General features: G+C 39.1%; 5 protein-coding genes across 14 annotated transcripts in view; 2 read left to right on the top strand and 3 right to left on the bottom strand.

The window, feature by feature from the left end:
• Window positions 1–9,126, top strand: part of syndig1l (synapse differentiation inducing 1-like) — a 19,807-nt gene extending 10,681 nt beyond the window's left edge. The window contains exons 3-4 of the mRNA XM_035524314.2: window positions 1,159–1,296; window positions 5,185–9,126. Coding sequence (XP_035380207.1) covers window positions 1,159–1,296; window positions 5,185–5,343 — 297 coding nt within the window. The 3' untranslated portion in view covers window positions 5,344–9,126. The remainder of the gene's footprint in view (window positions 1–1,158; window positions 1,297–5,184) is intronic.
• Window positions 9,127–27,224: 18,098 nt separating this feature from the next.
• On the bottom strand, window positions 27,225–31,263 carry vrtn (vertebrae development associated). Its single transcript, XM_026999057.3, has one exon. The coding sequence runs from the start codon at window positions 30,289–30,291 to the stop codon at window positions 28,228–28,230; it is 2,064 nt and encodes a 687-aa protein (XP_026854858.2). The 5' UTR covers window positions 30,292–31,263; the 3' UTR covers window positions 27,225–28,227.
• Window positions 31,264–48,267: 17,004 nt separating this feature from the next.
• On the bottom strand, window positions 48,268–53,057 carry zbtb1 (zinc finger and BTB domain containing 1). The gene is made up of 2 exons (XM_026998902.3): window positions 52,887–53,057; window positions 48,268–51,854 (listed from the first exon to the last, which is right to left on the bottom strand). The coding sequence occupies exon 2, from the start codon at window positions 51,838–51,840 to the stop codon at window positions 49,798–49,800; it is 2,043 nt and encodes a 680-aa protein (XP_026854703.1). The 5' UTR covers window positions 51,841–51,854; window positions 52,887–53,057; the 3' UTR covers window positions 48,268–49,797.
• A 529-nt stretch (window positions 53,058–53,586) lies between these two features.
• Window positions 53,587–57,379, top strand: zbtb25 (zinc finger and BTB domain containing 25). Its single transcript, XM_026999006.3, has 3 exons — window positions 53,587–53,657; window positions 54,497–54,685; window positions 55,027–57,379. Exons 2-3 carry the CDS (start codon window positions 54,513–54,515, stop codon window positions 56,162–56,164), a joined length of 1,311 nt encoding a protein of 436 aa, XP_026854807.2. The 5' UTR covers window positions 53,587–53,657; window positions 54,497–54,512; the 3' UTR covers window positions 56,165–57,379.
• Window positions 57,380–62,541: 5,162 nt separating this feature from the next.
• On the bottom strand, window positions 62,542–78,503 carry mthfd1a (methylenetetrahydrofolate dehydrogenase (NADP+ dependent) 1a, methenyltetrahydrofolate cyclohydrolase, formyltetrahydrofolate synthetase). 10 transcript variants are annotated; one of them, XM_035524302.2, is made up of 28 exons: window positions 78,134–78,478; window positions 77,756–77,862; window positions 77,590–77,674; window positions 76,944–77,003; window positions 76,812–76,865; window positions 76,462–76,598; window positions 74,692–74,792; window positions 74,186–74,322; window positions 73,758–73,869; window positions 73,082–73,209; window positions 72,541–72,638; window positions 72,139–72,312; window positions 71,553–71,689; window positions 71,282–71,328; window positions 69,519–69,626; window positions 69,269–69,340; window positions 68,908–69,018; window positions 68,604–68,738; window positions 68,377–68,445; window positions 67,535–67,628; window positions 67,073–67,212; window positions 66,757–66,798; window positions 66,394–66,494; window positions 65,893–66,070; window positions 65,236–65,343; window positions 64,928–65,080; window positions 64,005–64,093; window positions 62,542–63,925 (listed from the first exon to the last, which is right to left on the bottom strand). In XM_035524302.2, the coding sequence occupies exons 2-27, from the start codon at window positions 77,854–77,856 to the stop codon at window positions 64,019–64,021; spliced, it is 2,757 nt and encodes a 918-aa protein (XP_035380195.1). In that variant the 5' UTR covers window positions 77,857–77,862; window positions 78,134–78,478; the 3' UTR covers window positions 62,542–63,925; window positions 64,005–64,018. The 10 variants fall into 10 exon arrangements, 9 of the variants coding, with proteins under 9 accessions (XP_035380195.1, XP_035380197.1, XP_081573028.1 ...); XM_035524304.2 differs by lacking the exon at window positions 78,134–78,478 and adding exons at window positions 77,152–77,217; window positions 77,430–77,440 and having other exon boundaries at window positions 62,542–64,093; window positions 77,756–77,798; XM_081716902.1 differs by lacking the exon at window positions 78,134–78,478 and adding exons at window positions 77,152–77,217; window positions 77,430–77,440 and having other exon boundaries at window positions 62,542–64,093; window positions 76,739–76,865; window positions 77,756–77,796.
• Between the last annotated feature and the right edge of the window lie 42,954 nt (window positions 78,504–121,457).

A 121,457-nucleotide genomic window follows, 5' to 3' on the forward strand; every position in this document is an offset into this window, starting at 1 on the left:
TGACACAGGGAAGTTCTAGAAACAAGGAATCTCTATTTCCAAGTCCATTTGATGGAAAGAGATCACGTAGCTTTTATAGACAGATTCTTATTACATCATTGGATCAGTTCCCAACTCCAGGAACCAAATAAACTTCCAGTGCACTGTAGAGAGGAAACTGACTAACACATTCCCAATGAAATATTTATATCCTCTTACACAACAGCAGGTGTGTGAGTAAGAGCAGAGAAGGGAGACTGGGAGAGAGACCCTCACAGGTACCAGTGGGAGTGAGCACACAGACATTTGCTTAACATTAATTTGGACACTTAATAAATGATATCTGGTGCTGGAAAACATATCTGTTAACCAAATGCGAAAGTCATATGCTGAGAAGAACCCACGAGCTGCCCCCCTGCCCCCCCAACCTCCACCTCCATCAGCACCTGCAGGAAAGAAAATGCCCTGACATGAAATCTGACAACCTGTGAACAAATGGGCCCTTTTCTCCCTCTTCCTTTGACATCGAATCTAATATTCCATGTTATTGTAGATAGAGGTCTCATCTTTGCAGATAAAGCCTGGACGACAGACTCATCCCTTCAACAGGGATGATTGCAGCTTATTGCTTTGCCCACTGAGAGTGAAGCTCAGTGTACCAAACCCCCCCCAAAAAACTCCATTGTATTTGAATCTGCACATACTCTAGCAAATGCGACTATTTTTAGCCCTCTCCCCTGTGAATCAATGGCAATGAAGACAAGGTCTGCCTCTACAGAAGTTATTGTTGTGGCCTTGAAAACATTCAGGCTTTATGGTTATAAATCACTTGTGGCACAATAAACCTAGAAACATACAGCATTTGATACAGTACAGCATATACTGCATTCACATACATCCTTATGTAAAATTAGATTAACTACTGTGTGACTTGGTTGTCTTCAAAATTAAATACTATGTATATGTATATACATAAACGGATCTAGGTATCATGTCTTTAACTGAGGGAATGTCATACATAAATCTGGGGCAAAAATTATGGCATTCGGCTTGCGCTGTGTTTGTGTGTGTGTGTGTGTGTGTGTGTGTGTGTGTGTGTGTGTGAGAGACAGAGAGAGAGAGAAGAGTGCATATAATGGCATACATTACGGTGGGTAAGCGCCTTGTCTTCCTCCGCAGACGGACTGCTCCAGCGACAGCGAGAGCGAGGATAACTTCATCGTTATTCCACCCCGAGATCACCTGGGCCTCGCCATCTTCTCCATGCTTTGTTGCTTCTGGCCTCTGGGCATCGCAGCCTTCTACTTCTCTCAGGGGGTACGTACACAGCTCATCCGGGCAGCCCCTTCAGGCTGGCTAATCAGTGCTGGACTGCAGAACGCAGGTGTGAATGAGGAATGTTGTGTGGGTGGGTGACATGGCAGATGTATACTGCTGCAATACTCAAAGGTGTCTTCACTACACACAATATGCATTGCAATGCTCTGGTTTTCTGACAAATTTGCTGACAGGTCGGTAACAGATGTAATGCATCAGCAAAACAGGAGTGCCATGTTTAAAATGTTTATGACAAACTATGTACAGTGAGGTTTGCAAGTATATAAACGACTTAGGAGGAAACAGGAGAGAAAATCTAACAAGTTGTAAAAAGTAAATAAATAAGGAATTGGCATTATGGGACAGCATCCGATCAGCCTAACTGAAAATAATCTTATAATGTGACAGCACTGCTTGTTGTAAATGAAAAACAGTTTGACAATGTTGTTGAAGTACTGAGAATATCCACAAAATGGCTAGAACATTGCCCAGAGTATATTGCTCCCCTCTGTGTCTCAGTTGCCATCTTGCATAGTGCTATGGCTACCTGTTTATGGCTAGGACCTTGAGGTATACGTGATCAAAAGACAATCGCCCCCACCCAGATGCAAGTGATGGATCTAAATGAGTATCTGTCTTAACTCAGTCAATGTAAGAGCAATTTTCCCCTTTATTTCATCCTGAATGCTTGGCATGAATCATTTGCTCCACGCAGATGTTTAAGAGGCTTTACCCTATTGTAGTTAAATCTCTCCAAAGTCTGAATCAGCCCCACTGTTAAAGAAAGGCAGATTACTTCACATTACCCTAGGCCAACAACAAACAGATCTGTCAGTGCCAATGACAAATGATGAGCATTGTCTCCCTTCACATCAAAAACAGTACAAACACTTTCATCCACCAAACCTTCTCAGGTTGGTGTGACAAGGTTCATGCTTATCAAAACACAACTGTTTGAGCTTCCACTTACACAGAATTTATGTTTTCCGAGCAGATCTTATCTGTTTTTCTTTTGATTTTTTTATCGCTCTTATCTGCCATCTGAGACATGGCAAGTGGTGTCAAAGAGTGAATTATCTTGTCAGGGGCTAATTTAATTCTCTTAGAGTAATTATGATAATGATGGTGGTGTTTGGAGAGTGGCTGACTCTTTTGGATGTCTGCCTGAGAATCCAGTGTTAGAGACAAGCTGGTGGAGATAGGACTGTCTTTACCATGTCTCCGCTGAAATGAGGCACCTTCCTCTGAATAGATTCACTTGCCTTAGCAGCAGAGCATGGCAGAATGTTAACAAGAAGGCCTGCCCACTCTGTGCTTCTTGCTCCTCCCTCTCCACACCTGCTTCTATCTATGCCTCTCTGCCAGCCTTGCCTTCTGGGGAGAAAAGAAGATTTTCACATTAAGACTGTGTACATGACTCACTTCAGTGTGATATCTGCAATAGCGATCTTAACATTCATTACAGCAGTCTTAATGGCATGTTCTTTGTTCAGAGTGTTATGAAATTGTGTGTGTTTGTGTGTGTGTGCATGTGTGTGTGTGTGTGTGTGTGTGTGCATGTGTGTGTGTGTGTGTGCATGTGTGTGTGTGTGTGTGTGTGAGTGAGAAGGGGGTTACCTCAACAAGCATATCTCTCACAGAGAGTGCGAATGTTTATGAAACAAAAGTGACAATACATGTTTACATGATAAGTTGGAGTTCAGCGAAGGCTGACTGGTGGCCAGACAGAACATTACTGACAGGCACCAGGCGAAGGAGTGAAAATCGATAGTGTTTTCCTGGGATTAGGAGGTCAGATTCAGTGACAGAGAGCGGTGAGCCTCCCACGCCTGGAGCCATGTGTGACTAGCAGCTCACACCTTTGCTGCTGTGCAAATCATTGGGTAGAACAGAGACCGGAATGCAAAAGGGAATGACAAAACACACACACACACACACACGCACACTTGCTATCACGTATACACACACAAGCACAGGAGTGCACACACACACACGTACACATATACAAACACACAAGCACTAAACATTTCTTCACTCACATCCATTTGTAAAAAACAGGGTAAAGAATACAGGATGCTGTTAAACATGATCTAGGTTCATTTAGAGTTATGTGCAGTTGCAGAACCATCTGTTTTGATTTTGTCCATGGTGAAGAAATGAAGAAAATAGATTTTTTTACTTACTGTATACACACATTTAAACAATTTACCCAAGAACCTGTTTTCATTCAAGGATTTGCAAGGCATGGCAGCAGTATAATACATTAACTTGCTGCATTAATGCTGTATAGAGGCTACCTTGATTCACAAGCAATAGCTGCTCTGTGACACAGAGTCCATTCACCCAGCCAGACTCAGTGAACCCTAGAAGCCCTGCCTTTGGGGAGGCAAGTGACATACCTCCGCTTTATTAGTTATGAGGAATGTTGGAATGAATTGATTAAACAATTACAGGCTTCTTAATAGATGATTTTATGAAAGAAATTAAATTGGAACAAAGCTTCTCCTCTGAGTCCTGAGTATATTCTTTCCCACACAGCGCTCAGGGAATTACATTACTAGATGAACCTGGTGACAGCCATATTAAGAGTCTTTCTTTTCGTAAAAACCCCTTCAGAGTGGAGGGTGTAATTTAAGAGGTGTTTTAGCTCTAAATAGTGGCCCTAATGCATATTCCTCAGAATAATAATAATAAAAAAAAACAATGACATCTAACATTGCTTTCGCACGCTTCTCGTTGGCATGGAAACTAACGCGTGCTTGTTTGATATCTTGTTCTCGTGTTTACCGCCGGTAGTCCTACTCACAGAACCTATTTTCAACACATGAAACGAGCAGTGTGACAAACGAGGTTGCTTGCGAAATGAAAAGCCTGTGCGGTGAAGGTGGCGCCGGTCCCCCGTGTTCCCGCCACGTCATGTTGCGCCGCTGCGGGCTGTGGCTGAAGGCCCTGCGCGCCGAGCTTCCGCGTGGTTATGATGGGATAGTTGAGGAGAGACGCCTGGCGGTATTGAGCCCAGCCATAGCCAAATCACCGTGACAAAGGAAATTTCAATTAAAGCCAGCGAATCCATGTCTCTCGCCAGGGGAACCTCGGTTAGCAAATAATAATGTGCTCTGTCAACTGAGGTTTTGTGACACATGCAAGTGGGACAGAATGAACATTTTCAGGGATACGGTTTACAATAAAAAGATCGCTGGACACAGTTCCAGGATTTGTGAAATAAATTAAATATTGTAAAAAAGTCAATACAAGCCAGTACGAATGCAAATAGGATGTAATGAAATTAAAATGTTAAAACTGAATTTTTTACAAAAGCTTAGGCTTTTGTACTGTATAATATAATAAGGATGTACATTAAAATCTAAAACAACACTGAAAGCTTATACAGAACACAGACATTTATGTGCTAAATCAAAGTATGATTTATTTAAGACATGAGATATGGATTGTCTTAGACTAAATCTCATGCCCTATTCAGAAACATCCATTAATAATAAACCAAGTTACTGTAATTTTTTTTATTGTTCTATTAATCTTTGCCCATTGCTTACAAGGGATGCTGTAATCATTATGATTCTCACTTTGAAATGTGAAAATTGTTCTGCTGAAAAGGAATCAAAGTGAATTGTTTGAGGGTGCCAGATATCAAAGCACATAAATACATATAAAAACCCAAAACAAACAAGCAATTAATCTCTTGCCATTTGGGGTTTTCTCTTTCTCTGGAAGAGGCATAACTGAACAAATGTATTATTTCAATGTCTTTCATTCTCCACTACATCATCAGCAAAGCAAAAGATTTTGCAAATTAGTCCTGTGTGGAAAATCAGGTCACTGTAGCCCTTTGATCATTCACCACCTCTTTCCTCTCTTCATTTCTCGCAGACCAGCAAAGCCGTGACAAAGGGGGACTTTCCACTGGCTAGCATCGCCTCCCGAAGAGCCCTCTTCCTCGCTGCCCTGTCCATCACTATTGGGACGGGTGTGTATGTAGGCGTGGTGGTGGCCCTCATCGCCTACCTCTCCAAACCAGGTCACATATAGCAGGGTCCTTAAAAGACCAGAAAACCCTTTCAGATTGCAGTTATGCGTAATGCCTCTGAACCTTAGGCTTATTTCCCCTTACGCACATATCCCTCCCCTTGGACTTTTTGTCATCCCTGTATAGAGAGAGAGAGAGACAGAAAAAGAATGGGAGAGAGATAGAGAGAGAGAAAGAGAAAGAGAGGGATGAAGCCAGAGAGGACATATGGGAAAGCTGGGAAACGCTTCATCAAAACTGCGCCTGAGTGAATGGAATGCGTGTGCAAAAACAGCTTCAATGTTTTGCATAGTTGCCGAAGTTATTGCACTTCAAACAAACAGAAATTGCATGGCAAAACAAGGCATCCAGTTAAGCAAATCCAGAGGCAAACCATTCCAAAGGACACGACATAAGGATTGAAAGGAAACCTAAGTGTCCTTGGATTTGTTTGTTTTTTTGTTTGTTTTTCCCTCTACAGCCAAGCTCCATTTTAAACCAGAAGAGATTCATATCCCTGTTTTTATTAACTTACATAAAGCATCATCACTGTCTAGGGTTCAACAATAGATCAACAATGATTCACCGCTGTTCTAAGATGGTGTATCTGCGTCTCCCCGTCCAATCTCAAAAACATTTCTGAACAATACTGACTGAAGCTTGAAAAGTCAAATCCTCTTATGTGTTTATTCTCCTAAAGGTTAACAGAGCCTAATACTGAAACCTGATTCATTATGGTTTTAAACCATAGAGGAAAAAAGAGAGATAAACATCATGCTTGGCTGTGCACCCTTGTGGTTTAAAATCCAGTATTCCTTCTTGAGAGAAATACATATGAAAACAGTCTCTGATGGTTTCCATGCACTTCCCACTTATTTTAGGGCTCGTGCATCATCTTTTGCATTCTTTGTTTCCCATCACTCTGATCAAAGCCCAAAGCTCTAGGATTTCCACTCCTCTGCCCATAGGATGCCTGTCCCTTCTTGAAAAAGACTGGGAAGAAGAATCAGTGCTTTGAATCCTGACCACCAGAACAACAACAGTAAACAAAAAAGGATACACCATGCTGTCCTCCCTCCCACATATCTCGGAACGTCTCTGCCTGATTTCGTCAGAATGTCTTGAGCTTCTGTCAGTGTTGTTCCAGCTCCAGCAATGAGAATAGAAAGAAGTAGGACTGGACTGGCATAGAGACACATTCAGATTCTATTTTCAGATGTTTCTTAAGAACAGTGTGATGTGTGGTGCTTTAACACACAGTTGTGGTTGATTTGAGCTGACAATGCTCACACTGATCCAAGGAAGTATGAAGTAATATATATCTATATAGATGAAGTTACCACTTTCTCAGCGGGTTGTGGGAAAAATGTGCTTCGTTTTCAAGTCATAAAACATCTGATTGAAATGCTTAATAATGTATTGCATGGCTCCAGGCAAGGCTCTAGTGGAGCATATAAATCAGCACAAGGAGGATGCAGTGGTCTGAGGCTGGCTTTCCCACAGCAAAACCAACTCAGCTTGACTTTGGTGTGTAAAGAAAGTATCATGTGCTAAACTTCAACATGCTGATACAAGCTCTCAAACTGGTCCAGTGTTCCTGTTTTAGCCAGAACAGAAATAACAACATTAATTTGTTGCTTCAGCTCTGTGGTAAACAAACAAGATGATTACCATATCCATCAAATGTAGGTTTCACAAGATTTAGCTGTAAAGGATTCAACTATGACATCTGGATCCAGTAATTCCACTGTGGAACTGAAAGAGATAGTGATAGATTTGGTTGCACTAAGGGCCAAGAAGGAATATGTAGGAATATATATTACATTCTACCTCATAATAAATTCCCCCAGGTCTCTGCAGTTATTTGATTCACAGGATGAAAATGTCTTGTCCCTCAAATGAGAGAGTTGGTACCATACCAATGGTTTCTATTGAAAGAAGCAAAATATTTTACACAGAGCTTGACTCGAGGTATCCATCTAAAGGACAGCAGTCTGCATCATGTATAAGGCACTCCTCTAGTGATTATACTCAGTATATGGCCACATGTAACACACCAAAGGTGATATGATTAATCATTGTGAAAAACCTGGGCAAATGTCTCAAATTTAATTATACTATAGCAAAAATAATTTCGGTTAGGACTTTTTGTTCACATCTGTGCCAGATATTTTACTATACTTCTTAGACACTTCTAAAATAAGTGGCTTATGGTAGTCTCAGTGGGCCTTCCAAGCTTCATGTGGTTGTGTCCTTACAAAACTGACAACATGCAGTGCATGCTGAACTATGACAGGTAACCAGTTAAGGCCCCATGGTGCTAAAGACTTATAAATCTAGTCTGAAAACAGCAGCATCTGACTAGGACAAATCATTATGCATGACTTTGGTACTTCATATCAATCAGATTTGTTGAAACTATGTCCTTACCTAATTTTGTTGGTAGCAGGTCTAGTTTGAAATAGTTTGATCTGTGCTATATATAGAAAACTACTTCTTTTGCACTCAAAAGCTTTGGTCATGCATGTCAGCTGGCACAATTAACTTCCACCGTAGCCCAGCCATCAAACTAAAGGAACCTGCTGAAAGGCAGCATCAGAACATACATGAAAACAAATTTTTTAGGTTCGAAATGCCTGCTGGTCCAATTAAAGGATAATGGCTCAAAATGTCCCAACATGTTGAAAGTATTTGTTATCGAACTCAAGACATTTACTATCTACCCTACATGGACAAACACTATCTGATGGTATTTATCACCACTCCATAACATGCCAAATGTGACCATGTCATGACATGCCAGGTAAATAGCAGAATGCATAGATTGCTTGTTGTGACCCTTAAAAATCCAGTCTTTTAAAGGAGGATGCATGATACAAAGCATTGAGCCTCTACAGGTCTCTAAAGGCCTGTGATTCACAGCTAAGCTCCGTTGATGTTGCTGCAAAAAGCAGGTTTCAGCGAATGGACTTCCACTGTGTCCACTGAAGCATTCAAAGCTAAGATTAGACACTTACAGTTTGACTGCACCAGCCATGCATTAGTCATACCTGACATTTACGCTTTACAATTAGCTTCCCATGATGGTGGTTTCGAAGAGAGCTGCTGCTCTGTGGAGCATAGTTGGAAATAGCACAACACAGTTATTCTTATGAAAAGCACTTGTGCTGTGGTGATCAAGCAGATACACGTGACTTGTATTTGTTTTGCATTAAACAACAGAGGGACTTAATTTGGACCTATTTGAATTTAAATATTGTGTTATGTGTTCATTTCGTTTAGTTTTAAAGTGTTCCTATGTCTTTTTGTCTGAACACTTTTTATGTTTTATGGTGACTTCTCCCAGCGGATGCAGTGGTGATAGGTCTATTCTATGTTAGTGAATAGTCTTCTTGATATGACCAACACTGTAATTAAGTCGTGTACTGTATGTTTGACATTTGGAGATTTTCATGGCAAATAGCAATCCGCATTGTGTTCTGTTTGGTGTCATTCAAATGATGTGTTTCTAAGGCTATTGAGGTAACCTGGTATGGAACAGTGTTAAACAACAAATGAAAGTGTGTTGAGATAATTTCCTTTTATCAAAATAGACAAAACATTGACAGAAGAGAAGAGTTTACAAAAACATGATAATACTGGGCTGATTGTGTTATGTAAGTATTGTTTAATCTCTTTTATGGCCAGAATGTGCTTGTCATAATGTGAGTTAACAATGTGTAAATATTGCTAATAAGTTCTAAAAAGATGCAGTATAAAATAAAGTTTGAGACAAAACACAAGACTGTTTTTAAAAAACTGAAGGAGTTATGTCTCAGAAATTGCAAGGCAAAGGGGTGAGTGTGGCTATGATCCTTTCATTATTACTGCCTATAAGATGTTATGGGCATTTCATCACATAGGTTATAGTACCATTTAAAAGAGGTGTATAAAAAGACCAGCAACTGCCTAGAGAATGACAAATGAAGAATGAAGATACAATTACTGTTCATCAAAATAAAGTCACAATCTAATAAACACAGAACATCAATTTAATTTTAAATGAGAACAAGTTAGGCATAAAAATATGTTCCATAATCCACAAATTTACTGACAGACTGGTATCTTGCTTATCTGGCAAATTTCATGACATGTTTATGATTACTAATTCAATTTTCCTATTTGCAAATTAAGATAATGATAGAACATTTACATTTAAAATCTTTTTAGTTTTGCTGGCAAGATATTGAATAAGGAGAGAAGAATAACAATCATGCATGATGACTTAACAGGAGCATCTCTAATTTCCAAGCATAGTGGATTAAGTGCTGAAACATGCTCTTTATACAGCGAGATATGATTTATCTCTAAATTGCTACATGAAGTTTGTCTCAATTTGTGATTATGCATTACCCTTTAGATAAAGTTGTGCACTTTCTTTAGCTAATAGGTTTTTCATAGATTTCTCCTTTTTGGGTTTTTGATATTGTTTTATTCATCATTTTTATAATGTTAAATGTCAGATTCCCAGGCATAAAAAGCATTTAACTATGCTCAATTCTTCATTAAATCTAGAAAACGTGCCATTTTATTGGAGAAAAAAATGTCCACTGGATACACAGTGGTTGGTTTCTTCCCAAGCATCTGCCATGTTATATTATGGAATTATTTACATTTGTTCTTCTGTTTCCTTATATCTCCAGTGAATATTTGTTTTACTTTCATACAACAGGGGGCAGTATAATGACTTACATGTTAGCTGCCAAGAAAATATGTGGCAGAAAACAGGCAGATGGGTTTCACACTACATTTGCTCCAGCATATTTGGATAGTGTTCGGCTAGATACCTAGATACCAGACTCCACCTATCAATATCTCGCAGTTTTGTGAGATTTCTTAAAGAATCTGATAAACAAGGGCAATGTAAACTGTGGGGAATATCCACGTCAGCCACTCAGGTCAATGAGTTCTTATCAAAATGTCACAGTGTGAGCTGCTGCAGTCATTTTCCTGAAGCACTGAAGTCACTTTGATCCACCCTGTCCTTCTGGATATTATATAGGATTTTCTCATTCCTTGTATCAACATTTGGGTTTGAAACTTTCTCTTTCAGAGTTATGGGTTTGAATTATAACTGAGAGAGGGATTATTTTATGCTTCAGGCAGACACTGTAACCTTTTTTTTAAAAAAAGATATAGCTTCTTGATTTTACAAGTGTCTACAAATTGTATTATGAGAAGAGTGCTGCACTGCTAACCCTCATAAAATTGTAACCACAGGAAGAATCAGAATATTAACGAATGCTGTTTCCATGGCTGAAACAATATACAGTCTTGTAGAGCTACCTCCAGAGCTTCAGGTTCATGGAGAATGGAGGTTTTCCATAAACACCTCCTCAGTCTCTCAGTCCTGTGGCTGTGTAAAATCCTCCAGAGGCCAGTTGGCTGGCTCTGTGTGCCTGACTGCACTTGCTGGCCAGTCTTCCATAGCCTGGTGCCACTGCTCAGGAGACTGGTCCTGCCATCAGTTGTACCGGTGCTGCAGCACTGTGGTGATGTGTGCCCAGCTACCAGCCCAGCATCTACTCCCCTATGGCCACCAGAGGTAACCAGACGCATTAGGAAACTGTTGACACAGAAATGACAATGTGGTAATCTAAACAAAGAAAACTCTCAAGGAAATCTTCAGCAGTGAAGCTAAAAGCACCTGTATACTGTAAGACTGAACCTGAGGTTATGTTTTAGTCTCTGAAAGTGAAACATAAGATAGGAGTCTCACTGTAATAGTGACAATGTATTAGACCTTCAGTAGAGCTTTGAGTAATTACACTATCCAAACAATTCAAACAGTTTTAAGAATCTAAATAGTTCATAAACCCTGATTTTCTACTGTGTTCAAAGTTTAATCAGGATGATAATATGAGGAAGTAATTAATCTGGAAAAAACAGACACCTGATCAGAGGAAAGGTTCAGGCCTTACTCTGTTCCACTAAGCTGTGACACAGAAGATGGTGCTTGCACAACACTGGATAGCACAAAGCTAGAAACATATCCCAGACAGACCCTGGAGTGGTGCAGAGACTGACGACGTCGTCTGTGATAGCCCAAATTAAACACTAGCACGGAAGGCTCCAGCTCTCATTCCATTTCAGCTCTGTTTCTACACTGTGCTATGCACACTCCCAGGGAGAGATTTATTTATTTTTTTGAAAGAGGCAATTTTAAAGCTCCCGGAGCTTCTACAGAAGACCCGTCACCTGCATGAGGATTTATGTAGCAACTCCAAATCTCTCGGAAAGGGGAGGAAAATAAGGAAAAGTGTGGAACTTATACTGCCTTCTGGTATACATAAATATTTGTGCGCTTGCTGAAATTCAGCAGATTATGACATAAAAATGGATAAATAAATAACGGTAGGAAGTTCTAATTCTCTGAAGCAGCACTAATATGCTTTTGTTTGACATTCTTTCTACTCTTAATAATTAATCTTAAGATAAATGATTACCATAACAGATATACGGCCACTATATTTGAGTATAGAATGTTGTGGCTATTATACTATGTCAGAGATTAATGGTAAAATTGAATCTTCAGATTTGATTTTTATTACCAATCAATATCAAGCTTGTTCTCTCTTAACTAGACTGCTGAGTCAATGCACTGTGTCTGGTAATTGTTTGCCAGCAATCTGGAGAAACGGACATAATACTTCTCTAGTGGGTGTGTTTGAATAGGTTCCATTAGAATCTGCTTCCTCACTAGGTTGAATGGATTTTGTTGGTGCTAAAGGGATGGTGTTCATCACATTAACTCAATTGTTCAAAAACATGTTAGCTTTTGGGATTTGAGCCTGCAAATAGAGGGCAATGGCACACAGCAATTCAACATTATTATCACTGCCTTTTCCTGAGAAATGGCTTCGTGAGGCCATTTATCTATACAGGTAATAAGCAATTATATTTTCTCCTTGATGTGGCCACGTTTCTTTAGCCTCTGGACTCAGGAGAAGGAAAAACTATGTCCTCTTTTGAAAAAAAACTGTCAAATCAAACAACAAACAACATTTACACACAGAGAACGTGAAATGACTCCAAATGATTTGAATAATTGGCAGTTGTCATAGGCGAGATCTCTGCAAATTAGGCTGCATTGAACATCTGAGCACATAAACACTTATATTTACATTGAGGCACAAACATTTGGCCCTGTTGCCTGTGGACAAAACAACACCTAATGGTACCAGCAGGGATAACATATAGTTTTCCAGTCTCTCAATTTCTACCCTTTTAAAAGAGTAATTTCTCTCAAAGAAAAAGTTCAACCAGCAGATAATCTTTTTCAAGGCTGTTCATTGCATTCAGACTTGCCTGTTGAAAAATAACAAGCAAGGGAGGGAAAACAAATGAAGGCAAGGAGACGACAGTGAGCAGGCAACCTGTTTAGGACAGATGCCAGTTCTGTTTACTGCATTATTGGCCTCAAATGCCTGCAGCAGCAATAGACCAAAGATTCATCGCCACTCTGCAGAGGGAATTGAGAACAAAACTGCAGTAATTTTCCTGGCTTGTCAACCAGCATAGGAATCCTAGATAGATGTAACTCCAATTTCTATTACAGTGTAATTCATTATTATTTCCTATGATTGATAAAATATTTGGTCTCAGAAAAAAAGTAAAATTAAATGTTTGCAAATGTTTTCTTTTGCAGTTTATACTTCTGAATAGTAATGCCTTAAAACTTAATGGATGATGGTTTTGTTAGACACACCCACGCTATTAATAACGTAACAATGGTTGCTTTTGAAGTTTTTATGTCAGCTTTATGAAGACATGTACAGTGACAGTATATGCACAGCATTATACACACCTACTACACATTTGTGGACACTTAAATCAAAATGAGAACATATTCTCTAGATTTTTACAAATGTGCTGTAAATGCACTGCAAATTTCAGAAATAGTACAAACCCAGTCAACAACACAACAGATGTGTTTGTTTATAGATGTTATAAGATGTTATATAACAAATTGAAAATATTTAGAAATTCATGTGAATATGAATGCTGAAAAGCAATAAAAAAAGATCCAGCCCCTAAAAAATACATAGCTTTCTATGCAAGCTTATTTGTACCAAACAGTTTTGCTAGGTGAGTATGAGTTATGGTGACTACCTGAATATCTCCCAGGAAAAGGATGCATCTTTAGGATGTGTCAACAGGAATGGATTTCCAACTCTTAGCTTTCACTCTGCGCTAGCTGATGAATTGCTCTCAGGTAACAGAGGTGTGTGCACTCTTGCTCCTCTCAAAGCACGAAACCTTGAGGCACTTCTCCACTCTCTTTAATGAGGCTATAAACTTCTCTCTTCCTTTTACATCCTTTTTCATCTAATGATACCTCCACCGCTTCCTTTCACAATCCCACCATTTCATTATTTTTGATAACAATACTTGTATTCCCCCGACTGTTGTTGGGGAAAAGATTGTCTCTTCCCTTTCGCCACACATTCTGTGGGGTTCCTTAAAGCAATACTTGGCTCTGCTTAGCTGATTTTCATACAACACTGTGTCATTTGAATTCATGGTGGAGAAGGAGGTTAAATTCTATTCATTCTATTTAAAAATTCTGTTTATATTGTCACAACCTAATACTTTCAAATATGCAGATTTAGGCAATTCTTATCTTTCAAAAAGCTTATTATTTCATGGTCCTAATGCTCGTTATCAAGGATTATACCTTTATACTGTAAATATATACCTTTACATTGTTTTATTATTTGTTATCTTACAAAATAAGCCTTTATGAGTGATTTTCTAATTATCATTATAGGCTGCCATTGTAAATACAAATATTTTCTTATTGACTTCCTTAGTCAATTAAAGGTTAAATCAATCAATCAACTGGTCTTTGTATAGCAAAGCCTAAAGTCAGCTCTGGCTTGTAAAGGTGAATCATATTTATGAAAGCAATGAACATCACTATGAAGCTGGAAAAGGTAATTACATTCCAGGCATGATTTTTCAGTCCAGCCCAAAATGGACAAACGATGATTCATTTTGCAGCACAGAATGATTGATGCAAAGGTTCTGAGCAGTGACATTTTGCAGGACAGTAACCTGAGAAGCAAAGCTTGAGATGGATGGGTCTTGATTTATGATCCACCCACTTTTGCATTTTAGTCTCCAACTGACTGTCAGTTACAGCTCGTACTTTACCATGCTTGGCATATATTTCTACTGAAGAGCCAGGTTGATATCTCCACCAGCCACAGCTCCAACACAGAGGTGCTCTCAGTCAAAATGAGTTCAGACCAAGGAGCACAAAGAAGAGGATAAATGCCAATATTTGGAAGCCAGTTGATAAAGTGAACTGATGGGAAAGGAAGCATCTTTAATTTTAGCTGGAAGACTACACACAGTGACCACATCTAAAATTTGTAAAAAGGAAATTTGAGATGTCACTGAGTGTAGACTTCCAGCTAAAATTAAAGATGCTTCCTTTTCCATCAGTTCACAACCACCCAACCCCCCCGCGCCGCCTCCCAATCCGTCTTGAAAATTGGAAATCACTTGAAATGCTGTCGAAGAGCTCCTGTTGTCTTTTGCTCTACATACTCTCCGTCTGGGAGGTGAGGCATGCACATAGGCTCAGTGAGATCATCACAAGTTGATCAATTCTTAATTACAGTACCAGAGCCAGCTGCTGGATGACTAATTAAAAAAAACAAAAAACAGACATGTTCTTATTGAGGTCAAAGGGGGAGGGCAAGAAACCCAAGAAATTCTACTCATTGTGTTATTGTCCTGGATGGAGAGAGAAGGTGTGAGACCCTGGACAGCTGTAAAGACAATGTGTGAGTAAGCTCTGGACAGTAGGTGTTGAGAATGGCAGGCAAGCTGTAGGAAACCACAAAGAATTTTGATCTGCCAGATGACCACTCTGAATAAATTATAATATAAACAAAGACCATGCTTTGAACTAATAAACCCAAAGCTTTTTTTGAGGCTGTCGTGGTACTCTTTTGGGAGCACTAAATATGCTGTGAAATGGCTGTGGCCTTACTTTATATAATACATACAATCAGTCCTCTGTGGACTATAGATTTAACAGGCACACTGAGACTCAGTGGGTACAAATGGTTTTGTTTGTTCCTTGTAAATACAACTACATGACAAGAGTAAGAAGTAATGACACATTTAGAGCCTATGCATTTAAAGGGGAAAGGGGAAAAATATTTTAATATGGTCTGTGTTGTCTGGGCTTTGACACTCTGAGGGAAGATTCCTAATTGCCTTTTGTTTGGTCCCTGCATTATCAGTATCTTGCTTACACAGAATGTTTAAATCCAAACTAATTAATTAGGGCATGGACGTTATGAGAGCTGGCAGACTCTTCCCCACCCCCCATCTCTCAGGACATCCTAAACATCCTCAATATTCTTAAACAAGGCTTTTTGAAATTTCTTATGAAATTACACAGAGATTAATTACAGAAAAGACAATGATTAATTCAAGGAATATTGTGAACATTATACATGCCCATATGCATTCAGTTTGTCTTGTATCACAGTTGTTTTCATGTTATCTCATTCAGCCTCAAGCTGCCGCATATTTCAATTAACTGTGATGGATTCTCTCATCCAAAACAAATTTAGGCGCCACACTTCATTTTTGCATTGATATTCCATTTAGATTATGAATTGCCTTAAGAACTTTACACACACACACACACACACACACACACACATATATATATATATATATATATATATATATATATATATATATATATATATATATATATCACATATATTTCATTTTTACTATTTCAGCCTAAAGGCCTTAGTACAGCTACTGATAAATAAGATCACATATCCTGTTGACAAGCACTGGCGTTCATATGAGGCTAGATCAAAATCATACAATGTCCTTGATGTTTAAAACATCCTGAAATGTTCACTGTAATGGCTAGAGTTTAAGGAGCATTTTAGAGAAAATCATTTGGCAAAAACATATAAATTTTCTTCCCCAGGTTGTCAAAATGTAAACTTATGCAGGGACATTAGTAGTGTGATGCATTATTGCAAAAAAAAAAAAAAATCTTATGGTTCTTAGGCTTGTCATGCTCTCCCTGGAATCTGATAGAAAAATACAGGACACACCAAGTTTATAAGTCATATTCAAGTGAAATATAATAAATCACATTTTCTACAATATTTTTTGAAGTATTAGAAAAGGGGAAATGCATTATTAGAGTGTAAGGCCCTTGATTTAGTTCCTTTGCTGGAGTCTGTTTGGCAGAGCTCAGATATCTTTCTTCAAAGGTATACAAACTCACAGGCTGCATCGCAGAGGCAAACACACACAAATCAAGAACTCTTGTAATTTAGGAAGATCTTCCAGGGCACAGCTAATCTAAGAAATATGCAAATATCTGTTGAATGGAACATCAATATTTGGACAGGCATTTTGATGTCCTGTGTGTAAAAGACTCAGTGTGTGGCCAACCTTTGAAAGAGACCTTTAGATTGCTGTGTAAACACTGACAACTTAAAAATCCCAGGCAGAAGTTGCCATTGTTGCAGTATAAAGAACATTCATTAAAGATTCAATCACAGCAGTGCTCAGACACATAATGGCTACAGCTGGATTTATGGAAAGTGACTTTGCCACAGGATAGTTTTATTTATTTTGAAGCAGAAACAAATCATCTTCCTGTAGGCCTGCATCTTTTACTAAGACCAAAATACATGCATTAAGGCATGCATACTGGCGTTACACATTTGTTGTTGCTCTTTGGAAATATTCAGGCAAACTAGTATCAGATTCTGTGAAAGAATTTGAAATTTTGTTTCAGTACAGTAATAGAAAAAAATAGGGAAAATTACAGAAAAATACAGAAAATCTGATTGCATACTGTAATTCATTCATCCTGAACAAATTATGTCTTTCTCCCAAGACATTTTAGAGTGTCATATCAAGATGCCCCCATATTTAAAAGAATTACAAATATAAAAGAAAGCAAATGTAACTCATGTACTAAAAACTATCATGCTACAAACATGATACATTATTGATAATTTTATTGTAATGCAGTGTAACATTGTAAAGCTATAAGTCTAAAGCAGAAAGAATAATAATAAAATACAATACACATTTCAAGGCCCTGGAAGTGTAACTTGCCAGTTTATTTCCCAGTGTTACAGATTTAGCATTGTGAGGAATTACTTCAAAATTGTTTTTATTGGATAATCCATATCATCATTCTATTGGTGTTTTTATATACTACTTCTTATTAGATTAGGCTAAAAATCATAGGAAATCAACTGAACTGAACTGAGCAGAAAGTATCTTTTCAGAGAACACTAGAAACTGTGTTACTTAAAGTGTGTATGAAATAATGTATGAATGAATGTGTTTGTCTTTGGTCAGAATAACTTAATTTCCCTTTGGCCTTCTTTGAGTGTGCTTAGTCTGTTAACAGTCAGCTTCTCAATGCTGGATTCTAGTGGGCGTGAGAGATTTGCTTTAGTTCAGCCCAGTGCATTCTGCTTGAGTTCACTTAAGTGGCCTGCATTCTATTGTCATGAGCTTAACTTTCTGTTATATGCATTGCTGAGGGTGATAAGAGAGTCCAAACAGGGGTTCCTTGAAGCTTACTCAACAACCCACCTCCTATGGCATGAAGAATTCCTCTGTTCACCACCCAACGTTGTACCACAGCTATCTATAAGACTGCTCTCTTTCTCTCTGCATGTTTGTGTACTGCTGCTGGAAGTAGAGAGGTTGTGAAGAGCCAAGAGGGGTGGGGGTGGAGGGCGGGCTGGAGTACTCCGATACAGAATGAACTCTGAATTTGCTTCAGGCCAAGCAGACAGGAAGACTCTAGACAAGGGCTGGCCTTATCAAAGCATGGAGGCCCTCTCCACCATTCTTGGTGAAAAGTTCAAACTAAGTAGAGTAGAGGATCATAAATTTTGTTGGGTTGTTTTTCATATTTGCGCCTGTTTTTCTCAGGATGACTGTGAAGCTGGGTCAGGAGCTGGCAGAGGCCTGATTCCAGACATGGCACACACAAAACATCATATCTGTTGCCTTTGTTCCCATTTGTCCATGGGTGTTTATTCAGCTTCAGCAGGTGCTCCTACAGACAAGCTCGCCTTTCAATCCAAAAGCATACTGACAGTCTCCCAGTCTGGCAAGCGTCTGATTGCCACTGAGTCCACAATGGCCGGTTTCCAAATATGGAAAATATAACCTTTCCCTCCCCATCTCCCTTCCCAACTGCACACCAAAGATGCCTTCCCCTGTAATGTGCCATTCATTACATGCTTTCACACCAGCCTATGGTGTCAGTCACTAAAACTAAGCTACACAGCTCTAAATGAAGAGATGAAGAAATCCAATATATGTTCCTGCCGGAGCAATAGGAAGTTCTCTTCCTCCTTCCCGCTATTTATCTTGGGGCTACTGATTCCATGCCCCAGCAGTTAGTGGACACAGAAATAGCTGGTGAGCTGCACCAGCACTGGGAGAATTGGACAAAGCCATTGAGGAAAGACATTTTTTTCCAGCTTTCACTCCATACCTAGCCCAAGGGGCCTATGGAACCCAGCAGCACTGACCGCACACAGGTAGGTGCAGTGCTGTCTAGGTTTCTCCTCATGAATGAACACCTTGCAGCAAGACAAAAAATCTGACTTCTTGTCTTATTGTTATGGATGTTCTTTCTTGCCCGCCTATGAACAGCTTCATGTTACTCAGGGGTGCATTGCATGATCTTGAGGAGCCCTCTGGAATGACGGTTGTGCTCAGTTAAGGCACCACTCAATCTCCTCTCAGATCCTCTGCACTGAACACCCCTGCAAAACTCAAAGGAAGAGAGCTAAGACAGGAGATATATTGATAACCCTCATGCAAGCTTTTTAGGGCTCTGGTTGTGGGTACAACTAAATTCAAACAGCTCCAAATATATATTATATATTAACATAGACACACATACACATGAACAGGTTTAAGACAGAAGTTATAATTTCACTAAATTATAATTACATTTTATGGTTATATCACTCCATTAAACCTGTGAGTTTTCAAAGCCCTCTTCCCTGTGGGGCACTGTTTGATTATTGAGTGTCTGTTTATCTTTTAAAAAACATTTGAGACAAATATTTACTTCACACAGGCTCTAAAATGTCCTTATAGACATTCTCTGCCATCTTAAGACCTCACTTAATTGACTATGTTCTTCCCTTCACCAAGTCAGTACACTAGACTCCATTAAACTCCTCCTCCTCACATACTGTGGCGAAATGGATGGGGTGTTGATAGTCTTGCTCATATGCCTTTAGCCAATGAAAACTGAGTAACTGTGAATCATAAGTTTAACCCTCAGGGGGCTGTAGCATTAGACAGAGAGATCATATATGTATAGCACTTTGGTAAAGGTGTAAACAGTTTGCAGGTGGCAGAGGCATTAGCGAGGTATTATCCATCTATGATGCTGCAAGCATATGGCCCACCACCAGCGCAGCAGAGAAGAGCTGAACCACACTGCATGCGTACGACGGGGGCCAGCTGAATAACTGACCACCTGCAAACAGGAGCACATGACAGGCAACTGAGTATGCTGCAAGGTAAAACTTCTCCTTGCCACAAAACAAGAGGAATGGCTGGACGATAACATGCTGGACGCTGACACCTCGGCCTGGCCCAGAGGGGAGATTTGTGTGTTGATGCCAAAGGGTCTCTCTGATGCCGCGAGTGTGGTGGCGAGAAACAGATGGGCTGGACTTGGGCTGCAGTCCCGGAGACCCTCCTCCACTGCATGCCAACTAGAGTGGAGCGTTGGAGGTGTCACTGCCGGCATCTCACTCTCACTCTGCCAGCATGCACTCACGCGTACTCCACTGACCTCCAACAAAGCAACAAATGCCCAACAGTGAAGCATGGCCAAGTGTGAAATTGTACCAGCCAGAGCCTGTGTTGATCTGACAGGCGAGGGAGGCCCAGAGCCGAGTAGACCCGCACAGGGACTTCCTCACTCTCCTTCTCTCTGGCCACTTCACTAAAAACGCTTTTCAGGGGCCATGCTGCTTGCTTACATTTACGGTTCAGAAGCCTCATAACAGCCATCTCAGAAATGCTGAATTACAAACAAGGTTCCATTGAAAACTGATTGCTCTAATCATATTTTATTGCTAGCAGCACAATAATGTGAGCCTAGTGCATAAATCCTTCAGATCAACATGTTTATGATTAAGCTGGTTGGTACGATGCAAAAAATCGGAATATTCTCCTCTGAAGTAACTTTAAATGCCAATTTGGTCACCCCATTTTGCCTCTGGAATCTAAAAAAAGACCCTTATTTGCTTATACTGCAGTTTTCATTCTTAATAATACATTCGATTTTTTTCCTGTTTAAATAATGACAGTGCTTCTCTAACTCCTTATGAATAGGACAGTGAGGTAGATTATTTCTAATTTAACAATATTAAAGAAAAACCAAAGCTACTTTGAGATCAGTAATGGCTTACATGAATGGCAGCTTCAGGTAGGGGCTTTAAAATGTACAAGAAACTATGGGACAAAACAGTTTAACCAAGTGTGGGCACTGACATCCCCCTTTGATAATATGAGCTCCAGTAGAGGGGGATTACCTTTATTACAGAAAAGCACAAGCACAATACTCCTCTGGCTTCCCTTCTTCCCTTGGGCAACTGCGATGGAGACAGATGAGGTTGCAGGAGTTGATTAAAAAATAAAACCGAGAGAGTGGCGCCATGACCTCTAGGTCTCAAGTGCAGCAAATTGAAAGCCAATAACCTCCAGAAAGCTTCCGCACAGTTACGGATAAAGGGGGTCAGCAGCTATGGAGCTAGCTTAGGAGGAATGAACTCAGAGACAAGGGGGTTGTGTGCAGTGTCATACCCGCAAGATGGAAGATGCAGTTGACTCATTTTGGCTTCGTTTTTTAGAAGTGGAATCTGTCAGGACCTGATTCCGCCAGGCTTTTTGTGTGTCGATCGGACCATTAGCAGGTTGGAAACAAACAGTGCAAGATAAGAGCTGAAACTCAACTGAAACCACTAGGATATCCAGGCGCTTGCTTAGGATTGTAGGTACACTGAGTACCAAAAGTAATTAAAAATAATTGCTGAAGAAGACTGCTGTTGGCAGGCCTTTATTTAGCTTATTGTCATCTGCCAAAATTTTAGAAATTCTAAGAATTAATGACAGATTGCAGTTGATCTGACCAAGGCAGGACTAAATTAAAATATTCTACAGTGCATGGACAGAATGTGTGGCCATATTTTGCTGACCATATTTTCATGTTATTATAGTTAAAAGCCCTACACTAACTAGTTTCTTATTAATTGTGGTACTGACACTATTACATTTTTTCAGTTAGAAACTCTTTGCTAACTTTATTTTCAGTTTATTATTGGATATTTAAAGACATTATTCATTATATGTTATTCGTTTGCCATCTTGGGTTTATCAGAGGAGGAGGGCTTTCCCTTCTGAGTGTTGGTTCCTCTCAAGGTTTCTTGGCACTGCTGCCGTAGCATGCTCATTATGGGCTTGGACCCAAATTCTCTTTATATATAATTTCTGTAAAGCTTCTTTGTGTTGTAAAAAAGCAACATACAAATTTGATTTGACATGAATTAAATAAGATGTAAAAAAGCTTGTGATCATTTGTGAGCCAAAATGCAGTTGTGGTAGTCACTGAAAAAGCCAAACACTGCAAAATGTCAAAAGAGTGAAAGTTTTATTTCAAAGCAAGGAAAGCTGTTTCAGAAAATAGCAGTGGTTGAAATACAAAACAACAACAAACAAACAAACAAACAAACAAAAAAAACATAACAGTCTAAATAACTGGACAAATAAGAGTTTAAAGCACTCAGAAAATCACAATAGTTTGCAAATTATAGGTATGATGGTTTTACTTCTCATGTAACCAAAGGTTTCCTTTAGACCATACTTACTGGCTCTCTTCCAATCCATATACTACAGTTCTTTCAAAAGAGTGGTCCGGTTTCCTAATAGATATTGCTCAGAACATGTATAACAACCTTGCAAACCAGCCTAAAGCTACACTGAAGACAAAAACCTCTCTTACACTACTTATAGATCTTTATTAATTATGTTGCCATTGTTAAGTCTATGCTCTGCACTTTGCTAAAGAAAGTGATACTTGTGAAAGAATGCACACACATGAAAAATATTTCAAGAGATGTCAAGAGTTTGACTGAACGAATTCCACTTTGGAGATTCAATTTGGGAGCCAAGGGCTTTTTTTAAAGGCCCTTTTAAAAATGACAAATGAGAGTGGTCAATAGCTTCAAAGAACATGAGGGCATAAGTGATAAGAGCATCTCGGATCATTGCTCAGCCTCAAGCATTAATGTGCTTTCAAGAGCAATGGTCTCAAAGATCAAAGACACTACATCTGAACAAGTGAAATCAAATCAAAGTTGTCATATTCCGGGAGAAAATATATTGTTTCTGTCATAAAGTACTTTTCCAATACACAGAATGGGCAAGTAGTGTGGCAACAAAGAGATTTCATGTGTGTTTGCATGCTAAGAAAGATCACACGAGGGACTGGAAGTGAAAAGGCAATAATTCAGCATAGACACAGGACAATCCCTCATGCATAGACGTGGTTTTTGAGGAGGAGGGGGGGAGATGTGTTCCCCCCATCCAATAATTCCTGCTCACACTATTCATTTAATGTAGCAGCTTGTATTGTGTGAGCAGTGTCTCCCCAAAGTTGAAACAGACACACACAGACACAAAACATGAATGACACTGTGTGACCACCTTGTGTGGACTGATCCCAATGACTCAGCAGACAAGCTAAAGCTCATATTTTACTTCACTGGTAATCGATTCCAGCAACCAATAATTATTATGATTTTGGTGAGGTTTTGAAATCAAGTGCAGTGTAACTCGACTTGGCGCTTCCAGATGTGGCTCTTTTTCCATATTTAGAGTGCAGCAGACATTAAAGAGGAGGCCACACACTGTGGGATCTGAGCTTGTTTTGATATGGTAAAGAAATAACTCCCTTTAAATCCACTTCCCATCTGTCCTTAATTTCTCTTAGTGCTGCTTCTCTTGGGCAATGCTTAAATAGTGTAAGTGAAAGAATTTCAGTGGGTCAGATTATAGATTGTTTTAAACATTAATAGTAGTGCTGAAGAGTTTATTTCCCATGATGGGATCTGGCTCTTTTAGTTTTTCAGAGATTTAGATTTAGATTTTTATCAGGCATAGTTTAAAGATTTGCTTAAAAAATCCCTTGCTAAAGGAATGTTTGTGATCTTGGGTCTTTCCAGATAAATCATACTGAAACCCCAAAAAGCTAAATGATCAAAATAATACACCAAATGAATTAGTGGAAATCAAAGGACGGGATGGTGCTAACAGAAAGAATCTATCTCATTTTAGATCCTGGAACAGGTGCAGGTACTGCAGGTACTCCTTATGCAGGTACTCCTTAACCCACAAATGATATGCATTAGCAAAACGACATTATAAACATTATCTCAGCCACTTATATCTGAAAGAGAGAAAGTTCTTCTCTAGTGGTTTCAATACACACTACGCACCATATCATGCAGATTATATACTGCATTAAGCTTTGGAGACACAATTAGAGCACTCCCAAATCGTGCTTACACACGTTCAGAAAATAAGATAAAGTGGTTACAGCTCATTAGAAAGCTAATTACTGGCTGTTAATTCACAGCACACTATTACAGCACTAATATAGACACACACATTAAATTCTCTTCCATAACTGCCACTATACTTTTGTTTGTGCTGTGACAAAGCCGTCCAGTTAACCTTTGTCATCCAGCATCTGTGCTCCCCTGCAGACAACGGGCCGCACAGGGAGAGACTGGGCAGCAGAATCTTTGCTCTTAATACCAGACGAGCAAGGCCAGGAAGGAGGAGATGCGAACAATGGCATTATACAGTGGAAATCATTTTGCCATTACTGAAGATGAGGTTGAATTAGAGGTGGGCTTGGTAATGAGCTCTTATTATTAGAGAGTTAAAAAAAAAGTTAAGTATTAACATGATTTCAATGTGCATTACAGAACAAAGTGTCCTCTCTTTGTCTCTCTGACTCATACTTACTCTCTTTCTATCTCTTCTATCTCTTTTCTCTCTCTCTCTCTCTCTCTCTCTCTCATCTGCTCCTGCTTAGAAGTTACATCAGGTCAAGAAGCTTTGAAGGATGCTGTTGTCTTTTCTAACTGGAATTCTCTGAACAGCTCCATGACAATGTTTCACTGTCCAAAGATTTGAATAATTAAAGAAGCATCAGTAAGTAAACCCATAGGGTTGCCCAGCAGAATTCCAGGAATCATAGTGCATATGTCCAAGCAGGCTGAAGCTGGAAATCTGCTAAATATCACATGAGCACAGATCATCAGCTGTCACGAACACATCATCAGCTGTATACATGCACTTACACAAACGCGCACGCACGCACGCACGCACGCACACACACACACACACACACACACACAGATGCATGCATGCATGCATTACAGAGCATGCACTGTGAATAGTAATTGTGAAACAGAAACAGATTACTGGAAATAAATGGAAGCACAGCGGCATGTCTAATCTACTACAAGTTCATTTTATTAGCCAGAGCTGACTAAACAACATAAACACATTAAGTAATTGCAATTTCAAAGAGGAAACCAATCATCATGCTTTCTCTGTGATAGCATTATTTTATAAACCCATACATAACTGCATTCATATAAAATCTATATAGGTGGATGTCACCTCCATGTTTTGTGCTGGGTTGATAACAGACAGGATTTGCTCCAGCTTGCAGGTTGTTTTTTAGCGCCACAGCTACTCGATTATTGGCTTTTGAATAAAAGCAGGTCAGATGTTCTCCATGTTGTCTGTCAACGCAGTAAACTAAGGGCTAATCCTTTCAGCTATTGTTTATTTTGTGCTTGTCAGTCAACCCTAACTATGGTCTTTTGTATATGTAGGTGTGTATAAACCAAGCAATATATAAATAAACAAAACTATACAAAATAAAATTGAACAAATTCACTTCAGCCATTTATGTGGCAACTTTAAAGAAGGGCAAATTAAAATTGTGCCTTGTTAAATGAACATTGTGGCAGTCAGCTGATAAGAAATCATACCTGTCCAGAAAAACAAACAAACAAACAAAAAGTTATGACAGGTTATGCAACATACGCATTCCCCAGATATATCATCACAAAGTCAGACCAGCAAAGTCTTCCAAGTGAAGAAGATCTAATTGAGAGAATCAGAAGGATGTGATATGTCACAACAATGACACATACGTAGTGTGTCTGCCAGATAGAGGCAGGTAGGCATGCATATCATTAACATTTATGGCATTTAGCTGATGCTTTTATCCACAATCACGGATGAGTACAACTTGAGCAATTGAGGGTTAAAGGCCTTGCTCAGGGGCCCAAAGTGGCAACTTGGCAGTTGTTATCTGACTGTGGAGCACAGTGTGGGCTGCGTAAACAAGGAAACATTTTGGTCTACTGTTTAAACTGTCCACTTAAAGAGCAGAAACAGATGAAGGCACTTATGTAAATGAGAAATGGGATGCTGTTAAAAAAAATATTTTAAAATCACAGAACGAAGTACAACACAATGTGGAGGTAGTGGTCGGCTCATGCTATTTATCTTTTCTTTATTGTTATATAGTCCTGCAGTCTCAGCATCAGTTAATAGTAGTAGTAAACAGAGTGGAACGCAATAACGGAATGCAAGTCAGAAGGCAACATAAAGATGGGACACTAGTGCCATCTACTGTTTTCTTATGTAAGTACATATGAGTAAGACTGATACAACATGGTGAGCAGTCACCGAATAGCTTTTGATTCCAGTCTTTAGGACCACACAGACTTTAGTGTTTTCATTTAACTAATTCACCCATTTTGAATCATAACGTAATGGCCTAACTCTTCATAACCTGACGTCTAAAGTCCAACAGCCTGAAGTTCCTCCTGTAACAGGTCAACTGAAATTCAGCTATTATGTACAAGTACTGCATTTGTTTGTACTGCACATATTGTCTAGATCTGTGTGTGTATGAGCATGCATATGTATGTAGAAGGGGATCATCCAGTACAATAGGTTTCTCTACTTGAATGCTTTGTGATCACAAACAATTTCTGTTTTATGCAATCATTTGTTTATAACTTTTCTAAAAACATCTCATTATTTGCCCAAAAGGTCATAAATACCTTTCATGTCTCTGCTGTGCATAATTGAGAAATTCAGAGGCTCCCAGATGCATCTTTGTTTCGGCAGATCATTGGCATCCTTGAAGGGCTGCCTTGCTCCAGTGCTCTGAGACTCCTCTCTGTGGCGTGCTAATCCTTGAAGGCACCCAAACACACCTGCCAATGCTCATTATTTTCATGCTATTTTCAGGCAAGCAAGCACATAGTGAGTCTGCACTGAAGCCTCAAGCCAAAGAGCTTCAGAAAAGCAAATGAGGAAGGCTTTTATCAGTTAGGGTGATGAGGAGAAAGATGCTCAGTAATAATGTTTTCCCACCCCACTCATCTCAATGCCAATCACATGCTGAGGTGTTCAAGCTGTAACTGCATCTGCTTGCTGCAGTCTCATAGTTTGTGCTAGCTGCATCAATCTATGGTTTGTTTCCATCAGCCCAGTCTATTGAACAGAGTGCCAAAAAGGAAAAACTGCACTTTGAAAGTGCCTTCAGTTGCAGTAGCAAAATATTTCTATTAAAACTAACTTGTTTTAACAGAAATGTAATTCAACAGTCCAAAATGGACAGCTAAAATGAACTGTCTGAAAGTAACAGGGCAACACTTCACTTCAAACACTCCTTGCCATTATTTCCTTAAAATTAAGAAACAAGTCACGGTGTATCAAATTATTTATTTCCTGTATAATAGAATATACATCCAGTTGACATTGCTTTAAACAGGAATCTGTTAAACATAGCAAAAAGGATTCTCATTTGCATTTTACACTTAAATAAACCGTGCCTTTGTAAACCCAACAGTGACTTAAAAAATAGGAAGTTAAACATTGAAAAAAAGTGAAACTGAAAGATAGGTAGTATTACCAAAAAAGCTACACAAAGAACCCTTCCAACGCGCTGTTTAAAGTGTATGAGGATATACAGTAGCTATCATTTGCCATCCAGCATTATGCTTGAAGAGCAGCATAATAAGAGGCAGGAAATATTCCTAAACAAAAGTGAGAATGTGACAATGTGCAAAACAGCTTCAAACACTTATTCAGATTTTAGTTGTACATTTATACCTTGTCTAAAGTGAATCAATCCCAAAAAATAACATTCAATAATCAATACAAAATATATAATGTGTAGAAATAAATGCAGAATAAACAAAACTGTAAAAACAAATTAGTTATGTTTTATTAATAAAAAATTGGAATAACTGGACAGAGCACCCAATACCTCAATGAAAAAAAAAAAGAAAAAAAGACTAAATTGACAGAGTAAGAAAAAAAAAAACATTAAAAATTAAGTAAAGGCATTAAAAAGGGCCCACAAAAAATAAGTCAATATAAAAAGTCATCGGGAATCCTGATATTTGTGGCTTTGAACTGCCTTTTGCCTGGGGGCCACAGCACTGGAGTGCTAAGTGAGGACTGTCTGAATTCACACACATGCAAATGTCCTTGAGGTGGAACCAAGTGGCCAAGTAAAAGAGTGAAGGGAGCATACAATTAAGATGCATGAACTGCAATTACACTGTGGTAGGACAGCCCCATATACCAGACTATGACTGTTCAGTACTGATGTGATGAGTAAGCAGTTTTGTCAACTAAAAAAAACAAAAACAAACACAAAAAAAACAAAAAACACAACAACAAAAAAAACCCCTTTACTTTTAAGCCACCTGGCCATGAACTAAAGGCACACCATGATGCAAAGCCCTCTTCCACATGTAATAGGTGGAGCGTGGGGTGAGAGGAAAGTATGATCTGAACTCTTTGAACGTGGGAAAAGACTTTTCTTCAAAGCGCTGCTGCAGGAACAGTTTAGCTTTGGCCTTGAAATTAGCCAATGCCACAACATCCATCACAAACATTTGCTCATCGTTGGTCTTGTCACACAGAGGGTTTTCAGGCAGGCTGAACTTAGTGGGGCTCTTTGTTTTTCCATTTAGGCAATCCATGTTTCCATCAGAAGCAAACAGAACCTGACTTCCTCTCACATGTTGCAATGCATCTTCAGTTATGTCCAACCTTTTAGGCTCACCACTCTCCAAACTCAGGCTGGACTCTTTCTGAGCTTTCTTGTTGAGAGAATATCTCCAAAGCCAGTAGTAACAGGAGGAGATGGATGGAAACTTGAGCTTGAATTTGAACAGGGACATCTTAGACTTCTGGACACATGCTTTGGCCTCTTCTCTGAGTCTTTTCTTCTGGAGGTAGAGGAGTCTAAGGCTTTCATGACTACGCCTTGCAATCTTAACTCTTGTGGCTAACCTGCGACCCCCTAGTGAAGCTATTGATGACTTCTCTTTAGGATACTGTACTTTATCAGCATCCAAGCATTCCTCGCCACTCCCTGAGAGGTCCCTGAAAGGAGTGAACAACATGGCCTCTCTCCTCCAGTTGTAGTATGTGGACCGAGAAATTCCTGGGAATCTTCTTTTGAAAATTCTGTAAGGGAATGAAGTGTTTGTGGTGATACAGATTTGGAGGCTTTTCTTTGCTTCCTGCATCAGAGCAGCATTCTGAGCACGATCTCCCTCTGGCTTCTCAGACTTGAGGGCTAGCATGCTGTTGAAGGTCTCCTGGATGGGATGCTTCTTGATCTCTGGAGAGGTCCAACAATCATGATCAATGCTTTCTCCAGGGCTGAGCTCTTCATTAGAGCCAACAGACACAATACTGCCAGTAGACATGAGTTCATGTTTCCATGCATAGTATGTGGACCTGGAAATTTCTGGAAAGAACTCTCTGAACTGGTTCTGGGGTATGAGCTTGCCTTCTTTGTAGCAGGTCTGAAAAAAGTGTTTGGCCTCATACCTGGCAACGGATTTCTTGTGATACTCTGTGCTTTGCCTCCTCCAGCGATAGAAGGTGCTCTTTGTGATGTTGAACTTGTCTTTGAGAGTGGAGTAGGACAGCTGCAAGTCCTGACCTAGAAGCTCTAGAGATTTCCCAGGTGGCAAATGCTGCTCACTGTAGGGGCTTCCGATTTTGAGGTCACTGGCAGGAATTAAGGCCACAAAATTGTGTGGTTTAAATATGGAGCCTGCCTCCAGTTCACCTGACCACATAATGTGGAGGGTCAAGGGCTCCGTGTCCTTGTGCCATGTTCTGGGGCGGATAAGACGATTGAAATAAGGCCTAATCTTCAGGTTGTACATAGGGTAGATAGAATAGATGTTGCACTGGAGGACCGAAGACAGAGCATAGACATGCCACATATTCGCAAAAGAGCCAGGGAAACAAGAGGCCTTGACGTCTGCATCAAAGATGGCCTCAAGCACTTGCATGGGAAGTTTGAGCATGTCCTGGGATTCCTCAGCACAGAGGGAAAACCTGGCTGCCTGCAGCATGACCTTGGAATCAATCATGCCATTCAGATAGTAGCGTTTCCATAGCAACATCTCCACCACTGCCCTTACCTGCAGCTCCAAGCTCAGACTCGTGGAGCCCACTAGTAGCATGCTAGCTGCATCAAACAACAGGTTGCCCTTCCCTTTGCAGACCAGAGGAAGCAGGTCAGCTGGTGCATCAGCTGGGTACAGTCTGTGAGCCACTCCGTCAATACCCATCCAGAATGAAATCTCTGTGCACAACGCACTGGGGAGGTGGAAGGGCGCAAGCACCTGCTCTACTTCCAGGGCAACTTTAATCAGGGCGTTCAGGCCCTGAGATTCTGTGGCCTCCTGAAGCTCACCCAGGACGGCGAGCACCACCTCATTCCTCTGAATCATGCCTAAAGCAAGAACCACACAAGAGTATCAGATTAGCTTCAAGGGTTCATAAGTGAAGAAACCACGAGCATGCAAAAGTTAAAATAGCGTAGTAAAACTTTTTTTTTTTTTTTTGCCTCGCTTGATTTTAAACACACAAAAATCCAACCTAATCAAGAAGCCAACAAGGGACCTAAAAAAAAATCACAAATCATATTTTAGTATATTAAGTATTCGATAGGTCAACAATTTAGTCAGATTTTTTTTCCTAATAATTAACGTCTACTACGCGTTTAAACAATCACAGGACTAACATTAACAGTCAACAAAAAGTACTCGAAAATATGATTTAATGCATTGGACACAACAGCAGAATGTTAAAAGTTGACCCGATTAATTTGAATGAAATTAACAGATATTCTAACATTTTTAAAATCACATATTGGGATGCCGCTGTAGTAAAAATAATTCTATACACTTACATCGCTTTACAGTGTAAATATTTTTTCTCGTCTCAGGCCTTGTAGAGTGCGTAATGGTTGCGTTATAAATCAAGGCAAAGGTGGAACTTTCTCACCTTCATCTATTACTCGCTCACAAACATACCAAACATTGCACAACATTGGCACAAACCTCTTACCTTAAACAAAAAACGGTTGATGCTCCAAAGACTAACCCTGTTTTATATGACAAACAGTAGCAACAACCGTGTTCAATCGTCCGAGAACTCCCAAGTTAGTTTAATCCATTGTATGTGGGTTAAGCAATGTGCTCGGAACAGGTAAGAAAGACATCGGCAGTGATCTGGATCTAAGTTGGGGACATTTGAAATTATAAGTACCTCCCTCCAGGAAATTGTCAATCACCCACCCTGGTTTTGTCTGCAGTTAGAAAACACACTCCCACTCACGTAGAGTGCGTGTCCATTTTAACCCTAAACGTTAACAAAAGCCGTTGTTTCAAAAGCGACTACAGCAATGCGGCCCGCCTGAGTATCGGTGACGCGATTGTGCTAAGCATCACGAGACAGGACTAATTATTAGCAATGTTTACTCGGAAGTCATCTTAACTAGTTCGGTGCGTCACTCAAAAACCAGAATGCCATCACAGTTATATGATAAATGGAATGTTATATCATCTTTTTAAAAATATGTCAAATAATATACTGTATACAAATATATAAATATAAATTAAATTCGATAGACTACGATTAGGCCTATACCTGTAAAACTAAATATATTTTTAAATCATTTGAGTTTGTTTAACTGCAAAATAGTAAGCACTTTGTGGTGGACGGTACCTAGTGAGGTTCACCCAAAAGTGTGAAAAATTCTGGAAATTCTTCAAAAAGGTTTAATATGATCAAAGCATAAGAATAAACACATTTTCTTTCCCAGTGGCACAGACTGAATATTAAAACCATCCATTGTAGGTTATAAACCAAAACGAAGGTTTCTGTGATCTGACAGTGATTTCATTCACATTTCATGACCCATCAATCACAGTTTGGAACGTGACCATTTTGTCAGTCAGGCTGTGGCCCCCCAGTCTTGTCTTGTTGATTGGAGATAGTGAGAGCAGACAGTATGTGCAAATGGCAGTGAGAGAGACATCTACGTAGCTACCACAGTGCATAAATTCCACTCATTTATCCAGGGTATCACTTTTAACACCTCTGCCTGTCTGCCTTTTGCAGGCCTTTCACAGCACCTTTTGTTCTAGGAGCACAGTCATTGCTGTTTCAGAAATAACCCCCATCCCCAACCCCACCCATACCACCCCACCCATACCACACCACCTCCCAGTAACCACCCTGGAGTCTCCTCTTAGCTATGCCACACCACCCATTTTTCATCAGGCCTTTTTGTTCAGGACAACGTGGTACCTCCCTGCCTTAACATACACAGGAGGCTATCCATAGTCTATGAGATACAGAAGGATCTCCATGTCTTATCTGTTTGTGAAACTCAGAAAGAAACCCAATGTCTTCTAATGTAAATTCATTACAATCATGATGTGGGTAAATGTCTTATTAAGTCTTCTAATGTTAAGTCATTACAGTTATGATGTCATTATTAAACATGTGGTGTTCATTTGTGTACAATGCTGCCTTCCTTTTGAATATCTGTTTGCAATTCTGTACAACTAAATCTCTGAGGGAACATATTTTATTTTGCAGTCTTTTTTCCCCTCACACACTAATGTGTAATATTATTATTCACAAAACCTTGTCACATCAAGATTTAAGTTGAATAAATAAATTTAGCCCTCTGGTAGCTTCAAGAATTCCAGTCATGTCTCCTCACAACCATCATGAACATTTTCTGTCTGATATTTAACACTGAGTACTTAAATGAACAGTCTTTCACTTTGAGATTATGGCTAGATTATGGATCACGTATTAAGACTGATGCAGGGAATTTAATTATTAGTCATGCTGTTTCAATATTTCTAAAAATTTGATTACAATACATCCAAACTACAGTTACCCCATTTAATCCGAGTCTTAAGTGTGAATGTACAGGTGAACCCCTCCCCCCAACCCCTTGACATGTTTAAAATGCAAACGCTGTAACACTGGGGTCGGCTCCGATGGTTTGCCCCATGCTGGGCTCGGCTCTGAGCTGTGTGTGCGTGTGTGTGGGTGGGTGGTGTCTTCAAAGGTGTGTGGTGTGGGGGGACGAGGGGACAAGACCTATTGCCTTTTGTTCTTGAGCTTGTGGGCCAGGGCAGAGTCAAGAGCAGGACTTTGACACCTTCAGGGTCTGTCTCCACATGAGGCCTCATGCCCTTAGAGGCCCTGCTACTCAGATTGTGCCTTTGTCCACTGTGTTATCTCATTAGCCAGAGAATGATGAGCAAGAGGGAATGGAGATAAGAGATCACATACATTTCAGAAGGGAACTTCTCCCCCCTGCCTTTTAAAGGCGTTAAAGCTGTGCAAAGATTCAAATCCTTCTGTTGAGTTCTGTTGTGAATATGTAAACATTTTGCTTTAGGTTTCTGTTTGTATTTGTAAAACTGATCACCATAATTAGGCTTTTATTTTCATGGATCTTGGTGAACAATACAAAGTAACAGTAAATTATGTTAATAGTAGCAGTCAGAAGGAAAGCAATGTATCACAGAAAAAGCATTTCTAAATATCTTATTTCACATGCATTATTCTAACCATTTCAGAACAGTTCCCAAATAGAAATTGTAAATTAGTTTTTGCAAACTTGCAAAATCAACAGATTACTTTTGTCAGTTGCCCTTAATGAATGGACTAATGAATTAGCAAAAATACATTAGCTATAAATAAAACTAATAAATTAAAATTACAGATATGTACAGATACAGATATATTTTTGTTTATGATGATCTAATATTTGGCTATGGCATTTGGGTATCTCCAGTTCTGTCTGTCTGAGGAAGAACATTCAACTCTAATCACTTCTTTCAGAGTCGCTATTTAAAAGAATTTGAATGATTGGCTCATCAGCCATAAATCTCATCAACTGTTGCTCTAATTCAGGGATTGCACTTTAATAGGATTGGGATGGTGGGATGGGGATTAGTGTTGTCAAAATATATGATCAGTTCAATCAATATAGCTTCACCTTTCAGTGAGGTGCACTGCAGGGAAGTGTGTGATCGACAGGTAAGCTTTTTTTCCCTAACTTTAAAACGTCCTTTCAGTTCAGCCTGTCACAGTCTGAAAAATTCAGCAAAAACTCAAGCAGCAAAGAGGCAGACTGGGACTGCAAAAACACCTATCAGCCATTTGGAGCCATTTTCTAACCCATGCCCCAGCCTTTGAAAACTCTAGTCAGGCATGCTATACTGCAGAGCTGGGGTTCATTTCAGGTCAGCCAAATCTTAAAATGAGCTTACATCTTTGTACTTCCAAAATCCCTGCAATGGAGAGAATCACACATTTGACATTGACCTTTTGCACAACTTTTTCATCTGCCTGGTGTGTACACTGTATTAGTCTGACAGAACAAGTAGTCACAAGGATGACTTGACAATTTTTCTTTTTTTCATTGGCCCTGTGCTGTTTTACCCATTTCATATCCAGTGTTCGCCCTACTGGCAGTTCAAAACAATGCACTTTCACTGGAATCTGTACCATGCGTTTGAGGTATCGTGATGCTGAGAACTCACTGGCTGTTACCAGCTCCAAAGTGTACATCCTATTGTAGTGGCAAAATGCACATACACTACAAAAGCAAAGATTGTAGACTAGAGATATGGAAATTATTCATGTTTCCCTTCCTGAGGTCTTTAGCTAACTATTAAGACCTATCTGAGTTAAATAAGGTATATTGTGAATCTCCAACACTGCAGTTTGAGAACCCTGCCCTACACATCCAGTATACTGACCTTAGCATTACTGCAATGGCACATAAAACCATTATGTATTACCAGTGACCCCCCCTCATGTCCTGCATTAACCTTTGTTGGTTAGTCTGCTGGAGGGTAACTTTTGTGTATCAGGCTACCAAACTGATTGATGGCCATTTATTTTCAGTCGGGTAGACACTAATCAAATTTAATTCAGATGTAGATATATCTATGTATAAACATGTATATGTGTATATGTTTATTCTTAGGCATGTATCCTTTTTTTTAAATGTATACCATTCTTTATGTTTATGCTGGTTTAATTGGCTCTTGCTGAGAAATCAAATTTGCTCGGATAGGTTCCATTCAGTGCAGCTGAAGACTGAAGTGGTACGTCTCGAGTGTATACTGCCCACTAGTGGTGATGTTTTCGTCACATTACTATAAGAATGCAAAGCCTATGCATGGGGCAGGGATGGAAGGTTTTATCATTGAGCATTGAGCACTGAGACATCCCTGCAGGTCTGCTGAAACTATTAAGAGCTACGTGCTGACAATCATCCATGTTTGAAAAGCATCCATCATTAAAACAAACAAATGTGATTTATAGTCATATAAATAGTTCTACATGTGAATATTGTAACTCTTAAAAAAGAAAAATGTATGAACTTTCTTTCATTTGTTCTAAAAACCTTTTCAGTAGTGCAAATATTACAATTTGGATTTGCGCCTTTATGGGTCAGCAGTAAAGACTTTGGCATTTCAGTTCCATTTATTTCAAATGTATTCTAGTGCAAATATAACAGTTACAGGTACTGTGCTGTTGGATGACTAAGGTTTTTTCCTCTCTTCACTTCTAAAACAGACTCTACAAGTAGCATCTGACTACAGCTGACAGTTTAGCTACAGTTTGAAGAGGGTCCTGATAGATAGAGTATAGCCAGCCCATCATGACTTGAAAAGTGTATGTTAAGGCCCCTAATCCAGCTGCTTTTATAGTACAATGCAGGCTGACAGCAAATATTATTATATTACTAATGATATTAAGGTTCAAATCCTAGGTGTGCCATGTGTCATCAGCAGTCAAGTCCAGCCTAAAACTGACACATATTGAAGGTATACCATTACCAGCACTCTATTCAATAAGGGAGGTATACACGTACTTTCCATGTGGGAGGTAACACAATGCTGTTATATCACTAAGTTATATCACTATGCTTTCTGTATTAAAGTCTAGAGCAAGGCTTGAGCAACTACAAGCAGAACTGTGGGGGGAGGATGGGGAAAACAAGACCACAGGAAATACTTTTGAAATGACATTTAAAAATACTTAAAATTTATGCTATTATGTTCCTATGTTTATGTGCACATGCAGTATTTGGTAATGAATCACTGCACAAGAGAGGGTTCCAGTCGGCTTTTACATATATTCTGGCATTTATGTGAATGATACATGCTTGCCCATAGGGTGGCATAGTTGTCAAAATAAATGCACTCAACGTAACTCTCTCACACACACACACACACACACACACACACACACACACACACACAGAGAGAGAGAGAGAGAGAGAGAGAGAGAGAGAGAGAGAGAGAGAAATTCCAACATTACCATCCTTGTACAAAGGAATATCAAAATGATAAATACACTTTTGGGGAAAAAACTTGTATTTTTTATGTATTTTTTATTTTTCAACCACATATACATTTTCTTTTCCTCAATATTAAAAACCATAAGTATAATTTTTTTAATGTACATTGGAAGTAAATCAGAACCTTTCACATTTTCATAAAAACAAATAAAACTAATGTTGCACTTAATTTGTCTCAGTGTCTGAATATGCAAAGTAACAAACAAACCAGAAATATGTTCTGCAAAACCACTACACCCCTAGTCTCTGGTTGTCAATTGTTAATCTAATTGATTGCCAGTTTGTCAGAATGCCTGAGTCACAGGTAAAGGGAAGGAGGAAGGAGTTGAGGATGGTAAAGGCTGCAGTGCCTTGACCTGAGGGGTGATGGTTTAAATATCAATTTTAAATGGCATAAATAAAGTTACAGAGTTGAAGACCTCTGGTCTAATTCCTAATTTGTAGGCTAGTGTTATTGCCTTATTGCTTCTAAATTACAAGCTTTTATTTGATTCAGAAATATGGATAAAGGTATAGAACTGTCCATGGTCCTGAATGTAAGAATCTAAAATCTGTTTGGGTGTTTGATTGTTCTGTTAGCTAATAAATGTCAAAATAGTTTTTACTGTAAAATCCAGTCTACTTACTGCTTGTTTTGCTTCCAGTTAATAAGAAAAACATTCTAAGGAAAATTATTCTAAGGAAAACGCACATCCGTGTTTACATGACACGGAACGTGACGAAGGTAAACACTCACAAAAAACAAAAACAAAAACAAAAATAGTCATAACTGTACAGAGCTATGCCTTTTTGGCGGATGCCGTGACGCTTGCGTAAAGGGCTGCGATATCCGACTGCGCTCTGCCATTGTCCCTTTTAAGGGTCCGCCTCTCAAGCTGAATTTGATACTTCATTTGCTGGATAGCTGAGAGGACGTCCTGGTATCTTCTCATTTTCATCCAACAACTCTAAAAAAATTACACTGACCCGTAGTCACTATTGAAATTTAGGCTATGTGAGTGCTAATGGCGTAAACTAAACTGTCGGCAGCAGGTGTTAGTGAAGTGGCTTTCAGGACGTTCCTCGGCGACAGAACAGAAGGTTATAAACTACTGTAAATCAGAATGCCTCACCAGATTTTCGAGACTGAACGAGTTGCGAATGAAAGAAAACTAAAAAACGTGTACGATCAGTAAATGCGATATCGCGCGCAAGGGAAGGAAACAATTATCTTGAACTGTCTTTTAAAAATAAACACCCAGGACGGATAGCGGAAAGGATCCAAGACAGAGAAACCACGGGAACATGAGGGAACGGGACTTTATGGCAAACACGGATCGAGGTAAACCTGCCACATACACCGGCGACAAAAAAGCAAAAATGGCTGCTAAAACAAACAAAAAATGGGTAAGACTGGCTACGGTTTTTGCATATGTATTGTCCGTATCTTTGGCTGCGATAATACTGGCCATTTACTATAGTCTTATATGGAAGCCAACGTCAGCATCATCATCGTCCAGACGAGCAGATATTCCAGCCACTGTCTCTACCAACACTACGTCTGTTCTTTCACACATGAATTGGACAGAGCAGTCACCTGTACATCCGGGGTCAACCACAGATCCAGAAACATCGCATGAGATAGGTAACAGTGAAAAAGGCTATCCAGGCTATCCTGGCCTCCCCGGAGGTTTAACACCCCCGGTAACAAAAACTAAACCCTCAACAATGTACAACACGGAGCAAAGCTACATTTTCGTAGAGGCAGTTCCATCTAGCAACGGAAACGTTAGTCATGTGCCTGTCACACGTGAATACGACGAGACGAGCGAGTTGCCAGTGACGCGGGAAATCACTGACGTTGTAAAGGACAAAGACAGTTCGCTGTGGGATTCTGAGACTAATAAACACGAAAGATATGACGGCCATAGGAGTGAGAATCAGCCAGTGGGACTGGCCCTTTCGCATAGTCCTGACAGCTGGGATTCTGCGGCTTCAAATTCATTTGAACCGCAACTGGAGTCAACAACAGGTCAGAGCCCGTGGATAAGTTACATAGAAGGACCAGATGCTTCCACTTTGCATGTAGAGCTGGACCTGGCCGAGGGCTCTTCTACCCTGCAAGAGGAGACGGATCCCAAAGACACAGAGGATTCTACACTCGTTTTCCCATCTAGGCACACATGATAATTTACTCATAAATACAGTTGCTTACTTTGGATTGGACAAAATATTGACTGCCTTAATAAAAAAGATAATAGTTTTTCGGACGGCTGGAATTAGCATACCAGAAATCTTTAGTGCGAATTCCAAGTGATTCAGATTCTATGACGTGAAACATCCGCGTGGAAAAAAAAAACAAAAAAACAAAAAAAAACTCAATCTGTCGGACTAAACAAGGAATACGAGCCATTCATTTCAGACGAACTGAAGATGGACAAGCATTGCATAGTAGCGTTTATTTGCTTCTATGTACTTACGTAGGATCAAATGTTAAGCTAACGTAGAAAATATATAGCGTAGGCTGATTAGATTTGCTCAGGTGCATATATGGGTAAATAAAAACTGTCAAATAGACAAAATACACTGTGCTAAATAGTATATGTTGACGTTTTAGGCAAATTACGTTTTGTAAAAATAAACGTGCATTGCTATAAATACGTGATATCATGTATTGTGGTGCAGCTCAAGCAACCAAGAGGCAAGTCTCTTGTAGGGGGTTCACTTTACTGGATAGTTTACACTTCAAAGCAATAAATGCATATAAAGGCAGTTCTCAGAGTAGGCTGCCACTGGAGAGAAACCCTTCTCAACGAACTAGTTCATATCGATGTATTTCACATGCACCCATGCTTGGAATCGTTGGACTACACTTAAATAAACACAAGGATCAAATTTCATTGAACGTCCTTACAATCACCGATTAACTTCAAGATTCTGCATTCTAATTTTAAAACTTGTATATTGACATCCACTGTATTCTTTGTTTTATGAGTACTTATCACTAGTTCAGTTTGCACTGATTCACTGATTATGGCTATCAGAAATAGTCTTGCTGGACAAGAGGAGAATTTTGTAATCTCACATTTTGTATTAATTTTATGTACTACTAATATGCTCATAGGCAAACATAAAATTGAAAAACAATGAAGAAGGATGAAGAATGAAACAAGAAACATCAGTACATATAATTTACCCTTCTTTTTTTTCTCCACTGCTTCAGTGTCATCCTAAGAAATCTTTCAGTCCTATGTTACATTAAGAAATAGACTATTCCTGCAATGAAATCGTGCAGATTATTTTAAGACAGCAAGAACAGCATGACAGTGACAGGGTTGCTGACTGTTCTATGAACCACAACCAGATGGTTGCACAGTCCTGATGATAATACTGGCTATAAGATCACCTTCTGCATGTGTTCAGTGGGCAGTGTAATTAAAGTAACCAGAATGTAAAGAATGAACCATTCTCAAGATTTCATAACCTAACCACTTTGACAAAAAATGAATCCCTTGAATCCATATGTTGCACTGTGCACATAATCTAGGGCCACTGCAATGAGACAATCATTTTAACCAGGGATGTGTTCCCAATACACAGTGTGACTCTTAATTACCAGAGAGACTTCCATAATTACATAATTTCCTACCTTCACTCAGTCTGCTTTATGGTACTACTACTTTAACAGAGAAGTTAAACAGAACTAAAACAGAACTTATTCAATTATGCAAAAGTCATATGAACCATCTTTCCTCCAGTCTGCCCCTCATGCCCTATGGCTTATGGGCTCTGTGGTCTCTTCTTTGGACATCCCTTCCTTACTGCACAATTCTCCCACTGAACCGAATAATAACCCTGTCATCTGGCAAATTCCCATTAGCTTTAAACGAATGTGCAAGGGCACTTTATCCTGTGGCAACCTTTGATTGTAAATGCACTTTTTGAGGTTGTTTTCATCTCTCAGCCCCTATTGACCCATCCATCTAAAATAACGACCTGTTAGCCCCTTATTGCCGTTAGCAAACTTAACTATAATTGTGCAAATGGCTGTTGTCTATGAACTTACCAAACATCCTTAGTATATAGGCTAGATAATTGAAAACTCAAGCCATTGGTCAAAGGAATTCAGCAGTTAGACTGTTTTGAGGCCCAGCAACACCAAAAAGAGAAAACAAACAAACAACAAAAAAGTACCCCTCCCATTTTCCACTTAAATATGTTGATACATTATATATGTATATATATATATATATATATATATATATATATATATATATATATATATATATATATATATATATATATAAATACTTTATTGTGTGAGTATATATATATATATATATATATATATATATAGTGTGTGTGTGTGTATATGTGTATATATATATATATATATATATATATATATATATATATATATATATATATATATATATATATACACACTCACACACACAGAATATATATACACACATATATATACACACACACACTATATATTCCTTTTACCTTTCTGAAACCTCTGTCTGAAACATCCCACAAACTGAAAAAAACAAGTTTTTTTTAATGTCTTGATTGTCTTTATAGTTTTGCATAGGAGCCTAGAGCTCAACATCTGAGCCCAGTGCTTTAATGGATGCCACCAATGGATATGGATCTTTGAATATACATTCTTGGGTATCTGAAACATACTGGTGAACTTTCTCTTCTAACACTATGCTGCATTTTTACCGTGTTCCTTTAAGAGCAAACATACAGAGTAAAGAACTCAGGGTCTCCTGAGATGGGAAAGTTATCTACCCTGTTTAATACTTAAGTTTCTCAGCTCCCAGGTGACTGGGATGAGGAAAAACTAGAAAAAGGCTAAATGTACTCTGATCTCAAAATACCATGTGAGAATACCACAGAGATTATATTCTCTGCTTCACACTTTCATTCTTCTGCACATCTTCCCAGATTAAAAAACTTAAATATCAGCTGTTAAGTGAATTGATTTATCAGTCAATATGGCCCTGTTCCTCCAGAAAAAATATCCACTGATAAGACTGTTTGCCCAAATATGTTTGTCCGTATGTCATCTGTCACCCGCATGTAAATCATCTCACCTAACTTCATTTGCTGCTTGTGAGTATTTTAGATGTCAAGATGACATTTCACAGCTATTCCCACTGGACCCATGTAAAATTCACTCACTCACACACACACACACACACACACACACACACACACACACACACACACACACACACACATATAAACAAAACTTGAAAGCAAAGCTGGCTTTCAGATGAAAGTAACTACATCCAAGAAGAAAACAGACACATTCTAGCCAAAGGCTGAGTTATGTGTCTATATTTGGGACAGGACAGTTAAAATAATATCATTTGCTGTAGTCCATTGAAAATAAAGATCCTGATTCTTTACTAAAGAAGACCCCTCTGTTTCTGCTTTTCAGTTCCTGAGGCCAAATCAACTGGGAAAACATGCCTGTCCCAAAATCCCCAGGGAAATCAGAAATGTAATGGAGGACAGGTGCGTACCAGACAAGCACAACACTCCACATATCAATCACTTTAGTGTGGACAGAACTCCAAAAATGACCTGATAACAGAATAGCACATGGTCCTGGATAACATGACCTAGAAATTTAAATCTGTTAAAAGGACAAACAGAAACAAGCATTACCATATGTATTAGTATTGCCTTGGCTTTTAGTAATCCATGTAAAGTGTGGCTGAGTTGCATTCTCACAAAACCTTCCTGGCACAGCGGTGGGGATTCACTCTTGCCATAAATGAAAATATTTATTTTCTTCAAATAGGGAAATGCTCAGAAGTTAAGTGATCAGTTACCTGGCTATAAATGTGTGATAGGAACTGATCATATGACTTTTATTAGTTAATGCAAGTGCACTACCCTACAATTCTTTAACTTACCCACTCTTTGTTCCCTTAGCCTTATAGAGTTAATATGACCTTTCTGATCAGTTAGTGTGCAACATATAACAAAAATGAACTTGATGACCTAAACATGTTTTTGTCATTAAAACACTTAATGCCACTTCCTCAGTTAAGAAAAAAATGCCATTATTAGCAAAAAGTAACATCATCTGTAGATGAGTAATTGTGTGTAATTGTGTGATAGTGAGGTCTTACAAATTTACACAGTCACATTTCTTCTGCAAATAATGAATGCATAGCTACACATATGCTTTCCTAGCCAAATTTTAGTTTATGCTCTTGACACCAGACAACTGTGTAGAATGTTATGGATGTCTCTATTAACTGAAAGGTTTTTTTTTCTCTAAATTCAGCTGTTTTCACCACCATACATTTCTGTTCAAAGGTGTTCAGCCCATCGTGACATTTAAGATTTTCTTTCCCATACAATTTCACTAAAACCCTTCACTCTCAAGCATGACATATTTCTCTGCATTTATAGTGATAACATTCCTATCAAGCATGTTTTGTATGGAATTTAGTGTCAAAGGTAGATGGAATGGGAATGCAATCTTAGTGCAATATTTTGAGGCCTGTTTGTGGTTCTCACTCAGCTGTACTATTTGCTGTTATTGTAGTTGTCCCATTTGAACATAGATTAAAAAGCCTTTTAAAAGCAGTTAAATATTTAAACACACTGGAAAATGCTTTGGACTCATCATTACAGTTCATGAAATCAGTTCATAAATTCATAAATTAAATTATAGGAAAGAATGGGCTCTGAAACTTACCGTGTTCCATTCATCAGGTAAACAGTTATATATAATATGCACACTGTTCAAATTAAAATATCTAACTTCTTGCAAAAGTACACAGTGGCAAACCCATATCCAAACAGAACTTCCAAGTTGATTTTAAAAGCCTGAGTCAGGTATATGGAATGCTAGAAGAAAACTAGCAAAAAAAAAGAAAAGCAAAGGAAAGCAAAAATGGTCCTGCACAATATCTTCTCATCATGTAACAGGAAGGGTTTTTAATAATATTGCTTCCAGGGCTACTTTTTAAAAATGAAACTGCTACAGGGCTCTCTTATCTGAAGCCTCTATGGCATTTCCTCCATGTTTTTTGCAAGATGATTGGTAGCCATTGCTTCTTCTGTTCTTCTGAATTTAAAGATTCTTCTGTTCTTCTGAAATTTCCTAAATAAATGTAAAAAGCTAAATAGACAACATGTTCTGCCAAAACAAATGTAAAAATGTAGGGGCAGTGCTGAAATTGTTTCTAAAGATCCTCAAAGAACATGGTGCTTCAGTAGTCAGTAAAGCCAGTAGGGCAGTAATGTTGCAATTATGCTCTCACCATGTGTGTTTTGTCCACCTCCTCTGAAAACCTGACTCTGGGCTTTCAGGGCAAAATCTCACTGTGAGCTGAAAAAAGCTCAGATCCAGGGTTTTTGAAGAAATTTAACAGAATGTTCTTATTAATTAACCAAGCTGCTATCACATTTTATTCTTAGCAAAACAATTGGTTGTGTAGTACATATAGCCATGGGTTTGTGCACACATGCCAAAGAAAATGTGCTTTTTTGAGCTCTCTGGACTCCACATACTTCTTTAATCTTTAAGGACATTGACCAATAGCTGAAAAAGTCTTGCTTTTAGATGATTGAAGAATCTGTTTTGAGTGATCCATTCCTTATCATCTGGGAGCAGCTCATCAACAATACCATATCAAATTTTAGACAGGGACATGGGCAGAAAACATTATATAATTGTAGGAAAGACTGTTTGGCAGACTTCTATTAGGCAGAGAAGTGAACCATACTATGTTACAAAAACTAAAAAGCAAAATGGGATGTATTGAGTGCAGATATGAAATTGCACTGGAGGTGGGGGTTTGATTTCAATCTGCATATTTAACAACATGAGATGACCATGTTTGCCTCCATCAAAGACCACATCTCTCTGTTCTCTGAGAATTTGTTTCTCCCACATAAATAAAACAGCTGGTCGGCAGAAGAAATCATCACTGTCAGTAATGATATGAAGAACAGAGAAATCTGAATGTGAGAACCCAGACACTATAGAACTGAAAGCCTCTGATGCCTCATCATAATGCAGTGTTTGAGAGTGCACCAAAGACACCAGACTCATAGCTGAGTTACTGAGCTCAACATACATACTCTCCACCAGTCAAAGGTAGCCTGTGTTGCTTTTGTGATGACCAGACACACATAGTCCTGATAAACAGATCTTCCTTACCAGGACATTATGTTAACCAGACACAACAGGGGGACAGTTAAACACTGCACATTCATATCAGCCATGACCACAAACAGACCTCTGCTGCCTTGGATCATGCAATTAGGGATAATAGTGGGCAAGAAATCCAATTAGATGTGTGGGCCGAAGTGGAGACCTATATCGAATGGTTGTCTCAGATAAGACTACTTTACATTAAAGAAGAATAACCTTGTAAATCACCTTTTATTTTCCTGTATGATTAGGGCTGGCTAAATAAAGATTATTAATAATATTTTATAAATCCTGTTTTGTGTGTATGCACATATATACATAACTCTGAATTCATCTGAGCATATGGTCAATGAAATGACACATCATTTGTCACTTTTCTTTCAAGGGCAAAAACAAATAAGGCAAGACCTTTCCTTACTTTTAAGGTTCATTTATAATGTTAGCACAGGGCAAGATAAAATAAACCAAAAAGCAAGTAATGTTTAGTTCTTTCATATAATCCTATGAAAATGAAACGATGCCATCAAGTGGACAATCACAAAACAGCACAATTATTTTTATCTACCAAGCCCTGTTCATAGCAGGTAAAACCAGTTATTCTATCACAGTATCTATTTAGATTACGAAATGTCTATACTGAACCTTCCCACAACTGAAAATTCATAAAGCTTGCAATTATTACTGGGAATGAGGGCTTTCTTCAGGCATAACTGGTAGAGTCAAACCTGTCCGACAGTACCATGACAGATAGAACCTAGACCAATCATGACAAGAGTTCAGAAATAAGAGAGCACAGTCTACACACTATTTAGCTCCTGGTTAAGCAAGTCAGACAAAGTAAGTATGAGAAGTAAAAAAAACTGGGCAATAAACAATTGGATAAACAAACAAAAACGAAACAGAACTATGTTATGAACCCTCTTAAAAGCCCAGAATTCTAAATCCTTTGATTCTGTGAGTCAGGTGTAATGTACTAGTAAGCTATGATTGTGTATAGTACAAATGTCAATGCTATTTTTACTGCTGAACAAGGAAGCCTGCGCATGCCAAATATTACAAAATACATAATCACTGCTGACTTTAAGCAAAGACTAACAGAATCCCATGCAGATCATCTCCCTTGGCAATGAAAGCCATGTCTATGCTCTTTAAATAGTGCTAGAAAGTCTGCCTGCATATACCGTTCCTGCAGTGTGGTAAACGTATGCCGCCATGCATCAGAGAGACCACCACAAGAGCTTTCCTGGGATTCCAAAGTGGTTTCGAAAGCTTGTTAGCTATAGAGGCAGCAGTGCAGCTGCAGGAACAGTGAGGCAGTGAATATCTCCTGACTCGACACTAAGGCTGAGAGCAACAGAAAAATGCATTCCTGTAGTCTGTCTTATTGTTTATTTTTGTGCATAAATGTACATAAGTTTTAATTTTTAATGTATATGTAGTAAAATATCAATTTGACTACAATGCTTACACTGGAGTTCTAGTATGATTAGTCATTTAGAATAGTATGGAAGGTATCAAAGGTTGAACAAACCAATTATAAAGCATTAAGGCCATGTATGAAGAAATCACTGTCCTACTAATAAGGCCATGTGTGGAGAAATCACTATCCTACTGTTAAGACTCTGTGTGTAGCAATGAGATTTACTGCTGAATTGATGCCTACTTAAACCACTGTCACAAATGACAATGTAACATGAAATAAAATAAAATGAAAATTCTTTGCTAAGATTAAAATGGTGTTAATAAGATGTTTTAGGAAAATTGGCCTTTAGTATCATTACTGAAACCTTCAAATCAAATTTCATTTTATTTAATTCTGTCAATAGGCTGTTATTCACTCTATATTCTAATTTCGGCGACCGGGTCTGTGTAATTATGGGAACAAATAGATGTAAATGGTGGGTTAGCGTGTCATGTCAGATTATTGTACATTAATCTGACATAGGACACCAATGCTGCTCATTTTCACAAATGACTGCAAATACTCTAAACTGACTCAGTGAGGCCTTCTGATCCAATCCCACTATTATATGACTGTTGAGAATCTTAGCACGTTATAACGATTTGTTCCAAAGATACTAAATATTTGAAGTCACTTAGAATCTATATAGAACAACCTGAAAACTTCCACATATATGGAACTGAGAATTTCTCTGCTTATTGCATAAGTCAGTTTCATGCCTCTGATACCCATAAATGAGGAATGATTTTACCTGATGGACTTAACATCCTGAACCATACCTAACTGGAACCCTAACTAACTACCAACTTCCCCCATCTTGGTCTCAGAAACTGTGTTTTCTCAGACAACCTGGAATGCCTCTAAGCACTCTTCATCCTGTGAACTGTGATGAGGTCTACTTGTCTTCTTCTGAGTGAGACAGAGGTCAACCATGGTACCAACCTTTGGACACCTAATGACCTGAGTGAGCCGCAGATGTTGGTCATGTTGCTGACCTCCTGGGCTTCTTTTGGCTCGTCAGGATTGCACCTGCACCACCAGCTCTCCATAAAACCTTAATTTCATAATGACAAATGTGAAATAAGAAAAACAATAAACAAACAAAAAAGAACAGGTTAGCAATATTTGCAGATAAAAGATCAGTGAAAGAGAACTTGTCCTTCCTGGACTGTGCACAAAGCTGGTGTTTAAAAACTTTCATTTTCAAAACCAATGTGTAAATACCCTGATCTCCCGTGAACAGTGAATCCTGTATGTACACAACAAGGAGGACTGCTGTTTCAGTACATGCTTCAGGCCCAGTGTTTTAAACCTGTTCAGACAAGCCACAGCAGAAGCCTCCCTCATTCATTTCTTCATGCATAAGATAACACAATCTACCTGAATCTACCATCAGGAAATTTCTTTTGCTTCGAAAAAGTTACAGAATTTAAGTTCTTATTTAATGTGTTCTCATTAAAACACATTTTTATTCACCTTATACACTCTTAGTCACTTGTAACCATGCATGTTGCTTTTTCAGTTTTGTTTTATTTGGCTGGCTATGGTGTCTGCATTAGTGGCACATACAACCAATCATATTAACTGCTATTAGAAGTTGAACAGCTTCTCTGACAAACTATAATGGTTTTTAAAATAGCCATATAATGTCAGATGTGAATTATGCTTTTGTGTTGTTTACCTTACTTTCTTTCATTAGTCATGTCTTTTTTGTCTAGACTTCATGTAAATTACTTAAAATAATAATGACAATGATACTATTGATGACAAAATGTAGAATAAAATAGTGGAAACAGTGAAGAGAATTAGTGGTAATGAAGTCATCTCAAATCTTTCTCAAATGTCTATAACGGTACTCCTAAAAGTTAGATTGTATTATGTTCTTAATACCAAATATAGTTATAATAAAAATGTCACTAATCCTCAAATTTTATAAGGAAAAAAAATCTGAATATTCCAATATCTGTAAAATTGTATATTAGTTGGGTGTGAACTAATAAATGACTAAATAACCAACCACACCTTTAAAAAGCACTTGTCTTGACTATAACAAAATGTTCACTCATTTGATCAAATGCTTAAACAACCAACCACGCCTTTAAAAAGCATGTGACCTGACCATAACAAAATGTTCATACATTTAAAAACGCTTGCCTACCAATGATCAATGACACGAGCTGTCTATCAGATGCAAACCATGAGGTGAAAACAATTGTACCATGCCTGGATGCCTGCTGTCTGCTCAGCTACACAAATAATTGTTGCTTAACAACATATAGGGGATTGGACAGATGGTTTCACAAATCACTCTTAAGGCCCAAATATCATACCACTGAGTGCTTGGCCATGCTGGATTTTAGAAAAGGGATACAGTGGCACAATTTAGAAGTGACAAAGAAAGACTGGCTGTTAGTCTTTAATGTTGTAATCTCACAATGTGGATCAAGAAGCATTTCATTTTCCAACACACTGACCTCACAGTAAAGACCTAATGGTTCTTCTCCCTAATGAAAAACGAGAAGCAGAACTTATATACACACTAGAAGCTACACATGAGCTGAAAATAAAACAAGTAAAATAAAATATGATCAAATGTGTAAGTTGTATCAAGTATAAAGAGACTCATGCTGTGATTTGTCTTCAGTCGCCTAGGACCAAACATACTTCAAGATATAATGTATAAGATTTGGATAAAATATTTCAAGCATTTGAAACCCTGCTAGCTCACAAAGGCACACTGATGTCCCCTGTGAAAAGCCTGTTTCTGTATTACACCCACTGACCCATTAAATCCTTCCAAAAATGAGCTAAAAATGCAAGTGCCTGTCAGATAACACAACTGTTTCTGTGTAACAGCTGAAAAAAAATCTGAATGAAAATGATTTTGTATGAAGGGTATTTATAATATACAGAAAACAGGCTTTCTACTCAGGGCTTCATTCAATGATTACAGCAGTAAAATATGCTTAAAATATGATTGAAACCATACATGGTGTACCTTCAGTTTGCATGGTGTACAAACTATAAAAAAATATCTTCCAAACAGATGTTTTTTAATTAAAAAAAAAAAAAAAAAAAAAAAAAAAAGTCTAATGACACAGCACTTGTCAGCTCTTGCTGAATTCTGACTGAACAAATTCATTCACACAAACAAATTGCATAGTTAATACATTAAATCCTGGATTATGTTTAAAGGAAATAAGATAATTCTGACACAAAAAAAACCTGGCTGAAGAGTGTTTGAAGACTGATTTGTATCAAACTCAGTACTTTTAGTGTTCTGTTGCAAACAGGAGAATGGCCCAAACCGTACAATTTAATGCTAGATAGCCATTGTGCTCTAGGCCTCAAAGATGTATGTTTCTTGAACAGCTACACTTGAGAAGACTTTACCAGGGCTATAAATTAAAATAACATTTAAATAAAGTAAAATTTGTCACAGAAAATTTAGAGCACCAAAATAATAGTTAAAAAAAAACCCCCAAAACAAAACAGGTCCTTACTGGAAAAACAGAAAAGCCCTGTTTATACTTAACATTTCTAAAATAAGCATGTACTCAAAGATTTGAATCATGTTAAGATGGACCAATGCTGCTATCTAAAACAACTCAACGTAAATTTTGATTTTGGGCTTTAGAAGCTTGTTAAGTAAAACATAATGACATACTGTATTTCATTGATTACATGTAGAGTAAGATGAACTGAGATTCAACAAATGACAAGGTTTGTCTCAGTCACTGAATCTCACATGAAAAAAACCAAACACGTGGATTATGCATACCATAAAAAGTGCAGTTTATAGGTATTATTTGGTGTCTAAGTGCATAGATTCTCCTCACATTTACAGAATGGCTTATTTTAAAAATTCACGTGAAAAGCACTCTCTCTCTGTCTCTCTCTCTCTTTCTCTCTCACTGTCTCTTGGTGTGTTTTAGGTTATAGTGGCTTCGCATGTCTTTGCGAAGTCGAAACTTCTCCCCACACACGCCGCAAATGTACAGATGAACATCCATGTGCTTCTCCAGGTGTTCACCACTAGGGAAGATCTGAAAGCACACCTGGCAGATGGTTTCTCCGGCCGACAGGTGGGAGATCATGTGACGTACATGATCGTGCTTCAGGAAGGTGCCCTGGTCACATACGGGGCACACATAGCGTGCCATGCCCTTGTGCATGTCGGTGTGCAGGCGGAGTTGCCGCTCGCGAAGGAACTGCTTCCCACATGTCTGGCAGGTGAACTGCTTCTCCTTGGTGTGCACAGTGTAGTGCTCACGGAGGTGGCAGCGCTGGTAGAAGCCTTTGCCGCAGATGGCACAGAAGTGCTTGCGCCGGTGGTCAGGCTCGGCGCCGTCCTCCATGGTGGTGGCCCGAAAGGGCTCCTGCTCGGGGCAGGACAGCGTGTGCTCGACAGCGAGACTCTCGCTCTCAAATATCAAGCCACAAAGGGGGCAGCGGAAGCCCAGGTCTGCTGCATCTAGTAGGCCCTCGTCCAAGACCGGGCCGTCTTCAGGCAGGGGAGAGTCTTCACCTGGGGAGTCAGTCTCAGGGCACTGGGACTCGCCGCAGCGTTCTGCATGCTCTTGCAACTGCCTGCCCTTGATCAGCACCTGGCCACACCGCCCGCACGCACATATATGTCCCATGTGGTTGGAGATGTAATGGGCAGATTGGTCCTCCTCGGTCAGCAAGGTCCCGCACAGCTCACATGGAATACACTCGCCATCCTGTTTCTCTTCTTTGATCCTGCGCACTTTTGCGTCTGGCCCTGCTTCCTTACTGTGACCCTCCAGAGCACTGGTGCAGTCATCCATGGTCGACACTCCTGCCTCATCATCGCTGTCAAACTTCATGTGGTCGCCGACATTGTCTCTGAACATGCTGCGGCGTGCCTTGCAACTCTCTACACTATGGTTTCCCACCTGGACTACTTTTATGCTTTCCATCTCCGTGTCCTCTGAGTCATCGTCCTGCTCCTCCTTGATGGTAACGTTCCTGGATAAAGTGGGATCGCTGTCCATTCCGGTGGCAATGGACCTGATGACTGATTCGGAGTCTGACTTGTGGTCAGGCCAATCCTCTTCGCCCTTGCAAATTGCTCCTCTGTGCTCCTCTGGCCCCTCCGAGGCTGAGCTCTCTGCTTTGCTGGAGTTGCTGGTGGCTGCTTTTCCCACTCTGGGGGCCTGGTATGCCTTGCGGTTGGTACAGGTGAGGATGTGCTCAATGAGAAGCTTCTCACAGCTGAAGACAAAGCCACAGTCGTCACACGTATATGTGCGGCCAAAGCGGGGCCGTTCTTTCAGCGCAGAGCTTCGGCCTGAGGCCCTCTTCCTCAGGTCACAAGGCTGCTCCACCAGATTATCTGAATGCGCTGGAGCAAGTGGCAGGACTACGTCTTCTACAGGCCTCACAGTTGACACGTTGATGTTGGGGCGAGTGCTCGCAATCTTAGGTGCACACTCGCTAGCCGCAGGACTCGTCTTCTGCTTCTCGAACATACGCACGCCAAACATCATCTTACTCCCAACAGTGCCGGAGGAAGATGAGGAGCTAGACGAAGAGGAGGAAGCTGAAGAGGAGGGAGTGAGGTTGGATGTACGGATGTCTCGAAGGTCCTCCAGCGAGTCAGGGATGTAGTACATCTGAAGGTACGCCATGGAGGACTTCAGTTCCTCAAACTCATAGTGGTCCACGATGATGCGGCCAAGGTACATGAGTTGCAGGATGAGGTCGAAGCATTCTGCACTGATCTGCATGTTGCTGAGGTCCAGGCGTGCCGCCCCCTGCTGGTCGCGGATGAACATCATCCTGAAGTAGGAGCTGCAGGCTGCCAGCACAGCCTTGTGGGCCCTGAAGTAAATGTCGCCAATGGCGATGCAGCAGTCGCACAGGAAGCCCCATTCCCGCTGGTTGTTGAGCTGCTGCAGAACATGCTCACTGTGGCTTGGCCTTGCCATCACCCTGCGGAGGACTGGGACACACAGAGCCTGATCACACGATTGTAAATGAAAAATGAGAAACCCAAGTGGCCTCTAGAGAAATTGGTGGTAAAAGTGTATTTAGGCAGCACTGGTAGTAAAAGAGCATTTTTACTCTCATAAACATAACAGTATCATAAGATGTGCTTTGTAAAAAAAAAAACTTGTGACTCATTTACTTTAAAGCATAGTTGGTCACACAAGAGTTTGATATTAGTGTTGGTCAGCAGGACAGGAAATATTATTCAATTTTTTTCATAACAAGTAACAGGACTTGTGGTAACTGGCTGATGTTCAACACACACCTGAATATGGTATAAATGAAATGGGATCAAACCATGTTTACTAACATAAGATATGAAAAAAAAAAATAATCTTCAGCATTTGTGATCTCGAAGATTTGATCTTTTATTGCTGTCAATGTTAAGTGAAAACCTGTAGACTTACTAGGCAGGTAATTATGCTTAGTTTAAAAAATTAAAAGAAATGTGTGGTGTGGTAAGACATGATTGGCAGCTATGTAGTTGAATCACTTTGCGTGGGAAAGGATCTAAAATATGCTCTCTGCGCCTTACACGTAAAAAAGGTAAATTTGTAAATTCTGTCAGTAATATAAATCTGAAAGCTATCGATAGTCTACATTCACTAGTATGAACTAGAACTGTAGTTTCCCTTTGTTGTGCTAAAATTGAGAGGTTTACATCCCGCCCACGCGTTTTCATTGGCCTATTTCGGAGAAGGAATCATGCGGGCGCTGTGGCTGTCAATCATACCGCACTAAAAGTAAAATCAAACTGTTCGCGATAGAAAGTGTGCAAAAAATACCACTCGACCCATACTTAAGCAAGAACACGATAGAAGTAATGAGTGCTATGAAGCGACAACAGAAAGACTAGATTTAGCCAGCTTTGTCGTAGACCTCTCACGCAAGCACGCACTACCACCCCCGCGCTGCTTCCCGCACGTACTGGGAGAGCTTTCTCATTAGCTAATGTTTACACTCAAAGAACACGAAAAATACTCACCGATGGTAATGTGTGCTGAGGGATAGCGAACAAGAGGTTGAATTAAAACACTGAATAAGAGAGTTCCTCCTTTTTGCTTGAATCCAAGCAGAAACTTGTGACGAGAATAGCTAATCGCGAGGCGAAGCCCCTTTTGCAGCAGGGATGAAAGGACTTCCGCACAGCCGCTTTGCGAGTTGTAGCACCGCACTAGACAGCCCGAGCTAGATCCGGCCCCACTCACGCAAATGTAACCCGCCCAGGACGGGCACGCAGTAGGCTACAGTGAAAATGCAACCATACATGAAAATATTCAACATCAGAGGTTACCACACGGTCACTTTTTTTTTAAGTTAGAAGCAAAGAGAAAGCAGTATTCAATAATAATTTTAAGAGAAAATGTTCAACAAAATTTTAACCAATTTTTACAAAACAAAAACAAAATTTGCAGATATAAAATGTAGTTCTGAAGTAACGCTAGATGTTATTCAAATAAACTTTGTTGAATACTGCATATGACTTTGATTAGCGTTTTGTACGCCTGTTTCGGTTAATCGTTGATTTTGCTGCAGCATGGCGGGCAGACAGCATTCCGCATAAAAGAAAAACGTGAAACAACAGACTTATTTTATGTTTTCTTCATGCATTTGTCTGGAACGGCTAATGTACATTATGGTCACGTGACGGATAACAAGCTAAGCCGTCAGTCGCATAGGAAGAAACGCGAGACCATAAGAGAATTTTCCTGCAGCAACACATACGAAATAAATACCAGTTTCACGCGAATAGGTGGTAAGAATGCGCTTTCTTTGGTTATACGAACGTATTTACTCTTTCCATGAGCACATGCATGGTTTATTTGTGAGGATGCACAGAAACGAACAGCGTTTCTTCGAGAACATTTCATCGGTGTGGACTAGACCTGTAAAATTAATGTGATGCTGTCTTGAACAAGGTTGGGGGAGGACAAACCAGCCACATCACAACGACATAAACTCAATTCTTTGCATGCATTTTTCAGGCGGGCAAAATATATTACGCTGTCAGTTCTCGCGACGAATAGTGCTATTTCGAAAGTGCTTTGTGTAACGCTAGTCAGGTATTGTCTCAGTTAAAAAGGCATGAGAAAATCAGGTTAACGTTACCGTGCTAAAACACTTCAAGACAACAATAAATGTGTTCTTTGATTTTACATGAAGGCCCTATCAGCTTAATGTAACCAACAAAATAATTCACGTAATATGTCACTTAGATAACTATTGGTGTAAGTTCAAAATGCAGTGGAAATAAAACGACTGAAACTGCACTGATTTTTATAACATTTAGAGCGTTTAGCATGTCTCCGTGTATAGATGCTTAAAACGCGTGAAGCCAAAGGCAGACATATAGTCACAGTATACATAAGAGTCGCTGGGACAGTCCCATCCAGATGTAAACATCTGGCCTAGGTTTCCCTAAAAATGTGCAAAATCTGAAATTATTTTAGCCATTAGAGGTCGCCAGTTATCTTCTTTGGTTTTGACATGGTATGATATGCATATAAGAATAAGTACCTCGCCTGTCTCCTATCTTCCCCTCCACCTCCTTCCTTCTCACCCGACTGTTTATTGTGCGCATGCTTATGTGTGCAGGTTAGGAGAGTGCATCATGGACGTGGCCAGCCACAGTCTCTTCCTCTTGAAACAGCTGAATGTCCAAAGGGAGTTTGGTTTCCTTTGTGACTGCACCGTTGCCATTGGCAATGTGTACTTTAAGGCTCATCGAGCAGTACTGGCTGCCTTCTCTAACTACTTCAAGATGATCTTCATTCACCAGTCCAGGTTGGTCAGTCTTGTTGATGTGATCTTAGGATTGCAACGTTCAGTGTAACAAATCTAGCACTGAATTAATTTACTTTGTTTATTTGTTTCTAGTTTGACTTATGCAAACTATTGCAGGTGTTCATTCAGAACTAGGATTTTGCTATGGTGTAAGCAAATATGCAAGAAACGTTTCTTTTTTTGTGATCAAGATCAAGGATTAGAGAATACTCAATGTCTATGCCCAGCTTACTTGGGAAACAGATATAAGTAACATGATACACAGGCTTCGTTAAATATGCAGTTGAAAGTGAGCAATGCTTGATTAGCTAAGTGAATCCCAATTGTTTCCCAATATTCAGTGAGTGCATTAAGATCCAGCCAACAGACATCCAGCCAGATGTCTTCAGCTACCTGTTACACATCATGTATACAGGCATGGGCCCTAAACAGCCTGTGGATCAGAGCAGGCTGCAGGATGGCATCAAGTTCCTCCATGCATACCAGCTCTGCCGTAAGGCGGGAGAGGGCGGACCTGATGCCTCTTCTGACACTATCCGCATGTCCAACCTCTATGGCATCCAGATCTCCTCTCAACTTGCCACCAAAGAGCCACTAAAAGCGGGCAGCTCACGGGAAGCTGAGGACGGGCGCTCCAGTGCCCGGGCCGAGCGGACACATGGCCGGCCGGCTCTGGCCGTGGGGCTGGAGGGGCTTCCACCAGATAGACAACCCCATGCCCTGCATGGCGTCTCTTCCACGGCCTCAGGGGACGACTCTGACATTTCAGCCCGCATCAAACAGGAGAGGGTGGAAGAGGAAGAACCAGACGAGGGTGAGGAGGAGCTGCGTGCACCTACCTCCCTCCCCTCTAACCAGGGCAGCCCATGTCAGGCCAGCCACTTCAAGGACGGCCCCCTGGCACTGCTGTGCCCTCGCTGCGGAGAGCGCTGCCTCTCTCCCGAGGGCCTGCGCGAGCACCTTTTCAGTCACTCAACCTGCGCCCTGATGGAGGGTGCAGGCGAGGATGGCGGCGGCGATGAGAGGCGGGCAGTAGATGAGAGGCGTGTCCAGAAGGAGCGCTCTGACATCGGCAGCCTTGAGGAAGCGCTGCGACAGAGCCAGGCTCTGGCTGACGAGCTGGCAGCCGAGGCGAAGCGGAGCGCGGGTGGTACGGTGGCAGCGGGCGGCGGGGTCAGTGGCAGCCCTCCGGCGGGCTTCACACGCAAGAGGAAGATGGCATGTGCCGTGTGTAACCAGCGTTTCTCACAGAAGAGCCAGCTGCAGGAGCACATGTTTGCGCACGTAGGCAAGCCGCTGCGCTACCACCGTTACGGGCGCTTCTGTGGGCCGCTTCTACACGGCTGCGAGGGCCCGGCAGACATCGGGCCAGCCGCACCTGACGACGCTGCCCGGGAAACTCAGGACAATGGCAGCTCCTGCTACTCACTGGACTCTGAGGTGTCGCAGGAGAGCGTGGACGCTGTGACCGTGGAGTGACACATGCCTGCTGGCCTCAGATATACGCCGCTTCACTCCCTCTGATCCAACCTGTAGGAGGAGTTCACGTTTTTGTTTCTCCTCTTCAGTTTTGACACACTCCCTTCTGTCCTGTCTCATATACTCCCAATTAGTATGTTTCTGTTTGAGAAGTGCTCTTTATAAGGCCCCTGTCTTGATGAGTTCAGTGTTTGTGTATATTGAATTGTGGTTTGTGAATATAACTGAGCTGGACTGAAGAGTGAGGCATTGCATAATTTTCAGTAATACCGTATTTTCAAAGACTATCTTGATTAGTAGAGCACATGAAACTAAACCAGCACAGACAAAGAATTTGAACTCAGTTTTACACCCAATTTGTTCTTGTAACAATGACACATATCAACACATTACACCTCACAATTGTTTTCTTGTTGTGCTGTAGCCAGTATTCAATTTAAAAAACAAAATCAAGCAGTTAAAAATAAAATCTTGCAGTAAATCTGGTTCAGTGCCTTAGAAATATTTGCCACGCGACACTGAAACTAAAAGCACTTGTTGCCCAACCAAATCCATAAAGTGGTACATAATGAGAATAGTGTTCCTTCTTTAATAGTTGGCTATGTTGGTGTCACTAAATTAGTGTAGTGCCTAATTCTGTGAAATGCTCTAAGAAGTCTGCACAACAGCAGTAAAGGGATGAAAGAATGTGTGCAACTAGTGCTTTTGGCTTTTTGTGACTCTCGAAAGACTTGTCAAAATTTACTCTGTATGTATCATGGTACTAAAAGTACATGACCACCTCTCTTGGTATCTTACCACATAAATGTAACATCTTGTATTTTACATAACGACTGGTGAAGTAATATCACTGTCTTGAAGAAATCAGAGCCATTTAGTCTTGTAGATCATCTGTCAACAGCTTTAGCGTATGGCATGCTCTGACCTCTATGGCTCTTAGGATATGGTTGATAATTGATTTGGAGAAAAAAAACAAAACACTTTTTCCTTAACAATCCACAGCCCAGATTTATTGACCACCAATGCAGCAGAGGTCAGTGTACTGTGATGAGAAGGTTAAACCAGTGACAAGCAAATGTCTGTGATACTTTTGTGACTTGTAGAGTACATCTTGAATAGTCTCTTTATGATCAAATCTGAGTAATATTGTGTGATACTGTGTGCTGATTATTTTTTTATATAAATGACATTTTCAATTACCAGCAGTTTAATTTCCTACATCAATACCGATGTGTTTTATTTAAATCAAAGAACAACCATCAATGATTGCAATACAAACTTTCAACTTAATACCACTTCCCTATTTTACCACTAGAGGGTATCATTTGCCTGAGAAGTGTAAGCATGTTTCCAGAGCAAGTGGTTGTTATCAATAGAATGTTTGACATGAAGGATTTACAAACTGCCAAGGTGAAGCCAAATGTTGACTAAATCAAATCTTAAAATAATCTTAAAAATACATTTTGGGGTGTTATTCCTACCACATCCAGGATAATTAGAACATATTTATTAGATCATAAATATTTTACTATATGGTCTACATTTAAATATGAATATGGGCCACAGGAATTAAAATGACTTATTTTCCTGCCAGCTGTTACCACATATTTACATTTAATCAAATTATATCTTGATGATCCTTCTGGGTTCAGTGTTCATCATAATTCAAAACAAGACCAGGCTAAGAATATATGGTAAATGTTATTTTGTAGAGATTTACACAAAGACTAAAATTCCAGCAAGGATAAAACGAGGAAAGAAACGTAACATGCCCACATGGTTGTGTAGCTGAAATACATGGGTTATCCATTGCTATAGAAACTAGGCTTATGTTGCAGTGATATGAAAGATAATGTCACATTCTGGCTAAAAATATGAACCGGGTGAGAAATAATTATATAAACCACTAACAAATTTCATGTTTTAGGCAGATTGTTGATGTCCCGGCACTGTGATAGAGGAAGTATTACTAGGTTACACATGTGATTGACATTTCAATTAGAAAAGTATATTTATATTGCAACATAATTTCAACATCACTACTTGAAAACCATTGCATACAATTCTAACCAATACACATGATACAAGAGACTGCCATTACTCTCAGCCAGTTAAACAGAGCTTGCTCTTTTAAAAACAACATAAGTGTGTATAATTGCAATATGATGCTATAACTCAACTACCACTGATTATGAAACATTAATTTTTATCAAACCACAAGACTAAATGTTTTAGTTTGGCAGGGGGTGGGGTGACTGGTGTATATTTTCAGTGTGTCAGGGAGCCTGTGATGTGTGTATTAAGTATAATGCTGATCTGACTGATTACTCTGTAACTCAGATGAAAGCTGTTTCACTGCCTCACTAATGGCTCCATGGACCAAAGACCAGGCCGTCTGCACTAGTGCAAGCTCTGAAAGTAGACTCTTGTGTTCACTTTGGTCCAGAGTCTGGAAAGTGTCATTTGCCATGTTATTAATCTTGAGAGGGTAACACGAGCCATTTGCTGAAACAACTGTTGACAGTCTGTCACACGGTGGAGGGTTATTCTCTATGGGTTCCTGCTTTTCTTCATCTGATGAATGCACATCTTCTATTGTAATTACTGGTTTGCATTTAACTTCATTTTCAATAGGTACAATCTTATATGTGTCAATTAGAGCTATCACACGAGTAACAGGAATATCTGAGGACATTTCAGTCACTTCAGTGTCTGAACTGCACTCATGAACAGATGGTAGTGGTACCTGAGAGTGTAATAGACCTATAGGTGCCAATATTTCAGTGATCTGTACCTTTGTGTCCTCTTCACCCACTATATATGGGAACTGGTGGTGTTTGCATACATCCTGTTTGAGATAGGATACCTGTTCAACTTTCTCATGAATGAATGCAGTGTTTGGGACTGCACTCACGTCTGTGCTCATCATCTCTGTACCCTCTTCCCTGTGGTCTGCATCTTTCCCTGGACAGGTTTCTACAGTGATTCTGGCATTATCTTCATGAATCTTACTTGATCTGTTCAGCTGCTCATCTGCTGCCAGAGTTCCAGATGACTCAGGAGCACAGCAAGCCGGTTTTCTTTCAATTTCAATAAAGGTATCAATACACGGTCGCACACAACCCTCTTCCTGGCTCAGATTTCTTTCAGATTTTACTGAGTGTCTCTTGAAGAAATTCCATATCCTTACATGGAATTTTCGTTTTATGGTTCCAGTGCCGGCCTGCATAAGTGCCTCTTTTTTACACCTTTTGGTCATGCTAAAGGGTACACTAAGAATGGTCGAAGGTTCTTGTGTGGTGTTACTATCACCTGGAGCATCTTGCAAGCTAAGGCATGCTCTGTGCACTGTTTTATCTTCCAGGAACTCCTCAGACTTAATGACTGTTTTTTTTCTCTTCAAAACACACATAAAGGCAGGGGAGAAAACCCTTCTAAAGGCTGCTTTAGCTCTGCTCCTCTTCAGCCTATTCTTGCCATGTTTTCTTTTCACCCTCCTCTCTTGTAAGTCCAAGGTGATTTCTAAAGACTTTTCTTGGAGATCCAGGGAAATTGCTCCCTCTTTTACAGTAAAGGCAGACTGAGGGCTCGGACATGCAACACACAGTGATTCACAGCCCGGTTCACTGTTGCCTTGGTGCACTGCTGCTTTGTCCTTGACTGCCTCACTAAATTTGTGCCGCTGTTGCTTCCTGAAAACATGAGCATCTGATTTTATCTCATCACGAACTGGAGACCGAGGTTTTCCCAAAAGAAGTCTTGGTGGGCCTGTTAATTTTCGTTTCAGGCCAGCCTTCTCCTGAAATTCTCCACCATCTGTCTCCTCAGTCGCCATTGTTTGTTAAATGGCAGCAAATTTCCAGAAAATATCGAATAGTTACTTAGAGCTGGTGTCTTCCACTGTCATATTGTCATGTCCAGTCTTCAAAAATGCTGCAGAATAACATAAAATTCATTCTGGTGTCATATTAATTTTTAATGTTGTCATCATCTTTGGCTACTACTGAAAATTGTTAAATTGTTCCAAACATGGACTAGCAAAATCAGACCTGATTTTTAATTTAATTAAATTATTTTTATTTATTAATTTTTACAGTATGGAGAGTATTTATTCTTGATTGTGAATTTATTTTTCTTAACAAATACATTTCTTTAGTATTAAAATGTACTCTGATTAAGAACAGTTTAGAAAGTTACATTCTTTTAATGATTACAAGGGAAAGTAACTTTAATAACATGGTCCGTATTATATAGAGCTTTCATGTAAATAAGCATACCAGCTCATTCTCTCATTTAGGGTGTGTCATTTTAGTACCACAGCATTCTCTGTCCTGCTATACTTATACTGCACCCTGAATAACAAATGTCTAACATTTTATCAGAGGGTTCATTTCAGCAAAGAAAATAAATTAAGATAGGATAACAGGAGCTTGCAATCTTCTTCACTTTAGATCAATTTTTAAATACCAAAACCCAAACTGTCCTAGAATAGACATTTTAACTTCAACCAACTGTGTATGTTTCCTCTACTCCCAATTTTTAAATTAATATAAGGACATACAGTTTTTTGTTTTGTTTTGTTTTATTTGTTTGCTTTTCTCTGGGTGGGGAACAGTGATTGAATTTAGGACATGCTGTGTACTACAGATATAATAGTGTAATTCTACAACAGGAATATTAAAACATTTTCAAACATTTTGTAATCCTTGCTTCCAGCATGCTTCCACCACTAATGGGAAAACTATTTTAATGTACATATACTGATCGTTTCAATTATGAAGAACAGTTTAACCCAGGCTATACACTAAAAAGAATAACGAGGACCAGTATTCGAAATAAAAAAAAAAAACCTACCTGCACAAAGGAAGGCGTTTGCCTATTTTCCCTTCACGTTGTAAAAGCACTACTTGCAGTAACGGCGGTAAGGAAGGTTTGTTACTATTAAGGCTAGCAGCTTCGCAAACGCGAGCTGAACGTCTCGGGCGCTTTAACTTGGACGGATGCTGTTACCTAGCGGGCCAGGCGCTCATCAGTTTCTATAGCAACCGACTGATTGACAGTTTCTGATCCCTGTCATCGAATTATCGAACGATATGAGCACTTTACTCGATTAAAGGCAGCTCCATTGCTGACACGACTATGAATGTGTAATTAGTAACTACAGTACAAGTTTTAACTTTTAAAAAGGGTCTTTATTAAGGCTACATGTTATCTGTTATCATCCTTACTCTTGTTTATTTTAAAGTTAATGCTTATTAAATCAGTTTATCAGCATCTACAGTGATGCATGTGTGTAAAATATTTTTAATGATTTAAAAATGGAAGCTAAAACTATTATGTTTAAAATTGATTTTGCTGAATAGGATCCCAGTACTGTATGTTGAATAGTCAAACATATTAACATGAGCTCTTAAAAGGACTTATTAAAAATACAAAAACCTAAATGTTTAACTGGATATTCAAATGCATACTCATCAGCAGGCTATAGCAAAGGTCATAGTAAATCTCATAAGTAACAATGACATCTGTTTCAGTTGCAAATGCATGAAAATACATGTATTGTCTTCTATTCACATTGTATAAACTCACTGTTTACACAATGCTGGACATTGTGTGTCCCAGAAGCTATTCCTAACAGGCTGGGTTTTTAGAGTTCAGGAACATAAAAGGCTTCACATTCTCATATTCTGCTTGAAACAGGGACTGTATGCACATCTCCACCTTCCTTCCTTTATCCCACATTTCTTTCTTTCTTTATTTCTTTGTGTCTGAGTTTTGCAAGGCTCTGCCATCTTGTCTTTAGAATGATGTACAAAATGTTGTGCATTTATACATTTCAGCCTTTCCCGCACGGAGTTCTATTTCAGGCTAAAAAACTGACTGCACATTAAAAGTTCAGCTACATGATTTCCCAGATGCAAGTGGGAACACCCCACCTCCCCAAAGGTATTCTTATTGTACTCGGTATTGCTCGTCTAGATATGCTCTGCCCCTCAGATACCACTATAAATCTTAAACATAAAGCATTATTACAGGATGACAAAACAGTCAAGCTTAAAACTACTAACTGTAAATTGTGTCACTATGGTGTACTTTTGAAAAGCCACCATGTGGATTTTGGCCATGTAGGAAATGTAAAAGTGAATGATCAGCATAAATCAATGAAATGACTAAGGTGGATAAAAGGTAAAAGATTCTCAGGGATAATATTCATTTGCAATTGAAGTTCTGGTCATCAACAGGATATCTCAGCATGAGGAAATCTCTATGCTCTGTCAATATTAGATGATATCTAGAGCCAAAAGTGTTTTCTCTCCCCCGAAGGAAAATTACATTTCAGAATAAATGCCAGAATGAAAGATGGAACCAGGAAAAAATTCTCTCCACAAAACAGCCACTTTATTAAATAAACACAAAAGTGTCCAGATAACACATTAATCAAAAGTTATTAAAACATGTCAGAGGACACAGACATGATATTTGCTTAGAAAAAAAGTAAACATTAATCTTTTTGTAAACCACTAAATAATATACAGTATTTAATCTAAATGTTTGGTATGTAAACAACCAATTAATTATATTAGGAGAAAAGTACACAAATGTAATTGTACAGACATGCCATTTGCTTTGTAGCTATAGCAACCTCAGTTACTTAATGGAGGGTTACATGGTAATGTCATGTAAGCTCAGATAATGGAGATAAGAAACCCAGTTCAGGTGGAACCTTACAGGAGAATGCCAGATGCAAAATAGAATGTTAAGAAAAATCATGCAAGTCATAGTTTGTCATAGTTTTCCAAATGAGCACAGTGCAAACAACCGTGACTGCTTTGCATGTTCACATGTAAAACTCAATATCTGGTAATAAGAAAAGAAGTGTATTTGTGTTCACTGAACTTATTTAAAGCTATAACCTTAAAAACTATAACACATAGTTCATCTTCAGACTAAATGAAGCAGATTCAACACTGCTAGATCACATCTTAAACTGCAAGAAAAAAATGAATAATAACTGTGAAATGATGTTTTGCTTTCAGTGTCACTGTGATGGAATACTGGACTTTGTAGAAAGTAAGCTTAAGTCAAAAAATCTGAAGATGAGTTTTGTATAAATAAACTTCTGTAAAGTGCTTAGTTCAGCTCTTGTGCATAGAAAAGATAGGTGCTAAAGTTCACAAGTAAAAATACTTAATATGTAATGCTAAAAATCTCATGGAATCACATCACTAATAACACAGTCACACTGTGCAATAACACAAAATAGCATTTGTGATCCTTTTATTTGTGATCCTAACCCCAGTAAGACATCCACTGAGCTCCTCTACTCACTTTATGGCAATATTAATGAACTATTCATGCTCAGAGCATCAGATGGTATAGTGACTGACTGGCTGGATAACACAGAGAGTCAGTTATTGACATGCATGTTTCAGGAGAAACAATGGGACTGTTTGTAGAGGAGCTTCCTTATGTGTGATACTGACAATTGGCTCTGAAGCAGCTTTCTGAATACAAACCGCATGCATGTTTCAGTTATGGAAAGAGATACATGAAATATATTCCCAGCCATGATGAACACATTTACACTTTCTCTCTCCTTTAGCCTATACACATTGAATCAGTTGTAGGGTATGTATAGAGGGGTCATAGGTGTTCCAATATATGTTCCATTCCATTTACCAGCCATATTAAGAATCCACCCACCGTGTTGGAACTGTGGTTGGTTGCCAGAAACCCTCAGGATCTGGAGTAATTTTTCTACTGAATGGGACAAACCATTCTTTATCACCATACTGTTTGATTATTGCATAATTATCTTTAGTAACACCTGCCAACTTGCCTAATACAGCACAGCTATTGGCTGTTACTGTAGAGGTCGTTGTTGTCCCTCAACCATGGCCACACAGGATCTTCAGGGCAGTCCTTTTCCTGTTATATTGTTCACATAAAAATTGTAATTTAGTAAGAAGAAACGGGCAAATGGAGTCTTTATATTTAGAGCTATAAATAACCATAGCAGAATAAAATAATCATCAACCTTAAATCAATAACATAATCTGGTACATTTTTCTTACTATGCCATCTTAACTACTGAGGTATGTGTGCATATGTGGCAGTAAAAACAAATATACAAAAGTGTGATCAGAAATGGATGAAGGTCACTTGGACCAATCGCAGCTCTTATTGAGGTGCTCAAGCTCTGCACAGACTTGCAACCTAGCAACACGTCAGGATAAAAATATCCACTCCATGTGTGACCAGTCAGAGTCAGATTCTCTCAGCCTCATCACCACAACTGACTCATCCCACCAAATGCCTGGCTAACTGCAGCTGATCCACACTCCTATCATGTGGCTCCAGTGTCTATATGTTAAGGTTTTCATGAGAAGTGCAAAAATACTGCCTGTCTTATTGAATTAGTGCTGAATTTTCCTTGCTTGTTTCAGATATATCCCACTGTTGTGAAAGCTATTGCAAGAACATCTAGCTAAGGTCATAGTTTCTATTGTAATTAGTCATGCAACCAAAATAGCAAAACATTAATATCAAATAGCAATTTTAAAACTATATGCCTTAAATAAAGTAAATAGTCAACTTTCTAATAATGGTAATTCTGAAAAAACTAAAATATAACAAAAATATATTTTGTAATGGGTCACAATCAAACAGTGACATTAATGTTAAGGATCCTATTAGTTTTGACTGGAGAGGTTGGCAGCTCTATCCACAGGTAAAGAGTACAGCAGAAGGCAGAAAGCTCACCATGTCTGCCAGAAGGCAGAGAAAGTTGGCACCCACGTTGGCATTGACGTCTGTAATTGGTAGCGTAAAGTCCACGGGCACCCCTTTCAACTCTGGATCATTACTCAAGGATAGGTGGGTCTTGGCTATACACACTGGGAAACTACCAAAACCCTTAATCAAAACAATAAGAAATGTAATAAAAGATATATGTAAATGCATGTTAGTGCATACCAATGCCATTATCCCAACCCCCCCAACCCCAACTTTCCCATAGTCTAAGAAAATGCTGTAGAGTGTCTGTTATAACCATACTGATGTAGACTCACTTGTTTGATGTAAAGTTCCAGCTTCTCTTTGGCTTTTGGAGAGAACTCCACATCCTTAGCACCATACATGCTCTGGGCCACTTTTTTAATCTTATCAATGACTGGCATCTATAAGACAACATTCCTCTCAGATTCTGTAAGAAATCTATCTTATGGTATTGGGTTCTGTGACTGCTGCAGTTTATCTATGTAGTGAACAATTTTCCTGCTGGTTATATTTAGGCCTTGTCTATGAAATGTATGTGCATGATGTAAATATAGAGTGATAATGAAACGGCTCTGTATAAGAAGTGCTAATTTCTCTTGCTCTCTGAGGGACACACCATGAGGCTTTGCTAGTCATTTATGGGTAAAAGTAATCTGGTTCAAAAGATGAATAATTACCTAAATGCTTCTTTTCCATTACTGGTCATTAGTTGAGTGCTTAGCATCCAAAAAATGACATGACCTTTAAAGACTCCTCAGTGGGAAACAAACTAAATGCAGAATGCCCTCTGTACATCCAAGTGCACAGCTATGTTCCAACGCTCTACTTAAAACTGAAATTCAAGGTTGTGCTTTTTTAGCAATTGTACAAAAAGGTCTACCTGGATATGACACTGTTGCATTATATATTTAATTTTTTTTTAAAGATTCTACTGGTTGCATTCACTTTACCTGCAGATCATAGAGGAAGTGAAATGGCCTTCGCATCTCAGCTGCTTTCTGAACACTCTGTGCCAGAGCCAGTGCTCCGGCGCCCCCATGAGACCAGTTTGTGCATTTCACTGCATCAAACACACCAGTCTGCCTTGCCTGGTTACACACCAGTTCAAGCTCAGCTTCGGTGTCAGAGCTATGGCCAGAATTAAATAAGAACAGGTCAGAGTTCACAGTCACTTAAGTTTTTCATGAGTTTTCTGCCACTTCTGCAAGCATTAATATTTAACCATATAAAATAAATGTAAGCTGTAAAAAACTTTTAATGGTATAGATATTGCAGTCATATTTATGAACTAGACACTTGCACACACACACACACACACACACACACACACACACACACACACACACGTGCATACATGCATGTGTTTGGTTTTCTGGTTTTCGTGTGTGTGTGTGTGTGTGTGTGTGTGTGAGAGAGAGAGAGAGAGGGAGATAGGCTAAAATGTGCCTAACCTGAAGACGTTTACAGCCACTACCACTGGCAAACCATTTGACATGGCATTATCCACCTGTTTCTTCAGATGAGAGCAACCTTTCAGCAGCAGTTCCAGGTTCTACAGGATGGAGTGAAGGCATTATTTCACACCACTCACCACTGTGAACCATCACCTTACACACCATTGACACAAAGACTTTATTATGAATATTGGGCTTTCTGAAACTAAGAATTCCAAAAGCTACTGGATTAGAACATCTCTAATTGCAATGAATAAACCAATAACAATTACACAAAAAGACACACATATATGCATACACACATGGCAATAAAACAAGAAGCAAAAAACTGTCACTGGATTGATTGGATAGACACCTTACCTCTTGTAAATACTGTAGGGGCAAAGGAAACCCTGCTCTGATCTGTGAACAAAAACACAATGATTTCACTCACAATCTTGTCCATCTATAAAGCACTCTCACAGAGCCATAAAGCCCAGAAGACACATGGCAAATTGTAAAATGTACATTATTACTGGATCTACATGTGATTTTCTAGCAGGTGGGGGATTGGAATAGCTAGGTTATTTTATTACACACACATGCAAGGATTCTACCATTAGCTAAGAAGCAGTGGAACATCACACCTCTGCAAGAGCTGGGACAGGCTGTAGTTGCCTGGTGGGGCTGGACTCACCCGTGGGCCACCCCCGTGCATCTTGAGCGCTCTGACAGTGACAACTAGCACCACCACGTCGGGCTGTAGCCCAGAGGAGCGGCATGTGATGTTGAAGAACCTCTCCATGCCAACATCAGCCCCATGAGCAGTGTCAGAGACTGGGGATTGGGGAGGGCGGGGGTGTGGTGGAGGTGGAGCACAGTTAATAAATATTGTAATTGGTCTACTTATATTCCAACATATTTTCATTTGTTTACAAGCATATCATCGAAATAAAATAGTAAAAAATATTTTACTGTTATCAGAAAGTTTTAGATTTTAATGTCTTACAAACAACCAAACCAATAAATGAGTCAGTGTCTGATTTCCATTTTACTTTCTTATTTGCTGATATTTTATGATTACAAACCTGAAAAATAATGATTAATATAAATCAATTGCTACTAACTGATAGAAAGAGAATGACTGAGTATGCCTCACCCACAAAGCCTTGTGAGCCCACCAATTTTAGAGCTATTTTATCTGCCATGACAGAAGGGCTGTCATGGGCTATGTGAACAAATGCTGGGGTCCCCTGAGAGAGAGAGAGAGAGAGAGAGAGAGAGAGAGAGAGAGAGAGAGAGAGAGTGTGTGTGTGTGTGTATGTGTGTGTGTGTGAGTGAGAGAGAGAGAGAGAGAGAGAGAGAGAGAGAGAGTGAGAGATCAGGCAAATCTAAATAAAATTCATTCTCTGTTTAAATAAACTTCTTTGAATTATGTAATAATTAAACTTCAAGTGATACCTGAAAACTCTCCACAATAGCTACCATACAACCGCATACTGTATAAACCTGATACTACTTGTTATTGCTTAAAATGTTCATGCCAGCCACTCACTGACTACTCTATACTCATCCTATATATCTAAATCCTTCTTTGTATTTCCATTGATTAAAATAACATTCACTTAGCAATTTCAGTGCAACAGAGCTAAATTGGCATCAAGTAATAGCAGGACCCTAAAATACCCCCATATTTCAATATAGGTGGACAAATATTTATTCAAGATTATTTACTAACATGAACTCCACTGATATTTTTATTCAGCATTTGACAAATATCTGCATGAGTCATTTGGCAATACTGCAAACCTTCCCAAGAGGTTGAATACTGATGCAACATATATGCAAGGATATGGATATATACATATAATCCTTTAGAGGCAGAAACGTTTTAAGATATCAAGCCACATGTGGATGCTGTGAAAGCTCTGAGCAATCCATTACTCTTTTAAAATCATGATGATTCTATATCATAACTTTGTGAAAAGAATTGTATCATACTTCCAAAGTCTGCATCAGGCATGGCTTCAGGGCATTGTTCAGCAGCAGTGCCAAGACAGCACTCACACCCTGTAATGACCAGACAGGAAAACTTTAGAGCTGTCTCTCTCCTTCTTACTCTTCCTTCCTCTTTCTCTCTCTCACGTAAACCATACTTAGAAAAACATGCCTGTGCATTCTCACTCATGGACAGACAAGCTTGACATTGGCTTTGAGCTTGCACTCACCAGGTCCTCAGTGGTGACCAGCTCTCCTGATTGGCTGGCAGCCACCACCATCTTGGCCAACCTATGCTGCAGGTCTCGTGGACTGGTGCTCAGAGACAGCACAGCCATGATCTCATTCTCCAGAAAGGCACGATCCTGCAGCCCACAGACATTCACTATTACATAACTAACACTCTTTTCAAATAAAGCCTCTCAACACAATCAGCACTACTAGAAATACTATATAAGTAATAAGTATATGGAAGGAATTTGGACAAAAGTAGGCAACATAGTAATAAATGACACAATAAAAGTGCTCCAGTACTTCATTGCTGACACACACCATCTTGGTTTTCAGGTTAATGTCCAATTGAACAAAACGTCTAATCTCTTCCTGTGTCAGGGTTGAGGGATCAGATTTCACAATGTCAAGTTTCTGCAAAGAGGTCACAAAGCCCTCTGTGACTTTTTTGACATAACTTTGAAAACATATTCTTTGAAACTTAATGAATAAATGAACAAATGCTATTTATTAAGAATCATATCAGCAATGTGACATTTAATAACCTTCAGTTTAAAACAGAATGAATACAGACTCAGCTTTGGGTGTCCATGTCCATAACTTCATAACAGAGACATTGTTATTTATTTTGTGTAGATTAGTGCTAAAAACATGCTTCTCATACCTGCAGCCTCTTAAGCTGAGAAGGTGAGAAGGTCCGATGACCCACAGGTGGCACCAAGAGGTCATATAAAACCTGCCAGACAAGGACATTTTCAGAATAAACATAAATACACATACATACACGTGCACAGACACACTCAAAACACACACACACACACACACACACACACACACACACACACACACACACACACACACACACACACACAAAAAAAAACCCAAAACAAAACAAAACATAGTGTCCATCTAACCTTCTCAGAGTATTTGCTCTGGTAGTGGGAGTATGCTGAGATGGTGTCTAATACCAAGCTGCTGGCTGTAGAAACAGCATGAGTGTCTCCTAAGGGCTGAAGAATGACCTAGAAATCATGCAGAGGAGAAGCTGATAAGGCAAGTAATGCAAACAATATAGTGAAGAATGAGTTCACAGTTCTTCAAAGCTCTTCACACAGTATGCTTTTGAAACACAGACCTCAGCACATCAGTTAACATTTGGGGCAAATTCCACCACTTCATATTTCATGCAAAAGTGACTCATGCTGCCATAACTATAACATGACTATAACATGCTTTCTCCCACAAGACTGCTTTGTCCCTCAGTGTGCAATGAACTTCAAAACACAAACAAGTTGTAAGATTGCAAAATACATATACTATGCGTTTCCCTTTCTTCTATTTTTACATCCACAAATATTTCGATCTGGATAAAGAAACCTTTGACCTGTTGGCTTACTTCTTACAATAGATGTCATGACTGAGTGCGTTACAGTAAATTTACAGTAAATTATAAATTAATGAATGTTTTACTTTCTCAGGAACCTGGAATACAATATTTACTTTATAATGCAAAACAATAAATGATAAATAAAATTTAAAAAGCCACAGAATTCTTTGGGGTGTTTATTGTATTTTATAATTTGTTCTCACAGTGCAATATACTGTAGTTCAGAAAATAAAAATATATATAATCAATAACAATACTGTAATGCAAAATCAATATTTTCACTATATATAGTAATGATCACATCACACAATCTGGTTATCAGTGTACCGCCGGCCTTTTCCATCCATTCTGGCCATAGATTTTCATCAGCATCACACTGAATGTTATCTCTTGCCATACACCTAGGAAAAAATCCTTTTGAGTGCCTTATCCAGCCCTGGATGTATTTCACTGTTATGTCCATACACCCAGTAGCCATTGCATCTAGAAGTGACATCTGGTCATGTGGGTTGTGGTCATAAACTTTCCATCTCCATGCAGAAAAGGAAACATCTTCTGTCTCTGCCTCTGTCTCTATCTCTGTCTCTGTCTCTGCCTCTGCCTCTGCCTCTGTCCCCATCTCTGCCTCCGTCTACACCCATTTTACTCACCAAAGCTAAAGACTGCAAAGGCTAATCCAAAGATGGCCACTTTTGTATATATGTTAACAAGGCACAAGCAAATAAACACCTGTTTATGTCGTTAACTGACATGCCAGCCCGGTGTTTCATCAGTACATGTACTGCAGTAAAATCTCTTCAGTTACAACCTCATCTATATTTTTTCTTACATACATGTACATTTCAATGCCAGTATGTACATGTGTACCAATGGTAATGAGGCTGCAAAGAAAAAAAAAAAACTGAACAAACTTTCTGCTAAAATCAGTATAATCTGGTTTACCTATTTCAAGTGTATATTTTCATTTGTCTGTCAAAATGCAAAATATTTCCATCCACAATGATCAGATTTTTGTTTTGAACTGAAAGCTAACTGTTTTGAATAGATTATGTAAATGTCTGCAAAATTTGATGTAGTACAGAGAGAAGTATTCATGAATGCTCGAAGAAGTGGTTATTGAATGCTTTGCAACGCAACGGTATGGACCGCTTAGTTCACGTAGTCTACTGATATGGTGAATGTGTTAAGTGTTTTGAAAAAGTGGACAGGGTGTTGACACAAATGTGAATATGACTGTAAGAAACTGTATGTACCTGTTATACTAAGACCCAGGGGCTTAGAACAACATACCTCTTCTATGGGTATGATCTGAGAATAGCCACCTCCAACAGCACCACCTATATACAAACAATTATTTTGATTGTGTCAAAAACATGTGCAGATCACTTATGCATAATTAAATGTAATGAACTTCTACAGCTCTGCATAGTCTAGTGAGCATGTGTTTATTTTCACATGTTGGCTTAATCATTTATGCAACAGTTCCCACATAAATGTGCAAAGAACACTAATATCAGGCACAGTACTTTTTTCTCTAACTTTGAGAATGTAACATCCTCACCTCTGCTACCAAAGCTGGATGGTGGAGAGGGTTGTCCCACACAGGCAAAAGCACTGACGTTCAAGTGAGCCCCTAAAGCCTGTGCCAACCCGAGCACAACGGTGCTGTGGCCCTCACCCAGTGGAGTGGGTGTAATCCTGATCACATAAAGCAAGAAAGAATATAGTTATGGAAATTCAGTGTGGAATTTGTGTTGCACAAGTACAAGGTTAAAAACAATCATCCTGGTGTGTTCTGCGATATCTTTTTTTTTTTTTTTTTTTTGACATTTTGAGAACCATAAATGACAAAAATGCCTGCTAGGTGAGATCCCTAGGGAAATATAAAAGGATGGCTTCAGATTTGGTTTCAGATAAACTTTTGTAAAAATGCTAAGTTCACAAATAAATGGCTAGAACTACATTTGATATACATAAAATAAACTTCACAAATCTCTCATTGTAATTTTCATGATAATTTATGGGTATTGATTAAGATCAGTTTAAAAGAACTGCTACATTCGTTGCTCCAAAAAAACTGCATGACTTTGATTATATGATGCTTGCTATTAATTATGCATAATGTGAGGTTTGAAGATGAGCCTTACCCAGTGACCACCACATATTTCCCATCAGGCTGTTTGTTCAGACGGTTGAGGACATCCAGTCTCACCTTGGCCCTGCTTGCGCCATATGGCTCCACCTCCTTTGGGAACAGGCCCACTTCTTTGGCAAGCTGGCCAATTGGTTTTCCAGGGCATGAGTGAGATATTTGGGCATCACTGTAGAATTCCACAGGCCAGGAGTAGAGTTTAAGATATCAATACTGTTTGAAGGCACATTTGTGTGATTACATGCATGAGAAACAAATAAGCAATGCTGTTTATTGGAATTCATGAACTGCTCTGCTAATTACATATTTCTGTTCTATGTGCTAGATGGTCCTCTTTGAATTTTGAATATATTTGCATGGTCCTCTTTGAATATTGTAATATTGCATGTAAGTTTACCTTGGCTGAGGTTTCTGTGATTTCACCCTTTTGTAGGATATGCTCCAATTCCCAGGCCTATAGTTCTGTAGAAATCGCTGAGCGCTCTTAACTGTATTCTGTTGAAGGAAGGTATTATTTATAATAAGATGGGGATAAGTCTTTATATAATGGATGCCCTATTCATAAATCATTGGACTGACAGAGATATCAGTAATAACAACCCATCGTTTTTACAGTAGTGTCATAGAGAGCTAAAGTGAAAGGTATGTGTATTCTATCAATAACAGGACTGGATGCATTCTCAACATTTTGAAGTGAGTAGATTACAAGGCTTTTATTGAGGAGCCATAGGGAAAATGACTCATTGTTCGGCCTTTTGTGAAGCAATTAAATTGAGCCACAGTGACTTTCCTATTCTTTCTAACTACAAAAACATTTGGCTGATAAACGCTGTCTTTCATATAGACTGCAAAAATGACTTATCTACTGAGGTAAAATGCCACCATTTTGCACTAGCACACGTCTAAGTGCTGGTGTAAGAGCATCCATGGTCTGATACCTCCATCAGCATGGCTACAGTCATGGGCCCCACTCCTCCAGGGACAGGGGTAATGTACTTGGCCCGCTCTTTAGCCGATGGGTAGTGAACATCCCCCACCACCCGTTTTCCCCCAGGCCTGCTGCTGTCTGCCCACAGGGGTAGGAAATAATAAAGTATATGTAGGCTACTATTGCACTGAAGTTGTGTTGTTAAGTAGTATGGCTGAGACTTATTTTGAAAATGTTTTACGTACTTAAAAGACATTTTACTATTTTACTCCAGTACATTTTACTCCACTATATTGGGGGCTAATTACTTAGCTGAGTTTATAAAGTTTGAGTCAACTGAAATAAAGTAAAATTAAGTACAGTCTGTCACAAAAAAAAAAAAAAAAAAAAAGTCTGTCAAGTAAATTTCCTCATAATTGAGGAAACATCACATTACATATAACCTTTACTTAAAGTTTTGTGCTAGAACAGTTCAAATTTAACAGGAAGGTTTATCACACTGTGTAAGCAGTTCATACTAAGGTGCATTTTTGAACGCTTTACCTTAACTTATAATACTATATCAATTTATTTTTTTAGTTTCACTCAAGTGATGGCCCTGTCCTAGCCAGTCTGTGGGTGCAGGACTAAACAGACTCCATTAGGCACCTAATGTTCAAAAACAAGCCCTGAAGCAAAAAAGGCACCTGGAATGTAATTAATGCCACAGTCAATGACCACTGCACCCTCTTTTATCCAATCGCCTTTCACCATCTCTGCCTTGCCAGCACCCACTACAAGGATGTCCGCCCCGCCCACCTGCAAAGACAATACATATAGATATTCTCTATAGCATTTCCGTTAATTTCATTCATACAAACGTGAAGGAATGCATGCAATATAATTTTGCACCTAGCATCAAGAATAATGCATTAATGCCTAGTCTTTATATTACAGAGCTTATTTGTATTCTGGAGTTTCCAGGTGGGAGGAATAATTATTTTAAGATTTAAATGATCATAGTATGTGACATCTTTCCTGCTGTAATATATAGGCTACGGGGTTAAGGAGCATTCATCAACATGCGTGTGTGAGAGAAGAGGAAAGAAAAAGGAGGTGGGAGAGGAGGCATCACATGTGCTGCCAGGTCTGGAGTCTTGGAGTGGCAGCAGGTCACGGTGGCATGGTTCCACAGGAGGAGATCATGCATGGGTGCTCCGACAATCTTACTGCGGCCAATCACAACCGCATTCCTGCCAGCCACAGACACACCTGCACGCAGTATCAACAAAGCCACTTCACAACATTTCTGAACTCTATTCTGAACTCTATTCTAAAACTCTTACATTAAATTCAGTAACAACTGAATGTCTAACTAAACTCCCCAAGAAAGATGGTGGCACCCACAAAAACAACATCCAAGCATTGCATAAAAATGCCTTTTTATTAAGTCTAAATGATTTCTCCATTACGCAGAAGAACGGGAAATACCTTATATACTATGCTATACCTCCATTCTGCAGTTTCTAAAGTGAGCTGAGACTGTGGAGAGTGTGTCACAGTCATGTCTGCAGGTTCAGTTTTTCTCCTGCTTGGAGTGGTGAGGTATGGGGGGGCTCGATTTGCCTGACTGGGCCTCACCAGTCTGCCTGATGAGCTTCATGCAGCCATTGGGGGTGCAGGGGATGAAGCAGTCCTGCAGGTCTCCTCGAGCCAGTCTCCCTGCGTTTACACTGCTCAGGCTGTCCAAGCAATATGATTACCGATGAGTGTAAAGGTGATCACTGTATTATATCAGTGACACTATTATGAGTGGTCCTTTTTTGATTAAATAAACACTCGGTCTTGCAGTATTCACGAGGTCTTTCAGTGATTCACTGAGATTTAAATTTATAAATAATAAACTGTATAAATTAGATTCCTTTATAATCTGATTATAATCAATCTTACAGTTGTTTTTCACTTTATTTAGAATGTCCATGTTCATATCTGTAGATGTTAATCTTAGAAGTCACTGAACATGCAACATGTATAATACAACCTATTTTATCATACTTAACAAAGTATACAAGGCAAGTTATAGACATGCTGTTAACATTTATTAACTGGATTTTACTGGATTTTGGGTCAGGGTTAGGGTCATGGTGAGGGTTAGGATTAGATTTTGGGTTGAGATTAAGGTTGAGGTTAGGATTAGGATTAGGGTTAAGATTAAGTTTTGGACTGAGATTGAGGTTAGTTGGATTGGTTTGAAGTCTGATCACTGGTGTCTGAGCCTTGAAATGTTCCTCTTGTTGGTAAACTTGACTGTGATCATATCCAAACTCTCCTCTGATTCATTCATGACAATGTTACAGATACCATGTTGAGAGTTTATTAATCATCTATAAAAGACCACTCAAAATAAAGTGTTACCAATATATCTATCAAAAATATAACAAAAAAGCCTTTACACATTCTGCATAGTACATGAATACAATGTATTTTTGTTTTGTTTGTTCAAGAGAGGGCATGGATATATGTAAACAACCACCAACACAGACCAAGGCATGACATCAATTCAACATAAAGCCACAAGCTATTTGTACATGTTTACAATCCAGTTCATGGAGTGAAAATAATTCAAGAAAACTTATAAACTATGAAGAATGACTTCCAGCATTCTTGGAATTAACATCATCAGCTGCAAAATAGTTTAGCCACACAGTTGGCACGTTTCTTTTATCTAGAGAACCAGGAAAACACTGTGGAAAATAAGATCTCTCTGGCTACTCTCTCCCTGAGAAGTCTGAAGCATCTGTTCAAGTGAAATGAAAACACTTACAGCCAGGGGCAATATTTACACTCCACCTCAGCCACTCTCCCTCCTCAGACACCTGTAGCTCTGACAATTTGAAAGAAATTGAAACCACAGGCACTCTGGCCATCCATACACCCCGTAGAAGGAGAAACAGATTAAACCAACATTCCTGCTGGGTGGCCTGAAACATCTTTTACCTTCAGTTGTGATAGATGTTGTCTGGGATTAATGTCCCATGACAAAACTTTTATCTTTAATGCTATTAGACGAAGAATAAAAGTGATATTGGATGACACATAACGCACATAAGAGTGGTCATTAGGCCAAAAGCAAAGAAATTAGACTCGCAGGCCTGGAGCCCAGGTGCACTGCAGGTTGGAGGGTGTGTGACATGTCTCAGCTGTTTTTGACTGATCTGGGGTCTAGTCCAGATCTCAACACTGTTTGTGAACTGCTGCAATACCTGGTAAGAGCTTATGTGCTTTTCTCCCTGACCTAAACGGGGAGGCTCAGACTGACCTCTGCAGCTGTCCAATCAGATCTCATAGCTTCCAAAGAAGCAATGCTTTTTAGTAACATGGTTTTCTATAGAAATGCAGATCATCTCTCACCCATCCACATCCTTCTCAGGAGTCACGGCATTGGTCACTTTCTCTGTGTCTATGGGATGGACAGAATCCAGAGGTAACTGGACAATGAGACCATGGGCTTCAGGATTCTCATTAACTGCTGCTATATTTCGCAGAACCTGAAGAAACCGGTCAGCATTGTATTAGCAATCATGAAATCATAATGCCATTATCATTGTTAGAAAACATGACACTTTCCACTCCTGGGGTGCTCTGTCACAGATACCTGGCTAGGGTTACTCACAGGTGTAGTGCATACCTCTAAAAGGTTGGACAACAAACAAGTCTATTGCTGCCAAGTGTGAACCAGAGCCTGTCCACATCTTACATACCTCATCTTCTGTGGCCGTTTTAGGAAGCCTAATGTGTTTGGCATTAAGTCCAATCTGAGAAAAGGCAGATAGACAGTGAGAGAGGAAGAAAGAACATTACCGCATTTAAGATCAAGTTGATTCTCAACCTACCTGAGCTGCTGCCTTTAGCTTCATACTAATGTAGAGGTTCGAGTCTTCTCTGTCTCCAACCTATACAAATGCATGAATGAAAGAATATAAATCTATAATGTTAAAAATAATAATGTAAATCCATAAAACAATAAATGCCACTCTAAGATTTTACTGTAATAAGCACATACATTTAAATACATTTGGATAATTGCAAATAAATTAGTACATTCATTCTGTCTTCATGAAGAAATGTGTAACAGGGCAAATCCTATTATTTTCTAGGAAAGGAAACCTATAAGAGAAGAAACACAGTTGCCCACAGCCAAGGGTTATTGTGGGTCACAATGGAGTCACAGGCAGATGAACTGCAGTATGAACTTACAATGACCTATTTCATTTCACACTGGCTAACATCATAGATCATGTTTGTTAAAATACCATATGAAGTCAAAAGAAGAAAGAAATGACTCAAGAGTGATGAAGGAAAAGAGAATGGAACATTACCAAGAGGCCATCTGGTACACAGAACAGGGGGAAAGAATAGAGAAGGAAAAATGGATCAGGTTTGCAGAAGAGGACAGGGATAATGAAACAATTCTCCTCATCTTTACAAACAACAACAACAACAACAACAACAACAAAATAAAGACAAGGACAGACTGACCTGTAGCACCACCAGGCCTGGTCTAAAGCCAGGAAGCTGACTCTTCATTTCTGCCACCTCCTTTTTCAGCTGCTCCCTCACCTGTCTGCAGGTACAGAGATGGCATGAAGTTTGATCATGCCATCCTTACAGAATTCAGAAGTCTTCAGGGCTTGCTCCAACTCACTGTGAGGTCTTGTTGCCTGAGATGACAGTTGCAATGGCTCGTGGACCATCCCAGTATCTACGCACTCCATGTCCCACTTTCAGGACAGTGGATGGAAACATGTCTGGCTAGGGAGAAAAAGACAGTTTACAGATTTTTTTTAGAAGAGGACAGGCAGAATGAAATGAGAAGACAAAACGAAGTGAGAAAGGCAACATGCTTTTATTTTTAGAAAGGTAAAGAGATTTAAGCTTTAAGATGCAATTTTAAGAAGGAAAAGAAAAGAAAGCTAAAGCAAGGTAGTAGTGCAAGATTAGTAGTGCAAGTAATAGTGCAATGAAGTAGTGCAAGACTTAACATGCACCCCAAAGTTACAGAACAACCTTTTTAAGCACATACACAGAGCCCCCTTAACGTCCTTCAGAGCTGAATATAGCCATAAAGTTGACTCGTATGTAGAGAGTTCCTTCCAGACCACTCTTCTGCTCCTACACAGTGGTCTCCTCCTCTGGCCCTTGTCTTATCCCTGCACTCTTATCCCTGCTTTTTCCACAGCATACCAGCTTGCTCCGGGCAGCCTGGGGAAGTTAAAAAAAATAAAAAATAAATAAAAAAATCAGTTCAGGCCCAGGGAGGCGCAGAGAGATTAAAGCCAAAACAAAATCCACATCAAAACTGGCAAGTCTCAACTGCTTGCGTGGAACAAATGGGTCAGCTCAGTGTTTGGCTCTCTTTCAGCCAATCAGAGAGGTTTTCAGTTGTGGGTGTGGAGTTCCTGGAACTGAACTGTTCTTCATTCCTTAATGCCCCTATCTGTCTATTTATTCACTGCAACGTGCTGTTCCCTTAAGAAAATGTCTGCTTGCAATCAGCTGGGGAGAAGAACTGGGTGGGTGGGTCTTGGCTTAGCTGTGTTCCAGTGAAATGAGCAGGTTTTCACAGAGCAATTGTGAACTCTGGCAAAAAGTCCCTCCCCTTCTCCACCCTCAGCCAACCAATAAAAGGTGTTTGAAAATTCCTGGCTGTCAACGGAGGAGTTTCCCTTTCAACAGTTTAAACTGTTTAAAAAGACACCCAACTGCATTTACTGATTAAGAAATCAAAGAATTGAATGTTGTATAGCGTTACTCCAAAATGCATATACATCAGGTTACAAATTATTTGAATTGTTATCCTATTTCATGAAACCAGCTGATATCATCAGATTCTTTCTAGAGAGAAATTACCTGTTGCTTGATTATAATACATTATAGTTATTGTTCACTGTACAATCACAGAAGATATAATCTGCATTGTATTCATCTTAGAGTTAGAGTTAAAACTGTGTTACTCCCATGAGCACATCAAGTTACTCAGGTTGTAGTAGATAACAAAGTCCTGCTGGTTTCTAGACAAAACCATGTGCATTACAAAGCATTTACATGCTAGGTATTTATTTTATTTAAATACTCTGCTATGGATAGAACACTATGAAGGTAACATAGCTAGCAATATTTTGATTAAAAAACTATTTAGTTATTTAATACATTGTTCCATCTCTCTTTTAAGACAGTCTAAACACCTCAGCATATTTGCTAATGATGACCTGTTACAGCACATGGTCTGAGACAAAATGTGTTTTTATGTTCAGTTTCCAGGACAGTGAATGGGAAGGTAGGCATGAGCCTTCTACTACAGTCATAAGAACTCATAAAAATCATAAGTAATTTGTTTTTTAACAATAGTCTATTGTTTAACCAAGTTTGTCCATCAAGAACTAAGACCTTTATACAATGGCCACCTGGTCTGATATCTTCACCAACTGGGCTTTTGCACTTTTTTCCTGGTATTTTTCTGCAAATTTATTTGTCATCCACTAGGTGATGCTAAAGATCTTCAAATGCACACTGTACAATAACTCACTTTGACCTCATGTCAAAGGAGCCAAAGAGATGTTAAGAGATGCTAACTGAATGTTACAACTTGATTTGTCCAATAAGTGTCTGCATTTAAAGTAAAGGGCCAAAACCATCACATAATTCAGCTCTTAAGAGCAGTTTCTCACTACCAGTGCATTTGGCAACTGCTGAGGTTAGTGAGACTGTTAAAAATCTAAAAAACACAACATAAGGAATTTTAATACATTTCACAAATCACAGTCACATAATGTAAACAGAAGTATTCTGTCCAATAGTAGAGATCCACGGAAGATCATTTAACCAAAAAGTCATTTTGTCACAGGATTATAGTCAATAAGATGATCAGCATACCTGGCTAGATGCCATCTTATGACAAAACATTCTGTGTCCAGGCTGCGTGGGCTCTCCAGAACACCATTAGATCCCTGGAAGAATTAACAAGCATTAGGATGATTTCCTGCTTTATGGACATTAGAGGGTAATTGCTCTGTTCTGACTGATCTTGTTAGCCAAATGACATAAGCCTGACTTCCTCAGAGTGCAGAGAAAAAAAACAAACATTTGTTTGGTGATCATCACATATGCAAACTGGAAGAAGCAGAGTCTGTACCTAGCAAAACAATAGGGAGTGGCTTGGGACCTTATAAATGGATATGTGGTGGCAGTTCTTGTGTACTCTAAACACAGATACACATCAGGCCAGAGTCAAATCCAAATCTTACAATTCATTTCTAATTCAACATGTGTGCTCTACAGAGTACAAGAAGAGCTATATTAACAGCCTTGAGAAGAACAAAAAAGTTGCACTAATTAAACAGCACATAACTCAACTGCATCAAAAATGCTTATAGTACTAATGTGAACAACTGAAGTGTTCTGTAATGACACCGGGAGACAAGAATCCACGTGCAAGCTTGTACTGAAAAAAAAAAAGAAAAAAAAAAGAATCACAAGAATAATCAGGTCCAGACAGGTTCAAAACACTAAATAATGCAGGCAAACAAGTAAAAAAGGGTAAAATCCATTCACAAACTTCAACACACCAGGCAGAGAAGAGAACCAGAAACACAAGAACAAAACACACTGAGAACTATGATAAAGAAAACAGCAAGACTTCGCACAGAACTTACCAGGATACTGATCTTAAATACTTGTTCTAATGAAGCAATATTCAAACCAGGTAAGAAAGACAGTTCAAGAGACTAGTGACATAAATCTCTGCAGAGGAGGAGGAGAATCACAAGAGTGGGACATGACAGCTGCCAATCCTCTGAAGCAGCAGTTAGTATGAGTATGAGTATGCAGCTGGCTATTTGAAAACATTTTGCATCAAATTCTACATTATTAATAATATAAAATAAACTGATTACAAATGCCAGAAGAACTTTAACCAGATGTTAATCAGCAGAGATAAGACCACATTAATACATCATCTATTAGCATACTTTATTGTTATATCATTGTGTTGAATTTCTGATCAAATATATTGAATTTACAAAATCGCATCCATTGCATGCTTTGTAATTGTGAACTATTTGATATTTGACTGAAAATTCAATTCACTTTAGTTTAGCATTGTAGTAAAATATCATGGTAGTAAAATATGAGGGACACTTTTTGGTGTCAGAAGATGAAAGCATGCAAAGAAAATATGGTAGTGGCTGCTAGTGTTGAGGCTCATCTTGTCTTTTCATGTCACACATGAATTTTTAGTAAGTCTTGACAAGTCTTAAAACACTGGAAACTTGAAATGCCTTCCTGAGACTAGACAAGACCACATAATATTTAAACTAGTAATAAAATTAAAATTTATTTAGCATAATTCATGTCTAGTTATGAAATGCCACTGAAAAAAAATGTGATGCAATGGCATGCTTCTCTTGATGTCCACCTTGTTGGTCTTGGCCTTGGTCTTGGTTTTGGTCTTGCCTACAGTAATCTTGAACACAATGATAGAGAACATTTATGATGTTTTAGGGCTGTTTTGGTGCAAATGATCATGGAAACCATTGGTAAGATCAACAACATCATGTATATTTCTAACTATCAGTGCAGTGTGGTCATAACCCCGGATGCCTTCCAACATGACAACGATACTAAACAACTGGGTCTCTGGCCAATTTTATCCGTGTGATCTGATTTAGAATCAGGTAAACCACATTCGATATACAGAATGTTTCTGCTTGAACGGAATGTCCAAGCTCTTTCTTAATGTCTTCTTATTATTATAAACTTTATTTATTATCCTTGTGAGGCAGGGCTACATTAAGTACTAAAAACAGTGGCAGCAAAAATTCTGACACCAATAATTTTAAGTGAAAAATGGTACTCCATGTTTTAAAATGTTTTATTCCAAATAAAGACATATATTATGTGACACTGGCTGAGCGTGTGCTGTTTACTGTTTCATTTAGCAAGGCTACCAAATGGTAAATCATGTATAAGAATGTAACCTTAACAGTTTCACAACCCTCTTAAAAACAGCTTCAGTGTTCTGATGCAAACATGCTGAAATACGCAGTCTAGGCTGATACAGAGCTCAAAGGGTGACTTCAGAAGAGCTTTCCTGTGGTGCAATGATGTGTAGAGTCAGGGTTTGTGGTGTGCTCTCATTACGAGACACTCTTCCTGTCCTGTACTTCCTCTCACCCTTCAGCCCCTCATGGGGAGAGCTCTCAACACTAAGGAGTGGCACATGACCTCAGTACTAATTCATCTGTGTGTGTGTAGGTGGTAGATACATTAGATCACTTACACAGCAAATTAGTTTCTACAAGAGTGGTGGTTAAATTTCAGGAAATGTCCTATACCGAGGGCTTGCTGAAATGTGACGAGAAACATGAAAACCTTGCACACCTTGGAAATGCTTGTTCATGAACTCCATGTGTACATACAGCTCATTCTTCCTATTACATTTCTACTCTCTGATGTGCTCTTATGTGCTCTAATAAACACACACTCACACCCACTACCCCGCACAGATGCACACACAAACTCTTTGCCCAAGATGTCCCTTTTATTTATCCCTTTTGACACTCATGTCAAATATTTTCATTTGTCTTCACTCTAGAGTAAAATGCTAAAAACAACAATTTGCTGTGCTTGAACCAGACTCATGCATCTCAGACTACCATGGGCCGTGTGCCGGACAATCAGAATCCGTCATCCCCAAGTGCAGTGGTGTGCAAGCAAATTGGCTCCGCAATTTCTGCCATGGTGGCAAGGGGGATGTCCGTCCCTGAGCAAATTTCTCAGGCCCCTCTGTCCCACTTACGTCAAGAGTCAGCACTTGCCACCAGGGCTAGGAGGACCTAGACCAATAAATCAGAGGATCATAAAGAAAAGTGCTGAGGCGTGGTGATTTATGACCTTGGCTTGTTCCACCTTCTCTGAATGCCAGCCATGTCACAGTGGTACCAAAGCAGCTGCAAAAGGGGGTTGGCATCACTCTATGTAGGTCACAGAGTTTTGAGGAGGAAGTGAGCCCAAACTGGCAGAGAGGGGGCTTCACTAAAGGTCCCAACCTCAAGCCAGGTGAAGGTGATATTACTCTCAGGTGTGCTAAACAGGCAAATAAGGAGGATGCTAGGGAGTTTCCAAGCATATGAAACAATATTTTGTTCAGTATTTGTGAAGACACAGGTGCAAATTCACATTTTTAGAGAGAGTGAACTGTAATCTCAAAAGTACCATAATTGGCGTTATGTGATGTTGTAAATGCACACTAGATGGTGCTAAAATACACAGGTCTCTCTCTCTCTCTCTCTCTCTCGCGCTATCCTGCTTTCTGTCAATCTCCTTTTCAAAACAAACACAAATCACAGTGATGTATTATATCAGAAGTGTCCACTAGGTCCACTGAGTACAGACACACACACACACAAACTATTGTACAAACTATGGGTTTATGTTATTTCGCTGAGTGAGAAATTCTGCTTCGTGAAATACGTACCATACACAGAAGCTGCCAAGTACAAAAATACAGTTCACATACAGTTAACTGAACTGCATCCTGCACAATTAAAAATCATGGTTGCTCCTTTTTCTTATTACAGCATGTCTTTTCTTTTGGCAAATGTTCTTATCAAAATAATTTTAACTGCTTACCTCAAAAGTTTAAAAGCTAATTTAAAAAGTCAAGCAACTCAGAAAGTCTTCAGTGCAAACAACACTTCATAGTATGTAATAATATACTCAGGTAATGGCCCTGATAATGCTAAAAGCTGTTATTTCAACTTTCAGAGCATGGTCAGACAGATAAGGCTGAATCAGCTGCACTTTTAAGCCAATGAGGGACCCCCATGCTGGTTTTAATGAGGGACCTATTTCATTTGGGGGGTCTTAAACCCTAGAATACACTCTGAGCCTTTCTTTGCTCACAGTGGTACATTCTTCTTTCTTTCTTTCTTCCTTAATGGTCCCCTCTGCTCGATAATCCTGCAACTCAGTGTCCTGTTGGAGCCAAGCATCGTGCGATGTGGGGGTGGTCAGATGCCATTAGCAGAGAGAATTAATCAAATGCTGGTTGAAACGGAAATTGCTCTCTGTTCAGATTTGAATGAATTGAGACCAGGGCTGATTATTATCAGAACCTATTTGTTAGAGGTGCTATAATGCCTATGTGAAAACCTATAGCAAGAACAGCTCGCAGCCTCCCAGTGTGGTGTAGCCAGCTCCTTAAAAGAGGCCTATATCCTAGTTTTGTATATTACTATAGCACTAATCACATGACAGATCATGTGGCTGATCACAGTGTAGTAACAGAAATAACTTTACTGAAAGTAAATAGAAAGTAAATGTTAGTGATGAAACACATTTGTGTTTCTTAGCCTGTTTGTGTAGTTTGTGTTACTTATTGTAGCCCGTTTCCCTATTCTGTCACTTTATAACAGCTCATACCTGCTATGATGATATCTTATTTTCAAATTTCAATCGGAAATTCCATTTTGTATATTTAACTATTTAACTTAAACAAAAAACAAAAAGCATGTCTTCTATAATCATACTGTCATTGTTGCCCCCCCCCCCCCCCCCCCATTGTCACTGTCTCATGTGATTGGTTCATTTTCTCCATTCTTGTTCCAGTCCTTATTCACCTCATTTGTATCACCTGTGTATTGTTAATCCTCATTACACTGTGTATTTAAGCCCTGTGTTTTCCCCTGTTAGTTGGATGGTCTTTGTGATTCCATGCCTCTATGGTGTTTGTGCTGCCTGCTATCATTAATCCATGCATCTGTGTTCTGTGTAGTGGGAGGTACTAAGCCCTGTCATTTTTGCTCTGCCTGTGTTTCTTAGCCTGTTTGTGTAGTTTGTGTTACTTATTGTAGCCCGTTTCCCTATTCTGTTATTGTGTGTTTACTCTCTTTTGTTTACTATGTATTCCCGGATTCGCCACATTGGCTCATTGACCCTGGACCGTGACTATGACTCTGATTATGAATTTGCCCTTAATAAAGCTTGCTCTTCTCAGCATGCGCATCTGCCTTGTGAGCTCTCCATGTTGCATGTATGTAAAAAGCATAATATTAATTAAATAAATAAATTAATAGATCAATTATTAGAGATGCAGTAAAACAAAAACCAAACCCTTGAGGGGAAGCTTTACAGGAAGAGAAAGAAGAGCATCCATATATCCAAAGTGTTGTAGCCATGACAATAGTGAAATCCCTGAGGTCTGAAGTCTGTACGGGGTGTGTGGACATGGAGGAGCTTTGATAAACAGGGGGAGAGGGGAATTCTAAAGATGGAAGAAAGGACTCTCAACATTCAGTGTCAATATTAGTATTTCAGAGCCGTTCTGTTTGTCAGTGTTCAGTTTCATACAATTGCAATTCATCTATAGCTTTATGTGCCAAATACATGAAATTACATTTGGAGGAGGCAACCATATAGTTACTGTTGTGAGAATAATATAAATTGTATCTTTAGCAAGCTAATTTGTGAATAATAACTGAAAAAATAAATGAAAGAAAACAGTTCTTGTTAAAAACTACCAGCTGAGATGTACTGTGCAAAGACGCAATCTCCACGAAGAGAGAAGACCGGCTCCTGTCAAGAATAGGACTGCTACAAGACCTTAGCAATATTTCATAACTTTCATTAAACTCAGAAAAGTCAAATGCAGGATACCTTGCAATGAACACACTGACTAAAGAGTTGTCTAATAGGCCTGTAGAATCCTTCAGCCTAGCAGCAGTGGAAAAGCCGGATAATTAATTAGATCTCAGTGTATGGTAATAACACAGTCTCTGTGGAATTGCAAGTCATTCACATTCATTTGTGAAAGTAACTGCTTGCAATTACAGGCTATAAGTAATGCTGCACAAATGCACAACACTGATTCAAATCCTGATGTGTAATTCTCTCACACGTTTTTGTTGATGGGGGAACTGCAGGTGCAGTGGCTGGATATATTCAGGCTTATGTCACTGTGTGACAATCAGTATTCAAAGAGGACATCAGAATGTAAAGATAATAAACCTGGCAATTTATTCCTGACATGTCAGCATAGCTTGTCTCTATGAGTATAACAACAAAAGGAATGTTTCTAATATCTACAGTGGGGGAGTGTCCCTGAATTATTGAGTTCACGTGTTATTTCTACCCTGTCACAACACAATTACTTTCCAAAAAGAGACATCAAAAACCACCACAAAAGACACTGGCAGGTACAGTGTAGAAGAACTTGATTATACTTAAAAATGACACCTGTGAACCTGTTGTTACTTCAACAAAACTCCAGCATGACAAAATTATAGACATAGTCATCACCGAAACACTTATTCCCAGTCCAGAAAGCAGAGAGTCAAAATGTGAGACTGTATTTCAGTGTGTTTGCTTTACTGTAAAAAAAATTCTTAGATCAGTTTGCCTAATTGATGGATCTATACATCAGCCATCCACTGCAATATTAGCAAAAGTAGGAAAAACACAATAGAGTTGTTTATACCTAGTGGGCACAGAATTGCTCCTAATGAAAAATGAAAAGTCTCCACAAAAACACACTCCAGCACTAAAATATGTGGACTATCTTTTGCATATGAAAATCAATGCAAAATAGTCATTATTTGAGCAATTGCCACATTTGATGATTCACTTGCTAATGGACAGTGGTGCACAGGCGCTCAACTCTGACAGTTTTCTGGTCTGTAGTCATAATTGCAAAGGCGACGAATGGGAGATGGATGCATTTGGTAATGAGTCAGACATGAAGGCTGTTGCATTATGCAAGAATCAACATGAAGAAAGAGGGACAGCGATTTTACTTTTCTAAATTCCATGAATATATGCATACATAAAAGGTGGATGAATTTGTTCTCCAAACAGGTCATTTCAAAGCATGCAATTTTAGTGTTGACAACAAATAACCAAAGCGCTATCTCATGATGTTTCTATTTCAGATCTGACACCTGTAAAAATTGTGTCTCCCCACATAGAAGTTAAGACAGCACATCTACAAAAGCACAGTCCAAATATTGCGCCCCAAAAATTCAAAGACATCACCATACTGCTCGAGCTCTGGAGCACTGGTGTGGAATCTACCCAGAAAAAAATCCAAATCCAAAGAAATTTGAATTATTCATTACTTTGAGTTGGAGACAGAAGGATAATGACATGAGTGTTGACTCTCCTGAAGCACTGATAAGTCTCCCTGTATTAAACTGCTTCTGAATAGTTATGCAGTTTGTGATCAGATGGGGAGACTCGGGATCAAAATGGTGAGAGAACCTCTTCAATATTGCATACTGGATCCCGAAAGGTTATGGAATTAGAAGAACTGCCAACAGATTATTGTGGATATCTTGATATGCCAACTATTTAAGAATGAGGATCAGAGGATCATTCATAATATGAACCTACATACTAGTTTCCTTTGCAGTATAAAGGAAGAAATGTGGAAAAGCTGGTTAGGGGCAGGACAGGTTGTCTCCTAAAGTGTATATGCATTTATTTTTTAACAAAGAATCAATACCAGATGTGGAGTTGAGAATAACTCTTCAAAGCATATAAAAATAACCATTCAGATAAGAAGGCTCAAAGGTATTTTACTGAACAATTAGGTCTACTGTTTAATCCAGGCCAGGTCTCTTCCATGTAATCAAGATGTAAGCATCTCAGCATCAGTTGAAATACCAAAGTGCAATTCAGTCAGCCCATAAGAAAGCATATAATAATCCAATACTGATCTGTTCAGCAACGTAAGGTATGCTACACTCTAGCAGCTAGAGTGCAGATAAAGATACTCCATTCCACCCCTTATGAACAATTCATGAATGTCTCCACAACAGTGAACACATGTAAAGTGCTAGCCTGGACAACTAACAGGCACCATTATCCTCCCGTGACCTCTCAGCTTCAGTTTTCCAGCCAGCTGTTGCGTGGCATCCAGAACAGCTTAATCTCCTTAGGCTGTGACCTTGACCCTTCATCTAGATGATGTTATTTATTTATTTTCAAATTTCATATTTGTAAAGATAACTTGCAGTGTGCATGCATGTGTGCATGTTTGATTCTCTCTCTCTCTCTCTCTCTCTCTCTCTCTGTGTGTGTGTGTGTGTGTGTGTGTGTGTGTGTGTGTGTGTGTGTGTGATGAGCTCTTATCTCTTTTCTCTTTGATGCTGGTTTATGTGTCTTCCAGGGCTTGAGATTGATGGACAGAATGGATACATCCCTGTAATTGATCCATTTGTGAGAGAACTGCTTCTATTCATTACAAATTGGCTTTGTGAGTTTCTGTTTCTCAGTGGGGGAGGGAGGGTGATTTCTGCTGTGTTTCAGCCACATTTGAAAGGCTTCTGCAAATTCCTGTATTTTAAGCCATACCCCACTTTCTCTTTCTATCCCATAAGAAAAAACAAATAAATGTTTTGTGTAGCATGTCTTTCTTCTTCTAGATCTTATTTTCTCACTGTTATGTTTAAAAGTGTTTGCCGATATGTTATGATGTTCAGATGAGTTCTGCTATTGTCTATGCACGCAGACACACTTGTGCCCATGCCTTCTCTGAATGTTGGGTTATGCAAATGTCACATGTATATTATATGCTTATACCTGTATTTTATAAGAATTTTGCTTGTCCTAGGTTATCCCTATTTTTCTCCGGTATTCCTATATTCCTATATACATACACATACACATTACCCCACTCATATCCACATAAAATGAACATTGCCTGACACTGATAAACTCATGAGAAAGTAATAGGTAGTGCATTTCAGTGTGCCCTATATTCACATTAACCCTATGCTGACCCTAACCCGCTACATTGTCAAGTCACATGCCACCTCTAAATGACAGTCTATGTACATGTAATTACATATAGATACTAAACACTGCAGACATCAAGGATTCTAAATGCAAGATCCCCTTTAGGTTTATATGATATTTATGGAGATATTAGTGGTTTTAGTTGCATATCCATAAGGCTATCAAATCACAAAACAAATAAATATATATACACTTACACTGAATGGAAAGACACTCACTGAAAATCAGTTTAGCATTCAAACTAACCATCACTAAATGTTCATAAATGCCAATGTCATTTCAATTAAAAATGATCCATCCTGAAGAACCTTTTCTGTCCTCTTCCTGTCTCAGTGCCCTGAATGTCTAATGGCATACCCCTTGCATGAAGATCTTGAATGAAGACAATGCATACTTCCAGCAATACTGGGATCACTTTAGCTAAGGCTAAGTCAAGGTTGTCTTATTGAAGAATCCCAGTGTCTCATATAATCATCCTTTCCTTTGTGGAACACACTAAAGTGCAGCAAAATAGAAACAAATGTGCCTCAGTTTGCCTTTGATTCTCCCCTTGGTGTAAAGCTTTGGTTCAAGTGCAAACCTGACCTTAGCCTCATTTTCACCACTGGAAAAAACATGACAGAGTTTCTCAATGGCTGGAGCCTGTCCCCCCACCTCGACATGCATACAAATGACTGTCTCAAATGTTGTAACTCTATTTGCCACTGTCAGTGGTGATGAATGTTTCCTCTCTGTGTCTGTTCTAAACTGAAGGCGAACTCTCCAGAGATTCGTGCTCCTAGATTTAAGACCGCGTCTATAGGTCAATCAACATCAACCCTAAAGAAAACTGTGCATGAAAATCTGGGTGCACTATTTTGTAGTTAATGTATGGTAGTTAATGTATGTAAGAGTATTGTTTGCTGTGAGATAATGAGGTTATCCTGGAGACTTCATGTATGTAACTTTTGTTTACTGTGAGATAGTGATGTTATTCCAGAGAGTGTATATAAAAACTCAATTATGGTAATTTATTCTGTGTTGCCCAGCCATGAATGTGAAGCCTGAATGCTATTATTATTATTATTACTAATTTCTGACATTTCCTAATAGCACTTCATGACTGTGAAGCCTTCCCACCAGGAAACAGAACTCAGTGAATTAACAGCTCATTCCAGCAAGCAAATTAACAACATTAAAGCCAGTCAAAATAAAGATTACTGATCAAAATGTTTAAGTGTTCAACATCTAGTGAATCACAAAATAGGAAACCTTGCACAAAGAGGAAATGTTTCTGAGAATGAGAAAAAAGCTTCTGAGAGCACACAACAGATGTCCAACCTGGAAATGTTCCCAGCTGGACATGGTGGACCTGAAGGTTCACTACCTGTTGATGGAGTGGAATCTTTAGCTGAATCCTGATGGGACAGAAAATCGATTGCCAAGAATGGAACAACCACTGGCCTCCATGGAAACTGAACAGGCATTCAGATATGCAGTCTACATGCATTCTGAAGACCTGGTGATAGACTACTATCTGGAATTTATGTGAAGGTGACTCATACTAAAGTATTCATTGCCTAGATAATACAACAAACTATAGACTTACTTCTAGCGGGTTTTCCTATAGCTGTTTTTCTCGATCAGTGTGATTACTGAAAGCACAGCAGAAAGTAGTTATAGTTGTCTGGATCATTGTTCATGCTTAGAATGCTCTAAAGAAACATTTGATAGTCTCTCTGCAGCTTTAAGTGAGCTATGAGATATCTGAGTGTGAGAAGTTTTACAATAAAGGATTTGAACCAGCTACACTGGTATCTGAGGCCCTGATTCACTGAAATAACATCCGATAAGCATGATCATTAATTAGTTCACTATTGATCATTTAAATTGATCATTTAAATTAGGTCATATTGACATGCATAGTTGAGCTTTATGGTATATGGTACAAGACAAAATAATGTCATGCAGCCAAAGCCATAATAGCAAAAAAAAATTTTAATAATGAAAATGATTATTATTAATAGCCTCCGTATTATCTATCTGAAAATGACCATTATAATGAGGTATGCTTATTTTTTAGTACTTTGACATTTTAAATCAATTTTCAATATAAATTTATGTACCAGTGTTGATTCCACATGGGCAGCCTAATCCAGAATCACATATATGTAACCAAGTTTTGCCTAGGGGTCAACAACTTCAGAACATAGCATTGCTAAAGAAATAAAGAAATAAACAAAAACAAATGAATGTTTTGGCAAACAGACTGAGGCAGCAGATTTTTATTGCCCTTTGTAGTGAAAGCCAGTCAATAAAATCTCTGCACACTGTCATTCTTATCAATATTTAATGTGCAGACATTGAAAGGTCCCTCATACTGGCCTAACCCAAGGCATTCTCATGATTTCCCTTTCTGAAATGTGACACATGGAACAAATAAACAATCTCTGGAGATTTGAGATAGAGGCATGTGAGAGTGTGTGTGTGTGTGTGTGTGTGTGTGTGTGTGTGTGTGTGTGTGTGTGTGTGTGTGTGTGTGTGTGTGTGTGTGTGTGCACGCACACGTTTCACTCCTTGTTTTGTCTGTGTGTAGCACTGTGTATATATTTGTTTGTACACATGAGTAATAAGTCACTTCAGGTATCACACTCGTCATGTATATAAAACAAGACCAAACCAATATATTTCTTTTCACCACTTGAAGCTCCTGTCTACTAATTAGCCACCATGCAGATGTCTGGAGGTGGACATACAAGCAGTAGAAATGATCTGAGCCCCGTGTTCATCAGAGAGTTGATGCTGTGGACCCCACTATCTGACAACACAGTGCACAGTGCATTCTGGCATATTAATTACTAGCTGCCAAAAGTAATTTTACTACCTTATTTTTATTACCTTAAGCTTGGAAAAACAACAAGCATGTGCATTGAAATTCAGCAACTTAATTAAAATATGGAGTTTAGACATGCTACATCAAACTGTCATAATTCTTTATTCCTTTTGATGTGCATCAGTGCACAACCCCCCCCCCCCCCCCCCCCCCCCGAATCTGTCCAAATCTTCAAAGGTTGGCATAAATGAGCAGTAAGAGGTGGAGTAATATACTACCCCTGAGTATAGGACTCTTCCCAAGCTCTGCAGGAATATTTTAATTTTTCATCAGTATTCAGTGAGGAAATTAACTTACATATAAGCTTTATGTAATGAAGTACAAGCTAGTCACGCCAAACAGTTTTTTTGTTTAGCCTTGTGTTTGGGAAGTTGAACATTAAGTCCCCCCTTATGAATCCAACCAATGTGTTTGACTGCTGGACATGAAGTGAACATTTTAGTCTATTACACAGCATGACATTCGACATCAGCATTCTTTTGTCATGGTCCTAGAGAACCACAGATGCACAGTTGGTTGTTTTCTCTGCTTTAACTTCTACTTTATTTTATTTATCTATACACACATTTCCAGTTATATACAAAAATTCCAGTTATATGCAATTGTGTATGAATTATATAAAATCATAGGAAATGTGTAGAAAACAATCAACGAGTATGCAGACTAAAATCAGCTATGTGGCATCTCCATCTATGTGAATGTTTATATTGATCACTCTTGTTAGCACCATATACATGGAAATTTTATGAGCTGAATCTATTCTTGCAAAATGCAAGATTCTATATAAAGATGCTGTGAACTGCACGGTTGCTCAATGACAAATTAAATTCACTTAGAACTAATGATCCCTGTTGTTTCTTTGACTTCTGATTCTTTCATCACTACTTCATTCCTTGTTTCATTCTTTCAGCAAAGTGGTGATGCACTGTGATCAAACTGAGCAGATTTCCAATATTCTCGACATGATGAGTGACTAACAAGCACACATGTTCTGTCTTCATCTCCCTTGTGGGAATGAATGGTCACTGGAAAATTAACTTTGGATGAGTTGTGAGGATTAATGCCTTGCAGTCATTCTTTATCTGGCTGATTTCCAGTGGGAGACCTTGCTGTGGCCATGAGCTCTTCTTGCAAATAAATTACATTAGTACTAACTTTCAATAGTAGTAGCTTTAAAAAAACTAGTAGCTTTTTAATAAAACAGCATAGTCTCTTATTATGGTCTCTGTTGCATAATAGCTGAGCAATAATGGAAAACTGATCAAAAACCAAGATGGTGTGACAGTAATTTATTTCTCCAGTGACAGATAGACAGAAGTTACTCTAATTAAGAAAGAAAATACTCATAAAAGAGATTAAAAATCTAAACAAAGCTATTGCAAACTTAATCTAAAATGCCTCACAATAATGGAATTGCACTCACCCCTATCTGAACTAACTGAGGGCTGCTTTTTAAATACCAAATCATGCCCTTAGACTGGACCTTCTTAGTAAACAAACATTTGAAAACCATGTGGGAAGCTATGTAAATTGTCTCCCTGCTACTGTCCCTGATTAACCTTTTCAAGTTCGTAGCATGGAACAAACGTGAGCTCTATTACAGTCTCACAGATACTTGTTGGTAAAAGATACACATATTTACTTTCTTATTTGTAAAGTAAAAACTGGATACTCCTCAACTTAAAAGTTAACCTATGCCTCCAGTGTAGTCTCTAGAAGTGAAAATTGTTCAGTCCCTTGGTAAACAAATAAACAATCAAACAAATCTACTAACACCATGAACTGGGGAGTGTAGTCCACTCTTCACCCCTTCACCCACTCACCACCACCCTCTTGTTCATGCATACATTGATGGCTCTCCTGAAGTCTCATTAGAGTTGTAAATTTGGGCAGACATAGTGTCAAGGGCCTACAGGGGTCATCTCGGGACCCTTGGGGTCACCCACTAATGAGCTGCTAATCACAGTCTGGGTGGAGGTCTTTTTGCTTGCTCCATACCTCATGATTCAAAATGCACTCTTGGGCAATCAGCATTGCAAACAGAAAGGCATATTGCATCAGTGTATAAAGGGCAGAGGTAACTGATCAATAACTTCTTCATTGATTCATATCTCAAAATGCAAAACAGGTGGCAAGTATGGACCCCTCATATGAGCCCTAGTGGATGTGGGCTATTAAAATGTGAAGTCAGGGGAGATACAGGGCTGCTGACAGAGCCATTATAGTAGCTTCATGTTGACAGATTCATTCACTGTTCTAAATCAAAGGGGATTTCATTTGACAATAAATATAACATCAAGTGGTAGCAATAGGAATAAAACTTTTGAGTCTTAAAATGCAATATTCTTCTGTTTGTGACTGTAGAACACATTTTAGCACAATTATTTAGCACTGACAATGGTATTATTTTGACTTCTATGCGTAATATGGCTGAAAAGCTATACAGAGTAAAACAAATTGGGGAGGAAATATTTAATGTAGAATTTTTATGTTTTGTCATACAACAAATCCTAATCCAATTCACAAAGGAATATATATTAAAATCTTAATAATAATGAAATGGAAACACATTGCTAGAATGCCTGGTCATAATTTTGGATAATGGGTGTTTCTGTACTGCTACAGTAATTTAATATATATAGAAGGAACAAAGCTTGAAATGAACAACAAGCAGTGGACATGAGTAAGTCAGTGATGCTTCCAGTAATAAAACACTCCCACTGATAGCTAAGCATATGCCTGGACCACTCAGCTAGGCCAGACCAGGCCTTTAAGCCTCTGATTTTCTGAATAATCATATTGTTGGTTATTGTTATTTTTTACTCATGTTTACTCATGTTGAAATATTGTTATTTTTTACTCATGATATATATATATATATATATATATATATATATATATATATATATATATATAGATGCATATGCATATAACTATTATCAACTTGCTGGATATTTCATAAATTACTCTTGAAGCAGAAGATGTACTAATGATTCATGCCACACTATTCCATACAACCACTCCCTTCTACAGATCTGTAGCATGTCTATTCTCTAGGATAGAGCTGTATTAACAATAAAGGAAAATAGAAATATGAAGTCAAGGGGTGTCTCAGGGAACACCACTCATTTTACCAGTGAAGTCATCATCACTGATTCAGTAATTCTCTGGTTACACCATTAAAAAAAAATCAGTAAATACATTAAATAATAAAAAATAAACAAACAACACTGCAACCTCGGTGGGTCAGACTTTAATGAAGAAATATAATTCAGTATGCAAGGCAAAGGTTCCACAGGGGCCATTTGATCATTGCCACTTCCAACAACAAACACTTGGTTTTAGTGTTTGCCACCACAATGACATGTTGACATTGTTCATCAAGTTGATATGCTAACAAAGAGGGTTTAATATGACACCGATTAACAGGGTATGAATCCAAACATGAGGGCCAAAGCAAGTCACCCAGCTAGTACCCTGATTGCCATAGGTATGCATAATCTTAATCTACAACTTTTCTCTTATCACCCCCTGACATTTCCCAGACCCTAGTCATTCATCTTGGGCACCCCTATTTATTGATAAAAGTTATTATCCTGCACAGAGAAAAATAACTGTGTAATCAGTGGGGTTAGTCCCATATGATGATAAAAACCACTCTGCAATCCTATTTTTCTGTGCTTCATTTGTTGCCACTCATTGGGTATGCATCTCGGCAGCACGTGACCAGTCTCTCAATGGGCTACAAGCTTATGTCGACTCTACGTTCAGGAGCCAGTGACAGACAGTGGAGACTGGGTGCTCTTGGGCACGTGCTGTTGAATGGCAGATGGAAACACAAGCCTTTCGCACACTGCGATGGCCCATTTGTCTTGGTGTGAGGCAGACTGCTGCACTCTCCTCTCACACGGCTCAGACACCCTCTCCTCCTCTGAGGTAGGAAGGCCAGTTATATATATTTTTGTCCTTTGTTGATCTTTGTTCTGTTTTGGTGTTTTAGATTTGTTTACTAGAGAATGGACAGTGTGTGTTAAGGACTCTCCCTACGGTTGTCCAATTTCATTACCAGGCAGGGAAATTTGTTTTTCATAGCATATCATGTGGTAACATAAACCCAGTATAACACTGAAAAAATCAACATTCACCGTTGCACCTGGATATATGTGTGATTAGATGTAGGTTTTTTGGGTTTTTTTCTTGACAGACTTCAGTTGCTATGGGGCATTGCTAACTGGCAGGGTGGCTAGTGTGACTGGAGCAAGTGACACTCCATTCTGCTTTTCTGTTTTTTTTTGTGTGATTAAATCACTTTTTGCCCCTTAAAAAAATATCATGCACACACACACATGCACACACAGACAAACACACAAACACACACACACACACACACACACACACACACACACACACACACACACACACACACACACACACACAAAACACTGCTCCCTAGCAACTCAACAAAATGTAATTAAATCTCCATGAACCCAATTCTGAAACTGATTAAAGCTGTCTCTTGGAGGCCAGAAATAACATTCTATACACACCTGGAATGGCTAGAATAATCACTTACTTAAAGCATAAAGCATTTACCCACTAAACACCCAACATTCATGGTTGTCAGTGGGTTTATAGTGAGTGCTTTGTTTCTATATACCTGATGCTAATCATTTACTAACGATTGCCCTTATTGTTTTATATTTTAAAGTTTCCTGCTTTAATTAACTATGATGTACAGGCATTTGCATATATATATATATATGCAATATATATATATATATATATATATTCTCATTTCTTTTTGATTTATATGTTCAACCTGAACAGTGTACTTTTGTCAAAAAGGTGTTCCATTAAGCATTCTATTTCAAGTGAAACCCTTTCTAGTGCTATGTGTAAAACTCCTAAAGTGCCCATAGCCTGTGTAAAGGACAGCTAATCAGGCCTCATCATCCTTTAAATGATGAGTACCCACTCTAGTCCAGCCCAGATACTAGCGACTACATTTACATTTATATTTCATTTATTGCATTTTGTGGCTTTCTTATCCAGAGAGACTTACATAAGTTCTTTAGTTGTCTACTTAAAAGTATACTTAGCTAATACAAATAGGTTGGAGTCCAAAAATACCTTTAACTGAGACAGTGTTTATTCTCAAATCTTCAATGAAAGCTACAATATAGTACAATGCTACAGAATACATCACAATTAAAGATAAATTATTAAACAAGAAAGGTCAAGTCCAAATACAAAATCTTCTTACAAGTGCCTGATTAGGCTTAATTAAAGTGTTTTGTTTTTTTTGTTTGTTTTTTTAAGATGCATAAGGAGTGAGTAAGTATATTTGTAGAGTCTACAGTGGAGTTTATTTCATCAAGTTGGTGCTAGGATGGAGAATAGTCTTCATGTTTGTCTTCCATGAACCTTAAAGGAGGGTGGGACAGGCTGGGCTGTACAGATCAAATTTTGACCATTGCCAAAAAATAGGAGGAAGCAGAACTGTTTTTGGCCTTGTAGGCAAGCAGCAGAGATTTGAATTTGATATAAGCAGCTATAGGAAGCCAGTGAAGTGAACAGAGTAGTGGAATGACTTGGGAAAGTTTAGGACCAAAGTTCAGGAAAGTTGAAGACCAGCCTTGCTGTAGTGTTTTAGATCAGTCGCATGGGCCTGATAGTATGTATAGGAAGCCCTCCCAGGCGTGAGATGAAGTAGACAAGCCCGGAGATGACAAGAGACTCAACAAGCACCTCGATGGTCTCCCTAGATCTAATTCTTAAAATGTTGAAGAGGAGAAACCTGCATGACCAAGTAAAGTTTGTGACATTATTGGAGAACGACAGCTGGTCATCCACAATTACACCAAGGATTCTTGCATTTTTGGATGGATTGAACTATAAGTTCTCAAAAGTTGGTCCAGTAGCAGTTCAGTCTTGCTGGGATTTGAGGTTTACTTATCATCCATGATAAGATGTTGGTCAAACATGTGAGATGTGGCTAGAAACCTGCATGTCAGAAGGTCGAAAAGACAGCGTTAGTTGGCTATCATCAGTATAGTAATGGTAGGAGGATCCATGGGAGGAGATTATATCACCAAGAAAGTGTAGAGAGAAAAGAAAAGAGAGTCCTTGTGGGACACGTGGAGAGTGTACATGCAGAGCATGTGGATCCCCTCAAAGTTGCCCACTATCTCAAACATAACTGATTCAACCAAGTAGTTAATTATTAGGTTTATTAAGGGTATTTGAGTGGGGAAATCTCAGCATTGGGCTACATTCTGGAATTGCTTTTTAACTGTCCCTGGAGTGGCTAAGGGAACTCCAGATTGTCATTGAAGCCAATTTACCTGTATATTATTGCTTGCTTTTCATTGCATCTCCAATAAAAACTGTATTTAAAGGACATGTGCCTCAACAATTTATTTGTTTATTTATTTTTCCTGAACTATTTATTTTTACTGATTCAGCATCCCTCTCTACTTTTGAGAGATTGCATGCAAGCTTAACATATTCATTATTTATAGAGTTGTGTTCCATGGGTCTGGGGTATGTCAAGCCATAGGCATCAATATCATAAAAAACAAAACATTTTTTGTTTTTTTTTATTCTTTTTAAAAAGACTTACATAATCTACTCAAAGATTGAATTCTAACCAATACAGTGGGATAGAGTTCAAGAAACTAGAATACTAGAACTAGAATACTTCTGAAATACAGGAGTATATGCTGATACCTATAAGAAGTACAAAATAAGCATATCAGACAAAAAGTCCAATAACAAACAATACCAAGCAATAAGTACTAGCGCTTCAGTTGCTTGAGATATGTGAAGGATGAATAGTTATTTAAATATTCCACAAATAGATAAGTCTTTAGTCTGTATTTAAAGACTGCAAGGGACTCTACTGTCTGGACAGTCAGTGGAAGTTCATGTCACCATCTGGGAGCCATGACAGAAAAATGCATGTCTCAATGCATGTCTTTCATGAGACTTGAAGCATGGTATTTCAATCTGAGCAGTACTTGAGGTTTGAAGAACTCAAGGTATGGCTCAGGCTTTGACCATTGTCATCAGGTAGGGAGGATGGTTCATCAAGTTGCAGTAGTCTAGCTTTGAATTGCCAAGTGACTGCACAAGCAACTGGGTACCTTACTGTGAGAGAAAGGACAGGGTCCTTCATATGTTACAAAGGAGCAAACTGCGCATGAGTATGACATGAGCTGGCAACAACAACTGGTTGTCCAAAGTTATGCCCAGGCTATGAGTAGCTTCAGATGGTGATACCAGTGAGTTTTGAAAAGAAACAGTGAGGTCATGGTGAGGATTGGTAGTTCCTGGGATGTACAGAATCTCGGTTTTACTTGGGTTGAGCTTCAAATGGTGGGCTATCATCCATGAAGCAATGTCAGTAATGCAAGCTGAAATAGGGCTGGAAATCTGAGTGTCAGAAGGTGGGAAGGAAAGAATTATTTGGGTGTTGTCAGCATAGCAGTGGTAGGAGTAGCCATGAGAAGATATTATATCACCAAGAGAATGAGTATTCAAAGAGAAGAGAAGAATACCTAGCAATGAGCCCTGTGGGCCACCAGCAGAGACCCTACATGGATTGCATGTGGATTCTCTACATGTTACCTGATAGGACCAGCCTTCCAGATAGGACTGGAACCATTTCCATGGAGAGCCAGTCACACAGAGGCTGAAGAGAACTTTGAGGAGGATGTTTTGGTTTACCGTGTCAAAGGCTGCTAAAAGGTTAAGAAGAATCAAGACACGTGATAGTTTGGCAGCTTTGGCAGCATGAAGTTTCTCAGTGCTGTGAAGGCTGTTTCTGGTAAATGTGCTGGTTTGTAACCAGACTCATTGGGGTTGTGGAGCTGGTTCTGGGTGAGAAAAATGGATAATTGATTGTAAACTGCTCATTCAAGAATTCTTGAAAGGAAAGAGAGAAGTGATACCGGTTTATTTTGGAGCTGTCAAGTGTGGCCTTCTATAGGATTGGTACCACCCTGATGGTCTTGAACACAGTAGGTTCGTGTTGAGAGGATAATGAATTGTTCATGATAGCAGAGATTAATGGGTGAAGAGCTCTCAAAATTGTCTGGAACACAGTGGAAGGAATGGGATCCAGTGGGCATAAAGTTGGATTGTTGGAAGTCAGTTGAAAGATTTGAAAGATTTTGTCTGTGGAGAGAGGAGAAAAAGAAGCCAGAGAGTTGGATGGAGGAGTATAATCACTGATGGGAGGAGTGGGAACAGTAGAAAAGGGCTGTTAGATTGCAACTTTCTTCTCAAAGAAGGTCATTAAATCCTTGGGAGTAAGAGATGATAAAGGAAGGGGAGAGGGATGCTAAAGAAGAGAAGAAAAAATACTGAATACTTGTGTGGAACAGATGCTGTTTATTAAAATGTTCCTTTTTAGTAGGATGACTTTGCAGATTTTACCTTGGAAAGGAGAAACTGGTATGAACTGAGGTCTAAATCTTGGTGAGTTTTCCTCCACCACCTCTCTGCTGTTTTTAGTTCTCTCCAGTGATAACTCAGTGCTTCTGTTAGCCAGGGGCAGGTGGGGCAGATCTTGCCGGTTTGTAGGAGAGGGAGCACACAAGATTCATTGATGAGGAGAGTGCAGAAAGGAAAGTATTAGTAACTGTATCCAGGGAGAGAGAAGAAAGTGAGTAATGGTGAGGAAGGGTAGACAATATAATAGAAGCAAGGGAGGAGGGAGTGATGGTGAACAGATTGCGATGGAAGGAGGAAAAACATGTGGGGAGAGGTAGATGGAAAGAGTAAGAAGGGAGAGAGAGAAGCATAGAAAGTGATGATCTGAGAGGTAGAGGGGATGACTGCGATGTCTGGTGCTGTGGTGGTATGGGTAAAAATCAGGTCCATAACTTTGCCTGCTCCGTGAGTCGGAGGAAAAGCGAGAACTGACAAGAAACCAATTTAACCAACTAGAGGATTGGTTAAAAGCACAAGTAATGTCACATGTTATTATGCTTATAAGTCTCCTCAAATGTCAACAGTGAGTGACAGCTATACAGTCCGAGAATAGAATCTTCACTGGACACATCCATCACTGCATCTAATATTTTAAAAAACACAAGCACAAATGCATTTCAAAGCACTCTTGCCTTCTGAGATGGAAAATAATCTGCAGTGTCTTGGTGTTCATCTGCTGTGTTCACAGCCACTGATGATCACAAGTGTGTAATAATTTGTGTAAATTGATTTAAAGGTGAAAGACTGACACTGGACAATTCAAATCTATTTTTTTTCAATAACGCACCCTAGTAAAGTAAACCTCTCTCTGTTCAATATTACTAAAGATTACACCACAACTTCCACTACATCTCCCTGCCTCTCTTTCTCTCTCACATTATGGAGCTTCATCGCCTTGCTAAAATAATAACCACTGACACCCCTAGACCTCCTTCCCACAATGCTCTATTTCTGTCATAATAACTACTCTGCTGTATAGGTTCCTTATAAGTGTCATTCTTTTAGTCTGCCATAGACCTTTCTACATTATTGCCCAGATAAAAAATATCTTAATATTAATTAAAACATACTGATTATATCTGAAAGAATTCTACATCTGTAACCACCTCATCTGACATACACTGTACTGACATATCTCAATTTTATAATGTTGAACAGCCTACAGGCAACGATCACTGTATATTTAAGAATTAGATTAAAAATCATTTAACTATTTTCCAACAAATGGATATCTAGCCTATTGATTATGTCTTTCTACAAATAAATAATCTTCGCTAAGACTTTCACTGATGCTTGAAATGAAACATTATAGATGAGCTATGAGTGAGATAACAAAAACAGTGCTGTAAAAGCAAATTACATGCACCATCACAGCCCTTCTGCTGTAGCAGCCACCTCTGCCTGTAATGTGAACACTTGAGTTAATCCCAGTAATTCTCTACACATTGATTCAGTGAGCATTGATAAAAACACAATCACAAGTGCGACTGTGTGCAACGGAGAGCTCCCTGCAATGGCAGGGCAGCTACATGCGTCCATACACTAATGACAAGTCCTCTAGGGCAGCATCAGTTTGGGATCTTTACCTCGTGCCAGCAAAGCAATTACAGTAATTGTATTTTCACATTTGCCAAGCCAATTGATTTAATCAAAAGAAAAGAAAAAAAAATACAGCAGTCTGATGATTGATATTCCAATACTAAAGAATATATATGTTTACTAATGAGTTATGGGTTTTATATTCTTCAAGTGTATGATTGTGTATGTATGTTTTGCCAAGTTAATGCTTATCTCGCCCCCCTGGAGATTCACACCACGGATTTACTACACAAACCTGTTGTGTCACTGTTACAAATGACTATGCCTGGCTGGATCATTGCAAACATGAAGACTGTCTCTCTGGCATATATCAAAATATAAATATTTGACCAACCCCTTCAGTTAGGCTTCGGGTAGATTTAATTTGCTGGAGATAATTTCTTCACTGGTGAGGGCGTTTGTTTCTGACTGAAGACTATGGCAAAGCCAACAAAGGTTGATGTACACAGACCATTAAAGTCACCTGAGATCACAAATCACTAGGAAATTAAATTCTGTCTTCCTGTGGCAAGCATTATACTCAGCATTTTCGAAAAATCATCTGGGCTGAAATTTTTAGTGTTTATGGCTGTCTTGTTTCACAGTGTAGAAGCTGTTGTATCAGGATTTGTAAAAACCACACACATATCTGAGGATGTTTCACAGCATGAAGCCCTTTAAACACCATGTTGGTGTCAGAACATCTTTTGTGCTCAGCGCGTTATCAGCAGTGGGAGAGGCCCTGCGAGCAGATGGGAATGAGAGCAATGAGGTTGGCCATGGAGCACAGGCACATAATGGAGATGGCAGTCTGCAGTAGGAAATTAAACTCTGTCTTCCTTTTAGACTTTAATGGTCTCAGGGTTATCAGTGTTGGCATTGCTTTTAACAGGGTAGATATGGTCGAGGTTATGGGGTGAAAGGTCACAAGTTGAATGGTTAAGTTGTGGAGAAGGAAATGAATTGGGAAGATGTGAACCTCTGCAGTAAAGCAGTCAGTTTTATTATAATGCTTTGGATCACAAAGATATATATATATATATATATATTACCAATGAATCCATTTATTTAGGTTAATAATGAGATGCTTTCTTAATTTGAATTTGGTTCATTGGTTTGTTTCACTTATTGATACATACATACTGTTTAAGAACAACTTCAAATGTAGTAAATATGTAAATATGTCAGTAAGCTATTCAGTAAACAGTGCTGCTAAAGTACTTCTGTAACACCTGAGAGCTTTGGTTTGAAACGTTCACTAAACTAGAGCACAATCCAAAGCGAGAAAAACAACCCAAAATATAGAAATTTGAACATGAACAGTTGAAATCCAAAATCCATCGCAAATATCCAAAAGTGAGCCAATAAAACAGGCAAACTGACAAAATAAACCAGAGAAAGTCATACAGGTAACAAAACAGCTCAAAATTGCAATCAACAATGATTCGGCAAGACCTCACAAGGACATGCTGGCAGTCCTTAAGCAGTCCAGAGTGACTGGCAGTAATGCAGAACAGGTGCATGTGTGCGGGTACAGTGATCAAGGAAGCTGAGGGGGTGGCGGCAGGATTCACAATTATTTAGTGATATCTGTATTGAAATAGTTAGTTTAATTTGATTATTTACTTTTTCTAAATGTAAGTACCACAAATAAATAAATAACACTTGCACAGCAACAAACAACTGTAGTGTTAAGTATAACTATGCAGATACCCCAACTTCTGCATGAATAAATTAGGACATTTAGGACCTTGTAATATTTGTAATATTTCAGATGTTATTGTAATATTTCAGACATTGATTAAATAATTAATGTCTGAAATATTACAATAAGGTCCTAAATGTAGCTATATGAACAGAAAACCCCTGAAAAAAAGTTACATTTTTACTTTTATTTGTATTGCATATGTCAATATATATCATTCTTTTAGGAGCAGATGTAAAAAAAATCTCACAACTGCTGTCTATGTTTGTAGTGCACATCTTTAATGTCCCACCCCCACAGGTGTTGTAGCTGTGGGTGGAAATAGGCCCCTAGGTTCTACTGATGCGATTGAATAATGACTTGGCTTTGCTGATGGTCTTTTCAGTTTTGCTGTGGCAACCCACTGTGTTCGCATTCATAGCCACTTGGACTGGTTTTACTGCTGGCTCCATGAATAATGCAAACTGGTTATTTCGTTCTGATCTGTGTTGTAACATCTATAATGCACATCTTTAGCAATATAAAAGAAGTAGGGCTGTGTTCTTATACAAAGTAGCAAAATGTAACTGCCTTGTTAGGATTAAAATTCACTGTTAATAGCCATGTTTTGACACAACTAGGTCTGGAACAGTGTTTCTGTGAAATTGGTCCATTCTGCGTTGTTGCATGCACCACACAAAATAACTCACTAAATCTCATTTTGATAAATCTCACTAATAAGATTAAACATTTGAATTTATACAGGCAGGAAGACAGTAGTAGAACATGTACCTTGGCTAAACCTATTGTCATCGCTTGCTCTGTCAAGGTGAAGACAAGTAATTTTTGCCCAGGTCATTTTTAGTTGTAGTAGTGATTTTCAGCCTTATCCATTTGCTGCCTTATAAAGTATTTTATCCTTTTCATAATGGATCATATTAAGAAATAAACATATAAACATATTACATTGTGTTGAAAACAGGTTTCAACAAATTTTGAACATTTCAGCTTTTTTCCTTACAATTGTTCCAGGTATAATCAATTATATACAAGTAAGTGCAATGCTGAAAGAGTTACAGTGAAAGAGCAGAAGAACACCAATCTATGCAATTTTTCAAAAGATTTATATTCCAAAAGACATGAGAAATCTGTCTCCTCTCTCTATCTATATCTAGCCTCTCTGTCTATATGTAGCATAAATGCAATACAGGAGCCAGGCTTTCAAGGATGCACAGAAACTGTTGGAAATACAAATCATTGTCTCTTCTCTTGTCCCACAATGCATGATGTGTGCTGTAAACATTTATCCCTATTCATATTTGCCAAAGGCTTGTAAGTAATGAATATAAAATAGCGTGGAATAGACATTTCCTTGTGCTTCTAATAATGTTGCATTATGTTTGAAATTAAATGATTGCAGCCTCGAAACACTTAAGCTAACGTAAAGTTACTGTACCAATTTCCAAGAATTTATTTCATGACTTTTATTAAACTGTAGTAAACTTTATCTGTAGGATGGTGTACTGGGAGCTTTAGTACTTCCTATACATTGACTATCCGCATCTCAGTATAAGTCAAAGTTTCAGAGACTTCTACACATACACATCATACTGAGTAGAGAAACATTTGTCATAAATCTATTTAAATGTAGCTTTCTTCAACACCTCCAAGAATGTGATACATTCTGTGAATGTGTCAGCTAATTGTACCCAAACACAGAACTGGATGCCCATATCTCCTCATATCTCACTTGCTTTGATACTTGCCATATATCCGCCTGCCTATAGTGTTCATCATTGGGAGTTTGAGCTGAGCCTGAGCATCTTTAAGCCTTTTCCAGAATGCCCAGAGTGTCCAAACCTTATGTACCATCACATTTTTTTTTTTGCCAGTCCTCATAAATGGAAGGCAGCTAAAGCAAGTTTACAGACCTAATTCCCCCAGCCCTGTGCAAGACCCATCCATCAGCAGCTCAGGAGCCCCTACCCCCACTCCCTGTTGATGGTGAGTCTTGGGAGGACCCAAGGGGCTTGCTCCTGTGCTAATGACTCTGAGGGAAGGGCAAGGTGTGTCTGGGGAGAACAGATTAAAATGAGGCCTATGGCTAATGCCTGGGGCTATGTGGCTGTCTGAATATTGCTCTGTATTTACTGACTCTTCAGAGCTGCAGACAAAATCAGGATTGAAGTACTAAACTTTAAGGATGCTCCAGAACAATACCATGCACTCAGTAGCACAGCTGGGGTGATTCATTTGAAGAGGCAATGTATGAGTTGTTCTTACTGGAAAGAAGAAGGCAGAAATATGCTATTTCCTGAAGACTTGGGAATTTTCATCAAACTCTATCATATATTCTGGTGAGTGACATAAATGTGAGACAAAAAAAGAGATAAATGTATTCACCCATCTACAGAAAGGCAATATATGTTGTACGATGTACGACGTGTACAGGTACGATGACTTTCAGATGAAGGTTACAGCTTTCAGTGACTCATTTTCTAATATCTGAGGCAATGTTTTACAAATGTCTGCATGAATGAGTGTTGACCAACATGTCAGTGAAAGATTCTTTACTTCCTGCAATGTTTTTAATGACATTAAAAATTCCATCAACTGACTAGACAGACTAGAGAGCATGAGTTTCTGGTGTACAGATTCACCTTCTAATGACCAAGCGACAGACCTGAAGTCATTTAAACATAGGTGGGAACAGTGTCTGTCACAAGGCAAGAAAACCCATTTCTACATCCACTGACAATAGTGAATAATTTCCATATATATTTTCCTATATAGTATAGTAATACTGATCCATCATGAAACATCTTATCCACAAAGGATACATTTAAAAAAAAATGTTCCTGTAACTTTTCAACTATTCTGGTTTCATTTCAGTAATTATAGAGTAATCCAAATTCAGACTGAAACTACCCTGGTGAGCCCTGATACTATCTTAATGCCTTCTCCAAGACCAAGAAGATTGACATGGGAGCATTGCAGAGGCTGAAGGGTAAATCTGCTGAGACAATATTCTAATTTTCCTGTCAAAATGTCCTAAAATAACAAGTTCACTGAAATTTCTGCATGAATAATTGAAAAGCATTCAATACTGACAGGGTAGCTCAAGGACTGGTGTTACCAAAACTATATATCATCACTGTAGGTAACTATATTAATTGTCATTCTGCTTACATCATCTAGCCACATCCACTACTGAAAGTAGATAATTGATATATAATGTCATACAAGCACATCATGAAACATTTTGACAGCATCGACTTAATTTTTCCACATTTAGGCACCTATTTAGCTATTCTATACTTCAGTAAATACAAAGTAAACAAAAGCCAGTCTGAGCCCACGCTAGTGAATCATGATATGCCTTCTGCCATGATTGATGGGAATGACTGGGGTGTGTCAGGAAGTTAAAGCAAGCAGTATCACATGTAGGCCATTGATTTGTGCTAGGCTACAGTGTCTATTCAGATGTTTCTTCAATTCTCAACCTTTACTAACTACATGCTACAGATGATGAAGCAATGCAGCAATGGTCAAACCCACACTGCTGTAGCCTTATTGCAAGCAGTGGCTATTGAATGCTTCTAGAGCAAAGAAACCTGTAGGTATCAGTGGTATCTATGGCAACAGGCATCTCTTCATAACATGGTTTACATACTGTATCTCTTTACCATTTTTTCAAAATGCAGTGCCTGGAAACATATTAATGGTTCATGTCTTTGTTTAGGTGACCTAGATGTAATGGAATGGCTGAGTGCAATTATGTCATGCGTGGAGTGCAGAAGCAGCTACACTGGTTCACTCTTACCATAGACATTTGCCACTCTTTTCATCTGAGCCATAAGTATGCAGGGGAGCCCAGTGGCAGAATGAGGGTAGCCCTGTGTAGACCTGCCCTGCACATATGCCTGCCAAACCCTAACAAGACAGATTACCCTCCTCAAAGTGATGGGCAACCTCTGAGTACAGACTAACATGTGGCCGATTTGCAGTGATGGATTACTTGTCAAATGACATATTGTGCCTGTTCAACATTCAAGGAGGCAAATGTCGTTCCCTCCATTCCACCAGTTTATAGCTTTTTTAGCAGTTTATAGCTGCTACAGCTGTTGTGGCTTCGCTAAAAGATAAAGGCCTCCTAGACACCCTGACATGTGTCATTATTCAGGCCTGATGGTACTTTTGGAGCTTTTTACCAGGGCACATGTTCAGCAGCAGTAACTGTCAGCAGCTCTGATGCTTTCACTGGTCTGTAACAATCGTCAGAGCCTCCTGGCTGCAAGGTGATAAACTGCGGTATTGGGTTAGGATCTGTGCTCACTGATGTCTTCAGCACAGAACTATCTAGCAAATGACAGGAGGATGCATAGTATATGATATGATATATCTGGCAAAGAAATATTATAGGAGATTGGGAAATATTGGGGCACTCATTTACTGTCACATGCACACACACACATACACACACACAAACACAAGCACACATTCATCAAAGAAACTGTACATTTGAATTTGGTTCCTGTTCTGGAAAGTTCCTCAGATAATTACTCCTCAACACTAATAGCTAGGCTTCTAATTAGCTCGTTTGTGTTTATAACCTGAAGCATGTGCTTGCAGCAGTCTGAGTGCTGCCGTCAAAGAGCCTGAAGAGCATCCTGTGAATACTTCAGTGCCCCTCATTTGTCTGAGATTTCTTTCCTGTCTTGCTGTGAGGCAGACATATGCAATACAGATGAAGAGATGCTACTATCCCTCAGAGAGAGGTGCTAAAGTTGGTGAATGTAGATTTTTCTCCTTTTCTGTAATAATGGATTTTTTAGACATGAGCAGAGACAAAGGCTGTGGAAAATGCTGGGCATGCATAGTAGAGCTTTAAAAAGCCAAATCTTTAGAAGGCAACAATAAAGCTATGATTAACAGGAAAATCTAGAGTTCATCTCTTGGGAGATTCTCTACTGAGTTGAACTAAACATTACTTTTCACTTTTTTTTTTTTTGTCATGCTGTACTGACCTTTATTTCTGTACAAGGTTATTTTTATATTCTGTGGAGTAGCTTAATTCCTTTTTCTCTTTACTATCCAGCGCACCCACTAGCACATGCTTCTAATAATCTCTGCATTTGTAGCTGGTTGGGAATGGGTGGGGCGTGCTCTCTTGAGTGCACTACATGCAGTGAGTCATGTGTGTGTCCTCAGTCCTGCCTCTGTCCCAATGGGTCCTGCTTCAAGGACAAAGCCCTGTCTGCCTGGCTAAGGCGCACACCGGCATTCTGTATTAGCATAATGGGTGTGAAAATCAGCAACTCAGAACAGCTGCTCTTCCTCCATTCACTCCTACTGGCCCACTGGGGTCTTTTCGCTTTGCTTTTGTTTTATATGCATGGTATGCATGGATGCATGGTACTGCTGGGGTTCACATTTGAACCCCTGTACCAGTGATCACCTCTTCACTGTACATGCCACTCATAAACCATCAATACCCACAAAACCTCCAAATGGCCAGTGTTCTGCTGCAGTCATAGTGTAATCATAAGTACTGTATTAAATTAAGTCAGAGTTAGATTTACTCCCACTTAGTTTAATTGAAGTTTTTTCTAGTTCACCCTAAATTTCCTATTACTACTTTTACTATGCAGGCTGCTGTGTGGGAGAAATTGTTTGAAAACATACTGATGAATGTGATAAATGCTCAATCAAGTTTTTGTTTCTGTCTGCATCTTTCCTTTATCAGAGAATAAGTGTATCAAAGAGTGAGCATGTGTGATCATGTGTGTGTGTGTGTGTGTGTGTGTGTGTGTGTGTGTGTGTGTGTGTGTGTGTGTAAGCGTATTGAGTCGAGTTAACTCTGAGCTGCAGGGTGCTGCTGTCCAAGAAGGGTCTCAGTGAGCTATGTACACGCATTCCGTTCGGACAGACTGAACGCGGTAGGATCTCTGAACAGTGTTTATTACCAGGAACTGACTCCCTTCCTCAGGTTAAGACGCCTTTCCCAACATGCGCCTTGGTTGTTTATTTATGAATTATCCCAGTCTTTGATTTTTATTGAATACAGTCAAGAAGGTCTACTACAGGAAAATTTAGAGGATAGCTTATTTATTTACTTTTTAGTCTTTAAGCCTAGCACAGCACTTATGTAGGGAGGGTAAATCCACTGAGGCTATATTTTTATTTTCCTGTTAAAATGCCCTACTGTTACTGGTAATTCAGCATGAATAACTGAAAAAATATTCAGTTCTGACAGGGATGCTTATGGAGTAAAAATTCATTTCATCACTGAAGTTGACATTAAATTAGTAATCCCACTGACTACATTAACTGTGAATGCATAGCATTACCAATTGAATACTTTGGTACCATATATAGCCTCTTTGGTACCATATATAGGGTTTGGTTGCATGAATCCTGAAGGTCTGCCTCTTTTATTAGCTCTTGATATGCATCTGCTGCAAGTGACACAGTACTGGCATCAGTACTCTTTAATGCAAAAATGACAGCATGCTTTTCCAGTAAAGCAGTAGGTTAAAATGACTGTGGAACTCTATATTAGCCTCCAGTTTTGTTTCAAGTATTCTGTGATTCAGCTCATTCTGATTAAAGGTGGTGCTGGGAGCTCTTAGAACAGGATTAGGTTGTCTGACCCTTTCACTGCCACTGGCACAGGCAGGGGCAATGCCTCACATCACACATGGCAGACAAAGCACCCAGTCAGCCTCTCTGACACCTGTAGACCTGCCATTTCAGAACAGAAAACCTTGACACAGGCTGTCAGTGGTGTGACACTATTCATCTATCCTTGTTTGCAGGTGACTTCCATGTTATAGAATGTTTCTTCTTCCCATTTTTTCTTTCTCCATCCGCCAACTTCGCACCCGCATAACGTTTCTTTCCTTTCCTTCTCTCCGGGTGAAACAGTCAAAGCTCTTAAACAAACGGTGAGTGAGTGCTGCTTTGGCAGGTCCGTGTGAATCCCAGGGCAGAGCCAATCAGGTGCACAGCGTCACAGAGCATCGTGGAGTGACGACAGGCTGTTGGGCTCTGGTGCAACTCCACCCAGCCTCGTTCTCTGTCAACTCCCTTCCCACTAATGGCCTTCACTGTAGTGCAACTGTTTTTGCAAATGCTGGGGAGGTGCATTGCAGTTTGGAGTGCAGGTACAGCACTGAAGCAGCCAGGCAGACATTGAGACTTCTCTTCTGCTCTTGAAAATTCATGAGCCTCTAGGGTGGAAGTGCTGAGGTGGAAGCCGAGGACAATATTACACTGTTTCTCCTGAATTGTCTTAAAGAGGGGACCATGTCACAGTTTGTAGGTGAAGCCCAAGAATGTGTGCTTTTTGCAGACTGTACTGTATATAGTCTCCATGTAGTGTGTGAATAAAATAATTTTGGAAACAATAAAGCTACTTTAATGTAGGTCAATAGTTTTTAATGTCATTCATTGTTTCATTCAAGGTAGAAAAACAACAACAGGTATTCCACATTTATAGACAAGTTGAACTCTTTCCTTCGAGGCTGTAAATTTTGCATCCACCTTACTAAACCCTTGTCAGTGAATCTAAGCAGCTGCTCTGCTACAGCCTCACATAAAAATGGACAAGATGTTTACATGTCAGGAGAATTTCAACTACCTCTGTAAATGCTCCTTTCTCTCCCCTGAGAGTAATATGAGCTATTTTGCACCTCCACGTGAAGAATTACTGTGAAACTGCTGGAGCTCTGATCTAAATAAATCCAACATTGCATTACATTGCCTAAAATCAACAAATAAGCCATATGGTACCTAACTGTGCTTTTGGACTAGTAGCTCAGATCATTGTTGACAGCTGTTTAGTAGAATGCATCTCTTCTTAGCTTTTACATTCCAACCGGTTGAGATTTTATCTAAAGCAAATTACTTCTGTAATGAATAGATGTAGCACACATGTGACACCTTTAAAAAAAAAAACAACTTTACATTGAAATTCTTTCCCTAAACATGTGTATTTTTTGGGTGTGTGTGATCTGAATCATAATACATAGAAATCCGACAAACTCTGCTACAGATTGTAGTTCATAAATATTCAAACACCCGTGTACATAGGAAAAGGCTGCAAGCTATTTAAAGAGCACTCTGTTAATTACTGGTCCTCGATAAATGAGGATCATATGCCTGTTACGCTGTCTCACCCCTTCCAGGATCTAATTAACACAATCCGGCAATGTTGTCCTCATAGAAATTCTGCAAGGAGTTCAATTAATTGTATTTTAAAACAGAGTTAGATGAATTAACAGTCTTTTGCATGATGCACAGAAGTGCATCATAAAACAACAGGAGAAGGGGTAGACTGGTGGTGTTCTCCATGGAGAATTATGACGAATCTTGAATTTGTATAGGAGAGACAATTCTTTATGTACGCACTTCATCTGTATTCCAGTCATCTCCTCCTAAAATCAAATGTTTGACTTAGCAGACAATTTCCTCTAATTATACATTTATTCTTATCAAGTAGCAGGGAGAGTGTTTGCTGCCTTTGTGTGCTGAAAAGATAAACTGTCATAAAAAGGCAACAATAATGTCAAACACGGAGCAGGTGTATTAAAGTGAGAAGAATGTCCCAGTGCTCAGAAGGCCCTGACTGTGGACCCAGTAGAGCTGACGTGCTGGTTTGGGCAGATGTTTTCTGATGTAAGAGATGTGAATAAGAATTAGGAGAAAGGTAAAGCATGGATGTAAGGGGAAGGTGAAGATGAAGTTGAATGTTTTGTAACAATTCCAGCTGAAGTTATTTGTCACAAGGATGTTGAATTTTGAAGAGTTCGGATCTGAAGACCCAGTTCTTTGATATATTAAAAATCTCAGCACAGGTTAACTGATGTGCAAATGAAATTACTCTAGTATTTTTCTTGCACCATTTTGCCCTCAAGCAGTTGGTCATCAGTGCATGCAGAAAAAGCTTCAAGCAAATCACTATAAACCTGGGAAAACTCATGCAGTATAGTGAATTCCTTCCTTATGCACGGAGTTCACTTTTGAAGTAGTTTATTTGTCTTAGCTGATTCCTTAAGGCGTGATCTTGTAAAATGTGGGCCACAGAATCCCATGGTGACTAAAGCGGGAGCAAGTCCCCTAGGTTTAAAGACAAAGCCACTCATTCTCATTCTCTGTATGAACATCTGCACATGCCTCGCTGCCCTCCGCACTGAAGAAGCTCATCCAATTAAATCATTTTGCATTTCTGAAGTGACAGGTCTGATCAGTGCAGAATGGGCTGTGCTGCCAAAATTATTTCATGAGGTTATGGGCAGGTGAGTTGGCCTCAGGATTTTATTAAAACATTTCGGGAAGCAAGCTCAGTAAAATAGCTCTCAGCAGCAGTAAGGCAAAGTCTCAATTACAATGTGAAATACGGGTTCTGTGAGAATGCGACTGGGCTTGTACTAAATGGGATGGTTATCACGTCCCTCCTCAAAGCTAACTGATGCATTAGTCATGCATAGTCATGTGATAGTCATGTGTGGACAGATCCACTTTTAGCTTGCGGGAGCAAGCAAAAGGCAGTAATGTGGTAACCTCAGTATTCCTAGATTGCTGTGGTGCTAGAAATACCAAAGAGACCTTAAAACAGATATCCATGATCAGGAATGTATTCAACACATGTGATATTGACAGAGTACTCTACATAGCACAGAAACAATGAAAAACATAAGATCATGTGCTCAGATGACTGCTGAGTTTGAGCCATAACATGTTCATCTTTATCCATTAACTATGCTAAAACACCAAGAGCAGCCATAATGTGATAACCTTTTCGGAAAAAAAAAAAGACTTCAAAAGCATCCAGTGCTAATAGTGATGCATTCCACACACAGGCAGAGGAGACAGAGGGACACTGCCACATATGGAAACATGATTAGCCTACTGCAGCAGCCACTTCCAATTAGCTGTATTTAACCTCATTGTGATCTGTTTACCACTTGATCTGTGTCTCAGCCAGGTACATTAATTATGTCAGTTACTATAGATTTCAAGTACCATGGATTTTAATTAATATGGGAATGCTTATACATTTTGTAATGCAGGCACAGTAGGTGCTCCTACACAGAAGGAGCCATTGAGAGACATAATTTCCAACATAGCAGAAAAATCTTTGGAGGAATTAATTAATCATATCAAGACATTAACTGACCATCAAATTTGTCCTCTGTGCTATATTGTATTCCTGATGACTGATGCTGAAATAGACACATACTTGTTTTTCATGGGAACAGAAATTGGCATTTCTGGTATTTTACCTAAGGGGCAGATTTTCAGGGTGCAGAACATAACGGCTAATATGATGGGAACTCGATTAGATTCTGCCATCCAATTACTTCCCACGTTATTATCATTACAGCCGGCTGTGCCTTACCTAAAGTCCTAAATTTTCTTCATCATTTTCCATGTCTCTATTGATATGAATGGGACTCTGAGTAGATTGAACCCTGTGTCATATGCGCTATGTTATGAACATATAATATGCTTATAATTCTACCATTTTGTCCCCAGTGTTATATCTAGATAAAATGTGTTTATAGAAAACCATAAAGAATCATTTCCCTCAAAAGGGAAACTACATAATTAAGGTTGACTGATGATGCTATTCAATTTAGTTTAATTTTCTTGTTAATTTCTGTTCTTTGCTGTTGAGTGTATCAATTGCTGTGAATTCCAAGGTTTAAGATCCAGGGCAGCATTGATAACATGCAGTACCAAAGTGATATTCAATCATATCAGCAAACAGGCTCTCCCGGTGGCCTGGAATTAAAAACCTTAATGACTCATCCCCCAGTAGAGCAGAGCAGAATGCCAGTAACTTACACTGCCCATCACTTTCCATTAACCTCTTCTTATCCACAAAGAGTCAATGTGTCACCCCAGTTTAACTAGCTGGCATGAACTAAATGACCAGTGTGATATTGATCAAGACATAGACATGTTTCATTCTGAAAACATTAATGTGATTCACAATTGGAACCAGGGAAAGAATGAAAGTCATTCAGCCTTGAATATAATGGAAAGGTAGTAAGAGCTTTATACTGAATTTAATTTTGGAGTATTAAGTCAATTAGAGAGAGTGAATCTTTGTAGAATTCTGGTTAGGGAAGTAGATAACATGCCTGATAAGATCTAAAAAAAATGGATGTTCTTTGTTTTTTTCCATTTTTTCTTAGTTCTAGTGTTACAATTGCACTGGATTTTTTAAAAACAAATACGGCAATGCTTAAGAGGCATGTTATGACACCAAATCGTGGATTATCCAAAATAAACCTTCTTCCACCCCTGGATTCAGCCTCACTCTATTACAACGTAAATAAGTAAATAGTTAAGAGCTTTAATAAGTCTCTATTACATACAAGGTCTTGAGATAGAAAATCACCCTACAGTTCAGGATGTCTTCTTTGCATTCCAAGACTGTCATGGGAAGATATCATGTACTAGGTGTGCTAGCAAGTGCAAATGCAAACTATTTCTCACCAACCACAATATGCAGGCACACACACAAACTGTGCCCGAAGCACAACAAAAAGCCTTTTCTACCCATTTTCATGGTGTGGCACATATAGGAGTCATGCATTATTCATAAAGCAATCCTAAACTTCCTTTGCATCAAAAGCTCAATTGCTTCATATGAACTGACAGGGCATGAAGGGGGAGGACTGAGGCTGTTACCAGTGCACTCTATAGCAGGAATCACTGTTACAAAGCAGGGCTACAGCCAATGTGAAATTAGGGGATGAGATGTTAGGTGTTAGGGGATAAGGTTTATACTGAGGTCATAGGTGTGAAAAGGAAGATCTGCGTGACTTCATGGCATCATTATTGTGTAAGGGTTTCTTTAAAGGTGTAACCTAAAAATGAGATCACATCTGAAGAACTGGTGATTTAGTGTCCATATATCTCTTACACACAGTGTGTTTAATTTTCAAACAACACAGGGGATCTATCATATCCACTAAAGAAGATATCATTCATTAAGATGTGCACAAAGTGGCATGTGCTGACATCCTATCATCATGCCACATCTAATGAGATTTTCGAGTGAAATTTCAATGTGCTTGACGTGTTTCCTTAAACTGAAACTAACATTTCCATGAGTTTCCCTTCTGTGTTTTCCCTTATCAGTCATCGCTGCCCTGCACACAGTTTTTATGCAGATTACATATGAGTGTCAAATGCAAGATCACAGCTGCCACATAGACTGGTGGGTTTTCCTCCTCTAAGAACATGATTTTGTTATGAGATGAAGAGGCAGGATGCTAAGATACATTCTGTAACACAAACAGACATTTATTGAAACAAGACGCAAACTGAAACCAAAACATGATGAACAATGTTAAATGACAATAGACAAAGGACACTGCAAACTGTAAAACAGGTAGCAATCAATAGGGCAGGCAGACTAGCATAAAGCATGGTGTGCAACGCACACACAGGGTTAAACACAGGCAAAAGAGTAAAACAAAACAGGGGAAAGGGGAAAGACACACACTGATGCCAAGATGACACACTCGCATGAAAAACATGTGCCAAGACGTTACGTGGGCTTCAGTGGAGGAGTCAAGGGGGCCGTTACAGATGTTCAATTCATAAGGAGAATAAAACCCAAGACTGAATCAAAGTAGTGACTGAATCTTCAGAGAAAACGTTTAAGGAAACAATTCCCATTTCTGTCTCCCCTGGGCTGCCACTTCTTCTATCCTTTTTCTCTTACTTGACTAGGTTACAGAGGAGATGGAGAGCTAGGAATCTATTACAGTTTGACATCGAACAGTGAGGGTGGATGGATGGAAGATTTTGTCCTGAATGCAAAGACTGTTGGTCTGGTGAAATGTGGAGCATAATAGCTGTCCACGAGCATGAAGACAGCACAATGTACATTTTCTTTTTACACTATTTAAAATAAACAATAACATCAAACCAAAATAATCCAACAACAAACAAGGTTTAGTTAGATTAAAGTATGATGAAATGGATTGGCAGGAAAGGAATGTCATATGGAAGTTTCAATATTAAATGACAAATAACCTTTAAGTTTGCTAAGCATCCAGTCTGTAGGAAATGTAAGGTCAGTTATGATGGATGACACTCATAGCTACTCCATCACAGAAGATAAGCTTAGTCACTGTGCCAGGATTTTATTAGCAGTGGGGCAGGTTGTTCCCTCTAATAATGACTGAGCACTACTACTGTCATGTAATGTGAGAGCTGAAGTATTTGATTTGTCTACAATGGAGCTGAAAGATAAGTGACTAAAGACTATGTAATGCTTATCTACTCTGCACCTGGTATTGCTTTTGGACATCCCATTTATCAGATGGCGCTAAAGAGTGGGAAGGAAATGTTGATGGCACTTTTTGTGAATATTGGCTGTTTATGTCTGCCCTAAAAGTAAAAACATATTAGAGAATGCAAAGTCAGCCTAAAAAGCAAGATAGCATTGCTGACAAGCAGAAATATAATGTTCAGGTAATTAACAAATTAGATAACCTAGTCATTAGTAGAATTCAGGAGAAAAAAAAAAAAAAACATTAATCAAACTCTGATTTAGTCCAAGTGTCCATCAGAAAACCACAGAAGCCAGAAACAGAGAGACTCTGGAAAGGGTTAAAGGCTTTTGTCACACAGATTAACCCCTGTTCCGATCTGACATGTCTTATAAATTTAACATACTGTCATACGCTTTAAAAAGAGACAAAGGTTCCTCTTAGAAGCCAGGGCATTTTCCATAAGCTTCAACAACCTCTCTTCAGACCTCCTGCAGAGACAAGCCATTTGAACTTGGGTGAAGGAAACGCATCGGAGGGATTTATTACAGCCACATGCCCCAATATCTTTTAGATTCATGCCTTGCTGTTGGAAGTTGTGAAGGCCCTGTGCCAGGTACTGTGATGTCCACGGCAGACTCTTTCAGATCCCCGACTCTGATGTCAGGCCTCTGATTTGGGGCACAGACACTGTTCCTTCTTTAACCAAGCCAGCATTGTTGTATTTATTTCAATCCCACAAGCCAAATTCCTCAAGCCTGTAAAATGCAAAACCATCATGCTTTTTCAAGCTGTTTTTCAAGCTGTCTAACAAAATGGGAAAAAAGTTACACACAAGAGGCATAGATACAATATTCATTATATATTCAGATACATGGCCAGTATTTTTAACGGAAATAAAAAAATCAAAATAACTGGTTAAAGCAGGAGATTGGTGAATATAAGCAACAGGAAGGATGCAAAAAAGAGACAGAGAGGATGCAATATAGAATAATACTGTGGAGGGAAAATGGTTTCAAAAGATGTTTGACCTTGACCTCAGTGAAACAGATGCATATCCTTCTACCTTGAAAATCCCAGGAGTAAAAGAGGAAAAAGAGTTTCTTCCTCTGTGTCCATCCAGGCATGTTTATTTCACAAAGAGCCCTATGGACCTTGGCTTGATGCAGCTTCTTTCATTCCAGTACTAGACATTCTCTTGGTAAATGGGCTGGAACAGAAAAGAGCTCAGTGTGAAAACTGTCCACTGACTTAAAACCTAAAAATCAACTCCAAACCTCATGAAAATAGATACATTACAAAATGTCAGTAATGCAAAGAAGCCATTTGGCTTCAGCTTTCAAACTTTACCCCTCACCATTGCAAAATTTTCACTTTAGACCATTTAAATAGTTTGTTATTAATTGCATAACTATTGGTACTGAAATAAACTGGATGGGTCAGTCAACAATAGAAACCGCTGAAGGTAGCATCACTATGTAAGCTAAATGGGCTTTAGCAACAACAGAACCTCTTTCTAGTGAGGAAACTGACATAGGCTTAATGTAACGCTGGCAGCACAGATGAAGCGAGAGGCACGTCCGAGCTGAAGTGTTCTTTATTTTCCAATCTGACAATAAAAAACGAAAATCCACAAACAACAAAAAATACTGGTAGCAGTGTGATATGCAGCTAGTCTCATGGCAGTAATCCATCAATATGCAACGTCCTCTCTCAGGACCTGCATCATAAAATTGTGGAGTCAAGTTAGAACAGTTGTTATACATTAATATGTTGGTGATTGGGAGCATGGCAGACCAGTAGTACGGCCCCTCTCAGGAGTGGGCGTCTTTCCTGGCTGATGGCTGGCCAACCGTGACACTCAATCTGCATCCCCAGTTATGGCCTAAAGAATATCCCACATTAGGGCAAAATCACAAAGGCAATCAAAAAACCTAATTGTTCACCATCCCATGTGAGTCCAACCATGTGTAACAATGGACAAATCTAATGAGAGGGAACTTCTCACTCGGTTTCACAGAAGGGAGTTATAAATACGGCAGCCAGCTTTACGACCACAACATGGTGCCTCTTTGTATTTTAAAGATAATTTTCACTCCCCTTTTTCAGAGCTTTTTAATCAAACTGGCACTGTGCCCAGTGCTTATTGGTGCTGTCTTTTTATGACTCGATGATTTACACACACTTTTGGCACATTGATGACGTGGCTCGGACTCAGTCAACCTCCATATTGATGCATTCAGTGTTTACACACAAAGGCGTGAAAGCAAGGTTAAGGAGCAGTCCCATTACCCTCCACCAAAATATCCCAAATGTGTGAAAAGCTGGTCTGTGACACAGACTAGGAGATCAAATAGCACTTGCTGTGGCAAATGACTAAAGACATCTGAGATGTCATAACAGACATCAAAGAAGTTGTCTAGACCCACCTAGTGTGTGGTTCAATGCTATCCAAATAGTTCAGGCATGTCTAATGCCTCATGATTAAATATTGAGCAATATTTAATTTTTAATTGCTTTTAAAAAAAGTGTATTTATGTATTTGTACTGTTCTGCTGGGAAAGCAATTTGCATGCTAGTCATGTGCAGGTAGAGCATAATGAAGGAAGAAAAAAGCTTTTACCTGTTGCTATTCTTTGCAGGTCAGTTGATCAGGAAATGTAAAATAATTCCACTTCCTGAGACTTCCTGTATAAGGTTATCCACTAAATCAGATGATGACTGAAAATTTCAAAATACATTTCTTACAGGGTGGTCAGGTGACAAATCTTAATTAAGACAGGTATTTTGTATTAATGCCCTGCTTTTGTAGGTGAGAAAACTGAGTAGACTTGTTTTAGGCTTTCTGAATACAGGCTAATTTTCTTTCAAATGAGCCAATGAAAACCATTTCATGTCAACTGCTGAGGCACAAAAATAAGCTTAATTTTCATCTCTGCTGGACAGAAAGAAAAAGTCTTGTCAAAGATTTGTCAAGAAAAAGGATGATCTAAATGGTTTTGAACTATTAAGTTACTATATGCTTGGAAGTTTCTTCTTTTGCATTCCCTACATTACTGGAACAAAATGTATTATCTTTCCCCCTTCAATTTCTTTTCTAAATTCCTAAATTTATAAAAATTATTGCTTCGGGTGAATTGTCCAAATCTTCTAGTTGTAAGCTCAATATAGCAGATACCTCAAATGGCCCCACTCATCTTCAGACATCACTGAATAATGATGGGGTAAATGAGCACACCCCAGGCCCTCTAGCAGAAACAGCACTTCATGCAACTTGGGGCTATTCTGTCTGCAAATTAAGAGAAGAGTAATGAGTAATGGTTGCCATGACACTGCATTTGATGGGCACATGAGGCCTCTGATGGGATTAATGTGTTAGGTGTGACAGGCAGCACACAGAGGGGACTCCAAACAAGAACCAATTAACCCCGTCACTGTCTGACCCTCCACTTCAACACACAAGCCAAAGAAAGCAGCAAGCTCTATCAGCACTGCCTGCCAATCATGGCATGATCTTCACAAACTCAAAGACACCCCACCACTCGGACTGTCACTCCTAGGAAATGTACCTTGTTTGCCACAAATTACTTCCCATTGTCTGGTATACTGCCTTGTATCTTTAAACAAGGACTCATGACAGAAGTGAAAACAAGACACATACTCTTTGCTAGGTGTGGTGAGATTCTGCATTAGAATCAGAAGCACTTTACTGCCATGTATAGTGAACATTCCAGGAACTTTCACAGAATGGCACGGGAACTACAAGGAGATGTACAAACAGATCATATCAGTCATGCATCTTTCAGACATGTTCATTCTACTTCATGCAAAAGTTCCAACTGGGAAATAGACTAGACGATTCTGCAAAGTATGACCATCAGAAAGTGCAGAACCAAAAATATAATAAATACAGTGTAACTACTGTGCAGTGGCATTTAACAGGGACTCGCATAGAAAGAGCACCAAAGATGTGAAAAAGTGAATATACACTGCAGCCATGAACAAGAACATGTAATTGAAAATACAAACCAAGGAATTGTGTGCTTTTTCAGGTTTCAGTTTAACCATTAGACCATGGCAGTAACAAAAATTGGCACAAGAACTTAGCATAAGGGTAATGAATACGGCAGATAACAGAATAGCCGCAGTGGCAGCATTGAATAAATAGTCTGTGATAATGTGCCCATGGATGGCCTGAGGTAGTGACATGTCATCACTCAGTCTAAGAGTTGTGCAAATTAGCAAGCACAGTGTAGCTTAGAAAGCAAGAGAGGAGAAAAGACAAAGTGTAAGAGAGAGAGGGCAGGTTAAGCGAGGGCACACATACTGAAGCCAGACTGCGTCAGGGATGAAATCATGCATGTGACGTGTTGTACAGGCCACAAAGTTCTTGAACCACCTCTTTATTGATAGCCTGATGATGAAGTGATGGGTGGGGCCTGTGTAGAAAAGAAAATAATTCAACTGCCAATGTTGGTTTGAGCAGAGAGCAGTTAGCTGTGTGTGGTTTCGATATACAACTCTATTTCTTAATAAGGGAAGAAAATGCTAAACTTGAACACTATGATATGGTAAGAGTTTATGAAACCTACTGCTGTTTAATGTGATCTATGAAAAAAATACATAA

Source organism: Electrophorus electricus, chromosome 7 (genome assembly GCF_041902795.1).
Source record: "Electrophorus electricus isolate QZ-2024a chromosome 7, ASM4190279v1, whole genome shotgun sequence".
NCBI lineage: Eukaryota > Metazoa > Chordata > Actinopteri > Gymnotiformes > Gymnotidae > Electrophorus > Electrophorus electricus.

Coding starts and splice junctions, on each gene's coding strand:
- zbtb1 (XM_026998902.3), bottom strand. CDS start 51,840: ATGGCAAGGCCAAGCCACAGTGAGCATGTTCTGCAGCAGCTCAACAAC.
- zbtb25 (XM_026999006.3), top strand. CDS start 54,513: ATGGACGTGGCCAGCCACAGTCTCTTCCTCTTGAAACAGCTGAATGTC. Junction 54,686..55,026: donor ATCTTCATTCACCAGTCCAG/GTTGGTCAGTCT, acceptor CCCAATATTCAG/TGAGTGCATTAAGATCCAGC.
- vrtn (XM_026999057.3), bottom strand. CDS start 30,291: ATGATTCAGAGGAATGAGGTGGTGCTCGCCGTCCTGGGTGAGCTTCAG.
- mthfd1a (XM_035524302.2), bottom strand. CDS start 77,856: ATGTTTCCATCCACTGTCCTGAAAGTGGGACATGGAGTGCGTAGATAC. Junction 71,329..71,552: donor ATCCAGCTTTGGTAGCAGAG/GTGAGGATGTTA, acceptor GTTTGTATATAG/GTGGTGCTGTTGGAGGTGGC. Junction 65,344..65,892: donor ACTTCCTCTATGATCTGCAG/GTAAAGTGAATG, acceptor GTTGTCTTATAG/ATGCCAGTCATTGATAAGAT.